The sequence below is a fragment of the Strix aluco genome, chromosome 17 (assembly GCF_031877795.1).
Source record: "Strix aluco isolate bStrAlu1 chromosome 17, bStrAlu1.hap1, whole genome shotgun sequence".
NCBI lineage: Eukaryota > Metazoa > Chordata > Aves > Strigiformes > Strigidae > Strix > Strix aluco.
In genome coordinates this window covers 7,044,602-7,188,780 of record NC_133947.1, presented here as the reverse complement: position 1 = coordinate 7,188,780, position 144,179 = coordinate 7,044,602, and the positions used below count along the sequence as shown (strand labels likewise).

The 144,179-nt window shown below is 39.3% G+C and overlaps 2 protein-coding genes across 2 annotated transcripts; both read right to left on the bottom strand.

The window, feature by feature from the left end:
• Positions 1 to 67,477: 67,477 nt before the first annotated feature.
• On the bottom strand, positions 67,478 to 73,121 carry CBLN4 (cerebellin 4 precursor). Its single transcript, XM_074843189.1, has 3 exons — positions 72,694 to 73,121; positions 70,719 to 70,835; positions 67,478 to 67,898 (listed from the first exon to the last, which is right to left on the bottom strand). The coding sequence occupies exons 1-3, from the start codon at positions 72,967 to 72,969 to the stop codon at positions 67,701 to 67,703; spliced, it is 591 nt and encodes a 196-aa protein (XP_074699290.1). The 5' UTR covers positions 72,970 to 73,121; the 3' UTR covers positions 67,478 to 67,700.
• Positions 73,122 to 87,912: 14,791 nt separating this feature from the next.
• Positions 87,913 to 131,366, bottom strand: LOC141931172 (formin-H-like). The gene is made up of 17 exons (XM_074843017.1): positions 131,337 to 131,366; positions 118,659 to 118,763; positions 116,637 to 116,723; positions 114,528 to 114,701; positions 112,860 to 113,008; positions 110,505 to 110,681; positions 109,462 to 109,888; positions 109,113 to 109,275; positions 105,883 to 105,994; positions 102,896 to 102,986; positions 102,230 to 102,316; positions 99,881 to 100,033; positions 98,169 to 98,298; positions 98,007 to 98,039; positions 96,160 to 96,263; positions 94,596 to 94,679; positions 87,913 to 91,040 (listed from the first exon to the last, which is right to left on the bottom strand). Exons 2-17 carry the CDS (start codon positions 118,734 to 118,736, stop codon positions 90,936 to 90,938), a joined length of 2,154 nt encoding a protein of 717 aa, XP_074699118.1. The 5' UTR covers positions 118,737 to 118,763; positions 131,337 to 131,366; the 3' UTR covers positions 87,913 to 90,935.
• Between the last annotated feature and the right edge of the window lie 12,813 nt (positions 131,367 to 144,179).

Below are 144,179 nucleotides of genomic sequence, written 5' to 3'. Positions count from 1 at the left end.
TTTCAGTTTGACTGATAATTCAATGTCTGGTTGCTCATACCATCTACCAGATGAGCAGGAGGTATGGCTGGAATTTCCAAAATACAAAATGCATCTGCAGCATGCTTGGGTCTAGCAGACCTGTTACCTTTATGATCACTAAATTACAATAATAAGAGATCAGAATCGGCAGTTTGGCACATAAAACCTACTATACACATTTTTTTCCTGAGCAGTATGTTCTGGCATGATGGTGATTTATCCATCAAACAGGGACTGCCAGGGTTAACTGTCAAAGGCCTCCAGAAGGAACAGGATTGGGCTGAAAGGAGTTGCTGTTTCCTAGCTGTGTCATGATGGAAGTGAACCGTAGCTGGGATCTCCCTGAGCTGAAATGGAAAGAAGCCACTTTAGGAGCACAAAAGGCAAGAAATCAACAGGAAAAATTGTGTTTCTGTTGTCACTGACTTTAGAGGTCTTTTTATCCATGAAGTAAACACTGATTACAACTCATCACAACAGGCCATGCCTACCAAAATGCTGTCAGAGCTTGCGTGATTGCTTTCAGTTCTCAGAACGGCAGTGCAGACATGATGCTCCACAGTCTGTGCCGCCTTCTAAAAAGCACCGTGTACATGCTGGAAATGCTGATACTTCACGCCAATGTGTATTAGCCCGTTTGACCCCTCACTGTGGTGTATATTGAGCTACTATCAGTATGTTCCTTGCTTATCCATCCCATGTCCACACACCATCTTCCACTACTACCATTCTCTATCTCGTTAAACTGTGAAGGAAAGGCAAATCCCTGTTCTCTAAATGTTACAGGGGCAAAAGAAGTTAAAAGTAAAATTTTCTGAGGAAGTGTGTAACCTGCAAAAACTGAATAAGGTTTCCATTAACTAGTCACTCTCCAGTGAGCTGAACTATCACAAAGTATTTGACCTTTTTATAGCAATTTGTTATTACTATCCTTAAGATTAGAACAGAAATTTCCAAAATCCATTATGGCACTTGGATTTTCATTGCCAACTGATACACAAACATTTACAACCTTCAAAATCTAGAGGAAGAAGAGCAGGACATTAGATAAGCTTCTAATCCAAAACACTTTTAACAGCTGGTGAAAGGGAGAATATTTTTATTAAGATCCCTGCAATGCTGTGAAAGAGATCCAAGCCTTGGTTCCTTCTTGGTTTTCGGGTTTTTTTAATTTGTTTGAACAGCAGTTGTGAAGAGAAAGTGTCAATTCAGGTAGATTCACTGATTTTCAAAGATTAATAAACATTTTAAAGCTACCTCACTAATGCCTGATGCCTGAATAACTTTCACTACCTGCAAAGTCTTACTGTGATCCAGACATTAAATAATTTCATATTATGCAGATTAATTTTCTCTCCAGTTTTAATATCAAATTAGGCTTACGCTGTTTTTCCCTAGGAAGGAGATTATGCGAGCTGACTATGTGTAAATTATGCTCCCTTAATATTTAATATAATTCAATAAAATAATGTTACTTTCCTAATTGGGCTTAGTCATAACTTGGCTTAAGGTCTACAGTATAATAGCAGCAAAGACCTGGAGCAGGAGACACTCTCAAGGGACAAACCCTGATTCTCTGGAACACCAGAGTATCCTGACGGGAAGAGAGCTGAGCCCTACACATGGATAGGCGCCGTGTGTGCACTCCACAGCGCTTGCTGGGTGCTTCCACCCCTGCCACCAAATGCCGTGTGTGGAGCTGGCGCAGCAGCATGTCCGCAGGCACGTTACCTTACAGAAAAGCGTTGATGAAGGCAGTATGTTGACCCACGCTTGCAAAGCATGAAGTTATATAGGCTTGTGTCTTAGTACCCTTCTCTGATTTTTTAAATAGGAGATGTGGACAAAGGCAGATTTTCAGACTTGTGTGCTGCCACACTGCGTGCAAGCTGATGAGCGTATTTTGATCTCTGACCTTCTGATCAAAGTATGCTTGTAACTCCAGTTGTTGACCCGGGAATGCAACACACACAGAGTGAAATCTCGTTGCATCTCTGCAGTATGTGTTTATGATTTTCCACATCTAAAAGATTATAATAGCCATACCTATCTTGGAAATCTTTCCCTGGTAAATCCTTAGAGGCCAGAGACTCCCTGATAACAGAGAGTTTAGAGTTAAAAGATGAAGTGTTTTCATGTACAGGAAAAGGAGACAGAAGAAAGCAATTTCTAGTGATCTGTCTTGACCTTTTTTCTGAATCCTGATAGTCTCCCACCCTGCTCCATCCTTTCCTGGACATCTGTGATTACAAAGGTTGCCAACAGAAGTCATGAGGGTTCTGTGTTCTTTGCATGTGTCGGCACAAATTGCTCTGGCATCACCAAGGCTGACTGCAGAGTCTGGCAGAGCAGCTGGCAGATGCTAACTGCAACACAGTGACCGCTAATACCTGGATATGGTCCAGCCACCAACCTCTCCATGAGCAGGAGCATATGCCACCTCGCTGCCAAATAAACCAGTCCTTGTCACAAACTGAGGTTGCACTACTTTTTGCAGTACCATTTACAGGATTGTATACTAAGGACTAATCGTGTGTCATATGCAGAAAAGAAACCTATTGGAGGTTTCTATTTCACAATCTCCCATTTAAAAAAAAAAAAAAAAAAAACCAAAAAAAAACAAAAAAAACAAACCACATCAAAACCAAACAAAAAAACCCCACTTGTAGTGCTGCTTCCTATTGCTCGAAGCCAACAAAAAACCTGCAGTTTACATCCAGTTGCTGTTAATGTAATTTTGCAAGTTAATTCATTCTTGAGTAAGACTGAAAGGGGAGCTATCCCAGGGGATGGATGAGCGAGCAAAGGATGGAGAGGCACTTGAGATTTCTGGCTTGTATTTATCCTCTCAAACATACTTGATACAAATATATGGTTTCCTGGACAACTTCTTCAAAGGCCATCTGGTTCAGAGGCATTGGGCCCACTCCTAACTTTGCCAGATTGCCTCCTTAGAGGGTAAATACCAGTAATTGTGATTTATATGTGAAGCCTGCTTAACAGTGCAACTGCCCTGGCTCTCTGTAGGAAGTCTGCCCTTGTGAGATCTGGGAGCCACGCTGTGCCATATGTACCTATCAATTTGATCCTATTTCTTGGCACTTACGTGCCACCAGAAATTGTACTTGCTGGAGGAATGAGGAAAGGATTTGAAACTCGTGAAGGCCATCTGGGCAAGGTCAAAGCATACATAGCAGGAAGCTGCTGCCTGCACGTAATTGGGGAAGGGAGAGTCTCATGCAGCAAAAAATCTCACTAGCAAACAGGCAGACAGCTGCAGGCAGGTCACAGGCAGAATATCTGCCCTCAGAGGTCACTTACAAACCAACTGGGCATGATCTCTGACTGGTCATTAGGGTATACACCACTTCTCCTAAAGCAACTGTCACATTTTATGTTCCCCCATGAAAAAGCTTCTGCAGACAGGCAGGGACAAGCTCTTCTGGTCCTGTGAGCCATGGGGATGCATCCCGAGCCAGCTGGAGGTGGTGATGCTGGGCTGGCGCTGGAGAATAAGCCCTGGTCCTCAGCCCCATGGCAGCACCGGTTTGTTGCTTCTCAGCTTTCCCTTTGGATCAGGTGTACATTTAAATGTTTCCAGCCAATCAAGGCTCCCAGGCAGCTGCCTACAAGCTCTCAGGGTGATTTACCCCCATAGGAAAGACTCAGTTCAACAGATACAGGGTCATTTACTCCTGTAGTTGAAATATAAACTGTAAGAGACTCTGATGGTTATGGGTAACCCAATCCACAGATCATGTTGCTTTGTGGTATACCACCAGGTGATGCATGCAGTTCAGAACTGAGCTGGGCAAAGCTGATGGGTATTATTCAGTTATTCCTTTACACTAGCAAATCTTTGTCCAAAGTCAGACGAAAAAAATCTTACCCACAATTCGTTTACTAAAATACTGTGCTTTTAAAAAAATATCTATAATGAAAATTTTAAGCCTTGTATCATTTCATTGTGAAGGTTTTATTTTGGGAGACTGTCAGGAATGTGCCATTGAAGGAGAGAGGTGAAAGCGGTCGTAGATGGTGTTTAAGGAGAGCTCTGAAACAGTGCCTATAACTATGCCAGGAACCTCTCATACAGCACCAGGTAAACTAAAAAATAGTAGCAGAACGTGAGGAAAGGAGAAGCCCCTGTGAATCTCTCAGCAGGCTGCTAAAGCTGCCAAGAAGGAGGCTAAAGCAGAGTGCTGGTAGGGCAAGTCACCTCTCAACCCAAGCCTCACCGCATCTAGCACCCTTACGCAGAGTGGGGCAAGAGAATACTTTCTCTTCATTTCATAATACAAAAAAGTTTATCAAGCAGTGAAGAAAGAATTTTCACTTACATTTCATTTACATTTCTTCTTAGTAGTTTTCAGTGCTGTAAACAAGCCCTTTGGCCCTGCTACAGCTTTGTTATCATTACCTGCATGCATCAGAGCACATACCATTTTCCTGGTAGGCACAGATGAATGTAATACATAGAGTAACAGGTATCTGTTAACATTTGCAGGCACGCTTCCTTAAAAAAATAATAAAAGAAAATTAACAAATCAATCTGCAAAAGAGTGTTCAGCAGGGAGTCAAGTGGCAGGCAGCATCTCTCTGTAGTATCCCCAGGAACTAACAGACTGCCATTTCCCCAGCACACTGCAAAACTGGCCGCAAAACTGGCCTCAAAGCTGCTCATGTATTTACACCAGCATTTTGGAAGACTGTTGGGATTTTCTTGGTTTCATTTTTCTAAAAGCTGTGGCACAATGGCAGATCAGGCAGGGTAGACCAAAACCATATAAGTTACATGTGCACAATTTTGGCAAATGTAATGGGATGGAAACACTCCGCTGTTGGGTTTTGTTCTGTGGTTAGTGTCAGGATGGCTGCAGCCTGGGTGGGTCTTGGGGGCAGTTCTAGTGTGAGAGAGGTTCCCTGTGTGCAACTGGTTATGGAGGGGAATTAGCTTCCCCATGTAATGATCTCATCCTTCATCTCCACCAAACAGTATTTTGGTGGTGTTCTTAATCTGCATATTCTGGTGGAGCAGAGCATCTCACCTTTCCTCACTGAAGCAAAACCCCATGGACATCCTGTGAGAAGATGGTTGAGGTTGAAGCAACAGCCCATAAATCTGAAGTTTCTGTAGAAAATTATTACAAGCTGTTTTCAGCCTGTTGTGTTGTTATCTTCAGAGTCTGCTGCAGACTTCAAAAATTAGGCTGAGGTTTTGGTCAGGAGAGGTTTGCTAATATCCATATTTTCTGTGGGGAAAGAAATCTGGGTAAGCAGTGGAAAGGGAATTTTGGATTTCATTATTGTTAGTAACTGTTCTGAGGAGACCTGTCCTCAAAGATAGGCTTTCCTTTAAACAATATATCATTCAGAATCAAGTAAGAAAAGCTTTTGCTTTTAGAACCCTGCAGATACCACATGGCTATCCCAGGATAATCAAGGAAATACCCCTCTGTGTATTATACTTTGTGCAGCATTTGAAGCTGAGGAATTTATAAGCCATCCTTTTTTCACTAGCACATTTTGAAATGGAATTTCACTGTATACTCACAAATAAAATGCTATTAAGAAAACATCACAATGGTTCCCAGTCAACAGTTTTTCTTTTATTTTGGGTGAAATTATGGTTAAAAACTGGAAGGGAAGCATTGACTTCAATTTATTGTTCCTCTTAAGGCAGTTAAATATTCCATTAACTGTAAGCTAAGGCATAATACAGGAGGTGAATGATGGAAGATTAATGACCCGGTTTAAAGGTACACATTAAGTCATTTTATTTCAGCAGCACAGAGTGAGAAGTCTCCAATTGAACTAAGTCCACGCAAGGGAAAAAAATATGAAGCTTATAAGAGAAAATGTTTTTCACTGTTAAACAAACCAGATTAGAGTCTGAGCCACACTGCATTTTTCAAAAGAGCCGTTAAGTTTATTGTTCCACTTAATATTTATCTGAACTGGTACCCAGCCACCTCATCCAAGGTCATCGACTACCCCACTGCAGTAACTGCACTGCAAACACGTCTAAATTTCTGTCCAAGGATTTTATATTGTAAGTGCTTTGGTTCAACTTACCAGTGCAAGGGATTCTGGAAACAATAAATGCTCACCTGTAGTTCTTGTTGATCATTTAATGAAGTTAATTGCTATTGCTCTTTGTCAGTGCCTTATTACAGCTGCAGTTAGATGAGGTCCCTTCAGGTGCCCAAGGGGAGGAAGGCACAAATGCACCACCAGTGAGGATGCCCAGTCAGGGTACAGATGAGTGGGCTCGGCCTACTCTGTGGGCAACCCGTGCTTGCTGCATGGGCAGGTCTGGAGCTCAGCTTATCCTGTAGGCTCCTCCTCAAGGCAGGAGGGAAAGCAGGGCTCTACGCTGAATTAGACTTGCGCGAAGGCTGAGGAATTGCTACCGAGAGATTTGTTTTCCCTCTCAGCTCTGGAGGGAGCCAAGCTGCCTGGATTTCCCTACAGGTGGATTTTTTTTTTTTCTCTAGAGCTGAAATTGGATGAACCGGATCACAACCTAAGTGTCTAGACCAGGTGAATGATAGTCTAGTTTAAATGGGTTATGGCAAAACGTGCAGCAGTGAATCTGCATGAAAGTGCTGTGAAATAATTCTGATTAGGGTGAATTGTAATCTAAGGGAAATACCACATTTTTGTAAACAAGCCTTCCGTTGCAACAATGTGTTAGAGTAGGCGTTTTTTTTCTTTTTCACTCATAAATCTCTACAGTGTTTTGTATTTATAGGCTGTAAAACTAGAAAGGAGGAGTGCTTTTTGAGGCATTTTCCTCCTGTTTGGCAAAGCTGGGTGGCATTTCAATAGCATGTTGTTATTCAGCAGTTGGAGAACACAGCTACTGTAGGGAATTATGGAGGTACTGGAGGTAAACTTTTATTACTATGTAGTGCTGAGCTTGATTTACCAAAAAAATGTTGATTTTAAATAACAAGCTTTAGGCTGTGAAACCATTATTTTCTGTTAAGTAAGATTTCATAACATTTGTGAAATATGAAATATAAGTCACACTCCGCTGCCAGTAGGTTCTATACTACAAGCTTTATTTTAGTAGCAATGTAGAGCATAATATTTACTTTAAGCCCTAAATTGAGCACAGAATCTGCAATAAAAAGTATTTTAAAATGCTCCAGCAATAAACAAAGCAACAGAAGAAAAAGGAAAACAAAAGTCTGTGGTAGTGTATTGGGTTTTTGTCATCAAGGCAAATATGCTGCCAGAAATACTCTTAACAAATAAGGCAGTTCAAACTATTCCTGGTTTCTTCTTTATTAACACTAGAATAAGCAAAGGAAAAACTTGTAGAGCTCCAGCTACAGCATCTGGCAGTGCAGCTTGTCAGGAAGCACAAAGACCCACACAGAAAAGCAAGAGAGATCTTTTCCAATGGTATTTTAACAAGAAATAGTGATTTCTGGAGGCATTTGGAAGATTTTTCTTTTCCAGTTCCTGAGTGAATGTCTCCTGTTGTGAGGTTGTCAGCCTGCCTCGGTTTATCCCACGTTCAGGTCATGCCTGTGAATAACACAGATTAAAATAGTCTGATGCACACCTTACGTGACATAATGCAGCAGAGCACCTCTACCATACGGAGTTAGGATGCACTTGGATTGTACTAGTCATTATGGTGGTAGAGGATTTACATATGGCACATGTAGGTTCCTTCCAGGAAATCCTTAAAGAAACCAGCATTGCATAAATCATAAAAATACCACATTTAATGTGAAGTTAGTTTGGATTGTGTAAGCTTTAACTTTTAGAGTTAGTAGGGATCTCTTTTCTCAGGGATCATTTCAAAATGTCTCTTTGATCTGTAGACCTCAAAGGTAAAGGTAGTCATTATCAATATACAGATAGGTAAATGGGGGCATATTGTCATCAAGAGTCAAAGGTTCAAAGATATTTTGATCCTTTCAAATTCACATAAATACCAAATGTCATTTTTAAAAGTGCCAAAGCCAGAGAAGACCAAAGAACAACTCGAAACCAACCTGACTTAGGCTGTTGCTCTTCTCTGGCGTTATACCAAGATATTAGGGCTCCTAATTAAAAAAGTAAGGAAGTGCCCATATCCAGTTGATTTTGTAGGATCTTCGCTTTAATAGTGGTAGATATGCTCTGACTACACCCTTTTTTGATTACATTCCTCAGCAAACCTAGGCAAAGGAAAGCTTCATTTCTGGATTTGGATCGGTCTCAGGCAGAAGCTAAGTACTGGTTAATCATCAGGACTTAGTCGTCGTCAGTCTTCACTAAAATGTTTGGTTGAGCATCTGCTATCCAAAGGTTCCCCTAATGTTGTATGACTTACTATATCATGCAACATGATTGATCAATTGGTAGGAAAAACAATTGTCCAGGAAAACTCCGTAACTCTCTCTAAAAAATGCCTACCCTGGTATGGTTCTTCCTGATTTGTGGGTGAATTTTGTGGGGTTTTTTAACAGTGACCGCTGGAACAGTGCAGTTCCTGAAGACTGCTAGCTCCAGATCTCCCTCAGCAATGTACTTGGCAACTTTCCGTATACTCTCACTGTATAGTTACAGCGTTTGGATTGCTTTGGGCATTCATTTCTGAAAATCAGGCCCAAGATCATTTCCTCAGGTGTTCTGCCTGCCTTCATCTCACCTCAGAACTGCCCACCTGGGTCAGTATGTCCGTGCACCTTAGGATTGTGCAATGGCTCTATACCAAGCCTTGCCCATGAGAGCCCAACGGGACCAATGGAAGTAGCAATAGTTAAGAGGAAAGGTAGCAAAGTAACCCTGAAAAAAAGGCACAACAGGAGTCTGTGTATTAAGTAACAAAAAAAGTATGAAAAAGTGAATATTATAGAGAATCTCTAAACCAATGATCTTGAGTTCATTGCTGGTTTTTCTTTGGTTTTTTTTACACCTATTCAATCATTTGGATAAGCATCCTTTTTCTTCATTCCAAGAAGAATACTTTTAATATTAACCTTTAGCTAAATACTGATGATGAAATTTTTCCTGTAAACGAGGAAGGATAGTAACGGAATGAAAAATTTTGCTTATAGATATTCCCCAATAGAATGGCCATGGCCATGAATATGCAAAAGAGATTTTCAACAGATTTCTGTACAGATATATGGAAGCTGAAGATATTGTTGGTCCCTCAGTGACAATAATGTCTCAAAGTACATTTTCTCTCCTAAATTTATTTATTTGCTATTAACAATAAATCAATGGAAGCTTTCATATTTTATCAGAGTCATTTGAGTTTAAAGCTCCCAAGAGAAGCACAGAGAGAGACAGAGAGTGAGTTTAAGTGTTTTTATCAATAAAATGGTGTGCTTTTTAACAGTTTTAAAATATGGCATATATCTTTTGTTATATGTGCATTTTTTGCACATATAAGCTGTGAATTTTTACTTACTGATGAATCTTTACTGATGCATTTATTTTAACAAGCGGTGAATGATAGTCATTTTATTCCCAAATACTAGAACCAGGATTTTGAAGCAGGATTCTGAGCAGGATTATTCCTCATTGAAATCATAACTGTTGGTATCAAAATTTCTCCATGGCTGCAATTAAATGCTGCATTGGCTCACGTACATTGAATAGTGCTGTTTGCCTTGGAGGAGTAAATGATATCTGTTAGATACTGAATCAGAAACAGGTAGAGAAAGTTTGGGGCAGGGAACATATTAAGCGTTTTGAGTTTCCAATTTCTGCCTAGCAAAGGCCAGGCATGGATTTAGAATTAGACCATTCCAGGACCTAGATTTTCATTAGCTCCAAAGACCAAGAAGGAGTTTGCCTTAGGGCTGTATCTGTCAGAAAATTGTAAAAGATAAATAGCTTCACTATTAGGCAGATTTTCTGCAAAATTTTACAGACCAAAGATTTTGGAGAAGATTCACTTAGTAATCTGAACACTGATGTTTAGAATTTTGTATGCAGAGGTGCCTCTGAGGAATGGTTAATTTTTTACCCAGCAATTATTTTGTATGGGTGTGTGCATGATTTGCACAGACAGTTTTAACCATGTTTTTAATTGACTAAAACTTTAGGCGAGCTAAGTCTCCAAGGTTCTGGGGCGGTTTCAGCACACGTTGTAACTACTAATTTTAAAAAATATTTCATTTCTCTAGTTTTCAGCTACACAGTGAAATCTGAAATTAGCCTGTTTCAATGGATGGGTGGCTGAAAATTAAATGACAGAAGCATAAAAGATTAAATGATATTGACTCTTTCTCTCTCTCTCTCTTTCTCTTGCTCTCTCTCACACAAAGTTCTATGTTAAAAGACCAAAGCTTAAAGTTTTGGATATATTTAGCACTTCATTACGTTCTGTTTAATTACTTGGCGCCAACTAAATGCAACCTCATTCATTTCTAATATTGTTCTGATAAGCAAGCCGATATGGTTATATTAACTGGCCCTCTGAGAGACATCTCAATAACGTGACTGTGTCCAGTGTTTGCAATGACATAGAACCTGGGCAAATAATGGAGAAGGTAATTTATAATCTCAGCCTCTAGGTCCTAATATTATTTACATCTGAGTAATACCACAGAGCAAAAAACTAATTGCATTCCTAAAATTTTGTGACATCAGAGTCTTTTAACATAAAATCATTTGGAATTCACAAAACTATGGCTGAAGTGAGAATTCATCAAAAAAGTTTTTTGCCTGTACAATGACTGACTTTTTTAATCAGTTCAAAAATTCCTGTGGATTTCAAAAGAAGCAGGGCTGGGCCCATAAATTGCACACTGTAAATTGCACACTGTATCTGGAAGAGCTTCAATAAAAAATGAAAAAAATCCCCTAAATAGAAATGTTTGCTAATGAAAAATGTGAGGTGTAACAAGTCTTCAAGTTTAATCAACCCTTTAATTAAATGAATCATTTGGTTCCCTTTTATTACTTTACCTTCACACTCTCACCTCCTGCTTTTTCTTCATGCTCCTAATCATACAACCAGCAAAAACTTTGCATTTTAATAATCCTACCTTCAAACTTTCTTTGTAATGTGTTGATGTAATTTGTCTGTAATGGAGGGAAACATTGGATCCATTCAGACTTGCATGTTAGTTTGAAATTCTTCTCATACAGTAGCTATTACAAAGTATGTGAGATGCTGGTTATTCCTGAATTCAATAGATTGATTGGCTGGAGATTGATTAGTCATCAGCCTACATTTGGGAATAGTTAAAATACTTCAGCTAGTAGATAAAAATGTGCATTTTATCGAGTTTAAGGAGCATAAGGCAATTGTTTCATTGACCCTGTGGATGCATTGTGATATGTTATTTCTAGAAGTTTGATCTAGGGTTATTTGCAGACTGCAGGATGGGCTTGTGATAAGAATAAGAGACTAGAGTATCTTTACACCAAGGCCGTGCTGTCCGGGTCTGTCATTCTTTGCTGTATGACTTCAGAAAGCACACTCCATCTGACATTGCCTCAGCTTACCCATTTCAATTAATCCATCTCTCTAAAGGAGAACTGATGAATGCACCATAGAAAACTGCTTCTACATGCAAATATGCTCACTTGGAAGAAAAGCAGCTTCTTCCTCATGGGTAGCCATTTTATGAAGCAGGATCCAGGACCCACATCTCCTTCTTCTCAAGCAGATATTCTGTGCTGTAACATCCTTGTAGCTCTCGTTTTTGCTCTAAGAATCTGACTTTCTGTGATAAGGCGTGCATATTTATACCAGGCATAGTGTCACCCTGGTCCCCATGTGTGTCTCCCAACTCCAGGCAGCTAGTGAATGCCTTGCACCATGTTCCTTTGAGTCAAAGCGGTATTTCCATTGACAATTAGTCTACTGTTAGGCTTAGAGTTCATTTCAGAGCCACGAGAGGAGATTTTTGATGGTAGATCGATCTAGGATGCCCTCTTATCTGTTTAGATGGGAGAATAGCCTCCAACTAGTTTGTGAATTGAGCTCTTGCTTTACCAGTCCTATGAAGAGGTGGCTCTGGGCATGCCCATCAGCAGGCAGGTAGGAGCAGTTTTGGTGAAACCCAGGCCTCTAAGGATTGGAAACAACAGTCTATGGTTAGAGCATCTAAATTGAACATCAAATGCCATCAGGGCTTTTAGGTCTACTGTGCTTTTGTTATTCCAGTCCATAGTCATAAAACATTCCAAATATCTTAGTACAGAAGAGTCTGTAGTTGCATACCAACCTGGGTAGAAAATGCTCACCCTGTTTGCAAGCCATCATGTATCCTGCTGACTAGCTGGCAAAATTAATCGCAAGTAACTGGCACATTTCCAAACAAGCACTATTCATCCCTTCATTATCACAAATCTTTGCTGTCACTTCTTAATCAACTTTTCATTCATAATTCTACTGCTTCTATTTTGTTTACATTTCTAGAATGATTGATGTAAACACACTTTATACTCAGCAGTTATTTTGCATGAAGATTAAAACTGTAGCAAGCAGTTTGTAAGATACTGAGTCTTGACAGAGAAGGAGCTCAGAAGACAAAATTCTGTAACAGGACTGGGAGCTCAGAAGTAAACCTCCTTCATCCAAATTATCGTTTTTCCTGCACAATTCCTTGGAACCAAATTTAAACCAATTTTTCCTGCTTTTCAAGGGCCAGTGTTACTAAAATTGTTCTGCTTTCTGCATATGAAGGAAAATTTGTCCATCTTAACTTGTAAAAGGAAAACTAAAGGAGTCTTCTACAAGAGCAAGGAGTAGCAAGCAAGCAAGGCAATGGCAGGAAAATTAACTGCCAGCATTTTAGCATAGTTCAGATGTTTCCTTGTATCAATTTATTAATTGTCAAGCAGGCAAATTCCCCTCACTGGTTGTGTTATCAGGCTAATGGCAAGGAATTCTCTCATGTGTCTATCCAAATGAACACAAAGTCATGTATTATATATTATGGTTAATGCCATCTTTTTCGATTCATGTGTGATTTGATTCTTACTTTTGTAACTTCTAGTTAAATTAAACTCTTCATTCTTCTCATTATTTACCTTTATTTTAGAGCCTTTGGCTTCCTTCTTCTTTATCTCCAGATCACATTGCAGTTTTCTTTTAGCTTCCTTGTTCCTCATATTTGCACATTCACAAGGATCTAAGGTTTTCATTCCTAGCAGCCAAAAATCCTCCCCCAACTTCTGCTGGACTTGAGTGTGAGTTCAGCACTTCCAAAATTCAAACTGCTCTGTGTGAGGAAATCCATTGGAACAGTAGCTCTTCAGGAATAGCTGTTCCAGTCAAATTCCCCAGGTCAAAAATCCCTAATTTTAACCTGCAGAACCACAGACTGAGAGTAGTGCTAACTTAGACAAATGTTGAGGCATGTGTTTGATGAGTGTTGAGACTTCATTTATTACTCTTTGTCGAATATGCTTAAGATCCATATGTGTCACAGTAATTAAAGCATGTATGGTGGGGAGGGGGATAAAGAAGGGTGACTAAAGAGACTGTTACTGAATAGATCAAGAAGTAGAGCTGTGTTTTGCTGCCATCACCTTTAATATACTCAGAAGCTCTGATATGGCCTAATCTGTTAACGTAAATTGAAAAAAGTCATGATAGCAAAAATGAATAAGGAAGGAGTGCACCAGGAGGCAGAACTATAATTAAAAAAGCTCCCTTTATCTAAAAATTTCATTAAAAACAAAGAAACACTCAAACACACAAAGATATATAGGACATAAGTTTTAATTAAAAGTGCGGCTGCTGCTTTGCAGTCTCGGCGTAGAGCACACATTTCTCTCTTCCAAACAACTATTGTCTGGCTCTAATGTTTCAGATTTGAGAACACCTCTGGGTCTGATGTTACCACAAAACTTCACAATGAAATATAAAGCTGATCAAAGCTCTGTGCCAGGGATCCAGGACAGGGACTGCAGCTCTCTGCTCCTCTCTCAATTCAGAGTGAAGGTTGAGCATCCTCACCTACACCGCAGGTCCTGGTCCTCTGCCACAGCCAGGACGACACTGAGCCAAAATCTGGGACCACAGCAATGCCAATGCTGTGAATTTTGAATCTGGAGCTGGAGTGGGGTTTTGAGGGATTTTTCCAGCTGAGACAAAGTCCTGAATATTACGCTAACGCAGAGCCATACAGCACTGTAGACTCACTAATTCAGTATTTAACAGAAACAGAGTTGGTTTCTTAAACTGGCTTTTTTTGAGTGAATTTGTTTGAGTCAAATGCCTCTGGAATGATCAGGTTGTAGCATTTTACTGAAGAAGTATAAATGCTTCAGCTTTCAACAGGTTTGGGAAGGTGGGGGTAAGAGGCATATGGGGACTGTTTCCCAGATAAGTAAGTTTTGGAGTAAGAAGGAGTTACTCTGAAGTGGAGATTTTAAAAGTAACTAGCCCGTTGGCCCTGGGAAAACCCACCAAGAGTCTTGACCCAGCTCTGTGGGCATCCAGTAAAAATATTTGCAAGCATCAGTCATTTTAGACAAAGTTTTCTGATATAAACGAAACACAGTTTCTCTCAGCTCTGCCTTTCAGATTTGCTCAACAAGGCAAGATTTTATTTATTTCCCTTATCTGTAGATGGAGATTCTCACAAAAACATACGACATCTAGTCATTGACTCTTTAAAGAATAACTTCCTCCTCTCAAAGGTCACATGTCTCATGCCAAAAATCACCCATCAGTAAAATTAAGGACTCAATGATAATTTGCCTTTGCACACTGACAAGTTATATTTTAGGAATAAGCTTCTTTAAGAAGCTTTGCACACTCGCATTCTCAGCTAAGATGGGAAACATAACTCCAGGTCAGACTGTAGTGATTTTCCCCTTCATTGGACCAAAACAAGACCCCATGCAGCATTTACATCTTCAGAGGGGGAGCAGGATAAGGCCTCATGCTGATCTTTACAGTAGAGATGACACTTACTCATGGATATTTCACAGTTACTTTCACTAGAAGAACCTTAGGAACTTTACAAAATATTGAAGCAGCTGCAAAATTGTAGGAAGTCATGTTGGAGCGAGATTAACTTTATCTCTTTGGTTACTTTTGCACTTTGAATCGGTCTCTTGTCTCGTTCCAAATCATTTGATTAATGCACAGGCGGAGCACTGAAAGACATTGGTGCATTGCTAGGAACTTCCTTGGAGATGGATCAGAGGAGTTTGGAGATACTTTCAAATTTTTATTTTTTTATTTATTTTAACGCTGTCTATTAGAGCAGACCTGTCGCAAGTGTCCTTCATAAATCCTCACATCTGGTTTCTCACATAAATTCAAGCAAAAGAATTGTTAAGAAAATATTAAAGTAATTTACATTTCTGCCAAGGATCCTAACCTCTCCTCTTCATAAACATCACAAACATGTCAAGGAAAACTCGGGAATAAAGGCAGAGTGTTAAAAAACATATTGCCTGCTGCCTGTAGACAATCTTGATGGCATAAAGATGAATCATATCTCCTTTGCTAAGTTATACCTTACTTAGCAAATTTTTCACAGTGAGAGCCAAGGTTGGTGTTCACTGCTCCTGTATTAAAGTTTGTCTCCTTGGCACTGAGACAGATAGAGACACCAGCGTGAGGAGCAGAAAACAAGTAAACCAGCCTAGTTCAGTAAAATTCAGGAGATTCCTCCCCGTGGTAACCTCTGTAGGACCCAGAAGATGCTGTGACTTTCACTTAGGGGTGCAGTACCTGTGCCATGATAGCGTCACAGGGACTTCCAGGGTTCATGGCTGTGGCTGTTGGGACAACTGTCAGTGCCCAGTATAATAAAAGCTTCCAAAAATAATTATTTGTTACTATTGCCACCTGCATGACTTTGACAGAAAAAAGCATTTTACAAAATTGAGATCCATAATTAACGAAAGATTGAGGTTGCCTTTCCCATATTCTGACCACTTCTTTACCCTTATTTGCCCTCCTGTTTGAAACAGTAAGCACTTTTGTGTACATCAGGCGGTTTTTATGCTCATCTCAGCCAAGAGAATGCTATTCCTGCTGCTGTTTTGGCACCTCAGAGCCCCACCTGTGTCTCCATTTTAGAAACTAGCCCATAGCATTTGCTCGGAGCACAGTCCTATTGCCACCCCTTGAGTGAAAGACTGGATTTTATTTGGGCTTATATTTTCTCCACATGGATTACTGTATGCTGCATGTCAGGCTGGAAGGTAACCCTTTATGTATGCAATATCCAGAGGATGTTGTGTAAGCATCAGAGATAGCAGCTCTTTTCTTTCTCTCTATGAGTCTCCAGTGTACAGTGCATTATATGAAGTTCTTCAAATAATGGCTTAATATAAGCCTTAGAGTTATGTTTGTGTCTTCACATCTTGGCCAGTAAACCTAATTTAATCTAATTTATCTGTTCTGGTTGATCTGAGGAGCTTCAAAAATGAGTGTTGGCAAATACAGTCACAGAAAGAAAGTAATAAAAGTTAATTTTGTTGTTAACAAATATCACTGTTGGTGAACAAGGATTTATGGAGGTCATTTGGGAATCTGATATATATTATTTCATCGCTTCAGTAGTTTGATAGGGATCTTGCTGGTTTACAGTTGCTATTCTGGCTGAGCTTCGCAGCAGTCACTTATTATTAAACTGCAAGTAAAAACATACAGCATTATACATAATGGACGTTTTTAGCTGAAACAAACCAGTGAGGGTACAGGGGCTGAGCTCCATCGGTTGAATAAACCTTTCTCTGTTCAGGTGTTACCCAGCTAACATCTGATTGAGTTTGGAGTATGCATTTGGCGCAGGAGAATTTTAATTTGGATCCTGAAGCCACTGCATGGTTTCAAGATGTCTCATTAGAAAGCCAAGCCACACACATGATAACAAAGTTACCCAAGCATCTCGCTAAGCATGAGGACCAAATGAAGAGCTGCTTTGCAGCCTGCGGATTGGGTAAGGCAAAGAGACTGCACTGGGTAAGTGATGCTGCCGGCTACCCCCAGGGAGGGCTTTCAGGGTGTGGAGAGTACTGTTACAGGATGTGTTGACATACTTCAGTGTCATAGATGATGGCAAGGAAAAACACACCAGTGCTGTGGCTGCGGTACAAATAACCATGGCACTGAGAAGCTTCAAAGGCTGTTGAGTGCAATTGCTGTCTCCATGCCTCACATTGGCCCCCAACTCCAACCCCTGCATGGGAATTGCCTTGCAGTTGGAGTCGCTCCCCAGTCACAACTAGAACTGATCAATGGCATTTGTGAGATAATTGAAAAAAAATCCCATTTCCCCACTGATTTTTTTCTGGAGATACTGCTGTAAAGGCTCTGTGCAAACTCTGACTTAAAGAAGCATCAATACTTGGGCTCCAAGGAAAATCACAGTCTGCTCATTACACATACCAAAACGTGGGTGGCAGGTTGGGCTACTTGCTACATTGAATTACAGGTGGTGTTTGTAAGGGGCTTTTCTTCTGAATTTCCAAGTGTTTGCATTTGTGTTTTAAGTTCTGTCTCTGCAAATTATAAATAAAGTTCCTATCAAGCTGTGAATCATTGCTTTTATTGGTACAGTTCTCGTGTCTGAGGTATTTTTCTTTATAGGTGAATGCTGTATAATTAGATAATCTGTATGGCAGCTGAGTTATGATACTTGAAAGTGTTTGCAATATCTGGATGAATAAGCTAATGACTTTCATGAAAAATGAAAAATCATCAGTCAGATATTGCAGTAGTCAGAGTCTTTACAATTAATGATAATCAATAATAAATAAATAGAGATAGACAGGTAAATGGTTTTTCAACAAGTTTGGATTGTTGATCATGGAAGTTTGCTTACTAATCATTAACTGCAGCTACCTCACAATCTTATTTTATACCTTCTTTCTGTGAGAATATCAGTCTTCAAAAGTTTTGAAAATAATGTCTTCTAGTATAAATAGTGCTTATCTGACATCTAGCTAGATCTTCTTTTTCCTTGGTTTAATTTTAGCAGTAATGACCACATCTAGCTTCTGAAATTTCTGTGTCTCTCCCCAAATGAAGGAACACTTCCCACAGAGTTTAATAAGAACCTAAAAAAACCCAGGCAGACCCCAAATACCAGACAGACCCAAAGTTACTTTAAACAAGAACCCAACGCGTTTAATCTTAGTTATTCAGCTATTCCCTGTGGAGCTGTTTTTGAAGTGTGTGCCTGGAGTGGGTTCGCAGGGTTATCTAACACCGCTGTTTCCCATGCACTCACTCCTGTGTGGAGATGGTCACAAACCAAAACTTCGGGTAAAAACTGCTGAAAATGGAGTGCAAATACAGATGTTTGAAGTCGTCAGTCACAGGTGTATGATTTTCCTTCTCTTTAAGAACAGGATCGACTCTCAAAACTCTGCTTTAAGCCCTAGAAAATTGCATTCAGGAAGTCTCTACCCATTTTGTTGTTGTCGTGATTTTGATAAATCCAAACCTATTAAACACTCTCCAATTTATTGGAACCGACTTTTGTGCAGTAAAAATGCTATCCATCAGCTTTGTCTTGTAATCTACACACTGCATGTTTTCCTGCCTATCCAAACAGATTAATCACAGAGATAGCTGAAGTTGTCAGTTAGTTACTGGGTGACTATCGCTATAACTTTCTGTTATTTTCTTTTTCTTTTTTTTTAAAGAAAATATTTCTTGAATGATGAGGAAAGTGGCTATACATTTAATTGAGTGAAAGTGAAGTTTAAATCAGAGCCTGATAACTTTGTTCAGAAGATATGTTAATGACTTGACACTCATGCTAATGTTAATTAGATTATTCTGAAATAGAAGCACATGTTTCTAACAGTTGGCACACTTTGTCAGTATATGAACAACAATGTTTATCTCCTTGCTAGTTTCCTGATCTTTCAGTATGAATAATTGAAACATTTTAGTACTGGAAACTCGGTATTTCATCTCAGGCCAAACTTAACACATTTCGTTTTATTTTTAGGCAGAAATGCAGCAATACATCAAAATAATGAGCGTTCGTAAATCCATGGATATGCTTCTATGATTACAGCTGAAAGTATTTGTAGGAAGAAAGCCTTGCCATCTTTTCTGTGCTATCTTATTAAATGGGTCCTTCTAAACATTTCCCATCCAGGCTCTTCCTTTGTTTAAAGCTACTGAATCAGGTAATTCATCATTTATATTCTACAAAGATGCAGAACTGTGATAAATAGAAATTGAGGGCACTCAGTATCTTTTAAATGCTTGTGGACCCTCTATATGTTGTATACAGGATTTGCTGCTTCAGAGGAGAATCCCAAGTGATCAAGTGACCAACCAAAAGGATGTATTTGTATTTTTTGTCTTTCTCAGCAATTTGCAATATTTGTCAGACAGCCGCTTTACTGTTTGAAGTTCAAACCCCACCAATATATGCCATGTCGCAGTCATGATCAAGTTTTCCAGACTTCATTGGCATGTAGGGTGTTTGGGTTTTTTTCTGAGAGCTCTCTACCAGTCCTGAGTGGTTCGTTTCCCTGTAGCTTACTTAATAAGTACAGATGTGAAATGCTTGTACTGATAGGTAATGGTCAACATGTTTACAAATAGGCATGAAAGGGAGATGTTTTAACCCAGTTGAAAAGTCTGTTGGATTTGACACAAAGTATGTAGAAAAAGCCTCTTTGGTCACACAGACTGGGTGGGGTGACCTCTTTCAGCTGCAATACACCTTCAGAAAAGCTCATTCCGTAGGTTTTTTACAACACTATAATTCTGTGTGAAAACCGTGATTGGCTTGACAATCTCACGCAGTTGGCAGCAGGATTTCCTCCTTTCCTGATAATACTTTCTTGGGCAACACCCCACCTTAGGTACATGTATTTTGTATTTGTAGTGCCAACCCTGTGCTCAGACCTGAACCTGCTTCTTACCTATGTTGTGTGGACAGGAGCCCAAGTTTGAGTTTGGAGAAAATACGGAAGGGCCAAGAAGAAAAGCTCAAGCCCATGCTGTTTCTCACTGTCAAAATCAGTAGAACCGGGTGGTCTCTGGGCATCGTGTCTGCAGAGAGCTGTCAGAAAGGACTGCAGTCTCTTACCCATGTCCTGGTCCATGGTTAGGACCTAGGACAAACCTAGAAACAAGAGTCAATGCAGAATCTGTATTTCCAGACCAAGCCATTCAACGCAGAATTTCTGAATTCCTTCAGATATTTTACTTCTTGTCTTACTCTGCCAGACAGTCCATAAAGGACCCTCAGAAAACAGGAAAAAAAAAAATGCAATATCTATTTGGTTTAAGGAATTCATAAATTTTGTCTGACTTGATATCTGAAATGTCATATTTCTTGAACAGACCTGAACTAGAACTATACTTGGATCTTTTTTGGATCAAAGGCTCAGGTTTGCTTTCAGTGTAAGGGTTTTATGTGAAACCTCAAAGAAAAAGTCAAAAGCTATAACTTGGAAACCATGGCCACTTTCTCCCTTCAAACTCTATTTTTAATTCACAGTGACCCTTAATATAAGAAGAAAGGCCAAAAAAATTGAGAGACAGACATTTTTATTGAAAGCTGTGGGAAACAGCTGAGGAGAGGGTATGTGTGAGCTTTCCAAAATGAGGTATTATATGCACAGCCCAAGTGACAACTGTCAAGTCAAAAAAGAGAGAATAGCCTCGGTGTATTTTTGCTTACTTTACTGTTGGCTTGTGCTGAATCCAAGCAATGCTCTATCAGGCAGTCAACCTGGGTTGTTCCACTAACTCCCTGTCAGGGGGTAGAATTAGCAAGCATGGGACAAGTTAACCTCCCAGCTACTTTCTCAGCTGAATGTCAGTATTTTCATTTCAGTCTTGTCCAGGGTTGTTTAAATTCTTTTTCCATATAGAGAGGGACAATGTCACAGAATGATTTCTTGAAGGTTTAGTTCTTTTTCAGGATTCTTAAGGGAAGAGCCACTCTTTTCTAAATTTCCAAGCAAGAAAATCAGAAACCAGACTGACACGTTTAGAGAATTAGATGGTGATTATGAATGAACTTCTGTTTCCTTTAATGAGGCAGAGGGAAATTGCCTAACTCCCTTTTTTTCTGAGACAGAAATTTCCACTTAGTATAATACCAAATTTTGTTACCAAGCAATGTCTCATATAGACCTAACAGTTAGTTTGTAATTGTTTTCTTTTATCTATGTGACTAATGAAATGTACATGATAAAGGACTGTACTAAGAGGCAAATGAGGATATTAGGAGTTTTTATATGTCAGAAGTTTTATATATTAAATGTGGAAATTAAATTAGGCTTCGGTTTCCTAGAAATTTATATCTTGGCCCTTGTTATACTTCATATATTTAATTAAAATGATAATATATTTGACTGCAGTTGTAAAATTATTTTAAAAGAAAGTAATTTCTTCTGGGGCCTTATTTGGGTTGTGAATTAAAAGATGTAGAGATGCAGAAATAATAACAAGGTCTGTTGGGAGAGTGGTCAGAGCCTATTATTGGGAGTTTATTTAGACCTCTAGTAAATTCAGATTAAAATGTCTCACCAAATTAAGGTTTCTTATAATTGTGGCTGCTGCATTGACATTAGAAACAGAAACATTTTCCTGATGCTTTTCCCTTGTTTAGCTGTTACAATTGCAGTTCCGGAACTCTTCTTGGAGTTTCATAAATCCCAGAGTAACACACTAATGTATCCATTTCCTTTATCTTTTAGTGTAGTTAAAAGTAGAGCTGTCTTTTCAAAGACACTGTGATTGGAATGACTTATGCTGACCAGTTCCAATTTTCTCTCCTTGTAAACTCTATTTAGTGTTACAAAAACAATTCAAAGGCAGATTGTAGGTGCCACACATCTCCTCTGACCTTTAAATCAAATTTAGTATTTCACTCTGTAGTAGGCCACCAAGCAAAACTTGACAGCTTAATAAAGTGGAAATTTTAGGCAATAAATCTAAGAATTCTTCCATCATTCATGAGAAAAGAGATCAAAGCTTTGCCTTATTGTTGAATATCTCCCAAACAAGAGCTTCTGAAACTTGGGTAGAATAAAAACTTGTATTGTTAGAAGTGAATTCCTCTTCCCTAAATAATATATCAAGGAACATCCTACTGTCTACTCTAGCTCGGGGATAGCCTGCATGACATGCAGCAGTCATCTTCAGTAAGATCAATTAATGCAATGCGGTGATTACATTACCAGTTATGAGCTGTGAATTTCAATGCGTGCAATCCTGAAAAATAAAGGGTATATTTTAGAAAGATATTTGGTCAAATATCAAATATCAAAAATAATTTGGGTCAAACTGTGGAATAATGTTACTTCCCATAACTCGTAAAATGATGTTCATCTGCTCTGGACTCACTGAGATAAATTCTTGTCAGTCCTTCTCAGGAGTAACATGATACAGATATTTATGAAAACAGCTGCACTTTTTTTTTACTGACAAAGCAGTTTTACAGAAATACTTTTTTTTGACAGTGATATGTACCCAAGGTTAAGGTCATCGTGAAAGGCACTTGAGGTAATGACAATGGGAAATGCAGTCTTGGGATTAAAGGCAGAACAAAAACCAAAGAGAACAATTAAAAAGTTTGAGACTGCATCGCAAACAAACATCATTTCTGGGTAGAAAAAAAAAAGCCCTTCAGGTACAAAACTACTAGGTCAGAGAAGGTTTGGCTTTCATTCAAGGAAGTGTGTGATTATATGTTCGGCCTTAAGCATGTTCTTAGTGACCTGCTAAAGCAAGACCTGATGCAAACATAGAACAGGCAAGAATGATGTTCAGCTTTGCAAAACCACATGCCATATACCTGCCTTTCACACAGTCAGGGCTTTCCCTCGAATCCTTCCAGAGATTTACCATGGTTTGTTGCTACGTTACTACAACCATTGTATTTTTATTACATTGCATGTGCTATGTCCCATTTGATTTCTCCCCAAATGTTACTGCCATTACTCTACAGTTTCCATAAGAATTTTTGCACTCTTTTCTTCCTCATTCCCCAACCACAGGCTAAACTAGTCTGGAAACACATTTCCCAGAAATTTGCCTCCAGTAAAAAAAAAAAAAGTGTTAGAGATAGGCCAGTAAGTAACAGCACCAAATGAACCACGGTCTGATATATCCTTTAATAGCATTTGTCACCAAATACTTTTGAAGATCAGGTCTGTCTTGCCTAAATGTAGGACTTTACAGCATGAAATCTTACCTTTCTATCAGCATTTGGCAATGAAAAAAAAAATTTTAAAAACCCCAACCCTAAAAAACCTATGCAATGAACACAGCAATGGCCAGATGTGCATGAGGGGATGGGCTGGAGACATTGGTGCTCTTTGTCTTTGCAGCTGAGGAGATTGTATGAAGTGGTTGGTATTGCAAAGTCCTCCTTGAAGAAGGATGAATTGAAGCTCCCTGATTTCAGACTTTATACTTGTCTAGGAATACATATTTTGTAAAATACTGGGAGTCCTGAAGTAAACTTTTTTGTTACGTGGGTGAATGAAACTCAGACCTTTTGAAATTGTTCAGGAAAGAGTGTGAAATCTGCCCCAGATACCCAGAGCTGTGCAGTTAGGACATTTATCTGGACATCATCAGACAGGCTGGGATATGACCTCAGATTTTCCATGTCTTATGTAAGTTGCTTCTCACTCATGTTTTGATTAGAAATTTTACTTTGAACTTGGAAAATGTTCCTATTTCAGTGAGTCAGCTTGTTCTGATGGGGAGAAAAAGGGACTGTTTCACTTTCCACAGAAAATTCTTGTCTTTAGCTCCTGGGTGAACTAGCCTAGCAGTATCCAGAGTGTGATTTTTCAGAACCAAGGCAACATCTTTCCATACTTGTTATACTTGCTGTATGTCTGTTTGACCTGTGTTTCCCTGGAAAAACCTGCTTAGCTTTGAAAGGAATGTGAAAGGGTGATGTCTGCACTCTGCTCCTTGTAGAATTCACTTAAGGAGGGCTTTCATGGACTTACATAGGATGTAAGCTAGGGCTGGAAGCCCTGTTTTTTGAAATGAATGGCAATGCTGCCACACAGAGACCCTCACTCCCGTTATTCTAAGCACTTAAATCAGAGTTTAAACAAGTTCTGGGACCATTTTGCAGATCTTCTGTCTCAGGATGAATTTCATAGTAAGACAGAGAGGACGTAGACTTCCTGTTTGCTTGCCAGGTTCCTTTTTAACTCTGTTGAAATAAATAGTTAAGTTTTTGTGTCATACTAGAACTGTGAAAGAAGTACCTCTCTGTGTCCCCTCTAAAGAATAAAACCAGGCTTCAAACATTACAGATATGTTCTTTATAAATCCATGAACTTTGCTAAGGCATTAATCTTCCGACGGGGATGGGAAACCATTATCCACCATATGAGTCACACTGACAGTATCTGATAAAAATAGTAAAGGAATTGGAATTTACTTTTATCAGTTTAGTGTAAGTGAGAATTCAGATGGGATCCATTGTTACTGTGTTCATTTATTGTCTATTATTAGAAAAAAATCCATTACTTCAATGGAAATATCAGTAGCAATGTATGTAATTACATTTCTTTTCTCCTTTTTTTTGCATGCATGAAAGGGGAAGACTTACATTAAAGGACAGTAAAATCTGCAAATAGGAAGGGAAGGTGATTCTGCAGGGACAAGCACAAGGATCCACACCCCCTATATTTGTGGGAGCTGTTAAAGAGAAAAAACATTTAAAGCTGGGAGAATGAGTGAATTAAACATTTCCAACAATGGAGGATCCAAAACCTTTCCAAACCATAGCAGAGCTCCGACTGAATGTTTATGAGCCAGGAAGGAGAGGATGTAGGGAAAGAGGCTGGGAAAAAAGCAGATGACTTGTAAGCAGCCATTGGGAGCTGCAGCCTTCCCTGGGTGACTGTGTGTTCACTTACTCTTTTGCACTGATGGGGAACTAGTTGCCAAAATCTGTTTTCAAGCCCAAGTACTCTCAGTCCCATTGTGTGGAGACATTTTTGCAGCTATAGTCAGTTGTGTGGTCTAAAATGAGTGCCAGAATGATGGCCAGGTTGTGCACTATAGAGTAATATCTGTGTACAGGAGACTGGGTGAAAGGCTGATCTGGTGGCTGATCTGAAACAGTTATTCAAAATAAAAGATTGAGACCTGATTTTATTGTAGCAAGGGCCTCTGAAAGGGATTTTTGGTTAAGAAGCAAAGGAGATGGAGGAAGATACCTACCTATATCATTCAGTAGGGGACTGTGGCCCAAAATTTAAGGTCTAAGGCGTGTCTACTTTTCACATAGACCATTGACGCAGTCGATCAGTGTAGGTGCTAGACTGTAGGATTCTTTCAAGTTTTCTGAAGATTTTTTAAGCATCTACAGTTGCAGAAAATAAAAAAAGAAAACATCCAAAGCACCTTATTTTATTGCAGAAAATACAAATTTTCTGTCAACCTTGCAAATAGGAGAAAAGGGCTTAAGTTCTTTCTTTTGGACATTACTCATAGAACAATAACAGATGAATTTGCTCCCAAAGTAAAGATATATTATTTCAAATTGGTCTTATATTTAAATATAAAATGAGCTGCATTTTGTCATGTCAGCTAATGAAACTGCTGGGAAAAATCTGAGAGTGAAAAATAGACAATTAAATGGTTTCTTTGAAAACAAAAGAGGGATTTGCATATCTCTTTATAATGATGAGTTTGCAGTTCTTTTCATCCAGGGTACCAACAAAGTGTAAATGTAAATCTGTAATGTGTCTGAGATCCGGAGCACTTCAGGTTACTGGGATAAGAGTGCTTTGTGTTATTGCTGTCATCTGCAAAGACAGATGCCCCAGGCTGGGAAACACTGGAAAAGTAACAGATAACCATTCCCTTTCATGATGCCAGAACTATAATTCCATCAAATATTTGGCTTGCAGAAAAGACCCATAAGACGTGAATACAATGGGTGCTGCTAAAAGCTCAGAATTCATTGCCTGAGGCATTTACGGTAATTGTAACACATTCCTATACTTAAAAAAGGACATACTGCAACTTAGGAGATTTTAACAGCTCCCATGGCATGTGTCAGTGTAGGCAGGTCTAGGACAAAGCAGAGGAAATGCTGTTCTGAGACAGACCCCTGGTCGGTCCAATACTCTGCACAACAAAGGAGTTCAGTAAGACTGGGAGGGTGGATTGAGACAGATGAACTGTAATTTATGTGAAATGATGCCTATAGTGGGGGAGGGGGGATGGTTTTAAGGAAATCGGTAGGAAAAAAAAATTTTTGCATGGCATAGTATTACATTGATATTCCACATGCCTCTACTGTAATCAGGGTCTACCTGCACTAGGGGCAAACAGGTGCAGGACAGCAGACAGACCTGAGACTTAAAGTTCTGATAAAAAGAAATCTAGTGAAAGATGATCATCTGTAGGATGTTGCGACAGCTTGACATGGCTAACGCAGTAGGAGCAAGGCTGGGAATAAAGACCAGATCCAAGGCTCTGTCCTCTGAACTATTCACTTCTGCAGTTTCAGAAGGGATTTGCTGACACCTTTGTGCTTTGGATATAAAAATCTACCATCTTACTATCATAGCAGTATTAATACCTGAGATATATTTTCATACAGCCATACAGATGATGAATATTATGTGTCTTCACAAGTTTGCCTTGCTAATCTTTCATGGTTTCCTAGGCAATGAAAAGGGAATGTACAATGGACCACAGATTTTCATTTAGTTTGTATTCAACAGTAATGGAAGTGTCTATATTGGTAATAAAAGAAAGAATGTAGAATCAGTAAAATAAATAAGATACATAAGCAAGTCAGCCAGTACTGATGGCCAGAAAACATAACTTTTATCTCATTTTTAATATGGGATTGAAAACAACCAACCACAAAAACAAAATACTAAACAACCCCTTCCCAAACAAACAGAAATCTTTCCAATTTTCCAGCCAAAACAAAAATGGTTTCAAGAGACTTCAAATGAACATTTTGGCTTCTGGTTTTCCCATTTTCCTGGAAGAGATTTGGATGCAAGATGCATCATTTGAACTCTTTTGATGTAAATGATATTTTCTCGGAGAAAAATCTGGGTTTTACATTCTCATTGAAAATTCCTGACTGCCTTCATCTTTTTGCTCCCTCTTCTTGCATAAACTTCCATGGAATAAGACACTGACTACATTTGAAAGATCATTTTAAAGCATTAGTATTACTAATATTGTCAGACCTAGCCCCCTCAGATCTATGGAGAAAACATTACCAAAGTGAGCTGATCTCCAAAAGACCTTTAAGAATATACTGTTGGTGTCTTCTGGGACATCTGCTGATAAGCCTAACCATTCCCAATATAGTTTGATAGACAAGGCTTTAGAAAAGGAAAGGAAGTAATCTCAATAATTTGACTCTCATGGTGTGTTTTATGGAAGGGTTTGTGCCAAATTCATGTTGCATTTGCCATTGAGAATGTGCTTCCATGCAACCTTGCAGTCCTTAGTCCTTTAAGGACGCTTTTAAACCATTGTTACTCCACTGACCCAAATGACATTTTTCTGATTTATCCAGGAAAAAATAAAATAAATTAAAACACAAAATATGTGACACTGGGATTTCAGAAATGCCCTTGTGAGAGATGACTGGGGGATTTACATTGGGGATTTACGAATCTAAGTCACTTGTCTCCCTCATTTGAGCAGGACATGACAGCCCTAAAATCAAAGTCTTTGAAAATATGTCTGTATCATGTGTGGTTTTGTACAGGACTTGAGTCCTTTCAAGTATTTAACTGTTGGATGCTTGTAATATAAAGTCCAAATTTCTCTATTTAGTCCCTAGGCAAAAAAAAGTGACTGACTTTGAAGAAAGAACAGGACTGAGAGGCACAAGGGCATTTAGATACACTTACTGGGATGGGCAAACATTGGCTATCCTGGCACTTCTGAAAAGCCACTAATCTGGGTATCTACCTTCCTGGTGCTATGGACTTACATATAGCAATAGGTGACAGCTGACAAAATACAGCCCCTGTGCTTCAGATAGCTTAAGAGGAACACAAGTGACTCACAGGCAGGGAACAAGTGAGGAACTCCTGTGAGGCTCTGTTTTCCCACTGAGGGATGGGACTGGGAGCAGAGTTATAGCTGGGTCCCAGGCAATGGCAGCAGCAGCAGCAGCCCCTACTGCTGTTTTCTATCCCAGCCAGAAGTTCAGGGTGCTTACTAGCTTCTTGCACAGCACAGTTCTGCATGCCATCACATGCTGTAAGTCAAGCATGAGAACTGCTGAGAACTTGCAAATCATTTATCCCTGCACAAGGTCCTTACACACACAAATACATTGATGTGTTGCTTCTCCATCCCAAAATAAGCACTCAACATTGCCAAAAATATGAAATAACTGACTTGTTGAGTATGCACAATTCCCCTGAGTTGGGCTACAATGCAAGTATACAGAGCACTAATTATAACAAGTTTTTATCTACACGTATGCAGTAAGCATATCACAGATACACAATACAGTTATCATCAGCAGGCTTGGTGCCATGTACCTACTACTACTGCATCTCACTGCACGGCAAGCAGACTCTGGAGATACACCCAGGTCTTGGCAATACATAGTGGTCTCCCAGTTATAGGTGTTAAAGTTGAAATGAAAACTTTATGCAAATAAATATTTTCTTAAAGTTAGGGTGAAAGGTAATGGGGTGTCCAAAAGTACTGTCCTTTAGGTGTGCCAGTTCTTGGCTAGTTGTTTCATGCCTGGGGCCATTCTTCGGTTTTTAAAAACAGTACTCAGAGAACACTGCAATCAGCAAATGGATGGGTTTTCTTTTTTCAGACATGATGTATCATCTCTGATTTTGCAAATATAAGTAATTATAATTAGTCAGATTGTGTCACAGTTGGCGTTTTTTGGTGCATTTGAGAAATGTCTGCTATCACAGTGTAAACTAATCTGACAGAAGTTAAAGCTTTTCTACATTTATTTCCAAAATCATTGTTTTGGGCTGATACTTTTTAAAAAACGTTCTCTGTATTGACTACTTGGAATGACTGTTTCATATATTAAGATGTGAAACCATGCAGTTATTTCTGTGAATCTTTTAGGAAAGTCTAGCATATTCACAGCAGGTGAGATTTATTGGACTAGCAGCTATAGCAATGTGCCAAACTATCTGATCTATATGAAGAGCCACAGATGTGAAGCCTCAGACCTGCACAAAGGTCTTGTCTCTCATGCTTTGCTAGTGGCTCATAGAGAGCAAATGGGCCTTTTACAGAGGAATGCCTCTGAGCTCCCCCCGTCATCATCCTCCCTCATCAGAAAAGGAAGCATCACAAACTTTTTCATCAGGACCTCCCAGATTTAATTATTAAACTATACAGAAGTAGGGACCCCTTGCCATCTTTACCTACTCCAGCTTCCCAGGGAGTGCAGTCCCAGTATCTTTGAACCGACTGCTTGGCTCCATGGAGGCTGTGATCTCCAGTTAATTTGCTGCCAGCACTGCACAGAGGAGGCTTCTTGCCTGCTGCCAACTGTGCCTGTTGGCATGAAAACCCCTTTCCCTTAAAAAATGCATATGCATCAAGAGAGGGAATGAGATGGTAGTGGGCTAATATTGTTAAAAATTTTCCTTTTATACTCAGTTGTAAGCCAAATAGTCAATCAACCTTTACTGATCCTTGGGAAACTCCAGGTGAGTGCACAGCTGACAATACCTGGTGCTGACAAGTCAAGTAGATGAGCCCTAACCATCTGTATGAGCTGTGGAAGAGAAACTCCACAGCTTCAGAAGCAGTTTTCTGTAGTACAGTCTCAGCAGGACCTTCTTTAAGTGCTGGCAGAGATTCAGACTGTGTCTGAGTATGCAAAAGGCACTTCTGCACCTGGCATGTCAAATCAACCCATTCTCAACACAAAAAAAAAAAGACTCTGGCTACACAATTTGAAACCAGTGTCTAAAACAGATTAGCACAGGGTAGCTTAATAAAAAGTGGAATATATATTTTTTGCTGCTGACATTTGCTAAAGGATTGTTCTGCTCTCCAATGGCTTTTATAGCAGAAATAGAAAAGCTCATTCTGCCAAAAATGCTTGAATGTTGTATTGAGCCGGATAACTACTACAAATTCCTTCACTGTATGTTATACCTTTAAATCTCTAAGGAATTCTCTGGCTTTCGAGGTAGACATCCATTTTGTATTCAAGGCAGCACAGTCTCTTGCAGAGATATACAAACACTGAGAGTTTTCTTAGGGATATTTTTCTCTCACTTTTAGCCTAGTTCCCTAAGAAAATCCTCATGTTTTGGGCACGAGTGGGAGGTTTGTGTATGTATATCTGTCCTTCTGTGTCCCTTGAAAAATTCCCATTGTTTGATTTCAGTTTTCTCAGGCAAACAAGCAAGTGAAAAAAGCTGCAGTGGGAGTTTGTAGCTTATTAGACACCAGAGAATCTACACCAGCAAGCAGGATTCAAAGTGCTGAAAAAACTTTACCAGGGGCATGAAACTTCCCAAGCTCCAAAAATCCACATGGAGGAATTTGTGACCTGGGAGAAACCAGCTTTGAAACACTAAACACTGCAGGCATCAATCAGGAGGTACACCTGGGGCTAGGTAAGGTCCTTAACCAGTGACTCTGGGGACTGTTCAGTGCTTGGGGCTGGTGGGATTGGAGGGAAGGAAGAGATGGTGGATTGCTTTAGTCCTTAGCTTTCAGAAATTGCTATTGATAGGGACTTAGGAGAGGCTGGGTAAAGCTAGGCTGCTCAGGAGTCCTCCATAAGCGTAGCAACACCAGGCTCCAGGGATTTGTCTATGCTAGAAAATATTGCAGGGAATCAATATATATCAATATAGCTAACTCGGGAGATGGTAACTACATGCAGTAACCAGTAGATGCAGATGACAGGAAACCTAAGTAGAATTCAGACAGAATTAGTTAATCAGGCAACACAAATCCATAGGAATCAGAATTCATTAATTCTTGTGCTCAGCAACCTGTGTATTTTTCTCGTCTTCTCTTGTTCAGTCTGGATTTAAGAAGCTGCTTCTCATGAAGGCAAAACCACAGACCCTCTATTCTAGATTTAGAGCACATCCCAAACCCTTTGAAGTCAGAATTTTGTTTGGCTCTTATAAAATGTATGTTCAGAGCCAAAGCGTATTTCTCCGTCTTATTCCCTGATCTTTCAAGAGGCCAGGCAATAATTACTTTCAAACAAGTTTCCTTACTACATGATCATAGCAGGCTCTGAGTTTCTGTGCCAGCATCAGGGAGGATGAAATCTACAGGCTCTTTTTTTCTTAGCTTCATACAAGTCAGATTCTTTCATTAATACCTGCAAGTGGATTCACTTCTTGGTATCTAAGCTGCAGCCCGCTGGGCTCCATGGGGCAATCCTGCCTTGTGGCCTCCCCCGTGCCAGGATGAGGAGAGGAAACCCGGGTTTGTACAGCCCTTCCTCCCCTTGGGACAAAACCAAAGTGCAGGGAGGGATCTTCAGTGTCTACCAGTACTTGGACAACTTGGTAGAGCAGGAGTGTGGTGCACCTGGTGTGTAGTGTAGGCATCTTCTCGGGAGCAGAGCTGGGTCCTCAGCGTTAACCCGTGGAGCTGTATGAAACAAGGGTGAAGTGAGAATTAACTGTTTATCCATAAAGCTGACAAAATGGATGGCTATTAGGGGCTTTTTAAAAGTTTGTTAGGAGGAAAATTAATTGCAAATTGGTTTTTTCTATGTCTTTTCCCTAATGAAACAGAGTAAAAAGTCAATTCCTAAAGTGTCATGTAGAGGAGGGGCAAGCTTTTTTTATTTCCTTTTATCCTTTCTGCTTTCATAGGTCTGACTTCACCTGCTATTGTGATTTCTTTTCCTGGTTTCTTTCATTGTCTTCATCCCAGGGCACCAATCCATGCTTATTGGCAGATTGCAAGATAAAAACTCAATAATCTCTCTTGATACTTTCCCTCTCCTCTACCATCTGCTTCAGTACTAGTACTTTCTATCAAGAAAATACCAAATCCTCATCCTGTGCCTGTGAGGAGTTTCATTTACAAGACAGTCAATTGGAACTGCGTGCATGGCAGCATATAAAGGGATTTAGAAGGTGGTAGGCATTGATTGATGCTACACGGGGCTTCATCTAACCCTACTGAATCAGTGCTCGCACTGGCCTCCTCACACTGACCTGAACAGCTTCAGTATCTCCCTTAGTAAGAGTTTTCTGGCAAGCTCTGGTAAAGTAGTAAATATGTACAAAAGAATATCTGAGCCACTATTTATGGGACTGGTGGATTACCAAATTTAGCAATCCTGTCAAGGGTCCACTTCTGTCCATATAACTTTAGGGGAATCTCTGTAAGGAGACCGAGGGAAGGTCAAATAACCTGACACTAACACTAGCACACTGGGAGAAAACTTTTTGTATTCTTCTTGGATTACCCATTATGACCATGGAAACAGAAGTAAGAAAGGAAGTTAGTACCAACCATGACAGATCAAGTGAATGCAATCAGAATTACCCTTGTTTTCTGCTAAATCTGTGTCAGTGTTTGGCTTTATATATATTTAGATGTTTAGATATTTAGATATAAATCTATATATCTTTTTTATTCTGGAGTCCAAGGCACAAAAGATATAAAAGCAGGACTCATACCCTATTCCCTGTTATCTGTGGAAGTTGGATTACAGGCTTCTCAGGAGTGAGGAGGTAGCAATATTTTAATTATTTTTTATAAAAACTGCACAATAACAAAAGCTATTGTAGGCTGACGAATACCTTCAAACTAATTATCAATCTGAATATGATATGAAGAAAGGCTTTTCAGAGCTTAATCAGAATAAAAATTAATAAGGCTGAAAATTAAAGGGAAAATATAAGAAAAGATACTAAAACAATTTTTTGAAAAAGCCAGAAAAAAGAACTTGGGGAGGATTAAGGAGTCTTGAATTGCATTATAAGATTCTGGGTTATATCCAAGTATTCCTTTAATTGAAAGGGTATTCTGAAATCAAATACCACTCTTTACATACTGGGAAAAAAATGCCATGGTTTTGCTACCCAAACCAGGCCTGTGTTACACTTCTGAACCTCTCAACTAGAAACCAGTACAGCTTGCATACACTTTTCTGTGAATAAAAGAGTTGAGTGGTAAAACGCAAATATTTTTGGACAGAGAATGTCAAGGACAGACACTATGCGTATGGTGGCTGCACACTGGTGCATGTTGCCTGTCTGCCCACCAACAGTTCTGCTAGCGTTTTGTTGCCTGTTTATGGGCCTTCACACCTGAGCTGGATGAGCTGCTTCCCCCAGCATACTCCAAAGAGTTTCTGCCTTGTGTGAGATATATCCCACTGAATTGAATCCCATAAACTTTGAGTACAGGGCTTCTGCTCTTTGTCCTGTTTCTGCTCCTCATTCCCAGCCTAATTGCATGGGTTTAATCATCTATAAGAAATACTATTTTATTCCAACACCAGTAACCTACCAGCCCAATCAGTAGGATGAACCAATCATCCACTTTAACGTATGTGATTCATAGCTGGGAAATGTCGCAGTAGCTGATGTGTGTTCACCGAACTGTGTGTGCACACTGCATGCAAAAGTATTGCCTAATCTGGTGCTTGTTGAACTTGGACTGAGATTGACAGTGAGATTGTGGGAAATCCTCTAATTTAGCAAAGCTGTGAATCACAGCTCTCAGGTGGTGGTAAAGTCCATCTTTATCCGGAAAGCCATGAATATGTACTTAGCACCCACTGAATGCAATGGGAGTTGAGCATATTCTTAAAATTAATCACATTGGAAATGAGCTTTTTTAAAATCAGGAAATTTATTCACAGGAGAAGAGCAGTGCAGCTTTTGCTCCCACCGTTTTGGACCTAAAGAGACTGTTTTGCAGGCAAAGCAGGAGGAAGTTTGGTTCCTCTCTTTCAGTGCTGGTGTGTCAGAGCACAGCGATCGCAGGCTTCCTCCCGCTTCTTACTGCCTACGGCATGACCTGTGCTAGTACCCCCAGTGCTGAGAACCAGCCAGGCACCAGTTTCTGGTACCTACTGCATCACAGCCAAGGAAGTGTAATTGCTAGGCCAGTGTGAAAACTTCCATACTGGCTTTAGAAAAGTGAAAAAATCGAGGTTTTGCTGATTGAGATACTTTCTGAATTAGCAAAGGCAAAAGCTGAGGGAGCTCTAGATACTGTTTTGGGTGTTATGATCCTGGGCCCCTTCTCGGTTCTGCCTAATAGCCAGCTGAAACCAGGGGGAGAAAATAGTTTCAGGGTGATTTTTTGAGTTTCTTAAAACTTGATACTGCAAATAGCACCTCTGAAGTCAATAGCATTGCTCTTGGAGAAAATACCTATTCAGCAAGGATAAGGGTGTAAGAGTCCATCCCAGGGTACTGGGAAAAGGCTGCTCAATACAGTATTTGTATCTAGTGTGTAATTTGAAAAATATCAGTGTTTCAACAGTACCACAAGAGCACAAATGTTTCAATAGACTTGTTATAATTGCCTGGAGTTGCAAAAGGCAGTCTGCACGCAGTCAAAATTGCATTTCCTGTTGATTAACAACATTTTTTTCTCTGTAGCTGAAAAAGCGAAGAAGGAAATCAGGGCTATAGCTGATTTGATTTTTCATAACATAAGTTTTTCCTTTCTCTGTTAAATTGAATGCTATGAGTTAGAAATGCAAAGTGGAAGTATTACAGCTTAGTTTGATTCCAGGAAAAAAAACATTAGGAGTATAACACCTTGATTTGAGATGGACTGAATTAATCAAATTAATCACCAAGTAATCATTTAAGTAATCAAGGATCTAGTAAATTGTCAGAACTGTGGTCCGGATTCCTCTCTGGATACTAACCAGGTGATTCTGTTTGGGCACACAGTCTGGTCCCTTGTTCCCTTAAACATCTGCTGACCTAACAGGCTTTGCCTCTCCCATCCCTCTGGCTTGTGTCCTGGAGAAAGACTGTGCCTGGTGCTCCCAGACCCACAACCAGCCTGTCTGACTCCCACCTCCACCCAGTTGCACTCCCATCTTTGACTGACCCCAGTGGGACCTCTGGTTGGGTGTTTATCTCTCTGGGATACATGGTAATGAGAGTGCATATCCGAGACATCAAAAATAGGATCCCAGTGTACCTACACATCTAACTCATTAAGTGTTTACTAGACAGTATACGAATACACAGGTGCAGTCAAAGTGATAAGATGCTAATATTATTTCCCTGCTTCAGCAGCTATCTGGCTTTATTTAGGCTTAGGTGAAGTGCTATAGATTCCTCTTGTCCCTTCCTCCTACCTTAAATGTTCATGAAGCAGTCAGACCCACCAGGGCTGCGGGCAATGTTCCTCCTCCTCCTGCGCTGAGGGCCAGGATGAGCTGCATAGTGGTGCTGAGTGATCTCTGAATGCTTGCACAAGTGTGTCAGACTCTTTGAACACCACTCGCTCAGGGACATTGTCGCTACTGAAGTGACAGCAAGCAAATATGGCAACGTCAAAGTCCAGAAAAAAAAATTTTCAATAATTTTTTAAATTAAAAAGTTTGAGAACTTTTTGGGGGTACTTCTGCAGTACTAGCACAGGAGGCAGAACGCTCATAAATATTATTAGATTATCAGGGGACAGCTCCATGATGGTCATGTCTAATCTTACGAGGCTTAAAAACAGCTTTTTTGATCAGATTTGTCCAGTGAAAAATACAAGTTTAGATCCTGGTCAGTACCTTTTATGCATATTGAAAGGATTCCTATTTACATCACTGAGAGTTGTATTTTGCCTCGGGCTTGTGAAGAGTGAAAGTCATTTTATTATAAGACAAAATTCAGAGTTACTGAGGTCTTGTTTTATTTATATTAACCTCTCTTTGCATAAGGTCCAGAAAAGTTTTAAAGTTTAATAGTTTAATTTTTAAAAATCTTTTTCTCTTCAATCTGTTCCATGGAGTTGACAGAATGCACATAAACTTTTAAACAAAGGTTTCATAGAAATACCTTCTTTGTGAGAAGCTGCTTTGTACTATGTAGGTACAATTTGGATCAGCTCTTGACTTCAGTGGGGCCAGAATTTCATCCTAAAGATTTAGGACTCAATCCAGAAAGCTTTTACTCATATGAGTGATCTTCGCTCCTGTGTCCCAATGACTTATGCCAGCTTGTCACTAATTCTAATAGAAGTACTATTTTCTCTGCTTCTGTATATATGATCACAGTTGAGCTGCAAGGAATTCTTAGGCTAAGTGATGGTTCATATCTGAACCAGAAAAGCAGTTACTACCACACATCATCTGGAATTTGCTGTGATCATTCAAGCCATTAATAATAAAATTAGAAGAATCTCATTAAAATTATATTCTGTATTTGACATCACTGGTTAGTCTTAGTATAGAATGATAGACTTAGCCATGAGAAGGGCACATTGCATTGCTGTCTACTGGAAAAATAAGATGCTGTTAATTTCCGTACCTTGGGAAATATATGAACCAGCCTCACTTTCTCATAATTACAGTAGGTAATAAAGATGCATTTTAATAGAAGAAACTAATAGTGGGTGACATTTTTACACGTGATATATAGCTGCGTTCTGCATATTTTTTGTAAAGTAGTAGGGTAAAGCATTTGATTTGAGGCACTAAATAAGTTATGAGAATGCAATAAAATACTGACTGTGGCTTTAAAAATATTTGTCCTTTTAAAATACCTCCTGCAAATGATACAGAAATAAATGTATTGTATAAGACAAGAAATGCTGGCTCTCCACTCCAGCAGGCATTTCATTGTCTTTCTTTCCTTAGTAGCCCAATGGAACGGAACCATATTTGAATTCTGGTTGCTCATAAAACAGTCAATCTGGTGCTCCCAGTTGTGTTATAACTTCTCTGGCAAGCAAATACACAGTGCAGACTAGCAATAAAGCATGCTCCAAACAGTGAGTGTATCAAAGGTATGTTCATCTCATATTGCTGGAGACACAGAATCACAACAGCGGCCCTGGCAGGGCTCTGCTCGTGAGGATCGCCAAAGGCATTGGAGGAAAAGGAGCATAAAAATTATTTACTATCTCTGCATACAAAATCTTGTAGCTAAGCTTATCTTTTGAGTGGAAAAAAAAAAAAAAAACCAAAAAAAAACCACAAAACAAAAAAAACCCCAAACAAACAAAAAAACAACAACAACAAAAACAAGAGCTTATTAAGACTGTATTTTTTCCTCAGAAACCATTGATGATTATTAAAGCCCTAGAAGCTGCCCAGCTATACTCCGAGTATGGATTGACCTCAAAGAAAAGCAGCCTCTGAGACTAGAGATGAGACAGTTTGACTTGCAGAAGGAAGTGGCAGCATTCAGCACTGGCAGTAAGATGTCCAGGGCTGCGTTAGAAAGGCTGGGTTTGAAACTCCATTTATTTCTCCACGTTTGACAAAGTCTCAGTCTGTTTTCAACTCCATTCAAAGAGCTGGAGGTTGATAATATCAGAGAGTACAGAAATATTTAATCTGGAATGTGCTAGCTCTCAACGTGGCAGGGTATGGTAAGGCTGAATCAAATGTTTCATCTGGGAATGTATTTCCTTCAGTGGCATTGGTGCTTCCAGATGACATCAGTGTTTCATCAGAAGACCAAAATTTTTATTCTCTTTCAGCAGTATCTGAACCAAATAACACTGACCACACTAATGGTTTTAAGTTTGGAGAACTTCGAACAGGGAGAAATATGTCTGAAAGGTCTGTGTAATTCGGTCTTTTGCAGTTTGGTATGAATAACTTGATTACAGCATCACCTTTTCATCCAGAAGATACAGCAAAATAGTACAATTTCTTTGGTTTGAAAACATAGGCTATGCACCAAAGTTATTTTGCTGTCACATATTTCAGTAAGCCACCCAGAAATAGTTCAAGAGTAAACAAGATGCAGGCAGAGCTGGATGAATAGTTCTGTGAATTGTGTCTTGTGCCTTTCTAGCACTTTTGCTAAGGACTCTAGCCAGCAACTGTTGAGAAACCAGGAGAAAGTACATGTCCGGTAGCTAAGCAAGCTACTAAAAAAAGCATTTTTAAAAGTGGTTCTATCGGTTTTTCAAGAATGTCCTTTTCTACTAGGCTGTGTGAACCAGATTGCAGCATGGACATAGGCAAGATGCTGAAGTTAACTCTGTCTCTATACTTTGGGCCTTGGTGGGAAATAATATTTGATATATGAATCCATGCAGAACCTGTGACTGGACCTACCAACTCTGAATTTTTGCTGGCCATCACTATAGGCATATTGAAAACTCCAGCTTTTCAAAGGACATTAATATGGGGTGGGATATCGACAACCTATTTGAGCCAGCGTGTACTCTGGTGTCTGATGCTGGTCACTGGATCTGAGGCGGTGTCACTCCTGACATTTGTTCACATAAGGACTCGCTATGGGGCAAAAAGATTGATAATAAGCATAAATTCATATATTGGGATATGGCTTTGGAGAGATTTCAAGGCTGCTAACATTTATAAAGCCCCTGCTCCCCTAGCACTCAAGAGGTTTCCTCCTTGTATGCAGCTCCCAGTTGCTATAACCACTAGATCTGTGATGCTTCTTGTTTGGGGTTCATGAGGTTAATTTTGGATTAACTAGGCTATTTTCAATGAAATGGACCTTTGGAAAGGTGTAAATGTTGTCCATATGAACTTTTCAGTCCAAAGAAGAATACTCAAGATGGCAGCTACTTTCAAAGCTATAAAAGCTTTTTTGGGGGCAGTCTTAATTCTGATTGTGACATAATAAGATCTTTTTGAAAAAATGTCCAAATTCTTTTACCACAAATGGCTACTTTGTCATGAAAATGGTGAGAAAATATGTGTATTTTTAACAAATCTAGAAAAAAAGTTATACTCTCATATTAACTATATTTAATCTTACCTCTTGTTCTTGTATAGAGACAGATTGCCTTAAGGAATGAATTGGCACTACTCCATAGAAGTTAATGCAGTTTTTGTCAGTTCATACCTTCTAAGAGTTTAATCCATAAAAATATAACATAATTTCAGTAATCATTAAAAAGTGAAAGACATTTCTGGCTCTGCATCCCAAACCATTCTAGTCAGGGGAGCTGCCAGCACTGTTCTTATTCAGACAGATTTCTATGTTTAAGTGATGATTAACAGCACTTAATGTGTTTATTCTGCTATGCATGCATGCACACTACTTCCATTAACACTAATGTGGCTTATGCATTTCCTATCTCAGAGATATAGACCCCTTTAAAGATGATATTTGTTTTTTCTATCCATAAAGTCTGACTTGGTAAACTTAGAAATGTATAAAAATCTCCTGCAGCTTCATTTGATGTTAGCTCAGACTCTTGTGCATTAGGCTGGTGATGGAAAGGGTGGGAACCTGACTCCTGCCTGTGTGTATGATGGATGATGCTACAGCTTAATAACACCTACAACACCTTAACAACACTTTTGGATCAGGATCTCAAATTTGGATCTTTTCCTAGAGACCAGAAAACATAGTGTCATTTTTACCTGCATCTTGAACTACCTAAATAATTTCAGAAAAGAGCAATGTTCCTTACTGCTTTTGAAAAAGCAAAAAATACCTACATCCACACTGGACATTGTCACCACAAAGCATCACAGCATCTGATCTGTCGGTGGCTGTCCCCTGTGGGTTTGTGCATACGTTCCTCTGCAATGCAGGGAAGCTACAAAACAGCTGAGTCTCACCAGGTGCAGTACGTTAGTAAGGTGGTTGCCAGTGCTGGCTGAGAAGGGAATGACCAGCACTTGCACATCTTACTTGTTACTCTGTCATCACCTGAGGAATTGTCTCATAAAACTCCTTCCTGTTTTTTTCTTAAAAGGAAGTGAGAGTCAATTTTTTGCTGTAATAGACAAGAGGAAGCGGGGCCACAGTTCATTTTGGATGGAGCACACCCAGCCAGCTCAGTTCCACCCTCTGCCTGGGGATCTGAGACAGAGCCCCCAGCAACATGCCCCTATTCCCAGGCCAGTGCTCATCTCACTCTCCTTGTTGAAGCTATTCGCATTTCAGAAAGATAAAGATTTAATGCTTACATGGGATGGAGTAAAATCTTACATTGAAGAGGGCAGTTCTGCTTCCAAATCATGTTCCAAAACCACCACCTCCTTTTTGTCTGGAAGCAGTTTGGGGCAGGTGTGGTTGAGGCCTTAGGTGATAAACCAAACAGATAATTAATAATTAATTCAGTAAAAAAAGGGGTCAATAAAGCCAAATAAAAGAGTGCAGTAGAGGAAGAGAAGGCAATAGTAATAAAAAGAATGAGAAACAAGGAAAATTGTATTCTATTATTTTTCTATTAATTTCCTACATAAATATTCAATTTTCCTCACAAACTTTATATTTTACTGTTATCAGTGGTGGACAAGCAGTAACCAGATCAGTGTGTGTTCTTTTAGCTTTATTAATTGCATGAGATACTTATCTAAAACCCCTCCAGAAACTGTCTGATTCATTATGTCAGATTGCACTGAAAAACTTGCATTATTTATTCTGAATGAGGAATGGCCAACATCCACTTTAAATATAACAATGTGAAATTACACTTTAAAAACAATGTGTGTATTACAAAAGTAAGATAAGAAAAAGACCTAGAGGTTTGATTCTCAGACTGTTAGGATGCAAAATGATGTTCCTAGTTTCCATGCACAGTAATTGTATATGCCAGTTGGGTGACAGAAAATATGCAAATGGATATTTAGGTCTGCAATTACCTGATTGGGATGCACAGATGTGGGAATTGTTTAATCAGTTTAGGAAAGCAATTACACATGCATTTTATGAACTGCATATCTTAACTTCACAGGAATCTGTCTCTTGAATTATCTAATCTGGGGCCAGTGACTGTTCTGTGATATATGCAATATTAGTTCGTACCTTTAAGATTCCTGTATTTTGTTCTATATATCTTATATCTTTCATCCCCGGAAAGTTTCCAGCTGTGCTTTTAAATATGAAAGAACAAAGCTATGGGAAGATGATCATATCAACCATATTATTCTGTCTCATAAATCTGTAGTACGTGATTATAAAATGGCTGGAGTGATTCCTGAAGCAAAAACCCCATGGTGGTCATTTATTCAGACAATCAGAGTCAAGCCTGTGTCTTCCATTGCTCAAGATGGATCCAGGAGGACATTCATCATCCATAGTTCAGCTTCTCTCTAATTTGGATGCTTTTGCTTCCTTCTAATTTCTTCAAGCCCCCTTTTCTCTCTGAGATCAGAGGGATTTAGTGAACGTTATTGTTTAAATGAACTCAGCTGACATGGCTTCACAAGATAGCAAGGTAATTCTATCAATAAGTTATCAATCCAAGGGAAAACTATTTGTGTTCACAATGGGAAATATAGAAGATGGAATTTTTTTCTTTGGGGCTTCTTAGAGTGGAAAGCATTAAAAGTGTCTAAAGATGCAGGAGTTGAAGAAATCTCTGCTTATATTCCATTTTCAGGTGTGACTCAAGTATATAAGAAATTAGGGACCCACTGACTCATACCAACTTGCATCCAACCTGTTCAGATTTCAACTAGGAATATTTTATAACGCTGCTAAAACAACATTTCTATGTTTACTAATACGGCAGTGAAGTTTATTTGGGTGTTACTATGGTTTTCCGAATATAGATGCTATGTAACAACTACATATTTTTTCCTGATGTAAGAGGACTCTGTGTCTATTTACCAGCTGTTAATTCCCTGGCTAGCTAGGTTTGTACAATGTTTTACATTCAAGTGAAATTATTAATAGGAAATAGTTCAAGCTACTGAAAAATTTTCATGTCTTTTTATTTAGTAGTTTTGCCTTTTTCAGAATACTTTAAAGTGTTGCCATCAAATCACTACAATTATGAATAACTTAATATTAATTAATGTATCAGTGTAAATAGATATAAAAACTGAGTGGGACGCTCACTTCAAAGATTTACATATTATTCATTGAGGTTGATTTACCCTGGCTTAGTATGTTCATGAGTTCATTTTGCATCTATTAAATGGAAACATATTGAATGGAGAGCATTTTCATTCAAAACAATGATTTGTTCTCTGATTGATCCCAGTGGAATTTGGGAGGAATTCCAGCTCCACTCTAGAAAGTCAACGGATGTGGCTCAGTCTGGGACCAGGATAATCATGCCTTTCATAGGTTGGATTAAAGAAAATTACAGAACTGTATCATCAGTATTAATCATCTTGCCAAAGCAGAACTATGGTTGTATAAAAATCTCTCTGAATACTTTGCTGGTACTTCAGGAGATGAGCTCTCTGCTGCTCTCCAAAAATACTAAAATAGATCAACCACTGCTTTTTTGTAAGTTCATCTTATCTGTGGACTCTAACAATTTAATAAATTTTCTAGTGCCAGCCTGAACTCTCCTTCCAGCTACAGCTGATGCAGCACCAAGAGCTCTTCTTATTTTTTTAATGGCTAAATCAATTTCTTTTAGTCTTCGCAATACTGTTAGATCACTCTGCTTGACAGTTTAGAGAAGGAAACCTGAAGAACATATGCCACATGGAAATCCAGTCCTTCCCTTCTCCCTGCTGTTCTCTGCTTGCAAATATAATTGATTTGGCAACATTTGTTGTCGCAGGTTATGTGGGTCTTCCCACAGAACTGAAGACATGTCTGGGAGCCTCGCCAAACGCCTCTCCCAGCACAGCTGAACGTCTGGAAAAGCATGAGGAATTTCTCCATAGTCTAGTGCAGCTCAGCTACCTCCCGACAGCCCTGCGCTGGCTGGCACAGCTCAGTGTCTGAACTGGTTGGTCCTACCAAGGCCACTGCAGCTTCTAGAACTGTAGACCACAGTGTGGCAGTTTGGGGCAAATGTCACCTAATTTTAAAATGTGCTCAGAACTCTCCTCAAACACTTACACCTTGGTATGTTCTGATTTTCTTTGTGAAAGCATGTCTTCCTCCTTTTTCTCAGAAGATGCACCTCATGACATTTTCTAAAATTGTCCAAAGCTATTACCATATACACAATAAAAAATCAGAGACTTCTCAGTCTGATGAAAGCCTGATGAGAAAAATCCACATTCCACCTCCTCCTCTTTTTCTCAGTGAGTTCAAATGAAAGAGTTTCCTCTATCATATTGTGAAAGAGTCAATATGTAATCATAGGAAAGTCCTTGCACAATATTATTCTTAGACCTCACATGAAATTTTCTACATATTGAATCCACTACGTTACCTACCAGAACATCATCTGCAAGATGTCAATGTTTCTCACAAAGGGATATCCACTGCTGACTTTGGAGGCTCAGTTGTTCAACCTGTGAGATAGGCAGAAATTTATTTCATTTCTAGAAGTTAGGTGACAGATCCTCAGATGACATCAGTTGCCCTGGTTCTGCTGAAGTCAGTTCGATGGCTTACACCAGTTGGGAAGCACATGAAATGGAGATCATTTATTCCAATCTGCCCCTGTCCTTAACCCAGCATTCCCCACTGCTCAGCCGGGATAGAAGTTTAACTCAAGAGTAGGGGACCTCATATGGGGTGAACCTCTGATTTATTAAATAGATTTTTTTTACAGTGGATGGTTATGGGAGTGGGCAAGGCTATTACAATATCCAGAATTTTGCTATTTGTCAATTTGCCTGCAAGAAGAAAGAATAAGAAAAGCTTCTCTGTCAATATGTATTATATCAAATATTTAGAAACCATTTCTTGGAAACTGGCGTGTAAAACAGGGCTGTTGATCTTGGATCAAATGGTTTGTATTATTAGATTACAAGTAAAATCTGCAAATGGCAAAAAACATGCTTAAACAACAGGAAAATTTATGTAGCAATTGCTGTATAATTAGGAAGCTCAATAGCAGATAATTGCATATAAAGTACTTTAATGCTAACTACCTACTTTAAAGAATTGTTGCAAAATTGTGTTCATAATTAAATTATAATTATAAGCAAACATGAAACGGTGATTGTTCTCAGAAATGTGTATGTTTTACTTTCAAAGTTCTGTAGTATCTTTTTCCTGTGTGACTCATCTTGGTGAGGGTTACTATGCTTCTTGTTTTGCATGGAGGATAATACCTCTTATAATGATTTGTAATCTAGTGTTTATGTAAAATATTATACATTTCTGCTGAACTGTCATTCATGAATATTGACATTTTTAGCCACACCTCATTTGCAAGCAGAAAAAAAGAATGGAAAAAAATCTATTCCCTTTACATGTGCTAGAAGTCAATGACCTCTGATTAGGGAAAATCAGATATTCCATGGATGTAAAATGACATAACTGTTAGAGCTGCATAGCCTGGCAGTTGTAAACCTCTGCCTATTTACCTCTAAATGAAATATTAGCTGTTGGCCTTGGTGCAGCAGTTCCAGAAATATAATTGTTTTGTGTGGAGTAGATAGGTGGACAAAGTTGCTCCCCTCAGAGGTGGGAGGATGCTGTGTTTGATACTGAGGATGATGCTAAGCCTCTGAGGAAGAGCCAGGAGGGGGGAAAGATAGTGTGTCTGCTACATTCTTTTATGAAGAGCAAAAACTCAGCTGACTCTGGATCAAGATCACAATGAAAAAAACCTCTTTCCTTCTTCCTTGCCTTCTGATGAAAAGCCTCGGACAGTGTCTGGATCTGACCTATGCTGCTCGGCCGTTAGAGAAGTAGCTGGTTTGTAACAAGCCATTTTTCAAGTTGCTACTCAGAAGGTGTTTCTGCTTGTTGGGAGAGAACTGACAGAGGACAATGATCACTTCATACTGAGCTGTAAGAGACTTCCTGCAAGGTTGTAGTGGGTTTGCTTGTTTGAACTGGCAAAACTCCTCCACCCTACTTCTCCCTCTGCCTTTCCAACAGTGCTTGTTTCAGGTCAAAACTTTCTTGGAACTTCAAAGAAAATTCCCACTGAAAATGGGAGCCTTTGTCCCTTCCACTATTGTACTGGGGCGCCAGCCTGCATTCCTCCGCTTGTCATGTAGAACATCAACATCTTCAATGTTGTCTGTCCGTGTGTAGAGCAGATCCACATCCAACAGCCCTGAGCTTTATCCCTAATCCTTTCTGTTTCTCAGTGCTGACAATTTTATAAATGTTACAGTGTATTTTTCAAGCATGAACTGTGCAATATTTGCAGTCATGTTATATGCCAGCACACAGTAGAAAGCTGCAATACAGGAGATGAATAATCCGCTGTATAAAAGGCTTGTTTCCTTCTATTTTTCTCACAGCCCTGTACTCTTGTGTTGACACTTGTTCTCACAGTGGGGGAACTGCAGCCACAACTCCCTAGTTTAAGAAGTCTGCAGTCCTCGCTCGGCTTTGGAGAGCTAATACAGCACATCACTGCTAACAGCACACAGGAGTTGAAGGTTTCTGCTAAACCTAAAAGCTTCTCTCAGATTATTCATATTCCTCCAATAAAATTCACCACTTTTACTCAGCATAAACAAACCTCATCCCTTGAGCTGTGCTCAACATAAATCAAACCTATCACATTAATGTCAATAGGAGTTATTCACACCCATGAAGAGACAAACAGTTCTTTTTGCACACACAGAAATCTTGAAGTATTATTTTAATGCTGCAATTTAATGACAGATCCCATTTGTGTCATCAGACCTGTTCCTCCTTCCTCCCATTTCAGATGATACAAAAACAACCCATAGTTGCTTTTTTGAAACAGTCACATAACCAGCAATATGTTACTAGATGTGTCCTTTTTTCCTTCCCTTTTTTTCATACAAATACATTGTCACAGCAATTTCACTCACTGTGAAAATAATGCATTTCTCGTGTTAATATTATTTGGGGAGTAAGTTGTAATTTAGCTACTTTCTGCTAACAGCTGCAGCTGCAAGGCTGAAGCCAAAAGGTAACACACTCATTTTTGACAAAACTGGATGAGATTTTTCATAGACAGGGTGGAGCATGTGTCTAAGATAAGGTACATTGGTTGCAGTAAGAGAATGTGGGTCTGCTCTCCTGCACTCTGCCTCTGACAGTGATTTGCTGCCTAATCTAGAGCTCATCTAACCTCATCTGCAACACTTCTGTCCTATGGATGTTATGCATCCCTTCTGGGTTATTCTGCATCACCAGTCTATCTAGTGCTCCATATCTCACAGATGGGAAACGCAAAGGGAAGCGGTCTAGAGGACAAACCCCATCTTGTTCCAGGAGGGGGGAAATTTGCTGCCAGTGATGCTCTTTAAGCTGTCCTGCCTGAACTTTCTGGTGTGGAGGGTAAAGTGTTGTTTCTGCAACTTCAGGGCCTCAAACCCAAATCAAGTTCCTATTTCAAGCAGCGATGTAAAAGCTCTCTCCCTTACATGTCCTGAAACATAGAGGATAATATTTTATTTAATACATGTATCTGCATGTTCTAGTAGCTAGAATTAATACTGTCTTTCTCCTGTTGAACACAGTTGGTATATTTAGGCAGAAAATATCTGGAGTTCCAGGAGTACATCAGCACTCCGTTACTGTGGGAAGTCTAAGCGGTCCATTGCTGTGTGCAAACTCCATCTGTTGGGAGGCAGGATCCTCTATCGAGCCTTGCAAGCTAATCACATTAGCTGTCACTCTGTGAAAATACCAGTGAAAACACCAGTTTTGGCCTTGAGGTCCCTGATGTTACTAGGGCCCACTTGTTCCATAAAAACAGAAATGGGTAGCCCTGGCATAGATTCCAACAACCTGTTTTATTTTTAGGAAATCTGGTTTATTCATTTATTATCCCCGTTTTATAAACATAAAACATTTTTGGTTGTGAAAGAGAGCAAACACAGTCCCTTGTGGAAGACAATAAACATAATAGAATGAATCAGCGTGCAAGTAAAGCATCCTTTGGTTGGATGCTCTTTTATTTGTATCTTTGTGATATGAATCTTTGTCTTTCTGCTCTGATGAAAGACAATTTCTTTATCTCTCTTTTCCCTCTTCCTCCTGCACACTGTCCATTAGCACCATCCAAATCCCTCACACTGCATTAGAGGCTCATTTTATTTATAATTAAGCAGTGATGCAGTCATATGTATTGTTGCATTTGAAAGATGCTCTCAGCTATGTTGGAAAGCTGGAGATTCTGAGCAGGGTGCATTAAGGTTAATTACCTAATAATTTACAGTATGAAATGCAGCTGCAGACACTTTGATTTTCACTAATTGTGGCACTGAACAAAGTAAATAAGAATTTGCTCATATTCCAGCACTGTGACTGTGTCACTGTGCCTTTATGGCATTTAGGATGTCCTTTCTTTCTCCTTGGCTTCAGTGGCACATGAGCAGCCTTCAGTGGAGTATCATCCAGAGTACTGGAGTCTCACCATATTCGTTTTATAATGATTTTCCTTTCTTAATACAATTCAGATGTCAAATGTAGACCAGCTGACTTTTATTGCATTATAGGATATCAAATGTGTTATGCTATAGAGGCAATACTAATAGGGTTTAATGGTGTTGGAAAGACAATTTTGAGGGTCTCAGGACAAAGTGTAAAGATGTGAACCCACAAGCATGAATTGAGAGCTAGAGAAATTCCTGAGCTACAGGATCTCGCTCTCTTTCCAGAGACTGTACAACAGCATACGGTCCCAGGTCTCCGGGTGGTATAAAGCTGTGTAGCTTCACTGAATTCATAAAAATGGGCAGAAGACTAAATGTGAAAGGAGACATGCTTTATTGTTCTAAAAAGTATATGCCATTCATCGTGTAAGTCTGCTGTCATCGCTGTGTGTGTTTCGTGATAACTGGAACCAAAAGCATGGCACTTGATCATGGTCATCTTCTTGAAGATATTCTCAAATCAACGAGTGTGGAGGTCTAACATTTCCAACTCCCACTTCATGTCTTACTGATGGCTTTTTTTAGTGACTCTTGGATGTACATGATCAGCTCAGTTCTAAATGGGACAATATGGGGTCAAGTGACTGGGACAAAGCATACTGAGCAAAGACAAATATCTACAAGGGAAAGGATGATAACCTGTGGACCAGCCTCTGTACCTGTCCTGTCTTACCTGCTGCAAAAATATTCAGTAATTCATATTGCCATGATAATTTGTCAGTATCTTACTATGTCAGAAACAGTTGTGCTAGCTCATTCAGGTTTTTTTATGTTAGAAGTATCATTTAGAGTTTAAATGTTCCATGACCTGTAGCAGTGCAATTTCCTATGTATTAGTTCAAGTTGTGTTACAGTTTTCCTCTTAATTCTCCTATCATGAATTTTACCCCTTTGCATAGCACCAGTGCAAGGATTTTGTGTCTCTGAAGCCCCAGTTAACCCACCCATCTGTACAGGAGTGAACTTCATTCAAGACTTTTGGGAAGGGGCTTTTTGGTTTCTTATAGTTTCTTTTTGATGCTGACTATGTGGAGTAGCTGAGGAAGAAATTAGGATATTTTTGGATACTATAAATAAATGCATTTTACACATTGTGGCAAGCTTAGGGATCTTTTCTATTAGGTGTAAATGGTGTGTGAAAGCATTAATTGCATTTAATAAATATTAATGTTTTTAAGAATGAGGCTCACCAGCTTTCCAGATTTCTGCACTCAGGTAAAAGCAGCACACAGAAACAGTGAACAGCAGACACTGAGAAACACCTCACCTCAGGAGACATCAGCCTTTCTTTACAGAGAGGATGAAAAGATCAGACTTCAACATTTCATGCTGCAGATGGTCAAATGCTTTCCTTTCTTTTTCTTATAATTCTTTTTGGTGTTCAGAATCCATTCAGAAATTTTCCATTAAAGGTTTCTCAAAAGTTTCAATCCAGAATGAAATAGACATTCTTCTTTCAGCTGGATTCCAGTCTAATAATTTGAATTTAAAACTTGGGTCCTTTCAATTTCTTACATAGGAAAATGGGAGTTATTTGGGGAACAAATTCCCCTCGCTACTACCACTGTCTAACATTTCTTAAATTCTTTTAAAGAAAGTTGTAACAAAGTAAAACAGGGAGAGTGTAAAGATATTTTCCTCCTTTTTTTGTCTTCTTTTACTGCAGGGAAAACTTGACAGAAAGCAAAAAAAGGATGAGGAACTGGGGCTGGCTAAGAATACATTCTTATTAATATTTTTAAATACTTTGAATGATAACAGATCATTCAGAACACTTAACAGATAATAAGAGGATGGGTTTGGAGTTTTTTGGAGCTTACTTGCTTTAGACCTTTTCCTCCAACATTTTCTATGGGACAGTGAGAGAAGGAGGAGCTCTTAATTGTTTATAATTCCATCACAAATAGAAAGAAGGAAAGAGGGAGTATTTTAAAATAGGAGAAACAAATCCAAAGAAGCCCAGGAATTCCAGATCACAGCTTTTATTTTTTAAAAAAACCCACAACAACAAAACTACAACAGATTACAATAGCTATTTCTCTTGAATAGCCTGGAAAGGGAGGGATCAGAGCAAAAGCTTCAAAACCACATTTATTGTCAAAAACTAGTTGTTTTAAGAGTGTTATTTTGTGTTCCACCTGTGATCACAACACCATGCCCCCAGCAGCCTGAACCTCCAGTGTGACTGCCTGGGGCTCAGAGCTCCCCAGGAGGAGGATGCTGGATGCTGGTGCCCCAGCACTCAGCCCAGCCTGGTCTAGCAGTAGCCGCTCTCTCTCAACCCAATATCTCTTATTTATACATGTAGCAATGAGCCAGATTCCATAACCCTTAATCACTCTGAGAAGTGCTTGCACGCTCAGCAAGCCCAAGATGATGACAAATGCAACCCAGGGTAAAGAGGTGAAGATTAGGACTTGCTGATATGCACACAAAATTAAATCTATAGAATGGTATTTTACTTAAATAAAAGTAAATTAGAAAAAATAATCCAGAAAGTATATAGGGGACCCTGAACACTGATAACACCTTTGTTTTAACATATAATAAAGCTTTCGCTATTAAGGATCAAAAGCCAGTAATTCATGAAGATTCATTCCGAACAGAATTGTTAAACAAAGGGTGATCTGTTGAGAAGAGACCTTAACAAACCAGGCAGTCACTTCATCTTTAAAATACTGTTGTTGCATCCAGTGTTGAACTGTGCAATCTTTATATTTAAAGGGAAATCAATATCATTGATTAAACAAAATAAAAGTTGCTCCATAAAAAACTGTTACTAAATCTGGCTGCTGGAAAAATACATTGTTTTTAAATCAAACTGATAAAAATCAGTGTGAGTTTCTTATAGCTAGACATGATGACTAAAATGCACAATGAGAAGCAAAAAATTGCACATTTTATCAAGAAAACATATGCCACTAGTTTGAAAAAGCTTCTTATGTCCTTGCTTCTTTCTCATGCAAACAGCTCTGTGGCAAGCAATTTGCTGGTGGCTTTTATTTAAGTGTAACATTTTAATGGATTTTTTTTTCCTCTTCCAGAAGATGCACACAGCAGTCAATCAAATTAGTGTCAAAATCCTAACTGCAATAAAATGCTCAGCTTAGTAGAATTCTTGAAGGCACAGCCCTCAGATTTAGCTCTGTATGTCTTCATAATATGGTCATGGGTTTCCATTCAGCAATACTTGCACCAAACACCTTTTATGTTGGAAGGAAATTTAGCAGTGCCAGTATTGCTGACAGAACTAAAGGGCTATTTTTCAATTTTAGTATCACCATTCCACACTAGCACCAAATTTCTGTTTTAATAGTTTTATCAGTCTTATAGAAGCTGACATTAGATAATTAAACTGGCATCCAGATCACCAATGTAAATGTACAATGGCATATTTAAAGGCATAGAATAAAGTAAATTATGACCTAGGCTGACATAAACCAAAATTTTGTATGCAAAGTAGTTTCTCATAAATTTAAGGAGGTTCTTCATTAAAGCAACACAGTTCCTTTAAAAAAACCCTGTCTGTCAAAGATATTTCAATTACCTTTATTTTACATTGTTTTTCTCCTAGAAATAATAGTAAGGAAGGTGCTCTGAATGCTTTTATCTGAAGCAATAAACCTCCAGGATGTTCAAGTATAATTAATTGCATTGCTTAAAAGTAAGGACTTCTAGCAAAATATACAGGCCTTGACATTTCTTTTATGCATAAACTCTACTAGGCTCATGCCATAATTAAGCATCAGGATTATATTTTCATTACATTCTTAAAATTTTCATTAAAACTAGAATAAGGAAAACTTACAACAAAAGCTAACACTTGAATAAAAGTGATGACACATTCCAAGATAGAGGTATGTAAGAACGGAGATGATAATGTCATAAATACATTTCTTTCACATTTGTCAAAAGAGCTATTAACTTGAAATTTAAAAAAGACAGTAAATGCTCCAAAAAGCAAGCGAGCATTTTGCACTTTGCAAGAAATAATAGCAAAGCCTTCTTTTATAACACAGTTAAATCAACACAATTTCCTTCTGAGTTATAAAGCAATTAAATGTTATTAGGCAGCTGCATGGATGGACTTGGTTACGGCCCAGTTTACAGCACTGCAAGGCAAAAAAGATCTTGTCAGGTTTTCACAGAAGAGTTTACATGTTAACGAACTTCTCTCTGCACCTTACGGAAGGGTGAGATAGCACCACGTGAAAAAGCTGCAACATAACACACGCCGGTGTCTGTTTTGCCAGATGTTGCTGCTGCTGCTCAGCTTCATAAAAGACAATAAGACATGGTTTATTTTTACCCAAATTGAGACAGGCTGTGGCTTTGAGCAGGGGGCTGAATCCTAAAGACCTCACTCAGCTAAATCCATAGGTGCTGGTGAGGACAGGAAGAAGATGGGTGAGAACTTGAGCATTTGACTTCCAAAGGACTCCGATTTCCAGCTGGTATTTTTCAAACACTGGCTTGAAGATTGCTAGCAATCTGGATTTCACCAAGGATTTTTATAGAAACTACCTACAAACTTGAGCTGTTCTTAATAAAGGGTTTTAGCTGCTTACCCTGAAATGTTATTTTTCTACTTTTAGTCTTCTATTTTGACCTTTAATCTGTCTGTTTAGATCCAGACTACACGCAGATTATGATCCAGCATTATGATTTCTGTTAGCAGTAGGATATATTTCCTAATATTTTATCAATACCAACTTTTCTTGTCACATGAGGTCTCTCTCTGTTTATAGTCCTTATAGCACTTATGTCCCTCTCAAATAAGAAAATATCTATTCCCATAACTACGTAGAGTCATTTATAAGCTACCTTAGCCTCACTTACTGACTGGCAGGCACGTGGTAGTAGTTACGGCTCTGTCGACTGAACTCAAACATGTAGCAGTGTGCTTACCTGTGGTCTTTGGCCATTGAAGACACTGAGCGATGAGCTGATGGAAGTAGGGAAACAAGCTGGATTCCTAGTTGGAGCCAGTTCTCTGTAACCCCTCCTGTCCTGTACACCATGCTCCTTGCCTTCTCAGACTCTTTATACCCACTCCTTCCTTCAGCATGCAGCTCTGAATAAGCGTGGCCTTAGTAAATAGGCTGAAGATTATCACAGTAATCTGCTATTTATTTAAGACTGTTTTATCTGTGCCTACACAACACATTCAGAAAACCTCGGCAGACGGCAGCGAGTAGAACTTTATGAAAGCAGTCAGCAGGATGCAAGGGGGATGCTGAGCTCATCAGTGACTCAATATATCTTTGTTAACAATTAGGACTAATTTTGTTCATGTGCTTTCCTCATGTTGGAGAATAAAGAATTATCAACAAAGTTCCTTGAAGTGCAGCTTTTCTAAGATGTGACCACATACTGAATGCCTGAAGTATCCTAAAAGGACAAGGCAAACAGCTTTGTTATCCCCATGCAACGAAAGCAAGTGCCAGTCTCCCCCTGGACAGAAATACCCTATCAGAAGATACTTCTCTGTGTCCTTGTTTTCAAGCCTGTTAATTTGACTTCCATTGTATAGGGTCTGCAGTCCTTCTCATTAAGAAAAGATCTTATCTGTGATGCTGAAATGTCACCAAATCTAGGTTTGGAGAAAGAAAATACAGTTCAGTTCCAGGTTAGGAATAAGCTGAGTCTATATAGGTTTCAGATCCAAATTCAGTAGAAGGTATCTCACACTCTTCCTGAGAAATTGCAGACCCAGTAAATGCAAGGCTTTAACCAAAGTCTCATGAAAGCAAATAAGACGATTTTAGCCATGTCAAATGGAAAGCAGAAATAAGCAGTGCTGGCCCAGTTCACAGATCAGCAAGTTAGATTCTTGTGAATCAGCCTCTATATTTGCAAATACATCCTGCATTTAAAAGAGTTGAACAGCTATCGTGAACAAGCTAGCTGTTGGTTTGGAAAGGAGCCAAATACCTGATTCAGTCACAGCATTCATGCTTTACTGGCCATGCTAAGTACAGGGGTTGTTTGCTCTCTGCCCCTGACCACTGCTCCTTAGAGTAAGACTTGCTCAGCCTGCAGCTCTGCAAACCAGGGACCATCCCGCACCACTGCTCAACAGGTTGATGCAAAATACAAATGCAGTTGCATTGTTGCTGCTAGCTTATCACTCTTTTTTTTTTTTCCCCAAAGAAACAGTCTAAGAGACTCAACCAAAGATACAAAGTATATAAATTAGGAGTGCACTAAAAATGTTTAATGTTCAGGAGAAAAGTGCCTTAAGTATTGGATAGCATAAACCTCCCAGACACTCCTCTGAAATTCATCTACGTTCATCTAAGGTTATTTTACTTCTAAACTCTCAGTCACACTGAGGTTTTAACATGCTGCTTCACAATAAAGACATGGCACGTAAGGCAGTGTAAATGGACAATCCATACTGGTGTCTCAAATACACGTAGTTGCTGACAAATCCTTCATATTTCAAGACAAATCATCCAGTCCACCCTGAAAGTTTTGCAAAGTTGTAAATAATGCAGAAACTGGAATAAGAATGAATCAAGCTGAAGTCCCAGTATGAAATATGTGTGATTTTTTTCCCCATAATTTCTGTAGAAGTAATTCCATTTTGGGTTTGGATAGGACTTTTACTAAAATCGCGGGGGTGAATTAAGACTCTGTGTGTTGAGTTCACTTCCCCTATCCCTAGAAATCTGAAATTCAAGATTGCAACTTAGGACTCTCTTTGCACATCACTCTGCAATACATACCACTTTCTGGGGGGAGTTTCCTATATCAGGTAAGAACATTGTATTTTAAGGATCTGTTGGGCACATAGATCATCTGTTGAGTAGATCAGTTCTGGCCAGACCGCTGCAATAAAGCATAGGTTTTCCTATTTTTATGTGCTTGAGGCCATATTAAAAAAAAAAAAAAAAAAGACTTGTCACCTCATTCACACACTTCTTTAGCTTGCTTTATTTCCAATCCCAGACTCAGCAGTCAGTTGTGCTCCTTTCATAGCCAAAAATCTTCCAAGGCTTGCAAATTAAGTAACCAAGGTGAGTCTGAATGTATCCCTCTGTTCTCAGCTTGAACTGTCCCTTGTCCAGCTCCCCTCACACCAATGGCTTTTGTAGCCATCAGTCCCCTACCTGTGAGCTGATTTGGACTGAAGTAGAACCAGGTTTTCAGCACTTTGAGCTCTGACCCTCACTTAGTGCATTCATTTATTTGTGTGGCTGACAGCCATTTCTGTAGCCTACAGAACCTTAGTAATGAGCACAGCACTAGGGAAAACTTTGCTAAACTGCACTGTTCAATTCTGTAATATTTTTGTAAAATAGTAGCTGAGAAGAAAGCTGGGAGCAAAGAAATGTTCCTGTGCTGTCTGGTTCTTGCTTTCTCTGTGACCAATTCCAAAATTCTCCAACTTCAAAGAGAAAAAAAATATATTGTTGGTGTACTACATTTTGCATTGCCTTCGAACACATTACTCAATGTTTAAAGGGCAGGCATTATTTTACTACAACTCCTACAGATGTGGAGATTTGAATTTAGAGTCTGGCCATAAATTAAGATGATTTAATCCTGTTTCATTCCAGGTCCTCAGTTCTGGTTTTTACTTATGTAGCTAACAAGGATATCCAGCCTCCTCCCATCAAAACCTCATGTTGCAGGCAAATTAAATGCAGTCATGTGACCAATGCTGAATGCCATTCAGAATTGTCTCTAAAGCACTGTTTTAACTACATTTTAACCAGTGCTATGTTCAAGGTCAGTGACCTGGCAGCTCATTGCCACACAAATTAATCTTGCCTACAAAACAGTTCCTAGCAGTACAGTCAGACTCTGCAGTATTACAACTTCACTTGGACTAACAGTTATAAGTCTAAACTGGGACTCCTTATCTGTTGATAAAAAAATAAGCATCTAGAAACCATGATGCATAAATACATAAATAATCCAGTTCCTAACCATTTCAAAGATAAATGCCAACCACTCGCCTCAATCTGTGTAGACAGCATCAGACGGAATGCCAAAGGGAATTTCTGTATTCCCAATGCCAGTATGAATTTTGAAAAAGCATCTTTAATACATTAAAGGATAATATATTTTGTAACCCACTGTCGTGATTTAACCCCAGCTGACAGCTAAGCCCCACACAGCCGCTCGCTCACTCCCCCCCGGTGGGATGGGGAAGAGAATTGGGAGAGTGAAAGTGAGAAAACTCGTGGGTTGAGATAAAGCCAGTTTAATAGGTAAAGCAAAAGCCGCACGTGCCAGCAAAGCAAAACAAGGATTTCATTCACCATTTCCCATCAGCAGACAGATGCTCAGCCATCTCCAGGAAAGCAGGGCTCCCTCATGGGTAATGGTTACTTGGCAAGACAAACACCATCACTCTGAACATCCCCCCCTTCCTCCTTCTTCCCCCAGCTTTATACGCTGAGCATGACGCCGTGTGGCACGGGACATCCCTTTGGTCAGTTGGGGACAGCTGTCCTGGCTGTGTCCCCTCCTAATTTCTTGTGCACCCCAGCCCACCCGCTGTGGGGTGGGATGAGAGGCAGAAAAGCCCTTGGCTCTGTGTAAGCGCTGCTCAGCAATAATGAAAACATCCCATTTGTGTTTTCAACACTGTTTTCAGCACAAGTCCAAAACACAGCCCCATACTGGCTACTGTGAAGAAACTTAACTGTATCCCAGCCAAAACCAGCACACCCACTCCATGCTGGTACTCCTGCACTGACAATAACCTTGGTTATTTGTGGGACTAAAAATATGTCAAATGTTTAGAGATGATAAAACAAGTATAGATTTCCAAAACCTATACAGTGACTCAGACTTATCAAATCTAGTGTGTCTCTGTATAAAATACAGAACTAGAATGTACAGGAAGGATCGAATTGTAGACTGCCACTCTTGCAGAGTCCAGTCAATCCCAGTATGTATATGACAATACTCTGCTTCATCACCTGGATCATGCTCCATCAACAAAAGATATTAACAACCCATCTTGGTGAATTTGCAGGAGGTCAGATTCAACTGACCAGACAGACTTTGCACTCCTGTTTCTCTGGATGTTTTCTGGAATGCCCCTATGTGATACAAATACATTTTATCCAAGTCATGACCCTGCTCATCTCTGAACTGCATTTTTGCACCTATGTGACTAACTCTTGATTTAAGATGAGCTCTCCCTTCTTTACACCAGGCTATGTGAGGTCACAGTAAAGATCATTGTTTAAAATAGTTCTAATTGCTAAAGACAGAGGAATTGGTTAGAGCTGGGAGGCAGATTTTGGGAACCTGAGTTCTGTGTTCCTTTCTGATAATTGCTCCCTGAGTGAGGACAAACCAAGCAAATAATTTGTCTATGACTCAGTTTCTCTTTCCCTACAGCTGCGATAAGGACAGCTCTGCAGTGTTAGACTATTTTGAGATGAGAGGTTCCACAGATGGAGAAAGCAGTATAAAATGTCGTATTATTACCATGACTCATTCAAAGAATAGGAAGACTGTTTCGTAGAAGTTCTCCATCTTTTTGCAATAATATGAAGGAAGAAATAATAGTAAATTCTGCTTGTAGGAAATACTTTTGAATTTTTGCTTTCACCCTTTCTTTCTTTGAACAAAATAGTTTGGTTTTTATAAGTTTGTATGGGTCCATCTCACAGTGCTTTGCCAGAGCACACTTTCTTGTCACAGACTGCACCAAGAAAAGCAGGGTGGCAGCCGTTAGCCTGGCAGCTCTCTGCCTATCCAGTCCCGTGGGAGGATCCTGTTGCTGCAGGAACATGCACCAGGATCAAACCCAGTTCTTAGACCACCTAGAAACAGGTCTTTTCAAGAGCACCCAAAGTGATTTAAGAGCATCCCAGGAAAAGTCACAAGGCATGATACATCTAAGAGACCAAGTGCTCTGCAAAAAAATTCTTACTGTAGTTTTTTTGAAAACTGAAAGAGGGATTAAACGGCCTCAAGATAAAGCAAAGAGAAATTCTTTGGGGCCCATCTTCCCACTGGGTGGGCAGTGAGGAGTACTGCCAAATGAGGAGGGGCTCAGCAATGCTGACTGGAGGTCAATGTCTTCTGGAGATCGGCTCCTTTGGTGCTCAAGAGAAAGAAACTCTACCCTGTGAGAACAACCTTGGGAGAGCTGACGTAGTCTTTAGTCCAGCAAAAGGGCAAGGAACTGCCCCAAGTCCCATCCTGGGCACTGCTCCTCTTCCTGCCAAGAGCCCAGGTGGGGCTGGGAGGTGGGTGGCTGTGGCGTAGCAGCTAAAGCAATATCTGCTCCCATAACCCCACCTGGGCTAAAGGGGGGGGGGTGGTTTTAATATTTATTATCTTGTCATATCCCTGCCTTTGCTACCAGACAGCAGATTTTTTTCTGAATGCTGTTATGAGTCATCTTGACTTTGTCCTTCTCTGAGGCAGGGTCTGGTGCCCAAATCCACCCACACTATTACGGCTCAGTCAGACTCCTGAAAGAGGGGAGGAGATTTCATCTTTGAGCAATGTCCTTAGCTTAGTACAGCGTGAGACATTTGGTTGGTTGATTGAATGTCAAATTACTTTTTAAAGCATTACCTATTCCTGTAAAGTCTCTTCTGTTGGTGCAACAAAGAATTAAGCAGACGCATAACTTTAGACGTGGAAGCAAGTATATCAAAATCTGTGAAATCACTTCAGCTTTTAGCATTATACGTGTGCTTAACTGTCTGCTGGATCTCGTCCTGCTTATGTGTGTAACGATTATGTAAAGACTATTCAAGATCTGACTTACAATTATAAATAGCTATGTGATCTTTTTCAGAGTCTTTATTTTTCCAGTACCAGAAAGATTATGATACTCAAGAATTTCTCCAATAGACTGGTTTGCCTTTCACAATTCAGAAGACATAAATAATGCCTATACTTTTCAAGTTAATTTAAGTTGGATTTGGTATGCCATCAGTTTAAATCTCACTCCAGAATTGAATCAATCTTTATTCAGCTTCAGAATGTGCTAAATTGTTCAGATATTCTAAAACTCTTTTTCCTTAAGGCTTCTGAGTGAAATTCTACATTTATTTAATAAAGCAGCCAGGATTTACTACACCAGTAGTGGTAAGCACTTTTTACTTTCCTCAAGATAGATTAGAGTTGACTGTATACTTTTTTTGCTACAACTGCACAAGTTTACAAGTCGCAATTGAATTACCAAACTGAGGAAAAGAAAGATTATTCCTGTGGGTGCAATGCAGGTTGCAGACTTGTTTTCTTTTAAGAAAGGGTTTAAAGAATTAGCAATAAATGTTATCAACTGCAGCTAGAAAATGATGCTGACTTATTACTTTGTGGGGACCCTAAGGGGCATCATGAAAACCAAATTCCTTAGCTGAGCTTTCCAGAAGAAAACAGAAAAAATCTAACAATGCCTTTTGAACACCTTAAACTCAGATTTACTATAGAGAAAAAGACTAAGCTTATAGGCATCCCTGGCTTGCCCCTGAAGTTGCACAACTCTACAGTGCTTAAACGGTTACTGATTTATTTGCTAGTTAAGCAGTGTGTTCCCATTGTCACAAACAATGTATGAGCTGAGGACGTTTCTATTGACAATCATCCATAACAGGGGAGGGAGCCACCTTTCTCGCCTTCAGCGGAAACCTCCAGGAAAGCGTATGCTCTAATAGCCAAGAGGAGCACCAGGAAAGGCTGTAACTTTATTCCATATCACTCTGGGGTGAATGCGCCACTGATCTGGATGGATAATACTTCTCTGAAGATTTTCCCCTTGTTACCTACCACCAAATAACCTAGTGGCTTTAAGGATCCATTTGAGGTCTGGAAGACACAAACTCAGGGCAAAACAGAAACTTTGACCTGACTCTTCCATAGATCAGTTGGGTGGCCCTAAGAGGCAGAGGTGTTTTTTAAAAGGCTTTTCTAATATTATTTTTCAAGTTTTGCAGGTATTGTTTCTTACCAGGTTTTTTTCTTTCCTGCATCTAAAGGAAAACAATATTGTGAGCCACCAATTTTTTTCTACACAAAATGTACTTGCTACATTTTGTCCAGCTCTACTGAGCAGTCTTTCATCTTGAAACCCTTAGACTATGTGCTCAGTAAAATTTCTCATCTCAGGGTGAGTTTCTGACAAATCATCAGAGTTTAGAAATGCTCACAATTGTTAGCTCGCATGCCATCATTACTGGAAAGCCCATTTAAGCCAACTCTATGTCTGAGCCAGAACTGACACTGACAAGCACAAAAAAACCTCACAGCCTTTTCCACCAGATATATGTGCATAATATTCAATACAACTTATATAAATTGGAGACTTGGATTGCAGCCTGCAAGTCAGAATTTTAAACTCAACATATTTTCTGTTTCTAACATTGTTATTCTATCAAAGTTATATACCCTCAGCTGTCTCTCAGAGACCTGAAGAAAAGTGTCTTCCATACTCATTCAGTTAAGTAATTCCTGTACAAAAAGTACATGACAGCTGAATCATGCCCAGTGAATCACTGTTTACAACAGACTAAACCTAGACTATCTTACTTAACCTGTATTGAATTCAAGACAACTAAGATGGATGGTCTTGGAGTTATCTTCTTCAGGAGCCTCTATTTTTTTGTAGGAATCCATTTAAACAGTCCACAAAAACTGAAACACATGATGCCACTGCAGAATTCATTCCTCTTATACAGCAGTGATATTCCTCAATATTCCTGTAGTTTAGGTATTCATTCTTCAAGTCTTTTCATTATTTGGATCACAGTTTTGCTTTCTAGAAATGAACCAGAGCTAATTTCTCCCAAAGAAGTGAGAAATGAGGCATCCTTAAACGGGTTACATGTACATCAAGTTATCTTCTGCTGTTCTAGCTACAAACCTGCATTGCATTGAGTAGTTCCACCTGTACACTGATGACTAAAACTGCTCTGTATAACTTTTTGCAGTTGCCATGCCTGGTGTTGAATGTCTTCTCAGACAGTTGGTTACTGTCTTTCTTCAGTGCCCATAGAAGCCTCTGGTTGTCTTACCTTATTAAAAAATAAATAATTTTTTTAATTGCCCAAGAGGACCAAATCACATAGTGATTGGTTAACTGAGCAAACACCTGTACCAGTAACTGTTGAACTAAGCCAACATGTTTATCAATATTTCAATATCAATAGTGATTTCAATATTTTTGGTTGGCCACAAGTCCACAAAGAGGAAAGGAATGCAGGAAGTATGTTGCCTGACATGCAAAGGGTGAGAGGACAAATGTCCCTCTTCCTAAGCTTTGAAGGGACTGATTGTGCTTCTTGGCCAGCCACTCGGCGCTTAGCCAGTTCTAAGCATCTAGCAAGACTATCAGAATTTGAATCTATGAAAAAGCTTAAATAAACAAATAAAATGGACAAATAAAACAGACAAATAAAATGACCACCAACATCATATTAGGAAGTAGTAATTGAGGGTGAAGGTGGAGTCATGTTGTAGGCACAAAGAAAATCATCTTTTATGTGAAAGCTGGACCCCTTCTTCTACACCTTGACCCTAAAGTGTCAAAGGTCTTCATGAAAATTTCACTGAACTTGAATGCTAATATGAGCCTACAGTGAAATCTTTAAGCCAGGTGTGCTTAACGTGATTTGGGTTTTCTCAACAGAGGAAATCTGCAGTGTTTGATCCTCCCTGAAGATCAAAACAGCATTCCCCATGACATTAGAGATACATTCTGAAATTTTAAAAAAGCACAGGTTATTAAATCTTTGTGCAGACTTCAACAGACAGTTTTGTATGCTTTAGCAAATCAATTAATAAGATGAAAATAAAGCTTGTAGGAAAACATTTGCTTTCTGTTAAAAAAAAAAAAAAAAAAAGAAAAGAGAGAGATTGAAAATATAGTCATTCAAAAAATCTGAGTGAAATTCCAGAATTATGTCATTTTTACCCAAATGAAATTCTGGTGACAAAAATAATTTCAGAGCAGTCTAAATGTTTTATTTGCAAATATTTATTTCCAAAGTTCAAACGTTTTATTTCAGTTTTAATTCTTTCCCTTTTCTGTTTGAACCAATGTAATCTTTCAAATAAAAAGTGATTTTAAAATTAAGTACAAAAGCTTTTTGTCCCAAAGAAATTCTCTCCTTTTATTTGAAAAAAAAAAAAAAAAAAATTACTTCTAATGCGTCTGCTTTTTCCAAACAGTAATTGAATTCAAATGGCATTTCCTGGTAGGGAATTGTTTCAAGTAAAATTTTGCAACCTGCTGTAGGTCAGAGCATTGCGAAGGCTGGTCAGGTCTGCCAGGGTGCCTGAGAGGCTCCAGAGGAGCCGCATCCAGCCCTCTGGTTCCAGGGTAATGCTCCGACACCAGCGCTAACCTTCCTCTGGTGAAAGTGCATCTCACCAGCGGCAGCTGTATCAGCACTGCCAGGTGAGGCTGCCCAGTGGCTGTTTCTACTACTGCACAGTGGGAACAGTCAGCACACCGAGTTGTAATACCGTTGTATCGAGCTTCTGAGCTGTTTTGCAGGTACATGGGATAGACGCCAGAATCAATTTTGCTCCTTTATGTTTAGTTGTGTAGTAGAGCACAGATGTATCTTTATTTTAATTTGCTTTGCTACTTAATTGCATGCCTTCAACTTAAGAGAAATTTAGCCTTGCTATATACTTAGAACTTTCTCTTAAATTTATTTTCAGACAGTGTTAATTTTAAAGACTGCCTTTGTTCGAGAATCCCATATGTTCACTGTAAATAGACCTTCGTTTGCAAAGAAAGGGATAAAATAAAACCCCAAACATTGATTTTTAAATTGAGTAAAACTCCAGGACAGCTAACAGCATGCCTGACTGTCACAACACTGCTCTAAGACTTCTACAGAGGCCCCCAACTCTTGGGTCAATACAGACCCTCCATCTGCAGGCAGGTCTTGTCCCCTCCGCAGAGGTTCGGTCACTCTGCCCAGGTGCCATGGACATCTGCCTCCTGTCAGCATTAGGACCATACAGAACATTTAAAGAGCCTCACAATGAGCTTAGGGTAAAGTTTTTTCCTTGTGTCAGCAGTAATTCAGAAATATCTATACTCTCAGCTTGTTTTCAAGTGTGTCAATGTTCATACACACATTTGCCCTTTGCACCAAAATGCCCCAGGGATAACAGACCTGCTTTGTCGGAGTAAATCCAGGCACACGTGTAGGTACAGAGATAAAGCTGTTTTATTTTCCGATCTCCAGTGCTCTGCACTACACTTCTACATCTAGTTTCCTCCAGCAGGATTAGAAGCCATCAGATTACAATATGGTGGCCTTGACAGGATGGGTCAGTATCATGCATTGTAGAAAAGTATTACGTATATAAGCAGAACATATTTAGGCAATTCACTGAACTGGATGATAAGTCAAGAATGTATTTAGATTAAGTCAAGTTTGTCATTTTCCCCCCTCTCCTGCTTGTTTTATTCCCCCACATCAGACACTGGCAAAAAAAAAGTACCCTCCTCCATCGATCTTCAGAAACGAACTTTTCTTAGATCATTTCTAATTTTTTTGCAGCTAAGCAGAACCACAACGCAGAAGGAAGAAAAGAAAAAAAAAAAAAAGAAAAAAAAAGGAAAAGAACCTGTTAAAAATGATGCAACTGGCTTTTTCCCTTCCCCCAAACTGTGAAGATTAAAATAGTGATTGCTTCCATCAAACGCCTTAGATCACAGCTTTCACTAAACAGACTATTCAAGCCACATTTCCATTATTCTCATCATCACTTATATAACGGTGACTGATTTTGTCATTATTCTTTGTATGCATTCCCCTTAATGCTCTAGGGTAGGAAAGGTTTTTTTCCCCCCATTCCTAACCAGCAACAGATAAATAACTTTAGCTCAGTGCCTAAGACAATGTCTTTTCTCAAAGGAGCCTTTTCTGTCTGGACAGCAATAGTACAAAAAATATGTTGTTGTGGCATGTGCCAGCCAATAAATTCTGTCACTGGGGATCTTCATTTACATTGAGTCATCTGGTTAACATTGTCTTTAGAAAACAAAGAGTTTGAATATTATAAAGAGCTCTTAAAATATGAAGGGCAGCTGTAATGAATTGCTAAGGTAAAACATGTTACCAACTCAGAAACCCTTATAAAAGGAGGAGAGCATATATCTGCTTCTCTGCTTCAGCCCGTATTTCATGTTAATGGTTCAGCTTCCTTGTTGTGATTATGACATACTGCTTCTTGCATTTATCTTCTCTATCCTAAAACCTGCTTGTAAAAATACTATACGTACTGCAGATGTGTTCCTTTGGGGGCTTGCAAAAAATAAAATAAAAAGACAGAGTTGATAGCTAATTGTGAAATTCTTAGGGCATTTAAAGCTGTCCTGTTTCACTACATTCATCTTTCTAGAAGTAGACATCTAAATAATATGGACGAGGAAATACAGCAGTATGCCATTTACTCCAAAAACATCCTTTGTTTTAAAAAAAAGCCTTGTATCAAAAACAGGATCAATCCAGCAGACTGAACAGAACCAAGCACCAGTAAGTGAATGAGTTGGTACTCTGGGTATGACACTGGTCATTTCCCAAACCCTGTCTCCATTTTCTCAGTAGTAACACTGAGGTTGCAGTACTTACTCTGCCATAACCTGGATAAAGCAATTTAATTAACACTCAGAAAATATTCAGATACTACTAGAAAATGACATAACACAAAACAAATACAAAACATTGCTTAAAAAAAGAAGTATTATTTCCTTCTCTATGATCAGAGTTAGTGTTTCCTTGTTATGTAAAGACAAAACCACTTGTGAAATTTTCAAAGCTACTTCAGTGCCTTTTCCAAAAACACTTCCATTACCCAGGCTCTTTTGAACAGTACCTTTTTTGGTTCTGCAGCCGTTTGGCATATGCAGCCTAAACCCTTCATAGCAAGTAGGATTCAACAGAACAGAGCAGCTTTCTACACCAGATTAATCTAGGAGACCACGGTATTCCTGGCTCTACCAAAAACATTTACATCACCTGAGGAGGGCAATATAGAGGGGTTTTTCCCTTAGTTTTATAACAAAATATGGATATAATATAAATAAAAGACACATAAAAAGGTAAAAAGGTTGATCTGTGTAAAGAGATCACTGATAATAACAATATATACGCTATTCTCAGAAAGTAATTTTTTTCTTTTATCTTTACCACACATGGCCAGAAAATTTGCTTGCACGATCAACCTTTGTAAGCTACAAAGTTGACTGCAAAATGGGTATATGTTGAAGGATGTGGGTATAGATCCTCAGCACGTTCTCTAGTAGGGATATGCACGAAGTGGGAAATTCTGCCCTCACCAAAATCAATAAGACTAGCATCATCAAATTCAACAGGATCAGAAATTCAGCTCTAAACTTTACAGGGCAGCTCAATGGAGGTTTAAGTTCTTTTTTAAAAAAAAATCAAACCTCTAATCTTAAATATCCTTTGAAATTTGAAGTGTCTCCTGAGCTGTTGCTTCTGAACAATAAAACTACTGTAGCATGAGAAGACAGAAGGAAAAGGAATGAGGAAAGAGAGAGAAGAAAAACAGTAGTTTCCAGACCCAGCTCCATCTAGGCTAGCTTGTCTTATCCCTTCTGGGAGAAACTCCTACTGACATAACTGAAGTGTGGGACAATAGAATGAAAATGAGCTCAAGATCTGGAAAGTAGATCAAATTGTGGTCTAAAAGCCATAGTTTGTTCTTGTTTAAATGTGAGCTAAGAGAAGTGCCCGTCTCCAGAGGCCACCTCTGAGTGGAGTCAGTGCTCAGCATTGTGTGAAGATAACACAAGCTGCTTTACAGTCACTTCTCTGAAATTTTTTTTTTTCCTTTAACTAGCAAAATAATTAGTTAGTAATTCTGATTTTAGTGAGTGAGGAGAAAAATTTAGGACATTGCCATCAAAACATATCTCCTTAATTGAATAACTTGCTAGACTCTCTATGTAAAGTTTAAGTAACTGTTAATGACTCTGAAGCAATCAGAAATCTTTTGCCAAGGGGAAATCAACAGTATATTAAGATAGTTCAGTATTATTGCTGAATGCTAAAGGCAGCTTTTAAAGATCATATGTTTACAAACTAAAGAAGTTAGATACATTTGATCATTTTGAAAAGCATACTTACACCTTTAATGCCGTTTCTCTTCTGTGTGTAGGAACAATGTTTCCTTTATTTTACATATATATCAATGGGCAAGGTGAGCTTTTACCAGTTTTATACAAAATACTGATATTTCCCTCTGAAATAAACTCTTATGGCAAATAACCTTTTTATAATATCATGCATACTATGTGTGCAATCCCAGGGTTTTTTAGATAGACATATATATATATATACACACACACACAGTTTTTGGGTTCCAGTGGTGATACATTTTGATTATTCATAATGGAAAACTTTTTTATATTTTTCAGCGATGTAAATAATTTGTTTTCTTGCCATGTCTTTCCACTTCCTCCCAAACTGCAGTGTTCTGTACCGAAAGGATACCGTATCTAACAAATGACCTCTTCATCTGATCTATCTCATAGGGATGCAAATGTACCAAATCTATCCTCCTGAAATTTAAAAAAAAAAATCCTCTATGTTGGGTCCAGAAAAATAAGGAATTTGGGCACAATTCTCTGCCACTGATTCCCTGACATTTTTATCAGGAGCATCAACCAGCCATGCACTAGACTGTAAATCAGAGAAATATCTATTTACAGCGGTTAGAGCAATATGATACACTGCACTTGGCTAACAAGTGAAGAAATTGGAAATGGATTACCTAAAGCAGCAAATCCAAGCCTAAACTGGCTTTTAGAGAAGGTCCCAGATTGCTGGATATGCTTCCATCCAGAAACATTCTCAAGTATATAGTATTTTTTAATTTAGAACCGTATCCTTCATGATATGCAAGGCACAAATATCCATTGAATTCAATGTATATTTGGGGCATGAGGGATGAAGCTTTCATTAGCAGTTCATGTGAAAATCATTTTTAATTGATATTCAATTTGGTGGCCCTGGAGTTTAATGCTGATGGCAAAACCTAAAGCACAGGTCTCATCCAAAATCCTTTGGAATCAATGTGATTCTTAACACTAACTTCAGTGAAGCCAGGATTTCTGCCTAAATTTTTTTTTAAATAAAATGCATAGGTTATTTCTAGATCATTCTGACTACCTCTAGGATTCTGCCAGACTAGATTTTGACAGTTTGTCTGCCTCCCAGGACAGTTTCTCTGAATCCCAAAAGCTTACACTTTGCATATAATACTTATATACAATAAAAAAATAGCATGAAGTGACTTCCAAAATCCAAAGGTCAAAAATTCAACTAACATATATTAATCTTTATTATGTAACAATGATATAATAAATAAGTTTATGAATTCATATGATCTGTACAAAAAGCTGAAAAGATATTGCACCAAGTTAGGTACCGGCTATTTGGATTTAATATTTGTTAAACATATGATCTAAAATTATATACAGTTGTGGAGTTAAGGCAAAACCAGATGATACCTTTAACACAACAGAAGGTTTGAAAAATAGACATAATTACAAACAAGGGGATCTCATCTCCAGCTAGTAAAGTGGTTGTGTCTAAGGAAGGAATCCCTTAGGTTTTTAATAAAGCAGTTATTATTATCCATCATGTTAATTAAAATTGAAGAACAAGTGTGAGATTTCCTGCAGGGCAAAGCTGTTTTGCAAAGTTGTGCCTGAATGATCACCTTTAACCCTGGTAAGAATCTTTTTCTTTAATGGTTATAATCTGCTCTTCTTTTTAGAAAACAGCATGTGGGAAAAGAGGAATATGTTACATAGCTAACTAAAATACAACCATAACCTGTTAGCTTTATGTAAGCTAGACTTGATTGTGACCGGTGACAGAGCATAAATATATGGGTGAATCATCCAACACACTACACGCAGAGGAGAATTAAAGTCAACCACTTATCAATAATAATTACCTTTCTCAAGACAATGGAACAGATCATGTCAGTTAAGTCCCAATGACAGAAACATGTATGACCAATATATCAATATACAGTTCTTTGGCAGCAACACACTAACTCTTGATTGAAGTCTGAACTCAAACTCTCCTAAATTATAGACCTGGTTGCCAGTCTTTTCATAATTAAAGAAAATCCACTTCTCCCATGAATCCAGTAAGTCCAGTAAATGAAATCTGAATAAATCTTGCAGGCAGCTTTAGACTGTAACATTAAGCATAGATATTTATTGTCTGCTTTAGTCTCAATCCAAATATATTGTATTTTAACAAACACACAAAATTCTGTGAAACTTCTGAGTAGTCCAGATGGGGGCAAAATCCATAAAGAGAATCCATATTCACCCATGAAAAACCAATAAAGAAACATCAATCCCATGATGATAAAATGATCTTCGTGTAACAGAGGCAATGATGAGTCCACACCTGGATGAATGTCACAGGAAAATGGACTTTACAGGGGAAAGACCAGAAAGCCAGAAAACGTAGAATACTGCCATCCACCGACCAGATTACCTTTCTCCAATTTCAGGTAAACCTTATCCTCCTTGTCTAGATAGAGCAGGACTCCATTAGTGGCAGCTTCACGTGTGACGTCCTTGTCCCCAGCAAAAGCAGAAATGACTGGCTTTCCATTTAGCATCAAATTGACCTACAAGAGAAAAACCACTGAAAAGCTCTAATTAACAGAAAAACATCAAGAACTATCACTGAATATTAACTACAGCGTAAGAGGTCTGCTAAAGTCCCAATCATCACTGCTTTCTGTTTGTTTGTTATAAACTAATAATTACATTTATTTGCAGTGTACAAGCACATTCACGTTTCCTGGGCTTGACCTGCAGCTGAGTGAAGTCGGTGGGACACTGTCCGCTGAGTGCCATGGTCTGGGCTCAGTCAGGGTGAAAGATGACGTGACATTCCTTTCATCTGTTGTTGGGCATGTTAATTGTTGTAAGTCTCTGGTAATATGGAACTGTGAGCTATTACCTCAGTTTGTTTCACTTTGCCTACCTCATGGGTTATTTAGACACGCGTTAGCAAAGAAGACATTTTTCAAGAAACTTGGACACCCAGAGGTGCGATGTAGGCACCTAATGAGATGTCAAAGGTACCGCAGTAGGCTGAGAGCTTACACTTCATTGAGAGCAAAGTATATGTCTCTTCCATTGCTGACAGTGCCTTAGTTTAAATCTAGAACAGACCTTTAGCTTTATGAACAACTGCACTGTGTTTTGGTACTGAATCCATTTTTCTGTAAAACACTTCTGAAAGTCAGCACAGCCTCTGCTCTGAAAGCAACATCACACAGACACTCTGTAAATAAAGATGGGCAGGGGCTGGGGGAATGGACAGATTCAGGCATTTTTCATTTCCCCAATGGCAAACTATTAGCTTTCTTCTGCTTTTTCTTTTTAAGCGGCTATAATGCAGTCACAGAGGGGTGAATTATGAAATGCTTATTCATATCAAGTATGCTGGCCTTGCATATGCTCCCATTAATTTTAATGGGAGTCGCCACAGAATAAATTAGTGCTCAGCATAAATCAGGGCAGCAGAATCTGGCCCTGATTTGGGATTCGCCTATCTGGGAAATCCACTTAATCAGATGTCCCCAGGGAACCAATTTCAGTTTAATGATATTTAATGGCACTAACAGATGTTCCAGGAGCACAGTAATATCACTTATGTAGGAAGCCTTCAGGTGATTTAGTGGTGTTTAAGTCTGCGTGTGGCTGAGACTCAAGCTGGTTTGCTCCACTGCAATGGCTTTTGGTCCTCCCCCCTAGTTATCATACATGCAAAAAAAGGGCATCAAGAGTTTAGTCATTGCTTGGTTTTGGTTTATCTCCTTTCTCCTGTACCATCTCTTTTGGTCAGGTCCCCCTGCAGATCACCTTACAGCTATTTTAGTCACAGCAGAAGACACAGCTTTGCACCAGATGGTCTCACGTCACCTATGACAAAATTGACCTAACCAAACCCATCCATCACTTCAGAAACTCTTGATCTATGAAAGATTTCAGGCCATGTCACAGGTTGTAACATTCCCTGTTACAAGCCCCAAACTCCCAGGTTTGAGTACCTGGTACGTGAAACCCCAAAGTCTGCACTGGACTTCCAGAATCCAAGCCTTGACATCTTTCTTGGCAATATGTATTTTAAATCCAATGAAGTTGGCTGACATACAGTTATTCTAGGCCATTTCAACTTTCAGCATTTAAGAGAGTGAAAGAACAAAGTTTGAGCCTATTAAATAGCTTATAAGTTCATTATAGAGATTTTCATGAGGTCAATATTTCCTTTAAGACTTTTGTCATTGGCCTGAATGGAACCATGATTTCTTGTTGTAAACTGAAGGTGAATTTCACCAGGAATGTGAACGTGTCTCACATCAGCTTTCTTTGCCATCTCTACCATTTACACTTTCCTCAGGAGCTTTACCGGCAACCCAAAACCAGAGCTGCCACAAAGAAACAGCTGATCAGTCCTGCAGAAATCCATTTCATGTCGGCCTTGTACACTGAAAGCCATATTCAGGAGCAAGACAGATCATGGGAAAAGCATCAGATACTTCCATGAATCTGGTGGTCTCATGGGTGAAAACAAGGGATGCCACAGGTGTTATTCCAGATGTAGAAAGCCAGTATGTATGTCACAGAAACTGCATGACCTGGCATGAAGATTAAGGAATGTACTTTAAGAAAATTACTGTTGGCTCGGCAAGGGGATGTTCAGGAACTTAGAGGCTTTTCCTCTAAGCTAGTACATACTTGTATTTAATTAGGTAGTTCAGCTGCTACTGAGCTACAGAAGAAAGAGCAGAATCACTCCTTTCTTTTTTTTTAAAATATATGACACATCTTTTATGTATTATATGGTGAAAAAAAGTTTAAACTGCTAACAAGGTTTCCTAGAAGACATCCCTATAGAGGTATAACATTTCGTTGTAGTTACAGAAGAAGTGGACCACCTTAAATAACCTTCATCCACAGCAGACTGATGTCATAAACAGATACCTGGCATCATAAGCTGTCATCCAGGTCACAAAATGTTACAAAAATAGTCAAATCTGGTACGTATCCCCAGAACACCTGCGTTCAAGACAGTGAGTTTAACCTGTAGCAAAATACAGCTCTTCAATAGTATTTATGCAATTAAGTGAAATTTAGAGCTCTATTTTACTCTTGGATGATTCATTCTATTTAATACTTTATGTCACACCAGATATTCAGTTCTTATGGTATAGAAGTGATGCTATGGCAATTTATCTGAGGTGAGGATCCTGCCTTATTACAGCTGTTCAGTTTAGATGTATTCACTCCGCTGCTAGGAACTCTACACCACAGGTTGCTTTCAACTAAGCTATTTTTACTTGAAAGTGTGTTAAATACTCCTGTGTTCAGTCAAGATCCTATTCTAAATAAACATTTTAAGTAAAAGATTTTGTAATCATACTTGATCAACGTACCTGAATTGTTTGACTCTGATAGACTTTAATTACGTGAAAACTGAAACTGTAAATTCCTTTCCTTGGTGCTACAAAGACAGACTCCAACGTGAAAAAATTGCCCACATTTACTAGGATCTACAAACAAAAAAATATAGCATGGGAATTAGTACAGGTATTCAGTGCTAAATAAAAAATACAGACTATTAACTTTAGAAAGCATTCACCCATGGAAATTTTTTAATCTACAATTATGCCGTTTTATTCATTGTTCTCTCAATTAACTTGGAATATTACTCACAAAATGGATATTTAGTTACATTTATAGTACAACTTTACTATAAATAAACAAGGGTGGAAAATATTTCTTACTTTGCCTCTATATCATACCTTCAAGAGCTTTCTTCTATACATCTTTAGAGGAGATTAAAAAAAAAAAAGCATTTTTGTTCATCATTCCTCAAAAATTACATCAAATGACATCAAAACACTAATTCAGGGAGTGGCATCCTACTTTTGGCTAAAAAGCAACGGTCAACACCATCTTCCTGAAAGTAGCAAGCTGTGAGGAAGGAGGTATGTGAATGATACAATTCATTCACCAGTTTACAGACAGATCGAGTTAGTGAAATACCTGGCACATCTGAGCAAAAACTGGCTGTGAGCCTTTGCTGCTTTATTTGTTTTTGTAAGCACTAATAATAATTTGGGTTTAATTTAACAGAGACAAGTAACAGAGGGGAAGATATTAAATGAGTGCATTGTCCATATGCTAAATATCTTCTTTAATGACTAAATTGTTCTTTCTTTCCACTTAGTTATGCAAAAATAAAGCATATTTTCAGGCTCCTTTGTGCCAGGCATAGCCCTAGAAAGCCATGTCCATGAAGTTAGGGTAATTTACATTGCTAGCATTAAGCTATGTGACATATCTGGCTTCAGTTGTCACAACAATTTACTGTTCATTATAATATGGTATAGGAAGAAAAATAACCATCAGTCTCAATTACTTCGGACTTGCCGTAGGACAGGAGCAGGTACATGAAACGTGTGCTGGCATCTGAGTGTTAGTGACTGAGATGAGAGGGGCTGTACCATGAGCCTGTGATTGTTATAGGAAAGTTAAACGATTTTTCCGTAAAATTCGCCCTTCTTTTCCCCCTCAAAGGCTGCACAAGCCGTCTAAAAATCTCCGTGGGCTGCTGGCACCTGAGAAGACCCTCTCCCCCAGCCTCCCGGGGCCGTGTCCTCGCCCGCTGCCCGGCGAGGGCAAACCGGCGGATGCTCGCCCAGCCCCGGCTGCTGCCCCCGCCTCTCCCGCGCCCGCGGAGGCCGCTCGGGGACCCGCGGAGGCCGCTCGGGGACCCGCGCTGCGCCGCTGCGCTCGGGCTCCGCTTCAGCCTAAATAACTTACTTGGACCCATCCACCGCGGAGGCTGCCGGGGCCGGAGCTGGCGGCCCCCGGGGAGCTGCGCGGAGGGGGCGGCAGCCCCCGGCCCCCGCGGCCCCGACGGCGGCTGCCCCGCACGGGCGGCCGCCCCCCCCACCCTCCCGCTACTGCGCTCCGCTCCGCACCCCGCTCCGCCCTCCCACGCCCCGGGGGGCAGGAGGGAAACTACTGCGGGGCGTGACCTGCCCCCCGCGAGGGCGGCGGTCCCCGGCTACACCCCACACACCCCCCCGAGTCTCCAGCTGCGACCTGCCCGGCCCCTCCGTTTCTCCACCTTTGGGGTACGGGGGCTCCGCAGGGGTTCCCCGCAGGCGGCCGCCCTCTGCACCCCAACTTTTTGCCGGAATTAAGGAAATGGGCGACGTGGGAGCACGGGGAGGAGGGGGGCACCCGCGGGGCGAGCGGGCGGCGGCACCTGTTGATCGCGCCCGGCCGCGTCCCGGCGGGGGAGGGGGGGGGGGGGGGGGGGGGGGGGGGGGGGAGGAGGGCACGGGCACCCCGGCCCCGCGGGGATCCCCCCTCTCGGCCCCCGGCGCCGCCGCTTACCTGGTCGAAGTAGATGATGCGCGTCTTGTTGCTCATCTCGGAGGGCTCGTGGTTGGTGCTCCTCACGGCCGAGAAGGCGACCTTGGAGTTGGCCGCCCGCACGGAGATGCCCAGCGGGGAGGAGGACGAGCCCTTGGCGTCGGTGGCCGGGTTGGAGTCGCAGACCACCAGGCACTTGCCCTCCAGGACGATGGGCTCCGTGTCGTTCTGCGCCCGCGCCGCGGGGCCGCCCAGCGCCAGGGCCAGCAGGACGGCGGGCAGCAGCCGCCAGCCCATGGTCGGCACCCGCGGCCGCTCCGCGCCGCCGCTCCGCGCCCCGCTCCGGCCACCGCGCCGCGCACCAGCGGGAGGCACCGCCGGCAGCAGCGGCAGCCGCTCCCCCCGCACACACCCGCACACGCACACCCGCACACACACCCCCCGCACACCCGCACCTCCCGGCAACGCCGCGCTGAAAGTCTTCTTTCCTCCGGCTTCTTCCCTCTGCCTCTTTTTTCCTCTCCTTCTTCTCTTCTTCTCCTCCCCCCCCGCCAAGACTTTGTGCCTTTTTTTTTTTTTTTCCCTCTTTCTTTCTTTCTTTACCCGGGTTCTTTCACGAGCTCTTTAAAACACACCGCAAAAAGCTGCCAAACAAAATAAACACTTTCCGGTGCCCCCTTTTCTCTCCTCTCTCCACATCAAAAAAGAGAGCGAGAAGGAGGGGGGGGTGAGTGGGGAAAAAAAAGCCCTCAGGTGAATTATTGATGAGAGAGAGGAGAAGAGAGAGGTCATGAAGAAATAAAACCATTTGATGTTGCCATGATTGCCGCTGCTGGCTCGCTCTCCCGTTCAAGCTGGAGATCCAGGGTGCTCTGAGCGGTGGCGTGGAGAGGTGGTAGCTTACCCCAAAGCTGCCAGATCCTGTCTGATATCACTGCCAGGGTGCTGCAGACTCCACTTCTCTCCCTCTCGCCCCCCCCACGTCTGCCACAACCCCCCCAAAGAGTTATGTCATAACAAACCTGCCCAGCTCTCACCTAGCTGGGCAGATACGACACCTCATAGACCCTCCTCTTGGAATTGCCCCCTACGCAGACACACACGCTCGTCTTCACAGGCAACTTTTTAAGCTGCTGCAAAGCCAAAGGGAAAGCAACAAAATATTGCAACGTCCCCTAGTTTCAAGAGGAGGAGGGAGAAAGAACTGCAGTCTGGTTGAAAGGCAGCATCTAAACCTGGAGGAGTCTCCCAGGGCACAGACCCCCTGTGCTCGTGTTTGCAGCCTGCATCTGGGCACGACACCCCGACGCTGTGCACGCCGCCGTCGGATCCCCGTTACGCAGCCCAGAGGGAAGCAGCCCTCCTCAAAGCCAGTCACTCAGACACTTAGGTCACTGATAGGACTTTACCAACTGCTCTTCGAGGATTAATGTGGCCAGCTACTACCTCATGGTGCTGCCAAATGGCAGCTTCTGGTAATGTTTTGATTAGACACCTCTGTCTAGTATTAGTTTCTTTTTCTGATGTGTGCTGAAAGGATTGGAAGGCTGAGCAGGCACCTTAGCTCAGTACTCCCACGTATATCAAGATTATTAAAAACGTGACTAGTTTGGTACTGCTGATGGCTTCTAGAGAAGATCTTTCCTGCATCACCTGGTCCCATTTGAAATAGTCTCATGGCAAAACCTAAATCCTCTTCAGGTACTGGAAGAAATGATACAGTGCTCCCAGAAGCAGAACTGGCTAAAAAGATTTCCATCCAAACCAACAACAAAGTGCCAATAGTTTTTAAGAAACTGAGCATATGATTTTTAGATAGATACCTTTCAGTATAACAGGTTTTTTGTGCCTATAACAGCTTTGCAACAAATATGTCCCATGTCAACCATTAACCACCAACAGCTTTCATTCACTTCTTGCCCAGAGGCTTCTCTATCTGTGTGCAGCTTTTCTACCTTTCAAACCCAGCTGGGAAAGGTGCTGATCTGTTTTGGAGCTGTGAATGCCAGCACCTCTTGCTGCCTCCCATTCTGTAGAGGAAGAGGCTTGGGATACAGACAGCTCACACAGCACCTCAGCTCCATGCGCTAACAAATGCCAGCCATAAATCTGGACGCTAACAGACAAAAAAATAATTAAAGAAGCAACAGGAAATCAAAAGGAGGAATAAAAAGCACCAAAACCCACTCTCTACTGAACACCAAGGCAAATATGAGCTGGGACTGTTTTTCAGTTGATGTGGAGAACTGGGGGTGAAGCATTAAGTCTGCAGAACTCAGCAAAGTCTTTGTCCCTTCTGTAGAAATTGAATCTGCAGATTAAAAGATGCCAATGCCTAGGAAGACCTGTCTGGAGGACCCCTGCAAAACAAAGCTGTATGAAAATAGAAAAAGATTTTGTGCCACAATATTTTGTATTTATATACAAAAGTATAAATAATTCCACGCTATTTCAACATCTTGTGCTTAAAAACTCTTCTGTACCTCATGCTGCTGAGTAGCCTTTTAACACTGCACAAATAACAGCAAATATATTTATAACATGTACATAAATTTAGATTGAAATTTGAAACTGCTGACAATTTTGAAAGAACAGTCATTTGTCAGAGATTAAAAACTTTACAATAATTTCAGACAAATTGGTTTGATTTCATTCTGTTGTGGACAATGACATCAACTATCTCTATAGTGAGGAAAAAATGGAAAACCAAGAAAATAGCCAAAACTCAGATGAAGAAACTGGAAAAAAAGGAAACTAACATCAAAAACCCAACTGATCACCAAGACAGGGTATAAGCTGAATCAGTTTTTTCAAAAGTTGACTTTCCTTTTTCCTTGTCTGCAGGTGCAGGCACCTGCTAAGTCTGGCCTGGCAACACCATTTCCCTGTTCCACTTCTCTCACTTGAATATCTAAGGACCTGTTTTGCACTGAGCAGATGCAGAAGTGCAAAGTCAAGATCAGAAGCACCTCTCACTCCCGTGCTCTTCTCCCAGAGTTGTGCAGACGTTTCTGTACATGCAGGTTATTTTAGCTGTGTGAACAAATTAGTAAGTATGCAGCTAACTAATTACAGCCATTTGTGAACACAGCTACTTAATTTCAGAGTTCAGTTGCTATAAAGTTAAATGCAAGTTAGGAACAAATTTGCACACGCGTTTTGCATGCAGTTATAAACCTTTTGGGATCACAGTGTGCAGAAGCTAAGTGCTCCTCTCTCATGCAATCTAGTCTGGAAAAATCAGAAAGTATAACAAAAATTCTGTTAGACCTTCCTGTCAGTCTGCACAGCTAACATAAGACATATGTTAAGGATTAACATCGTACTTCTCATCACCTACAAAAGGATACTGAAGTGGACTCTGTCCTGCAGTGTGGATTACATTTTCAGATATGTCAACAATTTCCAAAAATGCTTTGGCAGATGGCATTAAATTTTAACATCAGTGGTATCCTAATCTGAAGGAAGTCCAATTAAATGAGGCTGCTAATTAATAAAGATAACATGAAGAAGGGAGCAGATTCTGCCCCTGTATTTAGCCCGCGTTTATGCCGGGCACATGCTCGTAGGCAGTTCCAGTCTGAAACTCCTATTTTACTTGGAAGACCTTTTGAATTGTGGTGTTGAGGAGGGGAAAATCTCAGACACTGGAGCTCCTATTCCTGTCTTGGTGCCTTTGACTTAGGACATTTTTTCTTATTTACAAAAGGGTAAGGACAAACCCTTTTCATCATCGTTTTCTTTTCCATGTCTAAAACATATTCTAGAGTAGTACTGACTCTGATGTGTTTCTGGCTTGATTATAGCTCAGTAAAATTAGCAGCTTTTATGGAGTTGAAGGAAGGAGACTAGGCAGGAGCTGTACAGCAGTGCTGGCCCTTGTCTGCAGCAGCTGGTACACACCAGAGGACAGCAGAGCTCCCTCCCTTGAGGAAACCAGCAGCAGCTCAATCAGAAATTTTACTCCATTCTTGAAACTGGAAGGCACTATGTTTCAGTATTCTTTTCCCCAAAAGGTAACCAGTATTGAGATTTCAGATGACATTTCTTAACAATATGAATTCAAGAGATGAATAAGACTATTAAAACTTTTCCTTAGCAGTAAGCCATTTGCAGGACGGAGAGACGGCAGCAGAGTAACAGGACGAGCAAAATCCAACACAACGATCACAATGTAACAGCCATGTCCTACAAACACAGAGGAAATCCTGATAAATTTCCTCTGCTCTGGGAAAAGGAAAGCCTAACAGAGACCATCAGGGAAAGTGTATTTTGGGGGGAAAGGAGATGAACTGAAAATACAAACTGAATTCTTCCCGGAAATAAAATTAATACAACCTACAATAAAGTTAGCACTCTCGGACATTCAAAAGTAAAGCATCACACTCAACGATGCTGTAGATAAAGTCTCTTTTCACTGCTCAGACATGGCACCAGATCACAATTCAGAGAGTAATGGTGGCAGTTAAAAAAAGTTCTTGGAGGAGGTGGATCAAGCCCTTAAATGGAGACCAGATTCTGCTATCAATAATTTCCCAGTTGATAACTGGGCTGTTACAGCTGATCCTGCAGCCAGCTCCATGAAGAAGGCAGGGCCTGGTCTTGGCCGGGGGAGCCCACACATCGATCAGTGCAGAGCTGCTGACACGGCCATGAACTTTGCTCACATGACACTCCCCAAGAGATTGGATCTATAAATAATATACATAATCCAGCCTCAAATCCATGCCTAAATCAACAGACTGAAAATCCCCCGTCACCAAAATACCTGAACCATATCATGAAATACCTCCTCCTTTTTTTCCCACCAACACAGCAGGAAGAGAGCTTAAAGGTTATTAGTAACAGTGTTTGTTTGGGTGGTTGGGCTGGGTTATTGCTGAACAAAATGAGGGAAGTTTGCTGGGGATGCTGTGGGAAAGACAAGTTGAAAAGCGAAGCTTGCATTTAATTCATAAGCAGCAAGGTTAATGATCATTCTTATTTTATCTGACAAAGAATTTCTTAGTATTGATCCAGCTCCCTCTAACAGGGATCTTTTTTTTCTTCCGTTGAAAGAAAAATGAGTAAAATAAATAGCAACAATGCTCAAGAATGGAAATTCAGTTAGATTAAACTCATGGGTTTTTTCCCTTTCTGGACACATACTGTCGAAGCTTAAAACTGTCTCCAGTTGGAAGTATTTTGCCCTTTCACAGGGAATTTTCTGCACTGAGGCAGGCAAGCTAGGCATCTTTCTGACAAAGGGAAGAGCCACAGGGAGAATAAGGAGAAAACACCATGTTTACATTTACATTTTCTTTTACCTCTTGGCTTGTAAACCTGCATTAAATACAATTTCTGTATCAATATTGCATGATACCTTTCAAATCTCTTTGGAAAAAAAAACATCTTGCTTTGTATAATTAGTCATTTGCCTTACAAAAGGGAGAAATAATCTGCCTCAGACTTCCTCTCCTGCTTTTGAGCTTCTTGCTTGTGTCTAGAGGCCTTATGAATTCTACTAACCCCTCGGTAATAGGAGCCCTCCTTCCTCTCCTTTTCTTTTTTCTTCATCCTAATTATATTTCCCTTCTGTCAAGCTGAGGTTTCTGTTTGCTGAGTGTGTAACACGGTTTTGTAGTGAGCTGGTTGAGCACCCATCAGCCTCCTCCTAGGATTAAACCCCCAGCTCCAGTGCTGCTCTACTTGGCTTTTTGCTGAACTCATCCTAATGAGGACGCGGGAGGTGAACCAGTGCGGGAGCGGTGGGGGAGCGGGGGGCAGAAAGGCTGAAATCAAAGGCAGAATACTGATGACGATTCAAAACTGTGTTTATGGAGCTCAGTGGTCAGACTTTTTACCGTCTTTTGACATTCTTTCAGGCTAAATATTGTATTTCCTGAGTTGGCTGTCATCTCCATCTGGCTGTTGGCTCCCGTACAGACTAACTTGTCTTTTAGACAGCTGGCCCTGTGGCTCTCAGCTAGTTACACAGTTTGTTGGCTGAATCCAAAACGAATTCACCTGGCTAATGAGCTTAATGGTTCTTAAGAAGATTCTGTAAATATTTTATAAAGTAAATTTCACTTCATTTATTTAGGCGTAAAATGTAAAGAGCTCCTATAGGAATATAATAAAATCTTCAGTCATACATATGTATATGGCTGGAATGACTAAAATGAACAAAAGGTTTTGCTATTTAATTCAGACTGATGCAGAATCGAGCCTAGATTTTCCTTGCTTTATTTTGACCTAAAAGCCAACCTCGCTTGGCTTTTTAAGTAAGCTTTTTCTGTATGCTTGCCTATTTTTAATGTACCTCTTCATTCCATACCATCATCAGATATTTTTTTTACACGTTCTGAAGTAGCAGAACAAGGAAACCAGTGAAAAACAATTATCTACTTATATTTGTTGTGCTTCTTTAATTTCCCTGACACTGCTATAACAAATTTGTGGTTTTGATGGCCATCTTAGGAAACAGAATTTTAAAATTCTGTGTGAATTTTAGAAGTGATTAAGAAAATGAGGTCAGCAGGATGTCTGCATATGTGTAAAGGTAAAATTGTTCAGATATGCTGACAGTATTGGCATTTGAGGTCTTTATTCAGCATTTCTTACACAGCCAAACCTTCTATTTGACCAATACTGCAAACCTGAGCACACTTCAGGCCCAAGCACAAAGTGCAAATCAGGGTTTGATATGCTTATGGCCAGATTCTGCGACTCCTTACAGCAGTGTGTTTCTGCAGTTCCTTTTTGATGGATGTCTGGAAATATTCCACTGCTACACTGAGTCCAATAGACTTAGTGTGGATTTACATCAGTGTAAAACTGAGAGCAAAATTTGATGCTATAGGTTCTTTTTACTCCTTCATAGATCCTAGGTAGGAGTCAATTGTTTGCAACATCAATAGGCCAGTAAATTTCATCATTAATCTTGGCTGGGCTATCCACAAATAGTTTAATATTTCTTGTGTTTATTTTTATTCAGAATATTTCCAGTAAATCTCTTTCTAATGTACATGTTTAACCCTCTTGTAAAAACAGGGCTTTGGTGGACTATGACTCTAAAATCAACTTACATACATTAACGGCCTTTATAGGAGGTACTTGCAGCTATATAACTTGTTGTAAAGTAAAATTTAATTCTTGTTTTACTATTGCATTTCAGTTCATGTCTAGGGAAAAAAAAAAAAAAAAAAAGCTCTTATTTTTGTGTTTTCAACTAATTTACCTGACACGTTTGTGCGATTTTATGAAATAAATAATTCTGTGAAGCACCGCGCTGACCTATGCAATGGTCTTAGATTTTTCAATTGCGTTTTAATGAGGCAAGAAGTGTGATTTTTGCCCAAATGGAATAAAATCAGATTATATGGTCAGAAAACCAGAAAAATAGCCTCTCAGTAAAATCTTTCCCTTTTAGCAGAAGGGAAGGGGAAGGAATTTGTTACTTGCTCCAAGCTTCAGAGCCTGTTTCACTGAGCAAGGTGGTTACAGTGAATTCAGGATGGAGTTTGCAAAGGCTTCAGCAATCTGCTGGCAGTCAATTTAGCTTAAACAGTTGAATAAATTTTGTGGATATAGTTTTCTAATTTGGTGTCAAGGAAACCACAGAAAAATTAGATCCTGAAGTGGTGTAATTTAGTGCATCTCCTTTTACATCAACTGAGGTACACAGATTATCTACCCTCAGGAGAATTTGTCCCAGATAAATTTCTCACTGAGTGGTTTTCATAGCAAGGGCCAATGAAAAACTAAAAATAGCTTTGCTGAGGGAATAATTTGCATTAAAAGAAGTGTCTAAGATAGTGAATGAAGAGACTATCCATTGGCTGTATTGCTTGTTTGATATTTAAAGGGAGTGGATTGACTGCAAGACTTGTGATGATATTCAGGGAGGAAGCCACAGGGAATGGCTTCGCATTAGGATTTTTAGTGCCATCTATTGAGATGTGCCAATAAAAGAAAAAAAAAATGATTTTTTTATATATCATAGGTTTCATTTTTTTAACTTACCAACATTCATTGCATTCATTTGCTGCTCAGACTACTTAAGAACCTCCTTGCAGCATGGGTCATATCAGATGGTCCTGTCACATTCACATACTATTGGGAAACATATAAAAATCACAGTGTGGTACCTTCAAGTATCTGGTTTCTCTCCTCTCATTTTAGAATAAATATAAGAGCAAATCTCCAAAGCTGGGCACAGTCCTCCAAATCTCTAGAAACAGCTTGGCAACTGGGACAGAAATGTGCCATGGCATTTTTTTTTTACTTCTTTCCTCCAGTATACGGCTTCCCACAACTACTCTCTGTCCTCCAACAGGTTTTTTTTAACCTTTCGGCACCTTGCAGGCAAGCTGGGATGGCGTAGTAGTGCAACAACCACAGGAAAGCTCCATAGGGAGAGGCGTAAATGAGCAAAGCTGAGGGAAAAAATTGTTTCTTTAAAATGAATTAGCCAAAGAAAAGGTTTAAAGGAACATAACTGTTCCTTTAAAGTGTACTTTCCACTGCAAAGAAATGGTCCTAGACCAAATGAATCCCTTCTTTGAGAAAAGTAGAGAGGTTTGTTTTGTCTACAGACATTTTATGATTAAACACTGGCTAATTTCTGAAGAACAAACTTCCAGAGAATAATCTTGACTTTTGTTGGAATTTCAACATTTCCACTTTCCTTTCACTTCCTTTTATTTTTTCCTTTCTTTTTCATTTGTTTTGCTGGGGTTCAGCAGGGGTAGAGGGAGAGGAGAAAATCTGAACCCAATTCTTCTATAAATTTGCTCTAAAAATTTGACCTTTCCAGAAATTATTTGTGACTGCAAAAGTGCAAAAGAACCTCAAACTGCCTAAATTTTACTTCAGTCTTTCGGAGGCAGAACACAGTATCTCAGCCCTTGTTTCTGCTGTTCTCCCAAAAGCGTGCATCTTTTAAAACCAACATGTAATTTTGTCAACTTCATATTTTGGTTAATAGATCATTTGTATAGCAAATATTATAATCTCAACATCATTTTTTCTACAAATTGTGGGGATAACTTAGGGACCACATATAATTTATGCAACTTAAATCTGAAAAATATTTAACATCGAGTTTCTATTCAGTTCTAATATTTGCAGTTCACAATTGTGGATTAGAAACAATAGTGGGTTATAAAATGGGTAAATGAGGTTTTCAGTCAGAGAAAGGAAATAATACTGTGTAACTTACCCAACTATTCAGGCAGCTTGAATAGTAAGTCTTTTACTGTACCTGTGTCTCTTGGTTGCCTGCTTCAGCCAAACTCAGGACCAAATTTCACATTCTCATGTATTTGTACCATTACCTAAAGTGGGCTGGAAGTAAAGCTTGATAGACACTTTTAGAAGAAAGGATGCTTGGTTCTGTTTTTTTAATTTATCTCCGTGTATTGGTATAATAGTTTTCAGCTATAAGTTAGCAACATATTTAGAGATAAACATAAAGTATGAGTAGCCTAACTTTGTAGCAGGTGGGAATTGATTAATCTGGTTAAATATTGTGATGATTTCTAATCAAAGCAAAGCAATGCAAGACTTTATTCCAAGGTTTATTTGCCTCCAGCAAGCCTAACCAGTGCTTCTCCTGCGTCTGTCTAAAATGGAATGCTAACAGAAAAGCTTTTTGCTCCTTGGTCAGATATTTAAAATATAGTTTAAATGATTTCACATTTGAGCTTCCTGACCATGTGTCCCTATAAATGTTTAAAACTGCTGTTGTCACAGAAATTACGTGGCAAGAAAAACAGTGGGGATTACAATGTTTTGCTTTGTTATTTTTGTTTGGTTTGTTTTTTGCAGGAGACAGCCATGCATAAGCAGTCATTCCCCAGATGTTGACACTAGACTCCTACAAATATGTCTGTTGACGTGTCATATATGGATAAGGACAAAAAATCCCCAAGCCCTGAAGTTTGAATGAAATACTAAGAGCATGTTAGATACATCCTTATTTCTCAGCATTTTCCACCCTCTATAAAGCTTTACCCCACATTTGCAACATTCCTCTGTGCTGTGCATACATCACTACTGCAGTACAGAAGCATTAAATTAATCTTTCTATCTTCCATCCTTCCATCTTTTCTTAATCTGAAAACTGTGCCAGCAGCATGAGGGGTAAAACACATTCCCTATGTGTCCTGCAAGTCTTGTCCATTAATCCAAAAGGTAAATTCTCATAATTGCTCCTGAATAGTACTTTTCACTATTATTTGTAAGTGTATGTGGTACTTTACAAACCGTGCCCACAGAAAGTATTCTGGAAACCATGCATTTACCAGCAAGAGCAGATAAGACAATACCATTGAAGATGATCAGCCAGTGCATGGGAAACACACAGCACTGCAAGAGCTGGAGTAGCAGTCCTCCTTCAGTTCCCCTCTAAACTCTCTAAGGAAAGCAAATTCATCCCAGAGGACCCCAACATTGTCTAATTAACCATATGTAATCTAGAACTCCTTAGAGATGAACTGCAGCCACCTCTGGGATGGAAAAAGATCAAGTCTTTTAAAAGCATTCCTCCATTAAGTTTGAATAATTTCCTGGGTATGTCACTGAGTAATTTTTACCTAACCTTTCTGATTCTGTCCAAGCAAAGCTGTCAAGTGCAATAAATATCTATTATCTATCTTTGTGATAGTGAATGTTTTAAAAAGATGCAGGGAAGAAAACAATACATATATTTCACATCTAAGGAATTAAGTCCATCAAACCAACCAATTTCTCTCCTTTGGCTGGTAGGTATCTTTCCCAAGTGACAATCTGTTGTCATTTTTTTCACCCACTTTCTTAAGGAAATGAGGCTCATGAGTTCACATTCTCTTTCTTTTGGTCATCAGCTAATAAATTCTAGAAATTCACCAACAGATTGTGAAATCTCCATCTTCTCCATCATCAGAGATATTCAAAACCACACTGGACATGGTCTTGGGCACCCTGCTCTGGACTAAATGACCTCCAAAAGTACCTTCTAGCCTCCACTATTCAGTGATTCTGCTGAAACTTCTTTTTTTTTTTTCCCTCTCCAATGAAACTATCAAAATACGTAAGAGAAATACTAGGCAAAACAGAAAGAAAATTAAACAAATGTCCAAACAGTAAGTACTTCCAAACAGCTGATAGTATTCAGTAATCACTCTGAGGTCAGAGTACTTGACCAGAGTGCCCTTCTCTAAGACTTCCATTCCAAAAGTAATTTCTTAATGTGCAGTGTCCTGATTCCCAGCATTATGCCAATCCCAGTTTACAGGATTTTCAGCTTGAAACATTGGCTCTCTTTCATCAGGTAACAAAATTTCACTGACTGCATTGAGTTTTCTCTATGGCCACTTAATGTTTTTCTGTATGATGAGTTCATCAAGATGAATGCTAATAAGCAGTTAGGTGAATCTCGAAGGATTCAGATAAAAAAGCTTTAACACAGAAGCTCTTTTTTGCATGTATTCCAGACCCTTGAGGAGGGTGTCAGAACAGCCTTCCTGCTTGCAGAAAGGGAGAGACAGATTGATGGAAAGGACCCGGACTTGTGCAAAGCTTTTGATGCTGTCCCACATGACATCCTTGTCTCTCTATTGGAGAGACATGTATTTGATGGATGGAGCACTCAGTGGATCAGGAATCGGCTGGGTGTCAAAGAGTTGTGGTCAGCAGCTCAATGTCCAAGGAGAGAGTGGAGTGATGTTCCTCAGGGGGTCAGTGTTGGGACCAGAACTGTTTAACATCTTTGTCAGCGACATGGAAAGTGGGATTAAGTGCACCCTCAGCAAGTAGTGACAGGACATGTAGCGATAGGACAAGGCATAACGGCTTTAAACTGAAAGAGGGTAGATTTAGATTAGATATAAGGAAGAAATTCTCTGTGAGGGTGGTGAGACACTGGCACAGGTTGCCCAGAGAAGCTGTGGCTGCCCCCTCCCTGGCAGTGTTCAAGGCCAGGTTGGACGGGGCTTTGGGCAACCTGGGCTAGTGGAAGGTGTCCCTGCCCGTGGCAGGGGGCTGGAACTAGATGATCTTTAAGGTCCCTTCCAACCCAAACCATTCTGTGATTCTTGAAATACTGACTGGCACTTGCGTTTGCTCCTTCCAACTGGCTACCCCAATCTCGAGACAGTCATAGTCTATGAGCAGCTCAATAACACTTGACAGTTTTTGCACAGCTGCAAGGGGAAGAGGTGGGAGTGATTGAAATGAATCACAACTGTTTTCTAAATTTCATTCCCTGAAACGTCTCTTTTGCACAGCACACCCGCATGGATGTGGTACAATCAGTGCCTCTAAATGAGAAATTGCGAGAGCCAGAGGAGCGCCTGTCAGCTCGGCACACTGCAGGCCGGCTCTGCGTGGCTGTTTCGTCAAACGCAGCCAGAGCTGTACTTTAGCTTGGAGAGCAGTGTCATCACAGCCGGGTTGTCCTTTCACAGAGCAAGTTCATTAAATCCATAATCAAAAGGATTTTGTTTATTTTTAATTTTCCTAATCAGCTTAATTCCTGACAACAAAGTGAGACATCAGATTGTTTTAAATGGCAGAATTCCAAATAACAAACTTCAATTTAAGCATTAATGACAGCAACTTGGGGTATTATCTGGGAATTATTTACTGACTGAGAAAAGTTCCTGTTTTGAAACTGAGTTGAGCAAATTTCTATTTATAATTACATCATTTCAGGCCAAGTCCCATAGAACTTGTTCAGGAAAATTTCTAGGAGCTACAAGAGCAGCTTTGGTATAAATATGCTTATCAGTACTTGATCTTTATGGACAATAACCTTTGAGGTTATTTTCTTTTTTTAGTTCACTGCTCATGAGCAAATGATGTCACCGTAACATACATCACCAGTTATTTATCCTTATGCAAACAAAAGTGTGTCAGTTATTTATGTTTCAAAATACATTGCACCATTTTTAAATTGCATCCAGAGACTTGAAATCTGCATCTGAAGCCTTTTGTTTCAAATATCTTATTTGTAAAATGAGCTTAAAGCAATATTTACCTACTTTGTAGTTTTCTGTTGTGTAATTACTGCCGACTGTCCTTGACTAGAATATTCTCAATGGGCAAAATTCATCCCTGGGTAAACAGACAGCAAGCGTAAGGCTTAAGCACATTTAGCAACCCCACAATCCTTTCAATGTATACCCAAGAAAGCGCGGTCTGCTGCTTAGATGTATCACGTCAGCTGCAGTAATATGTTGTGATGTGAAATGCTCAAGTTAATGCTAAATAAAATTGTATTTGCACGAAGTATTCATACCTGTATGAGTCTGAGTTAGAGTTGTCGTTAAAAGGCTCTCCCTTTCTTTGCTACTCTGGGAATAAAGTAGACGGTTCAACTTTCAGTACGTTCTACTTGGGTAGTAAGCAGCAACAGTGAAAAAAAAAATGAATATTTGCATTTAGTTTGGTGAGAAAACTTAATATTGGAGCATTTTGGCAGCCTGAAAAGGTCTTTCAAATCAGGGAATGAAATCTTGGTTCTATGAATATCGACAGAAAAACTTCTGTGAACGATGCAAGGAAGGATCTCACCAAGAGCTTTTGGAGTCCCTGTTTGAGTCAAAGCAGCCCCTCAGTTTGAATTTTTTAATATACTCTTCTTTAAGGCGAGCAGCTTGAAATTTGTTTGTGCTTCTTCTGAGTCATCATTAGCAGCAACTTCTTAAGCACAGGAGTGAGTATTTTCTAAGAATACTTTCAGGCTTTAGTTGTTGTACAATGGGTGCCCAACAGGTTCCCTTTTAGAGGCCCCATGTTTTTATTCACTCTGTCTAACACAATTTTTCTCTCCTACAATTGGTGTTTGTATTTGAAAGGCATTAATGCAAGCTAGAAGACCATCATACATAAATGCTTTCAAAGCTTTTATGCATAGAACACTTTCCAAGTGACCACAATTTTTATTTTTGCTTTACTGTTCTTTTATACAAATTAGCAGGTGCACCCTGCCCGTTGCCTGGTCTTTTGCCAGTTCAAATAGGAAGGAAAAGGGAAAACTGGAAAGCAAAGTTCAGCCCCTGTCCTAGGATATAATTGTCCACTTTGGGAAGTTGAATTTTTTCCACTGAGTCTCGTGTTGGATAATCTTAGCTTTTCACATCTATTTTTGGTTTGAGAAAACTCTGGGAAATTTGCATTTCAAACTGTGAATTCTTGGAAAACCCTTGTGAGTGGTGGTACACATCTAACACCGGCCCCTCTGGGAGCTCAAGTCAATTCGGACCCGTGCCTCTATGAGCTCCATTTCTTACAGCATTTCTCAGAGCATATGTGAATACACTGAGACACTGGTCAGATGGATCAAGTCAGGGATTTCTAGTGGGAGCTCCAATCCTGGAGTGCAGGGTTTCTCTGTCATGTTTTTGCTGAAGACAGATAATGTCTAATATGAGATCCAGAAATTATCTTCCCTGTTCTTGCTGAAGCACGGCACATACTACCAGTAGTGTGCATTTTAAGGAAACAAACTATCAAGAGAGACCTCTATTTCCTTCTGGAGCAAGCAGTTCTTGCACAGCTGAGCTGTCATGAAAGAAAAACCAGTACAGCATTTGACCCACAGCCTTACTTCACAGAACTGAATAGAGATTAATTTTACTGAGCAGGACTATTTATATAACATCATCATTAAGCTTTCATATTTTTTAATATGTCAAGTGTCAGCTTTGTGGGTTTTGTAGGGAAACAAATAACCCAGATGTAAAAATACTACAGTTCTTGCAGGTTGCTACTTGTTGGAGTGCTCCCAATTGTACTAGTTTCCACAAACAGAAGGCTCACACAACACTTTGAATTTTATGACTACAGGTTTGCAGGATAAAACTGTCAGCTGCTAAGGAAGGATTCCAAGGACATTATCCACATGGAGACTTAGAACTTGTCTATATAATTCCAAATAAACGTTGAGGCATAGCAACTATTATTCTTTATACCACCAGAACTTAGTAATACAGCTGACTCTAAGAGACTTGAAAAATCCAGTCTTATGCAAAATAACACTTGGGAAAAAAGAGTGAGGTAGGGAACAAGGTCTATTTATTTATTTTTACATATAAATCAGGACGTCTCCGAAACTCACCGGCACTGAAGAAATAGCTTGAGAAAATTGAAACATGTCTCCTCAGTAAGCTCTCACTCCATAGGAAAGCTTCATGCTTTCTGAAGGGGCTAGAACTTCTTGCCAAGAAGGTATTTGGACATTAATTTTTTTAATTAATGCTCCAGGATATTCACACAAAGACACAGACATCAACTACTGTGTAGAATATATTTTTAATTGGAAGAGGCTATGCCAGCTGAGCTATAAAACAAGAACAAGCTGTTAGATATAATAATAGAGAAAAAAGACTAGGGGAAAAAAGTGAGTCATGGAAAGAAAAAAAAAAAAAAGGAGAGAAAAAACTATTTAGTTAAAAGAGACTTCCCAGGACTCCTGAGCTAACGTAATGGTAGAAAAACATGAAACTTATCATGACCATCACGAATGCTGTTCAGGGATGCAGGGATCTTGATACCATGGAAATGGCACTTGTATTCAGGATTATCTTACATGATTCACATATAAATGAAGATGGTTCAGATTTTGGAGCAGTAACGACACACATCAAAATCTGCAAGTGTTGTTAACAGTGCACGTACATGCACTGTATAGGGTATCGTGGTATAGAGATGCAAGAAATGAAAAAGGAATTTAATTTTCCTCTTTCAATCAGAAATGAGTGATGTAAGCTGTAGCTCCTGATACATAGATAGATGCCACTGACTTCAGGGTCAACTAGATGTCACTGCTCTGATGACAACTTCAAAATATAGTCAATATATTTTTCATAAAATTCAATCCCTTTGTTTTTGTAAATAATTTTCTGTAAAAAAAGTATCAGGGTACTAATTTTACTATTTAGTTTTTTATTTTATTCCTTTTGCCTCAGAGAAACATTACTACATGTTCATAACTGGAAGCATAGTCCTGACAAGGCTGTTGAGAAGCCAAAGTGATGCTTTTGTTAGAGCAGACATGCAAGAGCTTACAGATAGCAGCGACACTGGCGGTACAAGGGGGTACTGAGGGGACCCACTAGGTACTTTTCTGCTGCTGCAATGCAGAGCTCTAGTTTAGGCATCCTCTACCTCATGGAAGATAGTTTCTATATATGACAGGTAAGTGCCAGGAAGATGATATGAGGCATACTAAATATATAGTCTGTTAAGGCTCTTCCACAAAGATCTTTTTAGACATCCTCTAAGATGAGGGGTGGATTTAAGGTAGAGAAGTTAAGCAGTGAGGCCCATTGGCATTCACAGCTGGTGCCAGGTTTGCTTCTCACAAAGCTGGAAGAGCAGTTGCTTCTTTGCTTAACACCTAATGCCTTCAGTGGAAGACATTTCCCTGGACTTAATCGCCCGGTGGCCAGGAATGAGATGCTGCCTGCTCAGCACATCTTTTGGCCAGACCACTCCTTTAAGAGGAGGATTATAAGGATTTGAATCCTTCGGGGTGGGATTCCACTTCCTCACTGACTCCTTAAAATAGAGGTGGGAACTATCATTTTAAAAGAGCACTTATGATCCCTGATCATTTCTTTGAAACAGAAGTTGTGTGCATCTGCCCTTGGGAGCAGATTCAGCTTCCAAACAGGAGCCCCTGTGAAGCGCAGAGGTTCAGCTGCATCCCCTTCCCTCAGCAGATTTATTGAGGTTGATGTGAAATGAAGCCCTTGCCTTTGGTGATGGGCACATCAGCTGCAGGAACATTTCTCTGCCTTTTCACATAGGGGTGTGCTGCCAGTCATGACACAGCAGAAGCTGCAAGTTCCCAGGAACTGCACCCTGTGATGCCCTTTAAATACTGAGGCCAAGACAAGAAAAAAACCTTGGGCTTCTTTTATCTCCACTTTCCAGACAGTGTCCAAGTGTCTCTGTTTTCCTGGTGATTGTCCTTTACTGTCTGACATAACCAGCACTAAAAATCTAGGTATTGCAGCACCTAGCTGTTGGTTCCCCAGGCTCTTTACCAGACCTTTCCCTAAATACCTAAATGTTCAGCAGTGGTCACATCTAAAACAGCAAATGAAATGCTGGATAGAGAGAAATTTTATATGCCAGCTGAGAGAGGGTTGTGATAATGTAATTTTCAGATGTAAGTGCATCTAAGCCTTTCAGAGGGGTTAGCCCAGACTGCTTTTAGCACTGAAGTCAGGGAGAGTGTTCAGCATTTCTATCAAAGCCCAAACACTGTGAGACCTGGGCAGTCAGACCTAAAATAAGTCAGGTAATACACTTTTTCCTCAAACAACACTGTTTGCAAAACTGTAGAGAAAATACCAAATTTTACCACTGACCTTTCAGAACTATTTTCTGCTTTCAATGTTAAACACATCCATTTTCTCTTTGCATTTATAGGCCTCCTTTTCTCCTCGTATATTTGAGCTCCAGATAATTATTCTAATTTAAAATATGTAAAAGCCAACAAATGCAACAGAAGTATTTTCTCTTTTGAAAACCATGGATAATTACCTCCAGTATCCATTACTTAGATGCCTCATGACACATTTTTATTTTGCTTCTCTGATATTTTTCTCCTCCTGACAATGCAAATCTCATATATTGATTGATTTCTACAGTATTTTACCTGAATACATAACATTAGCCATAAAAAGCACTATTTTGTTGTACTACTGGGGTGGGTGGGAGCAACAAAACACCCAGGCAGGCAGACAATTTCTCCATTACATACTAAATCTGCAATGCTTTAATAGCAGAAAGATAAACAAAAATTTTTGCTAAGTATTCTCTTCTGTGGGTAACAGATCCCCATTTCATTATAAAGCTCATGAAGTAATATTTGGAAAACTACAGCAAAAAATATTAAAAATTAGATCACCATGCAGGAACTTATTCATTGAAAGTAATAGTTAAAACTCAGTCAGAAAACTGCATATCAAAGGAAAAGATTAAAAAGAGAAATTATAAAATGCCAAAAGTGTCTCCTTTCTAAATATACAAGACACCTCAAGGTACAAACGCGTGTACATGAGAAAAAAATAAGGGAGAGGCTCATAAGTGATCTGTCATCCTACAGGTCAAATACCACTTACAAATTACACATTATAAATTGAATAGCTTTCAAAATCAAGTATACTGCTGTACAGACCATATACTGCCCATATTCTACTTATTAGCAGAGAAACTCAAATCAATTAGCTTAAACATTCTTTCTGGACTTCTCTTTCCCTCACCTCTTTATAAGACTTGTGTTATTCTTATGGCATGACTTCAGCACAGGCTTTCCTAAACTCACTAATGAACGAAGATATCCATCCAAATAGTTCCTGAGAGTCTAGGTCTTGTGGCTCGCCAAACTTTACCTGTAAATTTTAAAGAGAAGAATATTTAACATTAGTATATCCAAGTAATCTAAACCATGTCCAGGATCTTAATGAAATTAAAAGAGCAAGAGAAAAGTTAAATACCTTTATTATTATTATGAATAATAACAATAATTAGAAAACTTAGAGCTGTCTAAAATCTCCAACAAGCTGAAATCCAAAATATCCCAAGTAAAAGTGGCCCCAGGAGCTGTCACTGAATTACCTCAGTAACCCAGGTTGATGTATAACCCAGTCTCTGGCTGGACTATAGATCTCCAGCTGAAGAGGAGAAAAAAATCAGTAAATCATGAAGCTTCCTGGCTCTGCAGTTTGTTAGATGAACCCGTTTATAAAAGAAAATGCATACATTAGGGAAATGGCTTATATTCCATGGTGGGCATGTTCCAGCCAAAAGTTTTCCTTTTCTGTCATTTTGCTTTGCAAACAAGCAAAAATATTCATAGGGAAGTAGACATTTTGGGAAGAAAAAGTAATTTATCAAAGAGCCACCTTTCCTGTACTCTTCTTTCCTTCACCTGAAAAAGGTGAACAGATGGAAAGTTTTTGAAAAAGACGTGAACAATATCGGCATTGTGTCTGCTCTGCTATAAAACGAGCTGTGAAAGGCAGTCCTACTACAAAGTTCAGTACTAGGAGAGCAATTCCTGCATTAACTAAAATCACTTCCACATATGTTCCCCAGTTCTAGGATAGGAAAGGATTTTTCGTATTAAATCTGTCGCTAAGGTTTAATTCAAGAGGTTTGTCATAATTTTCAAAGATTCCCCCTTAATGGGATTAATGAGTTAAAGAACATAACTCTGCCTGCAATGGCTTTCTAATTGAGCAGAACAAATGTAGAGAAGATGCTCCAAAGGCTTCATCAAAAAGTTTAAAAAGGCATCTTGTGTTGCTACAAGTTCTTATCGTGGCTGTAATTGAGAGCTACTCTGTAACTGGTGGATACAGCTCTCCCAAGGCTGAACAGCAATGAAGTTGTATTTCAGATTGCAGCCAAAATACACCCAAAGGTTTGGACATGTATCTGTCGTTTTCTAAACATGTTCACCTGGACATCATCTAAGATGTTCTTAGGAGCAAACCCTCTGCCTGGCAATCAGAAACACAATGAAAGAAACCACTCACATATAATCCAGTCACAAAAACTTTAACATTAACCAGTGACACCTGATTAATAGTTTTGCCTGTTGTGTTCCTAATTGCACCTCCTGGGTGCTCCAAGCCCTTGATCTTTGGCATGCCTCTCCACTCACCCATGGTGTACCATCAGTTAAACAGTAATGAGAGAGACATTTCCTGGAGCTAATGACCATCTGTGAGAAGTTGATAGCCCACAGCTATACCACAGGCAGTTATCCCCAATTTATTGTTCATTCCATAGAAGTGTCACATGCCAAGGTCATTATTGATTTTATAAGCAGAATATAAAATCATAAAGGTAGGCCTGTGGATTTTTGTTTTATGTGCAACATGATTTCCATGGCTACCTACAACACATTTCCAGATCAGATATTCCCCCAGGTAAGCTGGACTATTCCTTCCTAGTGCTATTGAGATGATAGCCTGGTCTTTGATCACCCATCCTATTTTATATTTGCTTTACGTTTTTGCTGCTTTATAAAGATGCAAAAAAGATCTGCCTAGCAATAACATTATTCAGAAGAAAAAAAATCCATTCTAAGGGACAGAAATATATCAAATGCCTAACTTTAGAGAATAACAGGGAAGGGAGGGCAAAAAGCAGCTGGGTGAAAACTTGAGGAAACTTCCAGCTACATGGAAAATGAAATCCTCTTCAGATGCAAATTAGAGTCTCAGATGAGAGTTTCCAGTACAAGAAAGGAAAGCAAAGAGTCTCACACATGCATCTGTACCACAGCATCACATGTGTAATGCCTCCTGGCTGAATGTACACAGCTGGAGGGAAACAACGTCTGTGAAGAAGGAGTGTGACAGAGTATGCACATGCAGGAGGGCACATCCAGCACTCGCTGGGCATCACACAGCTCTGCAAGCAGGACCAGACACATGACACTAACTACTTCTGAAGATGACTTTCAGGTAAAACAGGTCAGATTCTTCCATATCGCATGCAAGAAGTGTCCCCCCAAAGGTTTTACAGCACAAATCTCCTCACTTTTAAATTTGGTGAATATTTTTCAACTATTTCCACTCATGTAACTCAACTGCTAATTCTTTCATTTACACTATCTTTTATGCCTTTTTTTCTTCTTGCTTTATCCCAGTCCTTCAACCTTTTTTGAAGGATTGGGACATGTTACATACAAATTTGGCTTGCTAACTTACACTGAGGCGTTTTTGCCATTTGTGAAAGGCTGCAAGAGACACAAAGAAACCCTTGCACACTGTTACAATATTACTTTTAGAAAAACATTACTAACTAAATTTTCATGGTCAGACATCTCGCTAACCTTCAATGTCTGTTCAGATAGGTGCCCAAAGGTCTTACTGGCTGCATCTTCTGCGTAACATTGCTTACCATAAAACATCTCTACTTCTAATCCCTCCTTGTCATTAAAAAGGGGGAAAAAAAACAACAACAAAAAACCCACCACCACCTCTTAAAGCCATGTCCTAATCCCAAGACCAGGAAATTATTCCAGTTTCAGAGATTGGCACTGCATTTCAGTAAATCTGTCCCTTTTCTTAAAACCTCCTAGTGTGACTATTCTGCCAGAGAATACTGTTACTGTATCAGAGACTCCCTGAATTTCTATCACACTCCAAGAACATTGTACTAAATGAGGAATCTACATGCTATGTTGTTAAAAATTGCAGCCTGGAGCTTGTATCATTCCTTCTGGTGTGACCCTCTGACCCAAAAAACATTTTCTAGTATATTGGACCTAGATGGATTGCTTCTGTTCAGAGGAAAAAATGATTGAGAAAATTAGGTGCTTCTCCAGTGCAAGTGTGGGTGAATATAATAGGAACAAACAAGAACAGACAGTTTCTTTATCAGAAATCTTCCGTCCATGGAGCTTCCTTTCTGTTCTGCTCATTTTTAGATCCGTGCTACTACTAACATCTCTATCTCAGTACCTGAACAACAGTAGCTAAATCAATGCCCTGGACTATAAGGCTTGTCACTAGAAAAAACCCTCAGCCCAAGTAACAGATTTGCAGCTGCCTACCAGCCAAAGACACGATTGCTGGTAGGAACCAGAAAACATGCGGTTTTCCATAATGTTTTCCCTAACATGTTGAAAACACTCAACAGTTAAACTCATTGAATTTATCAAGTTGCTGAACGTCTACTTTTCTTTTTGATATTTGGGCCACAGATCCTCTAAAAAGTGGATTATAAGACCTCAAGAAGAATAAAAGCCAGAATTTCATTCAAAACAGTCCACCACTGTTAAATGAGTTGGTCTTTTTTTTTCAGTTTCTGTGGACAATATAACTATAAAGCATGTGGAAGTATGGGAAATTCTTGCACTTCTTTCTCCCCCCGCCTTTTTCTTAAAGAAAGGTAGATTTATTTTCATTGCATTTTAATGTGATATGTACCAGTATGTTGCTATAAAGCTTCTTCATTTCATCACATCTTTTTGACAGCTGGGATAGATCCCCTTCATATTTCTGAATTAAATCCTGTAATACAATAAAACTTCTTAATTTGGTGTAGCAGCATAATATTAAAGCAGGAATTAAACAGCAGTGAAAACAAGATAATTCAAGTCAAAATTTTCATGTCCCAAAAATTTCACATTTCACAAAAGATAAGCATACATCAAGCACACACATTTCCTTGCAAATATTAAGACATCAAAGACCAAAAAAAAAGAAACATCAATGTTAGAGAATTTACTGTATCATCCAATGACACTACCTAAATCTACTAAAATTGGCAGAACTAGATAAGCATCATAAGGTCCTAATTTCCACCCACATTGGGCATAGTCTAGCCTGTTCGAATGTGAAACAAGCACTCCCATTTGCTAGTTCTAAAGGAGGTAGAAACAGGGTCTTAGAAATTTAACTTTTGAAACAAAATTTCTTAATCATGGTTCCTCTGTAATGTATACATTTTCAACAACTTAATACATATTGAAGAAGCACATCGTTGAGCTGTCCCAAGGGAGAAGGAAACGTATGGATTGAGCAAAGGCTGACACTACCCAGTGAAGCACAGCACGGAGATATCCAGGACAGCAGAGATGGACATGTCCACACCACAGAGCAGGGAACGCCATCACTGGAAGTAGCCCTGTTCACAACTAGCACAACCGTGCTCCTGAGAGTTAGTTAACTTCCCTGTACCTGAGCTAATAAGCCCCATGTTTGACTCTGCTGACTGCTGGCCAGAACTGGGCTCCCTACAGCCTGCTCAGCCACCTCTCCATTGTGTCCTCCAACCCATCTTGTTCTGTGACTAGCATGGGCAAAATCATCTTAGATCAACCTATACTCACAATTTAGGCATGCCCTTGGTTGATGTTTCTTGGATGGTCTCTTTTCCCAAGTAACAAGCAACAGGACAAGAAGAAATTGCCTCAAGTTGTGCCAGGGGAGGTTTAGATCGGGTATTAGGAAAAATTTCTTCATAGAAAGGGTTATCAAGCATTGGACCAGGCTGCCCAGGGAAGTGTCACCATCCCTGCAGGTATTTAAAAGACCTGCAGATGTGGCACTTAGGGACGTGGTTCAGTGGTGGACTTGGCAGTGTTAGGTCTGCAGTTGGACTCGATGATCTTAAAGGTCTTTTCCAACCTAAATGATTCTGATTCTATATTCTGTTTTCCCTCCCATCTGAGGGCAGAGGAAATTACTACAATTTCATATATGCTCTAAAATTGCTATTATTCCAAAGTCTTTATCATGGGCAACCATGGGTCTACCTGTTCCTCATCCACTCCAGCCCATTTGCCTGTGAAGCAACAGCAGGAGATGAAGAAACTCTGAAAAACCCTTCCCATGCTGCAGTTTATAGTATGAGACACTATCACAGAGGAATAAAAGGCCACTTTCCATCAAATGCTCCTGACTCCCTTGTCAGGGCAGGTCTCAGCCCAACCTAAGCAGATTACTCATCTTTTACCTCCAGTCCACAATAAGGTTGTGATAACATTACCTTTAGTTCCCTGCAGAACTGTGACTCCTGGGGTGTCGCCTTGATTGTCTTGGGTTTAATAAGCCGTCTGCACTGAATAACATTTTCCAATTCTTTTTTTAAAACTAACAAAAGAAAATAAGAAATTTCACTAGCATGTAGTTGTTTCCAAAGGACTATAAATGTCTAATTTAGGCCACATGGAAAATTTAGGAGGATATGAGTCTATAATGCATTCATCTAGGAATATTAACTTTCTGTTTTGAAATAGAAATCCTGAAAGAGTCATGGGTCTTACATAAAGAAATAGTATGTGACCACATCACAGCAACTGCAGAATAATGAAGAGGTTGATAGTATGGTTATGCAGCAGCCGTAAATCTGACCTTTCCTAGTTTTGAGCATTGGGATTAGCAATGAAAATAACATTCTCCAAACTTACATTTTTGTGTAGAAAGTTCAGAGTTCCTTTAAAGATAAAAGAACAAAAATTCTATTCTATAAACAGTAAGAAATCTTGTCAGTTGGCACTAAGCACTGCATCAGACTGTTACCGTGGGAGCTTTCATGGTGTGAAATGGGGGGAGAAGAGGATGCAGCCTTGGCTCCAGGGGCTCAGTCCTGAACTGACCCAAGCTGCAGTTGAGCGTTTCTCCCCCTGTGCTCGTGTGATACTTGCAGAAGATGAGCCCCAGGACACGCCTTGAACTACACGAGGAGAAAGACTGTTTCAGTGGCATTTGGTCCATCTCTTTCCCTCTCTGCCCTGGTGAATGGGACTCAGAAGATAACAGTGACTATGCTGGGCCCATCAGGAATCCATGGAGGGAAGAGGCCAGTCAATCTCCTCCAGTTCCCATGACTCACCTCCTTTGACAGGTCCCAACAGCTTCTGCTAGTGTGTTCATTGTACTGCCTTACCCATGACTTTCCAAAACTGTCTTTAAAATACTTAGTGATTTTTAATTGCTACCAACATCGTTCCCAAAGAACACAAGTGATTCAAGGTAAATATTTTTAGTTCCTTATGTCTCCTAAAAAGTTGACTGGAATTTCTTGGAACAGAATAAAAGCACACTTTAGTAGCCTCAAGCTACATACCTAGCTGACTCCCAGAGCCAAGCAGAATAGGCACAAGGCTTTTTCAAACCAAAACCTGAGAGCAACTATCATTCAGGTATCTTATCAAAGGCTGAAATACAATATATTGGTCTGTAGTGACAGTCAACACCCATGCCACGTGTTCAAAAGATAGACTTTTATAAACTTTCAACATAATACAATTCATTTTCATCCACTCATACACCGTTGCTATCAGCTCTCAAATGGTTCAATGTAAAATCCATTGAATTCACTGGTCACCTTATGACACTGTTCAATGATATGTTATAAATATCTCCCAAAATCTCTCTTACACTTGAAAAACCTTGTTCTGTTCCCTTCTGTTGGCTTCACTAGTGTTGGACTTCTTTCTAGAGGGGACCAGTTTGGTTCAGAGAAGTTTTTGAACTTCAGGACTGAACTGTAGGGTGTTTTCTCCTGCTGCATTGCCTGAACCCGGACCAGGCAATGTAACTTTGACAGAGCACTTGTATAGCTTAAGATTTGTAGTTTATGATAAACTCTATTTACCATGGGCAGTATATTTTTTATATTTCTAAACCACCTGGACACACTTTCATTTATTTTTTTTTAAATCCTTTACAGTAACATGGCAAGTTAAGTATATCACTATAGCAACACTTTACCTCAATGTTTTGAACCTTTACTTCTCTTTACAAACTATAGAAGTGCAATGAAAACCTGTTCCAAATGACTGCACAACATATGAAAATCTTTTTCTGAATTTAGAAGCCACATTTACATACCATCAACTTCAGCACTGAGGCCTTTCATGGAAGCTGGGGAGGAAGAGAGAGGGAAAAACATACTAATGAGTATCATTCATATTGTGAGGATGGGAGTTTCCACAGAAGTTGAAGGACTTCATTTTTATTTGTTGATTATTTTTTCCCCCTCCCTCCTCTTACCATCAGGAACAGCTTCAAATTCTGTCAACTCCTGAGAAAATTTGGCCAGATCAGGCTCATGTAAGATGATCTGTTCCACAAGGGCATGAAGCAAGGTGAATGTCCTCTCTTTACCCCGCAACAGAGGTAACTGCAAATAGAGCAATAATTGACAGACTGAGCTATTATACTTTAAAAAAAAAAAAAAAAAAGGCAACAAGGATGTTGATAGCTCCCAGGTAAATTTGGCAAGAATGGAAAACACAATGAAATTAAACTTCTCCTTTTCAATCTGCCATTTTACAGACATTCTTGATTAAGATCAGCATTACACTTTCATATCTGTTGACCTTCCTTGTTCTTTTGTGCCTTCTTATTCACAGAGGTTTTTTAACTTAAGATATCCTAATTGATTGCAACTGATTTTGGACTTCCAGACACAGCCATTATTCCTTTCCACTTAAAAGCAGTATTCTGTGTTCACAAAGATAGCAAAGTTCCTTAATTGAATCTGGGAAGATGTTCTGTGGCAGAAAATGATTTTGTAGGCATTTTTCATTATGATAGATGTGGTATTACGGCCATTGTATATATAAAAAAAAATAGAATGCAAGTTGTGTCTCAGAATTGTCACTAGAGTTATAAATCACTCACTCATATATTAAAGTCTCCAGATGGGAAAGATACCTTACAAAAACAAAATAAAAATCCTTCTCTCTTCTATTTACAGATCAGGCATAATCTCACAATAGTGTTAAAGGTACAAGGCATCTTAGGAAATTTGTATCTTTTTTTTTTGCTTTTTAGAATAAGAATATGATGCTCTGACACTGTCAAGTGGAGGAGGAGGAAAAAAACCTGTGCTCAGTAGCAGCATTTTCTGATGGCAAATTCTGATGAAGAGGGGAAAGCCGTTTCCTTAAAACTAATGGAAAACTCAGCTTAATGTCACACAAGGGGTAGGTCAGTGAAGAGACAATTAGAGAACTAAGAGCTAGATGATGCTTCTTGTACAGCAGATCTCTGCCAGGAAAGAGTAAAGATCACAACTGCCACCTTCATCCCCTATTCAATCATCCACAAGAGCAATGATGGGGCGATTAAAACCACTAGAGGTAAATTTCACCCCCTTTCAATATATTAATTTATTTACATTCTACTTTTGAAACTTTACCTTAAAATGGCATTGCACCACTTGTTGCAAAAGACTTGTTGCACTGGAGTAAAATGAAGCGCTAAATACTCCAGTGCCATAAAAGTGCAACTACCATGGAAGAAATGCCATAGTTACAGCCTCTGACCACAGTGAAACGAAGAGGATACATACAACAGTGCTCTGCACAAAACTGCAAAATACAATTTATCTAAACTCCCATCTAACCAGGGGCCTGCAGCTCAGACGCCTCTTCTAGCCACACGATCTTAATATCAGGGCAGTCAGCATTTTGATGTTCTACCTCATTAGAAACACAGTGTGTTCCGCACCACAACGCCTGCATCTAGCCCATGCTGCTGTCTAAAATGGGGAAATGCATCTTGTTATAACATACATTAAAGAATACATTGTTAAACAGGATTTTGTTTCTAGTGTAACCAAGAGCAGATGTTAAAATGTTAGCTACTCATTAAAAATGATTGCCTTTGCCCACATTCAGGGCAAAACTGAGTTAATATTAATGTGTAACATACCTTATAATATGGTGATTTTAATGACAAGAAAAATATTTACTCACTTTGGTCAAAGATGACAGTCGAAATCCTTTAGCCTTCTCTTTTCCAGCCTTTTCATTTAAATGGTTCCCAATGGATAGAATGTACTCCAAGACAGCGACAAATTTCTGGCTGGATTGCAGCTGCTTACTAGCTTGGATTTTCCGGTTTATTAGCTGAAACACACAAATCTTCCTACAGTTCAAATTGAAAATGTGAGTAAATCAATGGTAACTATACCTTCCGTTTGCCAAAAGCCTCATTGTCCCCATCTGAAGCAAGTCACACTTTAGCTGATGGATACCTACCTATTAAACTTCCGTGGAGGAACAGGCCAGGAGTTTTCAGGAAGGACCAGTTAAAAGTCTCCCACCAAGATAAAGGTAGTGTTGGCACAATTACCCTGCCCCCAGTGGAGGTCACATCCTTTATGGCTGCCAAACCGGCCCTGCCAAAATGACTTCAACCTCATCTCCTAAAAATGCTTCTGAAGAAAAAGTATTTTGCTGTTTGACTGCACCAGATTGCACCAAATGTCAGGCATCAGGGGAAGCAGATAGCCTGAAGCACAGTATAAGGTTCTCCATCCTTCACCTCCCTCCCTTCTGTTTACACCAGCTGAAGACTGTTATCTTATCAAAATTCTTAGCACATTTTCCCCACAAGGAAGAATAATAATTTTCTGTAATCAAACTCAGTATCAATTTCTGTTTTCCCAGGGAAGCCACCTCCCTTCTAGGGCTATAGATATAAGAGGTGGGTTTGGTTTAAATTAGGAAATCTATATTTGTTTAGCACCACACCTCTCTTCATCAGTCTCCAACACAAATTTAAAAACAGGGAAAGGATGAAACATGCAAGAGAGCTGAATGCCATTGTTAAAACGTTTATAGCATGTCACAGGGCCAGAGGGTGCTGACAGCCATATTCAGATTGTTCTATAGAATTTTAGGTGGTTTATGTTTACAAACATGTGTTAGTATGCATAAGAAAATACTTAGACAACTAATCAGCTCTTCAATGAACATTAAATATCCTTCAAAGCTAACAGTACATCTAATAGCTTCCAAATATTCAAATATTTGGTTCCAGTGGAGGACAGCAAAGGTGAAGCATTGTACCAGGCAGGGTCAGAAATCTGTGCATCTCCCCAGTGTTTTCCATCTGTTCCTCTTCTGAGTTTTGTTCACTGTTACTATGGTTTTAATCACAGCCAAAGGATAACAACTCAGACTGGTAGAACTTTCAAGTTTTGTTTTCATTCCCATGCATGAGAGCAAAACCTTTGAAACATTTTCATAGAAACAGAATCATGTTGAAATACTTGGTTTTGAAACAAAGCATATACAAAACCTGGCAGGTAAGGCAGAGGTTTGGAACAGGAAGATGCAGTCCATGAGACTCGAACACTGCTTATTTGCATCCTCCCACCTCATTCCACCCCTAAGTCATCCTGAAAAAGGCAAAAAGGGACTTGGACTCTGGTTTGCAACATTTCAATTCAGTGCCATAATCCTTAGGGTGAACAGCCTCCTTTGGTCTTCTGAAAATAGCAAATGTCTATGAGATGCTGGTCAAATAAACTTGCTCTAAGAATCTATGACTTTAGATTGATTCTTTCAGCTTGTGGGGCAAGAACCTCCCCACAAAAGGAATTGAATTTTAATGGTGAAATTTGCTTCTGTCTTATCACTGGCCAAAGAAAGAAGAAAGTTTAACCACCCCAAATTAAAATTTGAAAATCCTTTCCTGTTCTTTTCTCCCTCCTTTGTGGAGGTCTGTCCCACTGCCAGGCCCATTAACAACTGCTTCTTGAACACTTAATGGTGAACAAGGATGATATTAAATGCACATACATGTATATACATGCATATCATAGCCCTCATTTGTCTCCAGTTTCTTTTTTTTAGTTTTATTTTGTTTTGAACCAGTACTGTGGAATACTTTCATTAACAAAACACAGTAAAATTAACTGGATTCCCAAAAGCATTCCAAATGCACCAGCTGATAGTACCACTGTATTTCAAACATAGCCTGTCTCTAACAAGTTTCATGTCATTTACAATTTCTTGGCTATCAAAGTCATGAACTATAGAATTTTTAAATTTTTTTAACCCTTTTGCTTGTTACTTTTGAACAGTGCCATGAAATGTTTTTTATACACTAGACTGCCTGGATTATTACACTGTGAATTGCTGACATTATGGCCTGGGAGATATTTTGCTACAGGGAAAAAAAAAAAAAAAAGAAAAAAAACAGCACAAAACCTCCCCAACTACAGCACTTGAAATGCACTGAGGCCACTTGTCCCTCTACTATCTAACTGGTAGTTTTTAATTAAAAACACACTATGAAGGAGTTATGTTACTTACAGGTTCTAAATCTCTCATGCTCACGGGGAGCTCACGTATGGTAAGCAGGAGATCCAACCTCTGGCCCAAGTGGGGGATTTTACACATCTGCTTAGAATTGAACAGAAAAGGAATCAAGCCCCATGTTTATATCAAAACGTGAGCATATATCTTTCATAATTAATTGACTAATTCAGCTGCACTATAATTTTCCTAATTTCTGTGCTCATTTATTCATTTTTCAAGGCCTTAAGTCTGTAGATATACTATGGCAAATATAAAAATCACATACCTGAATATGCATCATTTGCATATGCAAATTCAAGAAAACACTGTATGCTAGTAGGGCCAGACACTATTAAAATAAATGACACTCATTTCTTGTGAACAAGAATAGTTAAATGCATATAATTTTATGCTTAATGATTGTGGAAATCTAACTCAGAATAAATTACCTCCTACTTTGGAGGAAGGGGAAGGCATATGACTCGGAGAAGCAAAGGGATCCATACAGTTCTCTTCATAATATCTATATGCCTCAACTCTTTATCAGATAAATCCTCATGTATTGATTCTGTCTGAGACTGTAAATTTAAGTTTCAAACAATGGCTTCTTGTAGTGGTTTTATTTAGAAGAGAGAGTGCTAGAAATAGCATGTGTTGTCTTTTAACGCTGTGCCTTCTTACCTCTAGCATAAACTGATCAACCACATGCAGCTCTGAAGGAGACCCCTTGAATGACTGGTACCTTTCTGCATCTTTTGGTGTTGGCATGTACCTGTAAAACAGCAAATGAAAAGTAGATGTCCTTTTCCTCTTCATTCTATATTGTTGTAACATAAAACAATCACTCTGTTCCATGCATCAGAATTTCTTACTGCTTAGTGTGGTTTATGTATTGCATATTTATTCCTTAACCAATGGAACTTTATAGACATTTGAACCAACTATGCAATGGAAAGCAAAAATGATCTGTAGATACATTGGATGAACCTTCCAAAAGCACCTAGAAACAATATACGCTTTTTGAGGAGTTATGGCCACGCTGGCTCAGCTTGTCTCCAGCAATATCTTCTTTGAAAAATTAGCACAAAAACAGAGCAGACTCGTGCTATGGTGTGATCAACCAGTGGACTCCACAGTCTGACCAACTCGACCTCTAAAATGTTTTTAATTGACAATGAAATAAAAGTGGGCAATGGTGTTTCTGTCTAAGCACTGCATCACATCCAAGATCCATTTCTCACTTTTGTTGTGATAGCACATAACAGAGACCCGCAACTTTCATCCTTCTGCATAAGGTGAGAGAATATTCTCCCAGTACTCCAGAGCTGCAGTGTTTTAAAAAAACTGATGTCTTTAAACATGCCTCCACTTGGAAAAATAAACTCACACCACCACAGTTCCTCTCCTCTCCTTTGGAGATCTTCCTGCCTGTCTGACTGATACACTATGGGAATTCGTAGCATATCTTAAAGAAGAAAAAATGAAATCGATGTTATAGCTAACATATGAGAAGGACTGTTAAGAATCTTAAATAAGTATTCAGGTCTACTATCTTCTCTTTTATCTCTGCAAACAACTTACTAAATTTGTAGCAAGTGTGATTAAACATTCATGGGGATAGATACACATTTTCATTAAAAATAAGGAAATTTATTCAAAGATGGAAAAAATAAAGCAAAGATTTTAGCATGTTAAATAGAGGACAAACAATAGATTTTTTTTTTTTTTTTTACCGTTGTCAATAATTTAATATGACACTTCAATTGAATAATTGTTGGGTTTTGAATTATTAAATTTATCTTAAAGCAGATTACAAAATATTCCATTCATCACCCTTCATCATCAAGAAAAAAAAAAGAATTCTTATTTAAAAATAACAGTTATCTGTTGACAAATGAAAGCTTTATTTATCATTAAAAATAGTTTAACTTTTTAAGCAAATTCAAAGAACTTTTTTGTTAAAGGTGACAGCAAATATCTTCATTTAATCAGAAGTTTGATATTCCATCAAATTATTTTAATGTGTTATGTACATGAAACAAAACTAACAGATTATCTAGAAGGTTTAACTCTTGAAGCACTAAACAATGGAAGCCATGGAAAAGGAAGCACAATATGTGAATACATCCCATAGATATCTTTTTACATGAATGCAGCTCTAGAGGAATTTGTGCAATGAAAAATCTCACACTGTTATGAAACATTAAGTTTATAGAGACAAAGAGTGCTTTGTTATTGATTTTAAGATGTCAGGACAAAGAATCATTTAGAGAACTATGGAAAGGTTTCCATATCAAAATAAGTCCTGAAGTTTCTGATATTCCACCACCTCCACTAACCTTCACTGGATACGTGAGCAGAACATCTTGCTCACTGGTCACAGTCTTGAAAATGTAATATTGGATTTGGCTTTAAATATTTTTCATTTTACAACAGTAGAATTTAGACCTTCTGCTCAGGCTTAGACAATGACAGATATAATTTGCACCGAGATGAATTTTCCAGTCCCTGACTATCCTGTCTAAACTCCTGTCATAACCACAAGTTCTCAATTAACTGGAGGCCACAGTTTTCAATGATAAAGTTTTCCACCATGGCACCTAAATCAAGTGGAAAAGTCTTCAAAAGTGCTAAGTGTCCTGCTACTTGTATCACACCAACTCCACTACAGTGCATTGTACAAGAGAAACTTCTGAGTGCTGATGTTCCAAGCGTCTGCCCCTTTGATGAGATGTCTGAATGGCAGCTCTAAGACACTGAACTGCCTTGGAAATCCAACCCTCAACTCTGCAATGCATCTCATCTATTTCAGTAACATTTTTTAAACTGTTCGGGTGGGAAAAATAAGCTTCCTTTCACTACAAGATTTGTACATTCATTCCTAGATTTTGGCAATAAATAAGAATCCCAGGAACAGAATCCTTGATCCTATATAGCACATAGCAATGCAGCCTCCAACGTCTCTTACACATTCCATTGCTAGAAAAATTTCCTCAGCATTATTTCTATCAAAGGAAGACTCCGAAATCTTCAAGGAAAAAATAAAATCTTTCAAGTTTCATTGCCATCATTATTATTGCTATTATTGTCTGATGGCAAAGAGCCCAGATGCTATAAATCAGTGATCTCAGTGGTGTTACACTAATTTCAACAATGCGGAGATCCTGGACTGAATCAGCAGTGCTGTATTAGGGCTTGAACAATGGACTGTGTTCAGTATTTTCCTTCAAACAGAGATGTGAGCAGAGGCTGCACTCGTAAATGGGGATGGCCAGACCCCAAGCGCTCTGCTGTGCTGCAGGACTGGAGGCATTCCCTCACTTCTGCCAGCTCCAACCATTAGTTTCCCCAGAGACAGCCACGTGTGTAACTGGAGAGCACTCTTGATGTCCAAGACATTTCATTGCAATTATCTCCTGACCAATTCCACCCCTGCAATTAGAAACTGTGGTACTGCATGAGGAAAAGTGATATTTTGGGGACATACTCTAAAATGTCAGTGGCAAGAACTGAGGTTTCTGTGTGAAACCCTAATATTCTATTCACAGTCAGGATAGATCCAATCTCACAGTAGCATCTTTCCTGAACTTCACATTATTTACAGAAGATTATGCTTTCTCCAAAAGGTAGCATATATTATAAACAAACAATTGAACCCCAAAGATTACCTTCTCAGTGCTGTAATCTGCTCATCTGTAAGTCCACCACTTTCTTCATGTATAATGTATAGTTTTTCTTTCAGCTCACTTGGTTTTATACGGAAACTTTTAAGAAAAATGTCTGGAGGAAAATGATTCTTAGATTACTTGGAAGAAAATGTTCAAGGGAAGGAAAATCACCAAAACATTTCATATTTAATTTCCAGATTTAAAAAAAGAAAAAACCCAAAACACTTAGTAGCTGCTAATGCTAAGGCAAAAACTCAGTCTTCATATTTTCTTTAAATATACATAGCAGTAGTCAAGGAAAAATATATTTTTGTCAGAACATAGTCAATGCTTAAGAGAGAACTATCAAGTTACTGCTATCAGAAGGTACTCAAGTACTTGCCCATATATATTTTTCTCGTACTCAGCTCAACAGTCAAGATATTTTTTTGCAAATAACAGTACAATGTATTGGCATATTATAATACTTTGAAAGTTAAAGAAATTAAATTTTCCATTTGTTTTGATTTTGTTTACTTGCTTTAATTTCCAGGGTTCAAAAGAATGTAGTTAGAGTCCATTCAAGAAAAATTACTCCCAGATGAAGGCAACCTGGGAAACAGAAGTGCTCACTTCTTCCACACTGCCTAATATTCTAACGTCTGATTAAGAGGTTTTGTAATGTTTAAGATTTCTGTGCTGGCATGGGGCTGGCTCATAATATGATAGGATTATGATAGGAAAATGGAAATAAGACATCTCTTCCCCAAACAGGTGAAGAAACATTTTTTGCTACCCCCAGAAAAATACTTTGTCTTGCTAGTTATTCTTTAATTACTGTCTCCATCATCGTTACCAAAGCATGAAGGTAAAAAGGAAACACAAGGAAGTGAACAGAGGGCATCAGCAGAGAAAGCAAAAAGGTTTTAATGCTTCACATTGTTGTCATGAAACTTGTCCTAGAGTCTCTGCTGCAACAGAACTCTGAGCAGCACAAGGGGATTGGGTAGAAGAATTCAGGAAGGATGTGTATGATTTACCTTTTTTTTTTTTTTCCCCTCCAGTTCTAAAAAGGATCAGAGTTTTTCAGGTTATAGGAACTTGCTGTGGCCCAAATCAACTATCAATGTTTCTCAGGAGACTGTTGGCCAATGGAGTATATACCATTTATTCTTCCTCTGACACTCTTTCCACCCTTTTAATTTTGTTATAAGATCTAGCTTTAGTGCTAAGCCTGGCAGAATCTTCCCTTTTTCCTTCTTATGCTTTTTATGCCTTATATCTTTAGCTTCCCTATGCCTTTTAATCCATGTATCTCTTCAGATGGGGTCATGCCTACAGATCACAACAGAGTGAATAACTCACAGTAAAATGTTGGGTTTAAAATTTTCACAACCTGTCTACAAAATATTTTATATTTTTGTGAACGTTTCCAGTGGTTGAAATCAGCTGCTGAATAAATTCTAGTCATCAGACTTTGCCAAAGTATTTTCCTAGGCAAAATAAGGATTGTATGTCTGGGAAACTGGGTCTCAGAGAGAGAGACAGGCACAAGTCAAGCCACAGAAGCTGTATTTTGACTCCTAAATCAGTTTTTCACCCACTAGATCCCACATTCTTGGATTAACATATACATTATAGTGCTTCCCAAAACTTTTTCATCGGAAATCTGAGGATGTTTTTCTTGTATCTCTGATACCTATATAGCAGAATACCTCTGTATAGCTGTATACCTCTGTATAGCGACATTTATTTTGTCTACAAGAAGCCACGAGATAACTTAGCTTTTATTTCAATTTTCTCATACACTGGGCTTGAATTTAGTGTGTAGATCTTCTCCCAGAACTCTCTTTTTTCTCTTGTGTTCAGAAACCCACTCAAATTCTCAAGAAATTTTAACCTACTGGCATTTTGGCGCTTCATCTTTTTCTTTGTTAATTTAAGAACTGTGGTTTGCAGCACTTGCAGGAAGATTAATCAGAATTCTCAGGATCAAATTAACTTCTGATCTAAGTAATGTCCGTTATAATAAGTATGTGCCAAAAATCTCACTGATGGGACTTTAAGGATAAGATTAAGAAACTGATGTAGAATGTCTCAATGAAAAAAGTTGTGAGAGGAATAGGATCAAAAGAAAGATTTGCAAACCAAAAGAAATAAATTTCCTCAAAGAAATTGCAATAATTTAGTAGATAAAAGTGCTATTACAGGATTCTTTTTATCTGCAACTGCACTTTTGTGTCACTCCCTTCCTTTTAACGCTTCAAATTGTTAGTCAACAGATGCAATAATTCCAACAAGTTATCTCCATTTACAGTTCCCAATTAAAACTTACACAATCTCCAAAGTATATTCTTTCTTATCAATATTTGTAAAGATGAAATCATTAAAACTTCAGAACTAACTGCCCCAAATTCTTTACATGTATAATGTTTCTTAAGAGAGCTAGGTTATAGAACTTTTTTGGAAAGCCATTTCTGTACTAGAAATCAGAGTAGTCTTTGGAGAACAATTACTCTTGCTCCTTTAATGTCTACCACTTCTCAACAAAGTAACTGAAAGACCTTTACATCATTTTATTAGTAAGACCAGAACTATGTGTTGAACTGCTTCATTAACTGTGAAAGACTGTTCGAGGTCAGGCCTTTGGCAGAATCATACCTGACATATGAGAGGGAAGGATCCTGTTCATGATCATTCAAGACAGCCATTCACAGTCTAAGCTACTGGCCAGAGAAAGGCCAAGAGAGTTCCTGTGACCTGACTTGTGGCTCTCTCACAGGATTCTTACACCAATCCATCTACACCTACATGAATATTCTTGAACGCAATGCAGGAGACTGAGCACGGTACTCAAAGTGCTAGCTACCAACCTGTTTCTGTTAACAGCCCACAAAATTTGGGAAATCTTTGAAGTCAGAGTCTTAACATTGATTTCACAGGCATCACACATGATTTTTACATGTCTGCCCTAAGACAACACCATCACAGCTCAATGGCACATCCACATGTTTTGTACATGAGGAGGAGAAGCTTGGTGCTTCTACTCTGCATCATTAGGAACCGCATTTAGAGCAACTGAGCCATGAGGTCTATTTTTATAAATGAGTAGAGTGACACTGAATTAGAAGACGATTTAGATACAAACTTGTCTCCTTTGACTATTGAATGGCAGAAAGTACAAATAGAAAATGCATGCAGTGCTCATCCCAGGCTTCCAGATAGGAGTACACAGTTCTTATTACACTTACTGAAGTTATGTGCAACTTTTCGATCTAACATGATGTGTTGATTCACTGAAGGCTCATTGCCTGAAAATACTGCCATGTCCTGGATCTGGAACTGATCACAGAGTCTGGATACATCTATTTTTTTCTTGCATGGGTCACATGATCCCCAGACAGATTTTTGAATCTAAAAATATAGGAGTGACAGGGTAAACAAAGAGCCAAAAGAACAGAGTCACTTTGTTCCATCCAAACATACAGAAGGGCATCCAGGTTGTTTTGTGTCACGGCTGTACTTTTATGATAACTATACATGTAATACAGGCTACAATTTTATTTTTTTTTTAACGGTCACCATCATTTTCATCCTCACCTTATCACAAGGAACAACATCCCAATGAAAGGCTTTGGTTCTTTTTGTCGATGGAGAGAGGCTGCAGGGCTGCGGGAATGCAGGTGGGGCTGGTGGTATCTCTGCCTCACTTACGGGAAGTGGAAGAGATGGTGATGCTGGGACTCCTTCCCCCTCTGCAGGCTTTGTCTGGGGGCTTGAAGACTTGTTCAGACTGGTTGTTGCAGAACTCACACCAAAGTGGAGGGCCTCCTCTTTCTGTTCATTCAGAGGTACAGTAAAATCCTCATAATCTGCTTCGGAGGAGGTGCACCCTTGAGATCCCTCCTGAGGCAGTGAGGCACCATTACACAGCAGACAGTACCTTTCTATGAGAGACACCCATTCATTATGGAGCTTGCTAACATCCTCTGTCCTGTTATTTTGGACAGTAAAGGGTATTCGAAACCTGAAATTTAAGAATGTCATATATAAATGCAAGGAAGTGTAAATAACATGCTGACTAATACAGCCACAGATATTTGTTATTTAAGCAGAATAATGTTCAGCAGCTTTACTTGTCAAAGGAGCCCAGAGCTGCTGACTCTGACCTTTTCAGACAGAGTTAATTGCTTACGTGTCTAAGGTTAGAGAGCTGAAGTTTTGCCATATATTGACTTTGTGGTGCAGTTACCTCGTAATTCCTCTTCTCCACCTTGGGGGAAGGTGAACAATGTGCTACGTCTTACCATGCTTGTTGCACAACCTAGTCAGAACCTGTTCACACATTTGTCCTATCAAGCTGAATGATACATCTCTTCATTGGCTCCTGACGTGGCAACTAGACAAGTCTTTGTGGGCAGTATTTCAATGTATCTTCTCAATTCCACAATGTGGTACTTTTGATTCCTCCTTAAAATAGTCATCAGATCAGTGCATAACGAGGGGAGGGGTTATCTGTATGATTCTGATGGCCTCATTTCTCCACTGTTATATTTTGTCATGAGACATTGAGATTCTCTGTTGCTTGACCTTGTTTTCAGTTGTTCTGCTTTAACAAATTATTAATTACCAACTATACTTACAAATAATTGTGTTCTTTGGTCTGAACTGAAAAGGTACTGCATCCATTCTCCTTGCTGACACTCACATTACCACCTGACAAATTAATTGTATCTGTTATAGGGTCTGCAGTCTTGTTCTGTCCTCCCAGACCTATGCAATATAAAGTCAATTCTCCTTCACGTAGTTGTACCAAGTACCTGAAGGACAAGGAATAGAGATACAGTTCATTCTTCACTGACTGCTCATTTACACAAGCCTTGCCTTTGTTAAAGTATTTTCTAATGTCAATAAGTCTCCAAATTTTTATAGCAACTTCCATGGAACAGTCAAAAAGTATCAATATTAAAGCATAAAACCTTTGAGATAAGAGCATCTTATTCTCATCGGACACATAAATAAACTGTGACATAAAATATGAATTTCCAGCCTGCCATGCCTAATGAGAGAGTTAAAACTAAGGATATTTCAATATCTACTAAAAATTACCCAGGTCCTCTTAATTTGTTAGCCACACTCTGTCCCTCCCACTCCATTTGTTCCTCCCATTTGTTTGGGATGGTGGATCTTCTGAAGGGATACACTATCTGACTGAGCAGCGCATAATATGGCAAAGGCTTCACTGTTTCCATGTCTTGCAGGCTTCACTGCCACCAAGCTATAAACAAGTCACCATAATATGACTTAGTGGCCCAACCTTATAGTTCAGTAAGTCTCCCCCTTGGAAATGCCTCTGAGTGCTCTTACTCCATGAGGACTGATCCTGGTCCCACCCTTATTCCCACAATTCACTTGGCAGGAAAGGGTCAAAGTATTCTGTTCTCAAGGGCTTCCTCAGAAGTGGCTGAGCCAAATTTTGGGTATTGCCTATTTAAATGATAAATTAACCCTGGCAGAAATTGCCTGACCATACACAGCTTCTATTACAGCAGAATCTTCTGCTTCAGTCTCTCCTCTAGGATTCTGCTGTGCTGCATATAACAAAGGTCCCACATTCAACAACAAGTGGGGTTTTACTGTATGTGTTTTTTATTCTTATTTAAGCATTTGCATTCTCATTTTTCTTGAGGGTTACTACATTTCTTTATCATTCTGACAGTTCTATCACACCTTTCTTTTCTTCCACTATCTCTTCAAGGTGTGGCTAGTTGATTAAGGTGTTCTATGAGGAATTTAAATTAGTTTAGTTGCTCTAGAAGAATTAAACATAAAATATAAATTGCATCTATTCCCACATAAACAGTCAAAGTGATAAGAATTGTTTAATGGAGCTGGCAGTTATATTGATCTCTCCTTTCTTTAAAGCAGGGACTTATAGTTTAATCGGATCTCCAGATGTTTCCACCATTATTTACTTTGCCAAAAAAAAAAAAGAGAGGATTAATATCAAGAAGAAAGCAGCAAGGGCTTTGCTTCACAAGATAAATAAAAATCAATTTTTGTTTGTTAACAAACTTGTTAAATGTTGCAAGGTAACAAATCCTGGGACACACTTGAGGATAGTGTTTACAAGACATACAGTGGTAGCCTTTTAAAAACAATTAAAATCATTTTCTGTGAACTGTGAAGTCTTTTGAGATAATTGCCCTGTGCAGATAATTACAATGTTAAATTTTTTTCATTAGTTTTTGCTAGACATATTTTTGTCTCTCTCCTTTGATAGTATAAGCAATTTCCAGGTATTTTAGGAGCTAGCTCAGAGGAAAGGTGGGTTGTCTGTAGGATGGGTAGCAAACTATGTAAAAACACTGTGGCTGGTTCACTAGTTCAGCAATAGAATAAGCAGAAGCAAAAGTCATGCTTATCTGTGATGGGTTAGGGGCCGAATGAAATGGTGGTGACTGTCCATTTCCTACCGAATTACGATCCCTGTCTCTGAAACCCTCACCCCATTAGGCCACCATGGTTGGTCACCCCCACAGGAGGGAAGTTCAGAACATTACGGGAACAAATTACAAATTTAGGGACAGCCATTGGCCAGTGTGAGTCAATGTTCTCTAGCAGGACTTCTATACTCCTTATCTGCTTTGCTAGTCTTTTTCTCCTTTTCCTTGTGACTGAAAATGGAGTAAAAAGTAAAGAGGCAAACATAAAGAAGTTCCACCATTAAAATCACTCTGAACACCATCACCATTATATTTGTGTTAGTAACGCACACAGCAGTCTAGCACACACCAGAACTTCATCTTGTTGGGTACCACTATTGCACTAAAAGTTAATTTAAATGTTTTCATCTCAGGCAGATTTGGCATCTAAGTTTTAACTTTAAAAATCATTTAAATAATTAATTTATTATCAGTAAATTAAAATCTTAAAGTATTGATCAGAAAATCTTAAAAAATCCACAACTCAGAGGTCTATGAAAGTGCAGTTCGTACTTCACCCATTCAGTGGATATAAAAGTCTTTTGTTGCAAATCCAGCAGTCCTTCATGTATCACGTCACATTCTGCAGGTCTTCCAGAGCAGGACTCTGCTGGTCTCTTGTATGAATTGCTCTGTATAACTCTGCTCAGAAGGTATGTTATCTACATAATAGGTGGCAGTAGAGAGAGTATATTTTCCATGTTAATTCCCTTGAATGAGACATTAATAGTTGGATTTTTCCAGTATAAAAATGATAGACAACACTATAAGCAGCAGCCAAATAGGTAAAATAAATTAACGTAAAATAAATAGGGTCTTTCTGTGATGCTAAACTACTTAACTGCAATTTGGATTTATGCCCACAGTTCTAAACCTGTCAGTGTAAGGAGAATATAATTTTATTCTGGAGGGGTTACTGTAAAACATAATTTTACTTTTTTAATTCATATACAAAGCAATCTAGGACAAAGTTTCTGTTCGGCTCAGTTCAAGCCCAAGTAGTACTTGATTGATTTAGCTTGAAATCTCAAACACACCCAGCAGAAAAATTAAGGCTTGGCTACAGTTGAAAATAGCATGAATTAAGGGGGGGGGGGGGTGTGAATTTATAACACTCTTTTTGTTATACAGGGCCATATTTGAGTGTTCTTACTACAGAATACATGTACTTTTCTGAGGTCTTCCGCTAAATGTAACCTATTTTGAAAATTAAGCTAATCAACCATGAGGTACTGTTCATCTGGAATAAGTTTCTGCATGTGGAGTGAACCATTAAGTTTCACAAGGAATGAATCCCTCTGCAAAAAGCCCCTTAAAAATGGGTCACAGCAGAAGTCTGGATGCAAACTCTTCCATGCTTTTTGAGTTTGTATCTCAACCTAAATTGTGCAGCTGGCTTCAGCACCTCAGCAGTGGGAGGACACAGACTCCAAGACTTGATCACCCCCGAACACATGGGATAGTTTCATTCAGATGAAAAGCTACTGCTAATGTCACAACTCAAGTTTCTCAAGTTTCAGTGTAAAGTCTAATTACACTACTTGGAATATTTAATTGAACCTAGAATTCAGAAGGAGCTGAGACCTCAAAATGAAACAGTTCATACAAAACCTTACAACACTGAATCATTTAATTAAACAAATACCTAGTTGTACCTAGGCTGTCTTCCTCTGATAATTTTAAAATTTCAGTGTATTTTGGTGGTAAAAGATGAACTACTAGGTCATTTTCTTTTCACAGCATCAGGATGGCCTCATTCATCCTTCTTAAAAGCATGCATTTTAATAAATACCTTATATATAGAAAAAAAACTGCTTAGAAAATTTTAATTGAGTTTCAACTGTGCACGTCATCAGTTTTGTTTACTTGTTTTAGTACAATCTCAGACCAGTTACACTCAAGGTGTGGTTGAAGAAATGCATCCACTTTCTTATCACGTCTTGAGCTGGCTTTGCTTCTTCAGTCCTAGTGAACTGTGGCAAAATCCTAAGGCCAACTTCATCCTGAACTCACATTCCCTTTGTTCTATGTATGAACATACACGGAATAAAGACATACCTACTTCTTTGCTTGCACAATGCACAGCATAACAATTCCTATTTATGATTGGGACCTGCTGGGTACTACCACAACATTAGCTGTTATTTATAGCAATCTGTCTATGACATTGTAAAAACTTACCTTCCTTTTATCATCAAGAGACACTGCTTCCAGCTCATAATCTTGTCGCCCATGAAACACAATGCTGAAGCGCCTCCTTTCAGTATCTTCACAGGCTTTGACTTGTGAGAAAGGGAACTGTTTCTTAATAATTCCTTTTTCAATGTTAAAAATGGTCTTTGTGTTGAAATCAATCTGGAATAGAAAGTTCTTCATTACTTGACTACATCGCTTCTCTGCATTGAAAGGGAAAGACAGCATTCCCAACATTACCATGCAAGGGCATTTAGATAAAGGACTAGCTTAGAATATGTATCTATCTTGCTGATGAATAGAATAAAAAATGACATTCCATCATCAAGATACTGTACGATATTTGTTTTAGTTACAAAACAAACAGATATTTATTGTAACTGTGTTTCCCTATCTTTTTTGATGAATATGCATCAATTTATCACTCTAAAATATTATTTCTTTTTAAATTCTCCTTATCTTACACAACCCAGTGCAAAAACTTCCCATTCAGCAGTAGTGGTAGCACAAACTAATGGCACGACCATCTCAGCAGAGATTCAATTACTACCTGGTTCAACCTATGCCCCAGTACTAAAATGAAGATGGTTATTTTTATAACAGCTTCTTCTGTGTCAGGAAAAGAGGATACTATTGAGAGATTACTTTCTGATATAAATATTACTGCGTTTTGGTTTAGATTTTATCTACACCGGGTTCTTTGTCTCTATGTATATATACATATATATGTGTACATATAGGTGATGAGAATGATAATAATAGCCAATAAAGTTATTTTATTGCTGTTTCACAGATATAACAATTGAAAATTGTTTGCTTCAAAATAAGATTATTCTTCTTCCACTGCACAATCTATACCTGCAGTGTTAAAAACTGGTACAGACAGATTCTAGTATCTGCTCTACGTGTCAGTCCCTGCTGAGCAGAAAGAGCTTTGTTGATCCAGTAAGATGTGAATATTATCTGACCGTCCAGCTTCAGTGAACGTGGCCCACAGAGAAGACAAGCTCAGAAGAGTCTCAGCTCTCACCTGAGTTAGATATTGACCTTTGGTCATAAATGATTCTTGGCATCTTTCATTCCTATAGTGCAGACCACGCCAACCAAAAGCTAACACCGCGGCCTCTTCCTCTGTTCTGTTTATAGCAGGAAATCTCCAAAGCAGAACCATTTTCATTATTAGTATCTCTGACTTTTGAAGGCTGCTGGTAACTAGAGAACTGGGATTAAACTACTCCACATACCCAGACTGATAACTTCCACATCTAATATAGCTTTCTCCATTTTTCCATTAGCTTTACGTCTAAACAAATAATCTTTAAATTCCAAAAACCAGTGTATATTGAGGGAAACAGATAAATTATACTTTCTACAGTTAAGATGTAGTAAACAAAAAACACCCTCTAGCACGTACGACTTGAGCTTGCTCATTATCAAATTTTGTCCAAATTGCAGGAAAAAAATCAGTGAAACCCAGGTTCCTGGAAACAATATGAAATGTTTGTTACTGACTTCATGGAATCACCATCAGGCGTTATCGACAGAAGTTTGTTTTAATATCGTGCAAGTCAATAAAGCTTTAAGGGTTCATAATGTTGAAAAAAGAATTCACAGGATAGAGTAACCAGAGGTGAAATGCATAGTCTGCCAAATGAACCTTCTGAATATCCCCAGGAACATGTCTTCCCAAGGTTTTAGAGAGTGCAGTTGGAGTGATGTCCTGTCAAAAGGGACAGATATTTAAGTATGTCTACATCACTGGTATGCATTTACTATTAATAACTAATAAGAACAACCCCCAGGCAGAACCTATCATAATCAGTCATCTTTGTGACAAATCCTGTTTTTTAGAGGTGAAATAACCTTAGATCATCAAGTCCATTCTGCAGCCCTCCCAGGGACTCAGTAGAGGGCGTTTCAGCTATTATCCCAGAATACTTTTGGTGTAAAAGCTAGAAAGTTTGTTCAATATCTTATACCTCTCTGATAGCTTAAAAATTCTTGTGGTTCAGTGACCTATCTCTTAATGTTTACCAAGCAACCCAAGCACCCTATATTTTTTAAATATTGCTTCAAAAGTGAGAATTTTTAAAGTACCTGCAGAATTCGTTTCTGCCATCGATAATGTTTGTATTTGTAGATAATGAAGTTAAACTGTGAGCCGGTTAGCAAATCCTGTGAATCCTGAAAAATAGAACAGAAATCAGCAATATGTCCAACGCTGTTAATTTTTGTCCACCCACATCCAATCGTGTTCTCAGGTGAAATCTCCCTCAGTGAACAGTGTTCAAACAGCGCTGGAGGCTTTGCAGAAGAGCTTCACACGGAGATACATGGAAACATCCTCCTGACCTGATTTTCACAAGCACAAAATATCCATAAATCCTTCTGAACTAATTGATCACAGATTGGGATGGAAGGTGAGAGGGAGGGCAGAAAGCAGAAAGATGGGAAGAAGAAGAGCCCATGGAATTGGACTAAACACATTTCAAAACACATGAGTACAGCAGTCTATTGAATGGGCTAAGTGGCACACAAGAACCGCATATGACTTTAAAGAAAAATATTTACAGACCCTTGAATGCAGGGAAGTAAAATGGAAGATCTTTGTTCCTTGATATTATACGAGGCTATACGATTTGCTTTCTGGTCCCTTACAGTAGCTATACTGTGTACATGGAAAATGACTAATTTTATAATCTTCAGGAAAATGCAGGGAAGGGAAGGTCAGGATCCAGCTATATTAAATTTGATTTAGTTCTAATAATTAGCTATCACACAAACTTTAACATGGAGGAAGTGGAAAAGCAACCCTTTCCCTTCTTACTCTGAGAATATATTTCCATGTAGTCTACACTGCTGAGTTTAATATTTTTGTTGACTGCAGCCCTTCTGCAAAACTTGTGCTGCTTTTTTATTAGTATTTATTTTTGCTTCTCATTCTACTTCTTTCCAGCCAAGAAGTTAAGAAGCAGTTCAGAAAGTTTTTAAAAATTCCAAAAAGTACCACCTTTATCTCAAAATCACCATCAGTTCCTGCCGTGCAAAAAAATTTCAGATTGTGTCATCAGCACATCATAAGATTTCACTGTTTCCTGAAGGTGCTCCCATAGGGATGCTGGTTCAAATATCCAGAGCAGAAGGGGAAATAGATAGTGAAAATTTCTCCAAATAATTCTCTGCTGGCACTTCTGTGGTGATGATGGACAGAGACTGCAATAAGAGAGATACTGGACAGCAATTACGGAGAGAAGCACAAGCACAAGGCTGACTGTACTAATGCACGTAATTAATGTACTCCTCATTCTCAAACAATTTTCACTTATCATTATCAACTTTCTCAGAAAAGGAGTTCCATGCTTTCTATAAAATGGAAAGATGCTAATAATCCACTTGACTGTCAGTGATGAGATGAAGGTTTTAACAGCAGAAATATGAAATTTTGGCGTCTCAATCTGATACTGAAGAAATCTCTGGACTCTGGACTAGACCTCTTGGTTTCATTGACCTATGCTCAGCAAAGCTATGTTGTTGTAGGACCTAAAAGCAGTTTTAAGCTGTCTTTACACTGATACTACTTTTGCCTGATGGAAGGTCAGAGCCAACCATAGGCAATGTTAGAATTGAAGTCACACTGGCCAAGACTTTCTACTTTGTAGCCAGCCATTTTTGTAGCTATGCGTAACAGTGAGTTGTCAGACCCTCTTATGGTGGCCAGTCATGCCCCAAGGACAAGCCAACACTAGAAGACCCCTCAGAGATTAGATCCATAATTTTCCTGAGGTGCTTTACAGTATCAGCCCAAGGATTTTGCCCTACGTTTATTGTTACGGTTCCTGACACTGCACTTGGAATAACAAAACTCATATGGATATATCTGATCTAGATTTAAACTACTTAATCCAGGTAATGACATCTGTGTAGCTGCAGCATCTACACGGCAGCATTAACCATTAGTTTGTGACGTATTTGGTTATAAACTGGAGTGTATATGTTTGCACAGGTTGAGATTGCATCTTTGAAAGCAATACAGACATGCTCCTAATGCTCAACCAGGCTTTCCAGAACATGCTCATGCATTTGAATCTCTTGCAAAATAGATCAAAGGAGCGACCTTACCTTTTCAGCATACACCTCTTTCTGTGCCAAATGCAAAGCTCCTTCAATGCTCACTTCTTTATTTTTCACCATGTTCATAATTTTGAGGATTTTTTCCTGGCTTAACTGGAAAAAAAAGTCAATCAAATGTTTCAAGAGACTTTTTTTTCATCTGGTTATTAAGGATACAGAGTGCTTGTGACAGTTACAGCTACGGTATCTGCCATAAAATTACAATTTCATTCATATTTTATGTTCTATCGACAACATGCCCAGCAAATATAACCTCCCTTTGAAACCTGGTAAGAGTCCACAAGATATCAAATATACAGGGGCTTTTACAATTTTAGAAGATGGGGTGGTAATATCTGGAGATAGAACTGCCAGGAGGAAATCTTTTTTAGTTAGAAAATCTGGCAAGAAGTGAAAACATCAATTTTGCATGCTTGCCTGTGTCTTATCCTTAGTGTCAAATACTGCATACAGACAACATGAAAGCAAGATCAGAACCATTTAAAATTTTCAGGGTGAAGGGGGAGAAAATTGATGTTGGTACCCAGTACCGCTGTCACATGAACTTACCTAAACACATTAACAAGCCAGCATTACACTTCCCCTTTCTTTTTCAAAAAAATGAGGTTGCACTGTCAATAAGCTTACACACAAATTTATGTCACTCTTAAGTGAACCGGGTGGGGATTACAATGCCAAACAGGAATCAAGCAAATAAAAAAGGCAAGTGGAGTAACCAGGGACCCAGAACTACGGCTGCTTACACTGTTGGTAAAGCTCTTTCACAGACTTTGTAGAAGGAATAAACAACCTCCCTTTGAGAAAGACCAAAGACTTCCCTTGTGTGATATCCATTCCTCAATAGTAGCAGAATTGGGAATTTGGAAGAAGTGTGTAGGTTTTACCGTCAGAGCTCAGCAACTTGTGATTTTTTTATCCGTAGCTTAGCTACAATTTAATTAGCCACAATATACAATGTTTCCTACCCCCGTGGAGAATGGCTTCACCACCAGGAGGTAAGTTACTACGGTAAAATCTTTCTTTCAAATCATCCTGCTCAAACTCGTCCACGTGGACATCCAGGCGAAGAGCCCACCCCGGGAGCATAGCCCAGGCTGTGCAGGAGCAAGGGGAAGGGACAGGAGAGTTGTCTCAGGGAACCGGGCCTCGCCGGCACCGACCCTGTTGCTGCAGCTGCCGGGAGAGCAAGGTCAGAGCAAGGCAGCTCAAAGCATCTCAGCATTGCAAGCACACCTGAATTTGGCTACCCCAAGGACGAGGCACCAAGACCTGGAGTGGGTTTTGCTGTTCCCGTCATAGGAAGAAGAAGGTGAAGAGCTAAGACAGGTGTCCCTAGAGAGCCAGGTCTGCTGCCGCCGCGGGGGCAAGGGTGGGCAGAAATCAGGGCTCCTGAGGGCTGCCAGTTTTGCTGCCTGCTGAGACTCGCTGCTACCCCCAGCAGCAGCCCCCAAGCTTCTGCCCAGCCCTCAGAGGCAGGCAGAGCAGGCAGCAGGGCTGCAGCTGCTCTGCCACCCCCAGCACCCCCTGTCCTGACCAGCCGCTCACTTTACCTACGCCTACAGCTCTCCACAGATACCGCACCTTCTCTGCTAAAAACCCCAGCTATGCAGCCTTGCAGCAGAACAAGATCGTCTCCACCCATCCAGGCACCACAGTCACCTGGCACAAGTGTGACGGGCAACATAAAAATAACCAGTCACACCACAGAGGTCAGGGACCAGTAAATCCACAGGTTCTCTCTTTTTCTAAGCCACACTACACAGAACTCACTTTAGCTTACCAAATTTCTAACATCTCAACCAGTTTCTGCTCAACAGACACGTTGTATGTTTTTACAGCCTACAAATAAAACTGGGAGTAAAAGAAGAAGAAATATTTTGTTTTTAAAGCCTTGGAATTTTCAATGCTAATATAAAGGTAACTTATGGCATAGCTCCCAGCTGCAAATAGTAATGTGAACAGTGAGGAAAGAATGAAAGCAGTCTGATAATTCATTCACACTTGCTGAGGCACAGAAGGTTCCTACAATGACCTCCACATTCTGTATTTGAATTTTAAATGGCCATATATTTACACCACACATATACTGTATACGATTAGATCTTAACAAGATAATTCCCCACTGAACAGGCTCTGTGTAAGCAAACAAGAATATGGATATATTTGAATTGAAAAATATAGCTTCCTTAAGGCTAAGCTCTGCCAGCTTTAAAGTGCAAGATCCTATTTATAGAGAACAGCAATTCTTGATAGGAAGTTGAACAGTATTTTTGCAACTGTGAGGCCCTTTCGTATGGAGAAGGGTTCTAAGATTTTGCAGCAGGATGACAAGGGTAACAAAGATAACATCATAGCCTTATGTCAAAGGCACAGTCTGATTAACATAAACAAGAGAAGTATTTATTTCCTTCACTTCAGTACACAAGTAATTCAATGAACAAGCTCAGTTCTCCTTTAAATCTCATGGTGTTGTCCAGCTACACAATATATTGTGCACATCTGCAGGGATGCTTCCTAAGCGTGGCCAAGAAAACAAGAGTTTCAACTTGAAAAATATGAGGCTTGGAATTTTTTTTTCCTACAATATGGGTGATTTGGGTCACCATCCCTGTTCTTGTGCAATCAGGCTCCATACTCTGCAGTGCCTCAAGCACTGGGTATTTTAAGGTCTGTCTTTCTGGTCAAATATTCTATCTGGGACCAAGAAACCTTGCCATAACAGCTCTACCAAAACCAAGACATTTTCTTGTAATTCACTGTATTACTCTTTTGCATTGTTGAAAATTTTCAAAAGTATTTTTGGTTTTGGTTGAGGTTTTTTTTTTTTTTACTTTTTTCAAAAAAATTGCAGAAGGGAATGCATTTTTGGCTCTATGAAGTATTCAACTCTTCATTCTGCTTACCTTCACCAAAATCTCCTTTAGACTAGAATGAAATTCTGCCCAAGACATGAAAACAACAGGGATCATCTCTTAATTTCCTTAATAATGTATGAAGAAAAATGTTTGCAAAAGAGAAGCAAATCATTCTGTATATTGCAAATTCAGGAAGGTTAGTTAGTAAGTTAGACTACTGACAGTTAATGCATTCCCCAGAGAGCACACAAAAGACAGTGTTACAGGTTATTTTTAACAGCACCCTGTTGTTTTAACGTCTCCGTTAACTCTCTTTCTCTCTGCACATATGTAAGCAGGAGGGAAACATTTCAAAAGACAAGAGAGGCAAAAAAGGCACTTTTCAGCTTATGAGAACTGTCAAAATTATTTGTCAGAAGTCTGTCTGGTTCACTTAGGTTTTTGACAGCCACACGTTAGCATGGTATTTTTACTTGCAAACAAGACTTGAGTAACATGCCCTGACCTTTATCATTTTGTATCTGTGGGGCTTTTCTCTCAGCACATCACAATTTTTGTAATGCTCATTCTTGTGTTTGGTTTGGTTATATTTTTTTCTTAAAAAGAAACAATTTTTGTCATATTATCCACTGAAATACCACTAAGTCAGATCATGTTGTAGTGCCTAATAGAAAGTGACTGGTGCAACACAACAGAATGTTTTTATACAAGGTTGGATAACAAAACTTAGAAAAAAAATTAAATGCTTCTATTATAAAGCATGCACATTAAGGAAATACATGAGATTGTCTTAATAATGTGTTTGTTTACCTGCCAGGTTAAAGAATGTTGTTTAATACAGATTAAATTTTCATCACCCACACAAAATTCAGTATAGCCACGTAAGTGATTTGAAAGAAAAATCAACGCTCACAATTGAAGGAAGAGTGTGGGACTCCAGGCATTCTCTGTATATCCATTACTCTGCAGGGTGAGGTTTTTATATTTTTGGCCTAGCCACAGTATAAAATGTGTTTAATGGTGAGATATGAGATTTCTGACTTGTTCTTGGGCAGCTGCCAACACACTACTCTACATGACCCCTTCCAGGGCTTCCTGCCACTCTCCGTTTACCCAGCACAGTCTCACAGGAGGCCCTAAGAGGTATGGAAGGTTTTGCATGTAGTCTTCACACTGTGGAAATATTACTCTAATGACTCCAGAAATGTCCCCAGACCTTCTGAGCATCAACCAAGAAAGAGAGATTAAAGCCACGTCATCTGAGTCATTTACAGTTGATTAAGCAAAGCAGTGGAAGGCATGCAGAACATGGGTAACCATTCAAGGATAAGACAGGCTAACGTCTTCCTGTGTCTCTTCTTTCTGATTCTCATCCTCTAATACACACTGATTCACATTTCCCCATCGACCACAGGATTGCTGTAACTCCTATGCAGCCAAGGGAGATACCTGGGCTTCTCTAGGTGGCAATTCACCACATGTAAGACCTGTCTCATTATTTCACAAATCTTTCTCTCCATTACCTACAGAGGAACGTGAGCTACATGGCTTTTGCTCAGCTTATTCTTATTCTGTGGACAATCCTACCTGAATCATAATAATATGACAGCAATCTAATGCAAAAAGACTCCTGGAATGTGTGCACGTACACCCATGGAGACGTACAGCAAGAAATCTGGCTGTCAGTCAGCTATACATATGATCTCAATTATTACAAATACTGGCACAATTCAGTGAGACATTATTTCAGGTTTACTTAGGTGAAGATCAAAGCTAATATGCACTGAGCTCTATCATTTCCTGTGACAACAAAACCAAGTCATGCAGAAATCCTGCTCCCCGTACAAATGAGGAGAAATTTTTATTCAAGTCTAGTCAAGCTTTTCACTGTTAAGCATTCCTTACACTTGTCCTTATTAAACATTAACAGTGTTAAACATTCTCATCTGCTTGCTGCAAGGAGTAAGAGACAAACCAGCTCCTGGCTGCCGCAGGACCCAGAAGGGAAGGCTGGACCAAGAGGACTTCTTCCTCATCCTCTACACTCCCCAGTAGCATCTCCCTTTTTAGCACTGCCAGGATCAATGCTCCAAGGGACAAGGAGGCTCAGTCCAAGAAGGAAGAGCCAAGTAGTAGCAACATATTGCTTTACAGAGATCTCATGAATTTCTTGGCATAAATCTGACTGAATGCTAGTGTTGTCCACACAAAAAGAAATATGCTGTTTTAACATACATATCTGACATTTTTTATCTGCATAGGGTCATATTTTCATTCATTTTGGAGTCCAGTTTTTCAAATATAGCTTTTAATAATAGAAGATTTTGTTTTCTATCCAGAGCAGCAGGATAAAACGACTTTGAGTTACAGCCTTCTGGGGATTTTCTGTTGAGTCAGTGCCTTCCAGCTACAGTGCACAACACTTTCTGCAAAGTACAGTGTAGAAGCTTAAAAATAAGTGCCAGAATATAATGCAGTGATTGACCTGTGATGAAATTTCAAGTAGCAGCTTCCTTTTCCAAGCTGTGCTTTTAAAGAAAACACTTTTTTTTCTTTTTCTTTTTTTTTTTTTTAATCAAAGGCACTGGCTTAGTTTACTATGGATATTTGTCTTCCTCATAATATTATGCCAAACAACATTCTGCCTGCATGTTGAACATGTAATTTAAGTGATTTTAAAGACAGCAGACACAATCTGGGTTACCTTAAAAGTTCTGGTTTCATCTCCTAATGTATTCACTTCTACCAGGTTTGAACTCAGCCCAAAGTATACTGAGTGCTCCCATATATTTACAGGGGAGTGGCTGTCTTCTATGATTGGGGAATCTGAAAAGCCTCCACTTGTAATTTACATGAAATATCAATACAGATGACTGATGTGATATTTTTATTTGGCAATACCATCTTTTGTAGCCAGTCATAGAGACAGACTAATATTATTTGTCAAACAGAGCTGCTATTCATCAAATAAATTATCCATCTGTAATAATGTTTTGCATTATTTGTTCAGATCTATATCTGGCTGAATAATATCTGTCAACATTTATTCAAAGAAGAAGGTATTCATCAAACTAGCTTGATTTCCTTGAAAACACTGCAAATTCTGCCACTTTCAGTAGGAGCTGGAGGAGCCTAAAGATGTTTTATTATAATTTATTTTTTTTATTGTTATAAAGGTATATAGTGATTAAGTACAACAACAAGGAAATCTCAGAGAGCTGGTCTCAAAAAACATTTAGGAACCTAAAATATAACTGGTGCCTAGTGACATGTATGTAGTACAGCGTACCATACAAACTAGTCTACCTACTTCCAGTTTTGGAAATATCGCCATATTGAGGAACCTCAATGCTTAAACACTTCTTGAAGTTGCCTCTGAAAAACTGACAATTTATAGGTCTCACACGAAGCAAATACTTCAGAGTTTCCCTCAATCACCACTTAACAGACCAGCGTGGACCCTCCAGCTCTAGCAGCACTTGGAACTTGTCAGGAAATGACACTCAGAAAATAATTACCAGAGTTTCACTGTGAAAACTGAAACGATAAATTTAGTAATGTTGCACAGAAGACTGACTTCATCTTGTACTATTCAGTGTTTTCATTAATGATCTGGTGATGGACTAGAGATTTTGCTTATTAAATTTGCAGACTTTGACGAGAAAGTGGAAAGAACTGCAAACGTGTTGCAAAGGGGATTCAAATTCAAAAAAGCTTGACAAATGAAGAAACCACAATATACAATTCAACAAGTGGGGAAAAAAAAATCTTTAAAAAGTTCATCAGGAATTACCAGCTTCACAAGGACTGCCTGAGGAACACGTTTTCTTCAGAAAAAGACCCAGAAGTTGTGGCAGGTTACAAACTGACACAAGTTAACAACGTCACGGTGTTACAATAAAAGTGAACATCCCACTGGGAGGTTATAGACAGCAGCATAGTCTGCAAAACACAACTAACCTTTCCAGTACTCAGCACTGATAAAAGCTCCCCCTGGAACAGTGTGTGAAGTTTTCCATGTCTCCAGAAAAGAAGTGGACATGTTGGAGGAGTCCAGATCAGGACAATGCGAATAACCAGAGCTTTGAAAAAACACAATTGACAAGGAAAGAAAGGACTGGGATTTCACAGCCTAGAGAGGGCTGGGGAAGTCACAGCCTTCAAGTACATAAACAGCTGCCGCAAAAAGGAAAGGAGCAGGTTGCTCACTGTGTGGTGGGATAAGAAGAAATACAATTTAAATTACAACAAAAGAGGTTCAGCTCAGACATTTGGAAAACAGCAAGGATAACACTAAGCACTGAGCTGCCTAGGGAAGATTATTGAATCTCCTATTACTGAGCATCTTTAAGAAGAATTAAACAAAAAGTTTTATGGACACTGTGGGATGCAAAACTCTTGGATGGTGCTTTGATAGATACCTTACTAGGTTTATGCCATGCCTAACTTCCTTATTTGACCCATATTTTGCATGTTTGTTTTGCCTTTTAATTAAGTCCAAGGCTGAGTGCAAAAAACCAGATTGTTTCACTGCTTTTCAAAGCATCACTGTCACATTTAAAAGGTTTTAGAAAACTTCACCCAAACTATGAGAGTTTATTTCCAATGCAGAGATGCTCCCTGAAAACCCCTCCTTTCAGAGGACTATGTGCTACTTTATCAGAACTGGCAGTGCTTGGTTGGGTATTATGTAGCCTCAGCGTGACCGTTGTGATGAAGTACCAAAGAGCAAGACCTACAGGGAAACCTTTTGCAGCAATCCTCACCTCGTAGGAAATACAGTGATGTTTTCCAAATCCTAACTCACACATCCTAGGTCCTGTTTCAGCCAGGCTTGTACTAATGGCCTGGAATTCTAAGGTGGGAAAGGAGATGCCCTCAGCTGTGCAGAGCCAAGCCTATGGTCCTTCAGTTCTTCAATACTGATGGAGAACAAATATGATCAGCACGTTAATGGTCATTCTTATTTCCACCCCACACCCATTTGGTGCCAATTGTCTACTGAGTTTAGCTTTAGCTGTCAGTACTAAATAAGATGGATGTTTCCAAAGGGGTGATCTTGGAGTATAAAGACACAGTTGTACACTTCTACATCTTCAAATTAAAATTCACAACAGTCTCTTAATAGTATTTTTACCAGTTTTCTACTCACCCTTTATTTCTCAGTCCAGTTGCTTACAAATACAAGTGAGAACTTTGGCTAACTAAAAGCATGATGCACTGCTAAAATTCATGGATTTTGCAATTTTGCTGCTTCACTTATTTCACATCAAGCAGGTGTAATATTAAATTAAGTAATCTTAACATGGTATTTTAATTACCTGCTAGTGATTCTCTTCAAATACCTACCAAATATTTTTGCATGTGGTACTCAAAACAGAAATTGAGATTGGAAAATTTTTAGATATAATAGTAAGCCCTCCACACCTGAAACGTGCACAACCAAAGCGCTGGCATGGCTACAGTCATACACTGACACATCATGAGATTCCTGTGTAAGTATGTATGTATGCACAGAGAGAGACCTCAGCGTATGCACCATACAATGAACAGTGAAACCTTTCCATTTCTCCTATAGATTGCAATGATTAAAGTGTCAACTGCCCCATTTATGCTAGAAGAAGCATTCCTGATCAGAATGCTACAGTAAATGGGCAGGGAAAACATATATAGGAATCTTTACATTATAATTAGTATTACAAGGGCTGGAGGCAGGTACCACAACAAAAATGCAGGAGTTCCCAGTGTGAACTAGTTTCCAGCTTGTACTAACAATCTGTGTAGTGAATGGCAAATATGTTCAGTTTTTATTTTTTTGTGCCATGCTTAAGCCATTATTAAATCAGGTTTATACCCTCTTCCACCATCACTTTGTTTTCCTCCAAATGTTGGCCTCCACAAACTACATTTAAAAATGTAAATAAAGTGAATCTTTTTTTAAAAAAAAAGTAAGATTTTTATGTGATAAGAGACTGACTTGCTGAACATTGTTGTCAGTTGAAATTAATTAAGTGGGTGCAATCCGAATTACCAAAATAGAGGCAGTTTACCTTTGAAGTAGCCACTGTGGGAAGACTTTCAAAAGCATTCAGGAATAGTTTTACACTAGGCACATTCAGTACAAGAGTAAAACTCACATTGATTTCAGTGCCATGCCATCACAGAAACGTGAAGTATATATCCTGAATATATTAAATTATATTTGACTTCAAAACAATACTTAAGTGTGAATTTACCTGGTAATTTCTTGGAGTATCGAGGTATAACTTAAATGCTATACTACAATATGGACTGAAATAAAGAAGGTGGTTCATACAGAATTACTTCAGTTTGTTACTAAAATAATAATGTTCTATGCCTTTAGTTACAGTAATTAAAATAATCCACGGTGATAAGAACTATCAAGGATTATCATATTTTCTTATTAACGTGATAGTCCAATTAATCTTGTGAAGAAACAAAGATTACCAGACTATTTAACAGTGACATCTAATTATTTTGGAGAAAAGCATGCATCTTTCTGTTCACAGGCTTACAATCTCATCTTGTGCCCTAACGTCTTGTAAAAGAAAGATACATATCAAGCAGAATTGGACTGCTCAAATTATTAAATGCTGAACAAGACTCATTTCATTATACTTGAGGTTTATTAGATCATATTAGTTAACACCTGCCAAGCAAAAAGTATGAAGCACAACATAGAGAACACAACACTGATTTCATGCATGTTTAACTGAGAATCCAGGGTCTCTATTAATTTTACATTAATTAGCTGGAACATTTAATGAACAAACTCTTCATTATGTTCTAATCAAAACATGGTCTGAGAGCTTTAGGAAAAAACCCCAACGAGCATCCATCTGCTCCTGTATCATTTCTAACCTAACTTTTTTTTTTTTTTCAGGATTCTGGTTTGCTAATAAATCATCCTAGCAAAATATTTAGTCAAAAAGGGGCTATTTTTCCTTGCCACTCTCCTCCTAAACTGTGACAGATTAGCAGAATGTAATCCTTGTACATATAAATGTTTTTGCTATGTTCTCAATGCTTCCCTAGAAAAGCACCCTACTTTTCCCAAACAAGGTCAGCTTCCTCAGGATTGGTTAGTTGGACATCTATTTATGCTGGCTCTTTAAATCCCTTCTTAGACTAAGGAAATAATTTCCCTTCAAAAAGAGGCTTGGCAATATCCATTATGCTCCCAGTTTCAGGAACTTGGACAATACTGAGAAAGAACAAGGTAGATGGAGCTCCAAATGGCTCCGGAGCAGGACATTTAACTTACGGATTTTATCTTTGCCTAGGTGATGAGGAAGAAATACCTCAGGATGTACTTCATCCCTGTCCTACAGGCATTTCTTATCCTCTTTGTTTAATGGACTACTTCTTGCTAAGTAGCAAACATATGAAAACTCAGTGCAGCCTCCCTGGGTCTTTCGATTTTGTCTTACACATATTCCCCAGCTTTGAGGTGGTTTTAGATGGATCGAGGAAAAGTGAGCTCTGATTCCCACACAGACTGTTTCCACATTGATGCTTTAGTCTGCCTGCAAGTGATTCTGGCTTTAAGTATAGGTGCAGTCTCAATATGCACTGATATAGCATATCTCATCCAGCAGTTCTGCAGAACCCACTAACACCCTGGTTCAAAACACCAGCAGGACCAATGAAGCTGAACTGCCTCACAAGTTCTTTTGCACTGGTTGACATTTGATGTTAACTGCAAGGAGCAGACTGTTCTGAATCCACATCTGTTCTGGACTCACCACCCAATATGTATAGTCAAGTCATTGGAAGCCCCAGTAGAAGATCAGATTTCTGATTTACACTTTAACAACAGCCCATCTCAGAGGCTACAAGAGCTGCTTCTGAGGCTGGGTACATGTTCATGAGTATACATATCAGAAGATATGGAATCATTTGGTCTCATGTAAATAAAATTGATCCCTTGGTAAATATACAGTGAAAATCTGTTTTAAGCTACCTTGAGAAGTGGGGGGCGGGGGGCAGCAGGTGGAAGATGGGGGGTAATAAATCACCTAAAAGACACAGCCTTTAACAAAAAGTCTAACAAAAATTGTATGGGAAAGCCATGGGGATAAAGTACTTTAAAGTCATTGATTAAAGTAAAGCAGGGTGGAAAAGCAAAAGGTCTGACAACCATTTCACCTTGTGCCGTGATCTTATCAGCTCTCAGAAGACTTAGATGAAAAACCTCAGGAAGACATATAGTCAAGTTTCAAAAGGAGTTCACAAAAAGTTTAAAGCACATTTTTTTCTCAGGTGCAGTTTAACTCTGCAAATATTTTGGTGATCTTACAACTTGAGCTTTGTGCATATACTTTATTGCAGGCCTTAGGGAGTGAAAGGAAGGGAAAAGTGGCACCATCTGGTTACTGTTTCCTGTTTTCTGATTCTCATTTATGTAAGCCCTTTCTGGTAGCAAACATTTGGTTATTTCCACATCTGTGCTGCCCCTGACCTCCCCAGTGGTACCTGAAGTAAGAAATAAGAGCAATGATTCATAAGCTGCAACTCGGGCCTGTGCGTCAGTGCCAAGCAATAAACACACAAGCTGTAGACAGCAGATAAAGGGAAAACACTTCCAGACTGGATTTGTGCCTTTTCAACACCACTGTCATCAACAGCTTCTCCAAATAGATCCCAGCACCTCAGCATTTCGTTATACTGAATAATGCCAGACAGGACCTGCAATTTTATTACACTTCAGGTGCTATTACTTCAGGGGAAGCAATTAATATCTGTCAAGCTAAATGACTCAGTCTTTGAATCAACTGTTACACTGCACAAAAATCTTCAAAGGCCAAGGAGGTTGATGTTGTATGGAGGTAACCAAAGGCAGCAATTTGTCCTGTGCTCTTTTTCCTCTTTGACGAACCAAAGAGCAATAAAAAGGTTTCACCCTGGTTTATGCAATTGCTCTAGGTTTGTCTAGAGCCTTGCCTAGCAAATCTTTTCAGTGAACATCTAATACTTCTCCGTGACAAAGGGGAATCATGCAAACAGGGCTAGATTCTCCCCAGCCCTCATGCTTTGCTAGCCAAGCCACCCTGAGTAGGTGCCCAGGACTAACTCAGACCACTCCATCACACCTTCTCAGCCTACACAATCATTCTTTCTCCTAATTGCTCTTTACTCCAGGTCACACACCTGGGAACCTCCACCAATACATGCCATCAGCTATCTTAGTTCGAGAGGAGTTTTCCGCTGTTTAATTCTCCAGGTAACAGATTTCCAAACATGCAAGTATTGAAACAAGCAGAATGCTACAATGACTATATATCTGGCAGGCACTCTCAGACAAATTCAATAGTGCTGCAAACTGATGTATATTCAATTCCGGCATATCAATCACTTCAAGATCCAGTATGATTATCAAAAGGCTGCATTTGCCTATAATATAAACCACTTTTTTCCCCCTCCAATTACCTTATGGAAATTTTTAGTGCAAATAATATATAGTATTAATAAATCCTCTCTAGCATAGCAATAGAAAAACCGATTTTTTCTCTTTGTCCATTTCTTTGTATCAGGAAAAGATCACACATTTCAACTTTCTCAAGAATAAAACACAGGAAAATATTGTTTCATACACATCTTCTGCAAACACTTCCTGATATATTAGACCTGTCTGAGCTCATATCACATAATAATCAATTACATTAAACAATCTACTGCAAATTCCTTGCCAGTAAAATACAAAGTCATTTTCAGTTTCTGATATGCCACCTTTTCAGTTACACACAACAAATAGCACTTTCATGCAAGCCGTAAGAGTTTCTGCCTTTACCTGTGAAAAAGTGTCTTGTGTTCTTGTATTATCCATGTCTGTGAAAATTCTATTTGTTTCATCAGTATCCCATAGGGTTGCAAACTATAGTTTATTCATGAATCACACCTGCTTTTCCACAGCAAGGTTCTCGCTCTTTCTCTCTGCTTCTCTCTCTCTCTTATGAAATCTTGCAGCCAATGGCTTTTATTAAGTGTTACTTCCTTTTATGCTGAGAACTGAAAGAAACAATAATGATGCTTTGCTTCCTTATGGCAGCTCTGTGAAAGACAAAAAAAGTAGAAGTTGTTTGTTTGCTTTTCCTGAACTGATATTTCTGTTCTAGTGACTACCTGAAATCACCAAGCCATGAATGCTGAAATTATGATTTATTACTGTACATTGGATCTATCTGAACACCCAACAGGTTAGTTACCAAAACAAATTTCATACTAAATGTCACAAAGTTTGCCTGAGGTATTAGAAATACAATGCTCAATTTTCACAGCCATGTTTTTATGCACAGCAGCAATCTTTAACATATGTCTTCAAACTCCAGCATGAACATGTGCATATTGGATGCAAGCACAGAGGCACCTGCAGGTTAATGTACAAGGTTCCTGTAAAGATAAACAGCATTTTAAACTTTGCCTTTTCTATCTGTATTGGAGGAGAGAGTCAAGTGATTAGAAGAGGGAATTAACAGTAAGGCATTCCTGAAATCTAACCCAGCTCTGACAAAAATTGTTCAGCAGCTACAGAGAAGATATACCTCAGTTTCCCTACCTATACATGGTGACTTCTAGTATGACACAAAAACATATCAAAATTAATTCAGATTAAAAGTTCTGAATAGAAATTTCTTCTTCTCCAATCAGAGGCAAAAGGAAAAATCAAAAGTCATTAAGTATCTCCTGCAAAGTAATTTTAAAAAAAAAAATAAATAAAATAAAAAGTGACAGGAATGGAAACATTCTGTTTTGATAATGAGTGCTCTTCCTCTACTAGCATAGAAGCAGTTTTCTATTAGAAACAAGGCAGGGAGAGGAAGTTGAGAAGTTCAGTGCAGAAGAAGTGTCAGTGAACCACTCTGGGCACAAGGGCAGGGCTCCCCAGCCCATCCCCACGTACCCACGCACATAAATCCCACCTGTTGATGTAGTTATGGACCTTCCACTGAGGAGCTCAGCTGATTTATCTGCCAGAGCTCAGCTGAAAAACAGCACTACAAAAGTAAGAGGCAGGGGCAGGCAGCCTGAATTCAGGCTGGAAGTCAGAGACAAGCTGTGGAGAGCAACATGGTGCAGAGTTGGCCAACCCATTCACCTTGTAGGCAGGTCTTCAGCATGCCAGAAACAGATCTGAAACTTGTGCCTAAGAGCAGGCTCTGACAGCCATACAGGATTCATCAGCTTCACAGTCAAGAGCCTTTAAGCTCACACTTGCTAAACACTGTAGATAGACCCAAGAGAGACCATAATAGCAAATGTGTGGGAGGGAAAGGATTAGGAATGAATTCTCCCAAGATTACTTAAGGCAATACAAATTAAAAGGAAGGTCAATATATGCTAATACAAAGAGTTTTTAATAATTTGAACTGATTAAAAGTAAGTCCTACTCTTTGAAAGAATGTTAGCTTAACAAAGGCCAAAAATGTAACAGGACCTGTCTAAGTCCAGATCTTCTAAAGAAATATTTATTAAAAGATTGTCTTTCTTTTAATGCTCTCAATTCTGACTGTACTATGGCCGACATGACAGGATGGAAATTTTTCACTAAACTGGAAAAAGAAATCATGGGAAACGTTTCTTTGACAGCTATCTTGAGTCATTTATTTAAAATAAAATAGCAACTAATTCACTCAGAATCAAATTTCTAGTATCAGCGTATTCCCTCTTAGAGTCCTCAGTCCTTGAGGAACTATGATTTTCTTTTTAAATTAAATAATCCCAAGGAACTTCTTTTTATAATGTGATTATAGCACCACACAAAACTTTAGAATGGAAAAATGACAGGTTTCTTTTATACAGGTTCTGCAGAGATATTAGATGGTCTTTTCCCCTCCAGTGCCTGCTGAACATGTTCTGCATGTTCTGCAAGGTTACAAAGCCTGTGAGAAAGCAGTTAATCAGAATGGAGCTCAATTGCTACTTTTAGAGCAAACATTTTCAATTAATCTGAAGTCATTAATTACACCTTCTTTTAATAAAGGCTCTGGTGTAATTTTATTTTTTTTCCTTCTCAGTTAATCGATTAAAACATATGCCAGAAGCATGTACTGCAGCAAACACATCGGTAAATTTGGTGCTTAAACAAACTACTCTCCAGTGAAGATGGAAAGAACGGGGGGAAAAGTTTTGAACCAACATGGAAGAACAAGAACACTTCATGAGTTGTCTGACTGACGCGCAAGATAAATGTGGTGTGCCAGCAATGTGTATTTTACTTCAGAACAACATGAAAAACTCTAAAGCTGGTGTCAAAGATGACTCTGTGAGTTTTCCCTCTTCTTCAGTACTTGCACTAGGTGTGTTTGCTGCTAAACACGTGGGTCTTTTGCCTGGAGAAGCACCGTGCCCTGCCACAACCTCTCTGAAAGTGCTGCTGTCCACCTCACTCCCTGGCCACGATCCCCAAGGCTGGTCCCACTCCCACCAGTGCACACCTGCCATGGTCTCCTTATGATTTTTAGGCTAAAAAGGCAGTTCAGGTGTCTCAGATTTACTAACAGAGATTCTGATCAGCTTTTTCCAGACTTCCTTCACTTCTGTATCCAACCACAAGGTGTGAACCTCCTCATCAGCCTCCTGGTTTGCATTATCTTGTTTCTCTCCTTCACCAGGGCCCTCACAGCCCTGGGAGTGACTTCACATGCCAGAAATCAGAGATTTCCCTACCTGCTTTTTAAAATGCTAAATCCCCAGAAGTTTTCCATTAGGATATTGTGGATAACCCTGTGTGAACTCATTATTTTGTGCTTTATGTGAAAGTTAAAAAAGAAATCCTATGACAAGTATGTTTTTAATCAACCTCGGGGCAAAAAACAAAAAAAATGTTTGTGTCTATTTTTTATTCCATTAAAGAATTTTCTTAAACATTTTCATACCCAAGAAAAGGACATCATTAAATAAGCCATTTCAGGTTAAAAAAATAGAGTTTGAATGAAATTATTCTTTTTTTTTTTTTTTAGATACTTAAAAAGCATTAATTTCAAAGAAAAATTTTTGCCTCTCATTCAAGCATGAACGTTTCAGCAGAGCTGGAATGCTCTTACAAAATATTTTAGAGTTGAAAAACAAAGCCTCTCACTGGAAACTTGTTTCACCTCCAAATTACTGCCTAAACCTGTTTTATAAATGGGTTCTTTCCTTTTTCTGTGGAACAATGCTGAAAAGGAGAGGAAGCCAGAGCTCCTAATGACTCTATCATGTAGTGTGGAGTTTTGACCTAGTATGACAGCAAGCATACCAAGGGTGTTAATCAGCAGAAAGTGGTGTGGGGAGACATGCTGAAGGTAAATCAAAAAAAAAGAACTGGGGAAAAAAAGATGAGTAACTGAAGAGAGAACAGTTCATTTTTCTAATGGAAAGAGGAAGAAAAGGCTGAAAGGACCAGAAGGGGTAAAGCGTCTACTCAAAAGAAAGCATATTGCAATTTTAAGTGTCATTTCTTAGACTAGGTTAATGGGAACATCAAGGAACTAACTGAGATACTGGATAAAAAACATCCTGACATTAAAGGCTGGTGTGATAAAGGGCTAGATGTACTGCTCAGTGACCAAATGAAAGACTGTACCTTGAATTACAAAACCAAAAGAGAAAAATGATACCTTCATCACAGCCTGGATCACCCCAGTGAGAAGAGACAGCAAGTTGAGAGACACTCCTAGGTGCAAAGGAGACCAGCAGAAATGTAACTAACCTGTAGGATGCTGGGCTTGCACTGTACATTAAATGTTTGCAGTCATTAGCTGGCTAAGCACCAGCATTCAGCCATCCATCCTTCTGTCTGTCTGTCCATCCAACCACCCATTCTTCCTCTCATGTGCTCACTCCTCCTGTCGTGGAAATTTTACAGTTTAGGGGCCTTCAATAATTTTATTTTAGTTGCTACTTTAAAGCTATCAGTTTGGTAACCTTGGGAGACTGACACCTTCCATTCTCTATGTGAGCTGCCCTACCAGGGTGCTCCAGCCCATGGCTGAGGCACCCTCAGCCAGGCCCTCTGTGCATCCTTTGAAGGCTGTGATACCAACAACCAAAGCTGGGAATCACTGATGGGACAGGAGATAAGGAAGGAGTGGTCAGCCTGGTCCTTCTCACACCTAAAAGTGATAAATGCCTTACATGCACCTTTATTTTTAAAGAGACAGAGAACATTTGGGGCTATATTGCAGGGATTATTTCAATTTTCAGGATTATAGAGCCCCTTCGATGTTCTTTGAATTCACTGAAGAAATCTGGCTCAATGAAGAAGCCAAGAAGTATCAAAATAGAAACCCTTAGAGAACATTATTAAATTAAATAACCTAAATACCACCTCTGCTTTTTAACATAAGCAAAAATCCAGTATTTCGAAGCAAAGGAGATCTTTTGGGCTGAAATGGACACCCTCCTCTTCATTTCACATGATGGATTGCATGACTATGCCAACAAGTTCTGAACGAAACTAGAAAACCAACCAAACATGTTAGAAGGAAACCCCATGCCAGGGAGTTTTGCCTTTTCTACTTCCCCAGGGAATATCTACCACAGAAATTGATGGTATTGCAAATTTTAGGTATTTCTGTTTGACTTAATTTTTATCCTGGTTTTAAGCAAGAAAAATATTTCTGCACAACAGATTATGCTACACTGGATCCCCTGTGCATTAAATGCAAGGAAAAAAAGGGGGAAGAGGTGAATAGAAGATGAATAATTTAAAATTAAAACTTCTGACAAGCGATTGAGTCTGTGAAACTAAATTCAGGTCTAGAGTGACATCTAGTGATGCTCAGTACATGATCCTTGCACAAATTCTGCCAGTTTTTTCAGTATTCTTACCCATAAATCCTTCCCAAGATACACAGCTTCATACATCTTAGCTTCTTTTATGTCTCTGTAAATTTCTTCTTAAACTGTAAGCAGAAATAATATATTTCAATATGAAAAATGAACAGTTTATGTTCAACTATTCCTGTTGAAATCAGACTTATATCCAAAACCTGGTCCAGCCCTTCCTGGCAGGGTCAAGAGAGAGCACACTCCAGATCTGAGAGAGCCAGAATGCATCAATTTTGTCTTCTTTTTATTATTTAGTTTATAGCTGTGATTTTGAAATAAAGCCCCAGGGAGAGAGGAGAGAGTTGGGAGTGATGAGGTGGTTTGGACAGGACTGTGGCAGTATGTCCAACCCAGCAGGACACTCAGATGCCTGGGGACCATCAGCATACAAGAGGGCAGTGGAAGCCCATGCCAGCCACACTGGCTGGACATGTGGGAAATTTAAACATTTTCCATATGTTTCACCAGAAATACCATAGAAGAAATATTTTCCTGTGAAATGTGGGGTTTAGATTTTTTCAGATAATTTAATTTTGTAATTAATTCAATGTGTACTTCTGAATGTATAGTGGGAGAATCCGGGGGGGGGGGGGGGGGGCGGGGAAGCTAGGAACTAGAACATAGAGATAATATATCTATTCATTAAAATGAAGAAGTAGGTACATGGTGCCTAATTGATGGAGGTGTCATTTTTTGGCTTCTTTTATAAAAGCAAAAATTCTTTTCTCATTCCTCACTGTTTTGTACATTCTGCAAAGCAAAGCATAGTGGCAGTTTGATACATAAATAAAGCAAATTAGTAATTAGCAATGGAGCTATTAGTTGTTCCTTTGTGAATTGGTAATTAAAACTACTTAGTTTCTGAATTTTGAACAAAATGTTTCCAGCAGTTTCTGCCTTTGATAGTGGTTCATTGTCACCATCAAGGAAAGAAAAGAAACAACCCACGTTTATAAAAATAATGGTTCTTCATCAAGAGCCATTTCCTTTGAGCTTCCCACTGTATGCAACAAACATTAATAAAGGAAACATCAGAGCAGTGCTCTTGATGCATCCCTGTGGTGCCCTGGTCCTTCTGGAGGCTCTGCTGGGCGGGGAGGGGACCTGCTATCCCACTGGCTGCTCAGCTCCACGGGACGATGACACCAACCCCAAACCCCACATGTGAGGAGAGGAGAGAACCACCCCTGTCCCAGCAGCAGCCACCGCATCCACCCTCCCTCTGCCTCCTGCAGCCTGGAGGGGCCATGGGGGAATGGAGGCAAAATCACTTGCCTGAAAGGGGTGAGCTAACCTTGACAAGAACAACTTTGTAAAATTGTGATGAAGTAACATAAAACCAAGCAGTGCTTGCTGTGAAAACTTCCTCTCAAGCTTAGTCGAAGCTTGATGGCCTTTAGCCAGCACTGCTCACACCCACATCCCCCACAGCCTGCGCTTTAGAGTCAAGAAAGCTTTGCTGAAGTTGGGGACACTACAGCGATTAATATTTTAACTCATTTTTCAACTGCTTACAACATATTCATGCAAGATTCTAGAACTCAGAATATCACTTGTTAACACTGATGCTGCATCCAGTGCCGCACCCTAAAGCTAAATTAAAAAGACACGTTATTCCAAGTTAAAAAATGACAGCTCTATATATTTACTCCTCTGTGACACAAGATGGCACCAGACACAACCTGAATTTCAGGCTATCAAAAAAGTGGCTCATCAAAGCAGTTTAAAATTGGAGAGACGTATATACGGGCTTAAATGAGATGAGTCAGAATATGATGGACTCTCCAGTGATTGTGTCCACCAGCTCATGGGAATGGCTGGGGCACAGCAGGGGCAAGTGGTAGATGCTGAAGGGTTTGAAATAGTAAGAAATTGGCTGTGGAATCAAAGAGAGAGGTAAAGCAATCCTGGCTCTTGAAAGCCTCTGATGGCAACAGTCAGAACACTCTTCTCAAAGCTGTGAAACCCAGCTGCACCACCCCTCTAGTGAGGTGCAAAAGGGGTAGAAAATTCAGGGTCCTCCATATTCCAGGATGGTCTTTTCATCCTGGAAACAGCTTTATAACACAAGGATCTCTTCTGCTGCAACCTCCTTCTGAAACTTCAGTCCTTTCATCAATTAAAAAGGATATTTTGGTTTTGAGAAAAGTAAATATTAAAAAAAGATGACAGGAGGTTGCAGCTGCCTCCTCACTTCCACCCATTTCATCCTGGCCACTGCACCATGTACTGGGACAGCTCTAATACAGCTACCTCCTCTGTTTTCAGTCTCGGTCAGCAAATCACAGGGTAAAAATAAAGCAAAAGGCTTACACACACAACCACCGTGTCTTGAGTAAGTGATCCTGTTGGCTGAAGCTATGCATGTCGCTCTCCATCTGTGCTGTACACAGTTAATCCCATTGCAGGCTTTAGACAGGAGTGTTGCAAACATAATGACCAAGCACCAAAATCCTCACACTTCTTTATACATGCAGTGGTGTAATTTTAAGCTCAAGAAAGGCCACCAAAACTTTAGCAAGCACATTTGCACACCCAGTTTTTCTGAAGAGGGGCTGTTATACATCACTAAACTCAGTGAACACAAGCCAAATTCCTAGATACTGGCTTTAAAAATGACTGACAAAATTAGTGTTCAAATGAGGAATTTCATTGAAATAAAACTTGCCTTTGGGCAGTCTCTTTTGGCACAGTCTCTGAAAGAGCATCCCCAAGAAAATAGGTCTGCAGGCACAGTCCTGGGAGGCAGCAGCAACAGAAAACTGAAATGGGCTAAAGCAAGACCCTGCCCTGCCAATTTTCCCTCCAGGAAGTATTCATCATTATCCTCTATTTTACAATGTAGGGAGCACTCAGCTGCACTCTATTCTGTATTTTTAGCTATAGCTGTTATTTAGAAACCTTAGCCACCAATGTTTGCCAGTGGCAGGTTATTACTAAGAGCTTTTTGAAATTCCAACCTCGGTGTCACTGAGTTATTCATCATCAGGCTATTTGCTGGGCAATGGAAAGAGCAAGGGGAAGTCTGCAGAGCTTGGCCATATTCAGTCATTGCTTCCCACTTAATACAGAAAGTGAAGGAAGAGATTTCAAGAAAAATAGCTGCCCAGCTATAGAGGAGAAAACATGAAGCTCAGACTCACTGACTGAATGAGCTTACTTCTCTGCTTTTCATGGAGTGAGAGGGAAAGGAGAACTACATTTGGGGAAAAAAGTATCTTGTGGTTAAGATACAGTAACGAGGTATCCTGGCATTGAATCTCATATCTCCACTGCAAAATGATAAAGGCAGTATTTTATTTCCCTTCTTGCTCTGACATTTAATTAGCCAGTGAAAGAACAATAACCCACTAGGCCAGGGTGTATATTTATAGCAGTGACACAGCTCTGGACACCCTGTTAGCACATAGTCTCTCCAGACAGTCCACACAAGCCCTTCAAGCTGGCATTACTTGGAGGAAGAAAGGCAGCATTGGCTCACATAAAGAAAATCCTCAGTAGTACTATGCCTATATATTGTTCATATATTGTATTTAGACACATTCATTGTATATATATAAATTAATTAATAACAACCAGTCCAGAAGACAAAGGGAATAATAGAGCACAGATTCAAAGTGACTGGAGTCAGGGGAAGCAGAAACGGTTTGAAGGTTCACTCTGCCCCTCAGCAAAAGTTTGTTAAGCAGTGACACAATATCCTTCAGATAACTGAATGAGGGAGCTCCTGAGGTCAAGCTTCATCGATTTAGGGTTCTGGCACCTGCGTCCTCTGAGGCACTGTGCTAGAAGAACAAGGTTACAAAACATTTTGAGAAGTTTCTAAGCAGTCAACAAAAGTGCCCTTGGTGAATTCAGCTGGAATTTAATTATTTCTGTGATGGGAAGTTGTGTAAGATGAGCAATAGATGTAACCTTTCAATGACAACACCTTTTCTTGTCAAGACAATATTCAGTACAAACAAAAACTTGGTTTTTTGTGTTAAATGGGAAAATGTGCTATTCAGAAACACCTGAACATACATTATTAAATACAAAGATATGTAAATAACCTTATGCACTGGAACTGAAAAAAAAAAAAGAAGGAACAATAAATGGTACGAGATAACTAGCTGTCACTTCTGGTTTCCATAATAAATGGATACAAGGTTTCATGAACCATATTTTTTTCTAAATATATTTTTCTTTCAAATCGAGAAGATTCTGTTTCTAACAAAAAATATTCCATATTCATACTCTCTAGCTTGACGTTACTCAAAAAAAACTGTCTCATATTGCAAATTTTAGAATCTAGAAAAGGGAATCTCTCTAACCCTGAAGTGCATTTAAGTGCCATTTTACTGTTGAAGGGCAACATCTCCAAGGGCAGCAGTATGATTGTGCATGTGCAGTTGGTTTAATAGATGGACACAGGCTTTTGCTAGTCCTAGTTACCCCTAAACCATAAAAAGTAAATAAAGAGTGCCCCACTCTGTTCTAGAAGTTGTTTGCAAAAAGGAATGGATATAAAAGCACTGAATTTTTTACAACCGTAGGACAGTATCTTCCAAACACCAAAAGACTGGAACAGGAAATCCTTGGACCAAATTAATAATACAAAAGTTAGACCTAACTCGTAATTAAAATTAAAGGACAAGTTCTGATAGCTCTTATCACTGTGTCTGAGAGAAGCAGTCTTATGGGAGTGTTCTTTGCAGCTAGAAAGAGGAAATCACCCATCCCATGGCCTTTCCCACTGATTTCAGGAAAATCCCATACACTGAAATGTGAACTAACAACCAAGTAAACATGAGGGACTTTTTCCCCCCCTTCTTTTTCCTCTTTTTTTTTTTTTTTTTGCAAAGATGACTTAGTCAGCCAAGGATGTTTCTTTTGCAATCTTCACATGGGGCCACACACAAATAGGCAGACATGCAAGTAGACATCATTTTAAACAGCCTGAAACTGTTCCTTCTGCAGGTCTAGGAGTGGCTGGTGATAGGCACAGCATACAGTCCATCTCTAGCATGTAAGGATTGGCAGCATCAGGGGGAAAAAAGCTTCAATTTTCTGGTTGTGGGAGGTTTTTTCCTGTCCTTCTTGTATGAGTATTTTGTCTGCAAGGAAGCAACACTGGACTCCAAGTACAGCAGCAAATCGAGGAGATCTAAGCATCAGCAGAAAAATCTGCCCCAATATCCATCCACTCACAGCATCTGACAGCTCAGTAAAATCATCTTTAAAGCTTGACAGTCTCCAAAGTCTTACAGTTATCTATAGTGCCAGGAATGAGGTCAGTCAGCAGCATTGGGTTATTAGGCTTTAAAAGGTCAAATGCACCCACTGCTCAGCCCCAGTACCGCAGGGCAATGAGATTTATGAAGACAAGAGCTTCCAGGGAGATGAGGAAGATATTCCAGAGATTCTTGGCACTGATGAAGCTGAACAGCAGAATGCATCTGGCTCAATCACGGCTGCTTGTCTTTCACTCTGTAAATGAGAGGACAAAACTGATACTGAGTATTATTAGTCTAAGGCACTTAAAATCCCTTGAATATGACAAAGCACCTGCAGGTGCTGGTAAGTGTTTTGCAATCAGGTCTGCTTTGTCTCCTTTTACCCTTGGATGAGAAGAAAAATTGTATATAATGTCCAGAAGTTGAGTCTGTTTAAATTAACCTGTTAACTGGCTGAAATTATAGAAACACTCATCTGAAAGCCACCTCATCACAATCACTATTACATGTTCCTTTTCCTCACTAATCACAAGGGTTGGCAGGCCACCTCTTCATCTGCAGTACTGGTGCTTTTTGCTCCAGTGAGGGTTGAAAGAAAATTCAGTGGGTCACATCCTAAATGATGCAAACTGCTAGTGCTCTGCTTCAACAGGGTTTCAGTTTGTTCTGGGTGAGGTGAGGACCTACTCTTCCAAATTGAAAATCTCTTCCAGTAACCTGGTACAGACATATGCAACTTCCACTGAAATCAGCTGATGTCAGATTCATTCTTGCCTCAGACTATAAAATAATGTTATTAGCTATGGACATGACTGTGAAGTGTATGAACTACAACTTCTTGGAAGAACACAATTGAAATCTTTCCAATATTGCATCTGATATCTAATATTGCAAGTGATTCTGCAGTCTGTGAATGTGACAGTACTAAATATGCTCTTAGAAAGCTATTACCCTAAGACATTCAAGAAAAACACAGCATTTTAGTAGATAGCACTTAATCATCTGAGTGTTTACAGCAGTGTCATTGTATGCCCTCTTTGCCAGATTCTTGTGAGGCTCCTATTTCTAGTTTTGTTGCAGTTTGACAATCTCCAAATAAAAAACAGCTTAAACAGCTTTTCCACTATTTATTGTAACTCGTGATGTCTTCATAATTTCAGTGAAAAATACTGAACAGCATTTTTTCTTGAACTAAGCCCATACTTGAGAGGTTCATGATCTGTAAGTTATTTGGTGAATAAGATCTGAAGTTTAATTTATTGCAATTTGTCCATTATAAAAATCTAAAACTCTACTAAGGCAGATCTTCAGCATAGAATAACTCTGCATATCAGTAGAGAGCTGAGTAACCATCAGGAAGTAACCATATGATGAATTCAAGCACATGTTTACAGATATTTCCAAATCAAAGCCTGTAAAGTAATGGGCACTCCAGAAATGTGCACAGAATTCAAAAATAGTGTCATTTGCTTTGCTAAGAAAAAATATTTTATCTGTTAAGTCCTTTCCTATAAAGAATAAAACTGAGAAGAGGTCTTCAAGAGTATTTCACTCACTATTTTGGCTACTCGGAACCACAGGAGAGTAGTAATTACCTGCTGCATGGCAGCAACCATCTGTTTATTATCCTCTAATTTCCTTTACAATTTCCAACTTTGTCTGGCACAAGCTATTATTGAAAAAGAGTGAAAATAAAGCAAAATTATATGCATTTATCAGCCATTATCATCTTGAATCTCATGACAAGTGTTAAACAAGGTTTTTCATTCAACAACCTCACAAGGGAATTCTCTCTAGAAAACTCCATTAGCCACATTTAGCCGTAGATGTTACTTTCTCTTTACCTTTCCCTGAAGATTAAATAGTTTAACTAGTGAAGAAACAAGTGAGTAATAATATTTTTAAAAAAGAAACCGTACAATATTAACTGCTTTGTAAAATATGACTGAGGTTTTTACCAAAGAAAATGGTTCATTTCTGCTGGTAGTTAAAACAGCTAAACCTTTTTCTTTGACTTCATCGCAGCCCATATTTCATTAATTGTGTTGACATCATCTCATTTATAGCTGCTTTTTTTTTTCTTAGAAAGGGAGCTATTTTATTGTAAAACGATGAGAGAAAGAACATGAACAAACGCCTCCTCAGTTAGAGACATCCTGATAGATCTAATTTCCACATTTTACCCATTTGATCTTTGTGGGCTTGGGGTGGGCTGCCCTCACATTTTAGAAGGGCTATTCATGATCCATCTGCTTGAAATGAAGCATACATAACATTTATTACCAATATTACAGATTCATGGACTAGATAATAATTTCAAGTTTGGAAGCCTCAGCCCTGGCATTGGCAGATAAACAAAGATCATGGCAAGTCTGTATTAGAAGATACTGTTAAAGAAATGGTCTGCTAGTTCACAGAGCTCTATGCTGCCCTGAAAGTACAGGGCAAAACCCTGACAAATCAAGGCTTATGCTGGTGATATGTGAAAACATGAACCTGAAGATAAACTGTCTTATCTTTCCAGGCAAAGAAAGGAATGGAAATTAGGTCTTGCACATTGTGGGCAAGAGCTCTAATCCGTAGCCCAGAATACAAAAGAGTAAAGA

What these genes read in the sequence shown, in the direction of transcription:
- CBLN4 (XM_074843189.1), bottom strand. Translation starts at nt 72,969, where the DNA reads ATGGGCTGGCGGCTGCTGCCCGCCGTCCTGCTGGCCCTGGCGCTGGGC. An exon ending in GCATCATCTACTTCGACCAG is followed by an intron (nt 70,836 to 72,693) that starts GTAAGCGGCGGC and finishes TTTTGTTTGTAG; the next exon opens with ATCCTAGTAAATGTGGGCAA. An exon ending in ATCAGAGTCAAACAATTCAG is followed by an intron (nt 67,899 to 70,718) that starts GTACGTTGATCA and finishes TTTCTCTTGTAG; the next exon opens with GTCAATTTGATGCTAAATGG.
- LOC141931172 (XM_074843017.1), bottom strand. Translation starts at nt 118,736, where the DNA reads ATGAACATGGTGAAAAATAAAGAAGTGAGCATTGAAGGAGCTTTGCAT. An exon ending in ATTTGAAGCTGTTCCTGATG is followed by an intron (nt 98,040 to 98,168) that starts GTAAGAGGAGGG and finishes CTTCCTCCCCAG; the next exon opens with CTTCCATGAAAGGCCTCAGT. An exon ending in CCTCAGTGCTGAAGTTGATG is followed by an intron (nt 96,264 to 98,006) that starts GTATGTAAATGT and finishes TTCTTTTGTTAG; the next exon opens with TTTTAAAAAAAGAATTGGAA.